The sequence below is a fragment of the Aythya ferina genome, assembly GCF_964211825.1.
Source record: "Aythya ferina genome assembly, chromosome: 12".
NCBI classification, from domain to species: domain Eukaryota; kingdom Metazoa; phylum Chordata; class Aves; order Anseriformes; family Anatidae; genus Aythya; species Aythya ferina.
In genome coordinates this window covers 16,293,308-16,411,978 of record NC_140308.1, presented here as the reverse complement: position 1 = coordinate 16,411,978, position 118,671 = coordinate 16,293,308, and the positions used below count along the sequence as shown (strand labels likewise).

Sequence of the window (118,671 nt, the reverse complement as noted above, 5' to 3'; positions counted from 1 at the left end):
TAGGTTGTCATTACTGCTGTTTGGAATTGCTTGGAAAACAAATACAACATTTTTGCAATTAGACCCCTGATCTATGAAAGCACTTGAGCAACTGTACAACTGTAAGCATACGAGTAGTCACTTTAATGAAATTACTACTTATATACATGAATTATCCACTCATTTTAAGTGATTTGCTGGATCAAAGCCTTTCTTTTTCAATTAGAGCAGCAGAGTTAAAGTAATGTAACATATCCAGTTTGGAGAAAATAACAGACCAAAGGTATCTGTATCAATATAGATATTCCAGAAGGGAAGGAGAATATATGAGACCTGTATTAAGCACCCATATAACTACTCTACATCAAATACTACTATCAGTTCAACTTTTTTTCCCTAAAAGATTAAACTGCATTTCGTTTCAAACCTTGTAACAAAACTCCGCACTACTTCAGTTTGTGTAGAAGCTGAAGAAGTTAACACTGCAGGAACTTGGATAAAACCATGATTTAAAATACCACTTCTACTTTTTAACAGTGGTAAACAGAGTACATTATAAATCTCCAGCGTAGCCTATTGAAGTGTCAGAACAGCTCATTCAAAGTCATACATTCTCTTCTGAAAGATTTTAGTATTATAATCGAAAATTCTCTCCCTCAGATGCACCTGAGAAGCATTAGTTTCTTGGTGACTTTAAGAACCAAATCCTTTAATACAAACCTAGCTTTTCCCACAGGCACTTGAAAATATTTAGCATTTTTTCAGTTGAATGCAATTTTCATAATAAAGTAGCTCACTTGGCTACCTGACACCACAGACAAAGACACCAAGCAAGCAGCTACTGCCAACTTCGGCAGAGCGCAATCTCCCCCCAGTCACATACGTAGGTCAGCTTTTAAACCTCCAATTGCTGCAACAATTCAAGCAATTTATGTGTACAAGTGCCCATGTCCTTTATCCCAAAACATCCAAACACAGCTCTTGCGCACCGGATGTCTTTCAATCAACCTTAATGGCAGGTACAACAGATCTTACATTTTTGTAGCATTTAAATTCTACTTCAATGGCCAGTTCTAGGACACCAAAAAAGCCCTTTGCTACTCTAAAGCTGATTTGGATGCCTCATTTTATTTTCTGTGTTTTAGGGGATGGTAATCAGAATTGGCTTAATATAATGTCTATTCTGCCCTGAAATAGATTCCTCCACATAAACACACAGTCCTTCCTGAGCTGCACAGGCTCATCTTTAATGATGCTATCCTTTTAGTGAACTGTTCATTTAAATTTCCCTGGCAAACCTCTTAGAAAAGTATGGGAATGAGGTATCCTTTTTTTTTCTGTGCCAGAATACCCAGTCCGCCCTATCAAATCAGAAACGTTTGTATCTCACTGCATCTCCAGCAGTTTTAAGGACATTGTTTTAGGATTCTGGTACTTTTTTTAAATCAAACAGCACAATGATCCTGTTTTACTTCCATCCACTTAGCCTATTAATGCAGGCTAATACTGCATGTTCTCGTGGCAGCAAAAACTAAAGTGTACCCAGAGACTACAGTGATAGATTACATGTACATGCTGTGTCATATCCAATTAACTCAAATTGACTGTGTACTGCATTATGCTGTTAGTGCATGGAAGATCAATAAATATGGAGAAAATCCAACAAGGCTCTCTCCATTCCCATCCAATTCTAGTAGGTCTGAGACAGATCATGCTCCTATGATGTGTATGCTGCTGCTGAAGAGGGCAGGTGGTGCATAGACACCATTCAAACTTGGCCTATTCAATCTAAACTCCTCTAACTCTCCATTCATGCATAGCAAAACACCATCTGGTCCTATTTTGCCTCCAGCAATCACAGCTGACCAAAAACGATAATAACAGCTGTTGCAAAACAAAAGCCAAACAAAGGGGGGAGGGAAAGGTTAGAATGAAGTCCAGTGCTGCAAAATACTCCATGAAGTGAGAAATGGAAAAGGAGCCATTCAAACGTCCAATCCCCATTGAAAAGAGTCAGTGCAAGACTTCTGGTTAAACTTGAGATATTTAATCCATCTGTCCTGCAAACCACAATGGTCAGGTGATAATATAAAATTGAGATTATGTTGCATAGTGGTATTTAAAGCCTTTATTCTCCAAGTTAGAAACTAATGACCCTGTGTCAGCTAAAAATTAAACCTCCTTATGTTCTTTCATCATGTGTCAACCTGGGTTAATGTGAAAGTAGAATGTGGTTAACCGGGGTGATAAAGCATCTGAAACCTTGGGAAAAGAAGGGAGCAGTTAAGTACTTGTAAATGATATGAAGGAAAACGTTCTCTAAAATGTGTATGACACTGAAATCATATGGATACTGCATTTTCCCTGTATAAATTGCATATTAAGTGATTTAAATTAACAGTTTTATTTATGACCTCTGATAGCAAAGTTATTCACTTAGACGTAGAGAATATGAACACCAACTTGCAGTTTGAAACACAAGATGTTCTGCAATATGCTATTGTGGGTAATATAAAATATAATTTTGTAGCAAGGAGGGGGATGCTGCAGTTTTTCATGATTCAGATTTCGATATATAAAATGTAGTCCTGCTCGATGATTAATTTTTTTTTAGCTGGAGTAATTAAAACTATTTTTCCTGGAATTGACCATCAGTAGTTCAGCAGCTCTTAATCAAACGTGATAAAACTCAGGATTTATTAAATCATTAAATGAGTGTAATAACACCTGCTTCTCGCTGCAAATAGTTGAAAACAGACTTCAGTTGTAATTAACTCTTATCATTAGTGACATTTTTCCAACGATACTTCATAGGTCTTCAAAATGACAATTACAGAACTAATACACAATTACTGTCACATGCAGTTTAGCAATTATTTCTGAAGACAGTTGTCTAAAGGTTTCAAAAAGACTATAAAATGGTTCCTTTTGTTATGTAACATTGCTTAAAACTGACACACAAAACCATCCCTCACAGCCAGCCTCTGCTGTGCCATTTCTAATGCACGCAGGCTTCCTCGCTCCTGGAATAAACACCCTCCACCCCAGACATGATTAGATATCATACTAAGGCTATTATGAGCATGGGTAGCTGTCAACTAACACCTATTATGAAAAGCTTCAATTTATACACGTTTTTTTCTGCTCCAAGAAATCTATACATTTCTAATTAGAATCTCTCACTGTTCAATATTTGTACATAATAAACAGGTACCTGAGGATTATGAAATATTGAAAGCTGAATTCATTATTAATAAACTCACACTGTATAGTACCTCCACCCACGAGTCTGGCTGCAACTTTTGGGGAATCTATATTCCATTATTTTTTGGTTGTGGCCCGAGCATGGTAGCCATGGACACGGCCTGAAACAGGATTAGGATTCTGCTCAGGTTTGACACTTGCTGTTTTTAATTTTCATTTTATCATAAGCAGTTTAAGATTGTTGCCAGTGGTAATTTGCAATTTTTATCAAGACCTCTTCATTATAGCTTCTGACAGGACAGATGCTGTAATTAATCATGCAAGACAACTGGGGATAGTGGTCAGACTGCACCCACAGCACAGCTATTGCAGGCAAAGAAAAAGGATTTCTCCCCTCTGTCAAGAGTAAAATTGTACAAACAGCACTAACATCTTGACAACATGCTGGATGCAAATGTTACCAAATCTTTCCCATGAAATATCTCCCTCTCCATCACTTCCTACCTCCACAATAAAATACAAATCAGATAGCCTGGACCAGCCAGAGCCAGGGGTTCAGAGGCAGGAGGCCCAGGGCAATGGCTACGTTTGCAACTGAAAAGCAATTTGAAGAAAACCACAATTTGTGTTTATTTTCATCTGTGACCACCACAGCTCAAACAGGTTCCCTATCCTGTTCCTGCTGACATATGTAGCACAGGGCAGGACGACTGCTTTATAACTCCACCACCCATTTTCTCTCTCTGAAGTCACAGAAACCTCAAAGAAGTTGTGTGGGACTCTTCAGCCTTGTGCATTTATGGACATAGGAGCTGATTGCAACCCTAATCCAGATCAGTACCCATCTACACACAGTGGCTGAGAAAATAAAAATCCAAAAAGTTAACTAAAGTTTCTAAGAATGTGTTTTTATAAGGAAATATTGATGGTTTTATTTTTTCTATCAAAGACTTGTGGCCCATCAGTTTTACTGAAATGTGTTTATTCTATAGCAAGATAAAAGCATTTATTTTAGATAAGCAAAATACAAACAACTTAATTGCTGCTATCGTAACTCATAAAAAAGTATAAAACAGCATAAAAACACAATAAGCAATGTAGCAATTAATAATTCATGTTACCAGTGTTTACATTAAAGCCTCATTTATGAAAACTTTACAACACATGATATGAAAACTTACAACTTTTAAAGAAAATATTTACATTGATTATTCAGCTGTGGAGTTTCTTTTAAATATTCTACCGGTTTTACAGCATATTAAAAACTCTTGCATTTTTCATCTTAGCTTTTTGTAATAACAGTTTTATTTAAGTGCATTTCCCTTTTAAAAATACAGTGTATTAAATCTGAACTCATCACTTCGACACAGAATATAATATTCACATTTGTTCTGTAATTGGAATTAACATAATAGGGTAACTGTCAATATATATTTTTTGTTACAAACTATGGTACGTTTATTTGGAGAAATGTAGTGAAAGGATGGATCAAACATTTAAGTTCAGTTACTTGCATTTGTTTTTCTGAAGATATTTAGGACAGAAAATTAAGAGCTTTGGCAAAAAATCTGTGATTTACTCTATTTCTTTTCATGACAAAAAATGCCATCACCTAACTCATGTCATACAAGTATGATTGTATGAAAACCAATCATCATCATTTTACAGGTAGTTACAACTGTGCTTTAAGGGCTTCATGAGTTCGTACTGCCTTGAAGTGCATTATTCACTTTTAGAGAAAGAAGGGTTGTATCATATAACTCTGAAAGGCCATTTTGCAGTCATAAGGTCCAGGTATGTATCAGGCCATTTGATTCACATATTGTAGGTAAAGCTTAAATAAATTAAAAAGGCATCACATGAAAAAGAGCACAGCTTTTTTTTTTTTTTTTTTAAACAAAATGATTTATAGTCAGCTAAAAGATGATACACAGCTACATTGTAGTTCTTTATTGCCTATCTAATAGACACTTTAGAGGATCATTTGATCTGTTATGCATCCCTGCATAACTACCATCAACAATTTACAGTTTTCAGCCAAATGTGGTTTACCCCTACCCCCTCCATCAACACAAAGCGATGCTGCAAGATCATTTATCTTCAGAAAATACTGACCTGTGATAATACTTGAGTCTGTGTCTGGGATTGTATTTGTGACTGGTGCTGCTGAGGTGCTGGCTGAGGGCTCCCAATGGCAGGGATTGGAGATGTGATCTGAGAGGCTACTGGAGAGTGCTGCTGAGGAGAAGGCTGTGACTGGTGTTGCATATGCTGCATTTGCTGCTGCTGCATTTGCTGAAGCTGTATGTGCTGAAGCTGCTGTTGCATTTGCTGTTGATTAATTTGCTGCTGAAGATGCTGCTGCTGCTGCTGCAAATGTTGTTGCATGTGGTGCTGGAAATGCTGCTGTTGCATTTGTTGTTGTATTTGCTGATGCATTTGATGCTGATGTAGCTGCTGTTGCTGCATCTGCTGCATCTGTTGCTGCTGGAGCTGCTGTATCTGGTGCTGCTGGCTTTGCATTGAGGGACTTACTTGAGATGAAGATGGTGTTGCCACCATATTTGTTCCCATAGAGCTTATCAATGGAGCTGCAATGTTTGTTGGCATGTTTGGTGCAATGGTAACAGATGCTACAATCTGATTCATTGGCAGTCTCATGGTTAGAGGTTTTGGAGCAATTGCTCTGGGAAGGGACTGTTGAAGACTTTGAGGAGATGCCGATACTGTTGCATGTTGAGAGAGGGAAGTATTCAGAATAAGGGAGGAAGACAAATTTGTGGATGCCAACGTTTGCTGGACAGAACGAATTGTCTGGGCCTCAGCAGACTCTGCAGCAGCCTGTGTTTGGAAAAGGAATTCAAAAACTTGTATTGGTAAAAACAGACATCATCCCCTATAAAACTTAAAAAAAAATTATCAAAATCCCCTCCTGCTCTCTCTTCCTTCAATGTACGTAGTTCAGTGGGAAGGGGGAAGACTTTGCCTTGAGAGTTTATCCAATTATTGTAATGGTCCATTTAGGAAACACAGTTCAGAACATCCTCTGAGTTGCCCACTTTATTCACCCATTACAAGCTTTTACCACCTTGTTTCTTGCTTGTCCTCTTTCAATACTTAAATCTATCTGCTTGCACTTAAGGTATTTAGAAAGGTACAGATCCTGGCTCAGTATGACCTGATCAGTTTAAGTTATCCTGCCTTTTTAAAGAGAAAACTTTGTTTCTGTTTACAGAAAGTAAACAGTTACAGGGAAAGAAAAGCTACAGCTACTCAGGGAGACTTTCATCTTCAGTTTTCTATCAGGAAGCATTAATCAGCAGTCTGAGAAAGGCCACTGATCCACTGATCCATTACATCACACCTTCATCTGTCTCTGTACACAGTACCTCCAGTTCTTACCTGAATGCCAATTCTTTATTGGACAAAAACAAACAAACAAACAAAAAAGAAACATGCATGTATGCCCTGGTTCAACACCAGAAATTCACAGTAGATCTTTGGGCTGAAAGAGCCCAACACTCTCTATATGCTTAAAAACAACAACAACAAAACAACGCTGTTCTTTGGGAGACAAATCCAAACAGAAGCATACCCCTATGCACCAATTATCATGGTATAAGAACAGTGTACAAACACCCAACTTCTCAAAATACTGCTTACAGACTAAAGCTCCAACAAGTAGGATTCATCTTGCACAGTTTTATACATCTGCATTGTACACAGCATGTAACCTAGTTGCCTAGAATCCCTTTAAAGACAATGGAGAGAAAAACTCTCTTCCAGTACAATTAATTGATCTATTTTAGACATTTACCTTAGAATGTGTCAAAACTTGCCTCAGAAATGCCTGTACTATCCCTACTCTCAACAAGAACCTTCAGTAGCAAAGCTATAGCAAGGATGTCATAAGTAAGGACAGATGAATTCTGGACTTTCCACCCTATCTTCCTATCTTCTTGCAAGTCACTCAGCAACCCAGGTTTTACAGATTTAAGGAGAAAATACGATTTCGGATGTTTTTTAAAAGCGACTTTAGGACTGACAAGATAAATTCCTTCAAAGGTATTTAGAATTCCAGCTGCCATTTCACTTAGCATTGCATTATTAAAAACTTTGTGGATATTATCTAAGTCCTAGAGACAACAGAAAAACACAGCTATGTATGCCTAATTTCTGTTGTTGTATTTCTAAGCATTAATTAAAATACACAGAAACTTTCTATACAACTTACTAATGCTCTGCAGTTGTGTATTCAAATAAGTATTCTTCATTCTCAGGAGGTGGATCTCATCAGTTTAGTTTATTGCTTTCTAGTGATCAAGGATATTTTTGTAGTTGATCTTTACAAAGTATTACATGAGAAATAGCCATCTTGATTTCCATACATATATCAGATGGACATAAACATACTTCTATTTACAATATTCAGAAGCAACAGATATACAATCAACCTAGTGCTGGCAGCTAAAAAGGTAAATTGTCAAATAAGACAACAGAGCTTTGTTTTCTTCACATGAGTTTTATATTAACTAGGGATCCGCTGCAATATTTAGTGTGGCTCACTGCCAGCTAGTCCATTTGTAAGTACTCTCCAAATTCAGAGCCACAAGACTTATTATTTTTCCCCCTCACCTGCAAGAAATACTTAAGCTTTGTCATACAGTAACTGCTCTCCAAGTCCATGCCAAACAAGTTTGTCTTTGGAGAAGTAGCACTTGAGGAAAGGAAAAAAAACCTCTGTGAATACCCTGTAAATCTTAATGTCAAAAGGTCGCTGTATTTTTCATGACTAAATTTTACTTCTATTGTGAAGTGCATTATTTTGCTTCCAAAGATAATGGATGATGTACATTTGCAAACTTATTGTTTGGTAATCATTATTGTGCCATTAGAGAGATTAAATTTCTGTTGCAGGGTTCAAGCAGCAGCACAATGAGTTTCAGAACTGTATTACAGAAATCCTAGGATTCTACTTTTGTTCTGCATAACAGCACACCCCTGCCTCCATATTTAAAACAAGATTGCCAAAAGCTAACTTGCATTATATTGAAGACATTATTAGGCTTACCTTGGAAACAAGGCTTGCTCTATAGGCTGCGAGTGCCTTTAGGTATTCTTTTTTGGCAGCTTCAGTTTTTCTTTTATAAACCTATTAAAAGAGACCACAATTTCACCAACTTCAGTTATTAAGAAATTTTTGCCAGAATGTTCCCAGAATCACTTGCAAAGAAACAAACAGCTCAGATTAAAAAACAGAAAATGCTCCGTGGGAAGAAAAAGCCCATGTAATATTAAATATTTTTGCAGGTGGCCACAGACTTCCAGGTCTATTTGCTGGACTTTCACCACAATTTATGTCAATTTATCATGAAGGAAAAAACCTGCTCAAGCAGCCGACTGTTTGACAAGACCAGCTATGCACACTTCACCTCCCTAGGAAATGATATTTTACTGACACTGAGTGTTTCAGATGCTGAAAAGTATCTGCAGTAGTATAAAGTAGAAAAAAAAAAGGGGGCACCTAAGCAGTAATTTTGTTTGAAAAGTATTCAAACTGCACTTTAAAAAATCATACATTTAGAAAACGTGGTTCACAGAGTTTTGACAATTCAGTTTCCCCAAAGTCAGTATTAGAGAATCCCACAGAGCTTAAGAAAAACAGTTAAGCAAAAATTGAATAAATCTATATCTCTGATCATCAGAAAATTTAAAGTTCATCCTTAAATCATGTTCATCATCTGTTAAATGATCATCATCTGTCAGACTATTAAGTATGACTAGGAGCTGCATATCAACAGGCAAAGAGCCCCAAAGGATTTTTTTTCCAATCCATGTGTAGGAGTTATATGTGTATAGTAAGAAGAATAACCCTCAAGGAAGAACAAAACTCATCATTCTGTACCAAGTTTGAGTTGGAGATAACATTTCACACACGACATTGTAATGAGGCACAGAGGATTGGCTTCAAAGGTTTGAAATCAACACGCTTTGTAACAAATTCATAAGGCAGATCAAAGGAAAAGGTAAATGTGCTGTACCTTCCCCTTTCCTATTCTAACGTCTGATTAATAGGAAACAAGAGCTTTGAAATAGGAATCATCAAAAGATTGTCTTAACAGGACTCCAGGACAGTATCACCTGAGCTTTTTACAAACTGCCTTTTAAAATTTAAAGACAAATGCATCCATTCGATATTACCTACTGGCTCTTATAACAAAATGCTTTTTAGATGCCAGATCTTCAGCAGGTTCAAAAAAATCAATGCAGCTCTATAGAGTAAGAGGTCTACATCAGCAAGCAGTCTTTCCCTCAGAGCAGAGGTAGGAGGATTCTTTACAAGGATTACTATATTACTTCTTGTAAGACATCCCTGCACCTGTTTTTTTTTTTGTTTGTTTGTTTTTACCTGTTTTTGTTCTTCTCCTAAACTGTCCCACATTGATGCCACTATTTTTGAAACCTCTCCAAACGTAGCATTCGGGTTCTGCCCTTTAATTGCAGCTTGCGTATCTCTGAAGAAAAGGGCATATGCTGACACTGGCTTTTGTGGCTCATTGGGATCTTTCTTTTTCTTCTTCTTTGGAGTCTTGGGCTTCTTGCCAGAATCCGGGGCAGCTCTTTTTTCTCCAGTAGCCTGAGAAACAGCAGTAACAATAACAGTCTATATATGCATGAAATATAAGAATACTGAAAAATTATTGATGGTCTGGCTTAATAGTATATGGATAAAACTACTATGTAGGCAACATTTTGGAGAGTCCTGTTGTGCAAGCCTTTCTCCTACCAAATAGCATTACTCTCAGTTATTCTCATCAGATGTACTGGAACTAAATGCCTAAAGAGCTACCACCTATCGTAAGCATGGCTCAGAATCAATCGTACAAGCTTGACCTGAAAAAGTACACCCTGACATCCTGAATTTCTATTAAAAAAAAAAAAAAAAAAAATCTATAGTGTGTTTTGAATAGGCGATCTATGTTTTTCCAATAAGATGCAATTCCTGCAGCACAGACTCAAAAGACAAGAGCTTGGAGGCATTTCCTGGCTTCCAGATCTATGGCTGCCAGCTTTGACACAGGTCAAGGGTTAAAAAAACCTTACCCTTGAGGCAAGAAGCAGCAGCAGCAGCTCTGCACTTTCTCTCCACCTGCAGCGAACACGCCCTGTGCCCACCACCTACCCCCAGCAGGGGGGTCCCCCACACCTAACACCTCCTCCTGCCCACACAGGACCTGGAGTAGCCCACACAGAACACAGGAACCTGGAGTAGCACCCCAAGGATGGGGGTACCTCCAGTCCTCGTTGCACCTCATGTCCCATACCCAATTCTGGTGAATGACTTATGACAGCAAATGGATAATGTGGCTCTAAATATACCTCTCACAGTCCTTTTACTTTGATATTTTCAGGATCCTGTACAATATTCTTTCCATTAACTTAATGAGAAAACCTATCACAGAACAGTCTAAGTTAACCATTTAAATATACTGCTATAATAAGATTTTTGCTCTATTTTGTTGATATTTTTTTTCCATTTCTAATAAGTTAAACTGTAAATTAACTACACTTTCAGATAGAAGAAAGCTTATTTTATTTCCTTCTGAACACACCATATTTTAAATGACTCCAGTGAACAGTGATATGACAAAACTGTCCAAAGCTGATGAGCAAAGAGATTCACCAGATCTATAAATCTAAAATGGATTATTAATGTATTCAGCTGAAAATAGATAGATAAGCATATTCCGACCTCTGCTATCTTGGAGGTGTCATGGAAACTTCCTAAGAAGCTAAACAGCAAATGGGTCACATATCCCACAATACAGTAAAGTGTGTGTTTTATATGACCACACTGCAGCAGGGATGACATCGCCACATTCATGAAAACACAGAATACAGACATGTAAAGCTTACTCACTACAAAGCAGAGAATAACTTACTCTATTTGATTCATCTGCGTCTTCTTCATTTATAGAGCTGGATGGGGAAGGAGTGGCTGATTTACTTGCAGGAGGGGAGGGAGAAGTGTGTGGCAAGTTAGTGCCTCCTAAATTTAGCCCCAGCTGTGCGCTTAGCTGAGACTGGTTAATGGTGGTAAGCTGAGAGGGAGGCATAATTCCTGAATGAGCAGCATCAGTCATGTGGACAATGGATCTCATAATCAAAGAATGGTCTTGGCGGTACTGAGAAACTTGTGTGTGACTCTGATCCTGAAAGAGATTGAAACAGTATTTAGTCATTAACAGTGACCATTATAGCATTAGCAAGTAAAGTTATTTTTACAGGCTCACACAACTGAAACTGTCTGCTTGTGGTTTGTTTGTTTGTTTGTTTGTTTTTAACAAATTAAATATATTTTTAATAAATGAAACACAGCAACAGTTACCACACTTGCTTCAGACTTTGCTTCTCCCCCAGTCATTTTTTGGGGGTAATAAAAATTGTATTTCCCCATTTTTAAACAGTTTTTCTCTTGATGCCATGTGAAATACCCACATAAACAACTGGCTGACTGATGACACAGGGAAAACATTGCAACTGAGTAGACAAACTGCTGTCAAATGCAGAAAGCAAACAAAACAGAGAGGGAGTGTGGAGAGAAAAGCATCTTCCTATACTGACATTCAATTATTCATAGCTGTTACCAGTAACAGCAGTAGGTATAAAACAACCCTGTTTAAAATAACTTTTAAATCCCCTTCAGACAAAGAACATCGCCCTGCCACATCTTGAGTGCAGACACAGCAGCACTCTAGAAGACTGTTCAAGTAATCCTAATCACTCCTAAAAATCCTTTTTTTTGCCAACAACATACAAAATGATACATTTTTATCTTTAATCCAACAATCAAACACATGTGGAAGTAGCAAGCTATGCACCAATCACCAGTTTATTTTTCTTGTACTTCATGTCTTGGAAACTCAAGTGCTTGCATGTTTTTGTCTCTACTGTTTCTTGAGGGCAAAAACTAAGTTGCCTTCTTCATCTACACAACACTTATCACTGTTGTAAATAAAAGGAAGTCAGACCCCAAAGGTAAAAGTCAACTGGAATCTGACTATGAACAACTCAGTTTTGTTATTTTTTTAACCATACACAGACCAATACACAATAAGGGAACATTTAAATAGAAGATTTTAAAACCAATTAGTAAGTGAAGAAAATAAATAGCTCACAAATTGATTTAGCAACTTGACCAATCTATAGCCATTGTTCAAACAGACACAACCATGACAAGTACACTAGATTTTGAAAACTCCCTCATTATTAATAACCCACGTTATTAATAACCTAATTAGTAGCAGGTACAGTGATCTTTAATGAAATGCCACTAAGCAAAACTGCAATGCTTGAGAGCCCAGCATAGAGCCCACCTGACTTCCACAGCAGATTTCGACTTTTCCAGTGCTCTCTTATTAAGTTTGTATAAGCTCAGATAGGTGTTCAAAAATCTGCATCAACACTGAGGTTTATCCCAAGTGACTTTGCTCTTACTCTTTCCCAGTGGAGGCAGTGGGCTCTGTTCTTCTGGAAACCTCTTATCTGGGACAAGTGCAGTAGTGCAAAGAAGCAATGCACTTCTTAAAGAAGAAGCTTCCCCTTGCCTCATCCATCTTATGTATAAGTGCTGCAGCACACCACTTCCTTATAGCAATAACTTATTAATTCTGAATTTGGCATGCCTGTGTCTTTCTGCTGAAACCCAGATATAGAAAAGAAAGACTTTGTAGCATAAAAGCACGCGTATTGTGTTGCACCTGGACCCAGTATAGATGAAGTTAACTCCACATGCTCATGATCCAGGTCCTATCTACTAGGTCTCATCTTCATTTTCTCCCTACTTGCCAAGCCATTGCCCCTCGGTTCATCATCCATACTGGACCATGCTGCTTTTCCTACCTCTTGGGGTCTTTTAATATTTTCAGTAAAGGAGCATAGTTCCTTAGAGATGAATGCATGTGCCAGAAGTGAAGCACTGATACAGAAAGATCAAAACATCAGACTTACTGACTGAAATACCCATTTGCTTCAGGGCACCTTTCTGTGAAAATTTACGACCGTTAACTAGAGGGTCATTTTGATTCAGAATTGTATTGGCAGCGGCATCTGGAAGTCATATGAAGTCTTTTTAAAAGGATATCACTTTCTGCATATTACTCCATTCTTTTCTAGTTTACAGACATTGCTTTATTGCATTACGAAGAAAAAATGTGTTGTTAAAGCAAAGGTGGAGATCTTCAGAATTACCTTCTCTCATAAAAAGTAACTTTCTTCATTATATTGCAGGCAGTACTTTCGTAGGGCTGTTCTATGGCCTAAAAGGCTAGCCTTTGCTCTCTCTCTATTGTTACACAAAACAGGCCTTTTGGGCCTTTACACCAAGGCAACGAAATATGATGACATGGGTTACAAACGATTTACTCTAAGTCTTGTCATTTCAGTTGCATGTACGATTTTATTGAGACTAAATTCTCTTGACTTGCATTGACCCAGAATCTAATTTTATACAAAAGCCCATGAATTCTTAACTGTCACTTCTTCTGAGACTACTTCTGAGGCTATTTGATGCTTCTGTGTTTTTTCAACAACTTATTTAATTCCTGTTTTTCTCTTCTATACCTCTTCCCAATTTTTAATCTTTAAAAACTTCACTAGAAGCTAAAATTAGGAACAACAATATCTTGTAATTGGCTCTCTAGCACCAAGCAGGTAAGACTTACTATATAAAAGAAGATATTTCATAACATTTCCAATCATTTCTCATTACATCCTATGTGCATATGATAACCAGGAATTCATCTGTTTTCTGCACTTAGAATTAAAGTTATGTGGCTAATTAATAAAAAATAATGGAATGGGAATCTCATTTTTATTTTGTGGTTTGGTGTTGTGGGCCTCAATAGTCTCTGGTATCTGCAGAGGAGCTTTCAGACAAGGAAGCATAAGCCATTGTTTATGGCTATACAGTGGTTTGGTATGTAGCAAGAAAGCAGGGTGGTCAATAGTAACAACGAGGTTCGCAGCATTTGTATATAAATTCTGAGTAAACAAAATCTATCTAAGGAGGAGTATATACTCAAGAAAGCAAGTTTTCCATCAGTTATCTCACCTCTTATTTTTTTCCCATATTTTATGAAGACCAGTATTGAAACAAAAGGATCAGCATTTCATTATGCATGAAATGTTAAACAAAGAAATGTTTAACAACAACAAAAAACATCTTATATCAAGAGAATGCATGGAAGTACTATTACAGTAAAACATCCACAAGACACCCTAATTATATTACTACATAAAAATTGAAAAGGCAAAGCTTGTGCATTTAAAATAATCCACTGAGAATACTGTGAAAATTTTAGAGAGTAACACATGCTCATTTCTTATATAAACTTAAATAGAAGTAGAAGCGGTGTGTAAGCATTATGCATTTCACAGAATTTCACAGAATTTCTAGGTTGGAAGAGACCTCAAGATCATCGAGTCCAACCTCTGACCTAACGCTAGCAGTCCCCACTAAACCATATCCCTAAGCTCTACATCTAAACGTCTTTTGAAGACTTCCAGGGATGGTGACTCCACCACTTCCCTGGGCAGCCTGTTCCAATGCCTCACAACCCTTTCAGTGAAGAAGTTCTTCCTAACATCTAACCTAAAACTCCCCTGGCTCAACTTAAACCCATTCCCCCTCGTCCTGTCACCAGGCACGTGGGAGAACAGGCCAACCCCCACCTCGCTACAGCCTCCCTTGAGGTACCTAATAAGAGCGATAAGGTCGCCCCTGAGCCTCCTCTTCTCCAGGCTGAACAAGCCCAGCTCCCTCAGCCGCTCCTCGTAGGACTTGTTCTCCAGGCCCCTCACCAGCTTCGTCGCCCTTCTCTGCACCCGCTCAAGCACCTCCATGTCCTTCTTGTAGCGAGGGGCCCAAAACTGAACACAGTACTCGAGGTGCGGCCTCACCAGAGCTGAGTACAGGGGGACGATCACCTCCCTAGCCCTGCTGGTCACGCTGTTCCTAATACAAGCCAGGATGCCGTTGGCCTTCTTGGCCACCTGAGCACACTGCTGGCTCATATTCAGCCGACTATCCACCATCACTCCCAGGTCCTTCTCTGCCTGGCAGCTTTCCAACCATTCCTATCCTAGCCTGTAGCTCTGCTTGGGGTTATTGCGCCCCAGGTGCAGGACCCGGCACTTGGCCTTGTTGAACTTCATGCAGTTGACCTCAGCCCATCGGTGCAGCCTATCCAGATCCTCCTGCAGAGCTTTCCTACCCTCAAGCAGATTGACACACGCACCTAACTTGGTGTCATCTGCGAACTTACTGAGGGTGCACTCAATGCCCTCGTCCAGATCATCGATGAAGATATTAAAGAGAACTGGCCCCAGCACCGAGCCCTGGGGGATGCCACTAGTGACTGGCCTCCAACTGGACTTGGCTCCATTCACCACGACTCTTTGGGCCCGGCTATCCAGCCAGTTTCTAACCCAACGAAGCGTGCGCCAGTCCAAGCCAAGAGCAGCCAGTTTCTTGAGGAGAATGCTGTGGGAGACGGTGTCAAAAGCCTTGCTGAAGTCAAGGTAGACCACATCCACAGCCTTTCCCTCATCCACCCAGCACGTCACTTTGTCATAGAAGATCAGGTTCATCAAGCAGGACCTGCCTTTCATAAACCCATGCTGACTGGGCCTGATCGCCTGCTTGCCCTGCAAGTGCTGCGTGATGACTCTCAGGAAGATCTGCTCCATGAGCTTCCCTGGCACTGAGGTCAAACTGACAGGCCTGTAGTTTCCCGGGTCTGCCCTCCGGCCCTTCTTGTAGATGGGCATCACATTTGCTAGCCGCCAGTCAACTGGGACCTCCCCCGATCACCAGTACTGCTTATGAGCATCATAAGCATTCAGGATTTTCATCACATAATGCAGAAATGACAGATTAGTTCTGAAAAAAAAAAAATAATAATAATCATGGACTCCTCAAGTGAACAGAAGGAAGTGTTGAGTGAACCTGATATGCTGTACTGTTTTGGACTGAAGTTATGCAAAACTTTACTCAGTTTAACAATCAAAAAAGGACTTAATGGATGAAATGGAAAACCAAAGAGAAATGACTTGTGTGATTCCCCTACAGACTGAAGTGACTATCTCAGATCTCTATCATAATCCTACATAGCACTGCAAAAAAATATGGTTTAGATAAATTTATTAAATAAAAGCAAAATATGGTCCAAAACTGAAAATTAATGGTCCCTCTGAAAATTAATTGGCTTTCTGTCATCACTCCTGAATAGCTCCAATAGCACCCATTATGAAGAGTTTTATCATTTGATGTGTTGAAGACATCAAAGGCATCGTGAGGTTACCTATCCAACAAATTATCCTACTTTCAACTATTCTAATCTATTTAGAGTCACGTCAAAGAAGTCCTATTTAGTCATATTTAGAAGTCATGCCAAAGGACATCTCACAGCATATGCAAAATATGTAGATTATTTTAGTTTGATCTGCAGAAGTATTAGGTTCTCAAAATTTGATAAAAATCAATTCCTCTACAGCCAAGAAAGCAAACAGAGTAATGAGACTTTAAATTAAGGTGTGAACTCTAGTACTTTAATTTATACAGTGTATACAGTTAAAGGTGTTTTTCAATAAATTCTGTACCTCATCCAGCCAAAGTGAAGCATACCCCTGAGAATAAAGGGAAAAACTATGGTAATAAAGGATAGTTACTTGTTCTGATACCAAGTCATTAGGCATCCAGTAGATAATAGAGCCACTAACAGAGCTAGTATTTATTTTGATAGATAAATGGTACAGAGGTCCAGCCATGACTTCTAGAGATGACATAATTTCCACTTTTCCTGCATTTTGAGAATTGTTTGCAGATAATTTCTACACCAACAAAATTTTGAACTCCACAAACATTCAACAGGATATACGAAATATAACTAGGAAAATGTTTTTTAGACCATTTTGTGTAATAATGGTGTCTCAATTAAAATCAATGTCTACAATATTCAATCATGCAAATAGGCAACACCTCCACGAAGATGTAGGGCTGCGATCTGACCCTATAGTAGATGAGCCAGGTTTTTAAGAAAAGTGGTCAAGTCTGTGGTAAATCTGCCAGTAAAAATAACTACACAAAAGCTAACATTTATGTTCATGCTCACTGTGCCCTGGTTTTGGAAGTTGACTTAAAACATTATATATTCTTTTGCCTTAGGAATTTGTCACTGTCAATGTAACATAAGCTGATGTAATACTTTGAAGTATTCGAGTTGAAGCAAATGCACTTCAATGTAAAGAGTGGAATCCTCAGTTGTGCTTGTCTGTAAATTACTCCCTTTAGTTTTGGGCAAGTCAGCATATCTCCAGAAGAAATCCTCAATACTCTTTTTCTCCATGAGCAAAATAGAGATAAAAGAATCCATTAATCTAAATTTTTACAAGATTGGAATTCACTGCCAGTCAAAACAAATCAAACTAACAGGATGCTTTTCTCTGTCAGAGATTAAATCCTTACTTAATAGAGTATAAAACAGTTGCACTTGGTAATGCCACCACTGCAGAAGTGTCCTTCCTCTCCCCCCTTCAGATACTGTGATCAGTGATGATTTGTCAAACTACAGTTATCAGGAGATCCACTACAAGCAGCAGCTTCTTTTTTTCTAGCAATGAGAACACTACTAGGTTTTCCTTTGTGTCTCTGTAGTAAAGTAAACCTTACCTAATTTAATTCCCAAATAAAGGCTACAACAACACACGGTACATGTCAGAGAAAAAAAATTATATCTGCAGATGGATTTGAAAGATTGGTTGGTGACAGGAGGCTTACGCACATTGTGCTGCTTGAAAGACATGAGGAGCATGCAATCTCCTGGTCTGTGCGCTCCCCCAGTCCCAATACATCAGAAATTACTGTGTTCTGTACACACAGAAAGAGCACATAACCCAGAGAAGGGGCACGAAAGAGAAAAAAAAATAATAACATTAGGGCCCACTGAATCATTCCTCAAAACTGAGCATCTCCTTTTTTTCTGCGAGTCTCAGATGTCTGTAGAAATTCCTCTGTCTAGAAATAAATTTTTCCTATGTGATTTTCTTCTATAGCTACCACCTCCAAGCTAATTTACCATGTTTTCTTTGAATCTTTCTCATCTGCTGTCCCTTGATTTTCTTCCCCCCCCCCCCCCCACCTTTTTTTCTTTCAGGTCAGTGACCTCTGCTGTGGCTGGTGTTTGTTCTACCCCTGGGCACTGCAGAACTTCTTTCTCAGCAGACAGCCTGACCCATGGTGTCGGGTGGTTACAATGCTGAGAGACCACCAAAAGACAAGTTAAAATGATTCCTTCTATGGAATGATGTTCAGGGAGCAGGCAGGAGGAGCACACCTATGCCAGGTGGTGCAGCACCACCTCAGAGATGCAGCTGGAGCCAAGAGATGGAGCCAAGCAGCCTGGGCGCCTGCCACACCGACATGGCCCTGAGCCCCAGCTCTGGCTCCCCCTGCCCTGCTGCTCTGTGCCCCCACCAGTACCAGCTTGTTCACAACAGCCTCAAGTATCTCTAACGTTACCTGCATTACCTGGTGAGGAATCACTAAACGCTCACAGCTGGGCAAAATCACACAACCAAAGCAAGCGATAAAAAACTTTCCTCATAATGCTCATAATGCTTAAGCAGGTCACCCAGCCAGCCTGGCACAGAGCTCTTGCGGTTTGGGAGACTTGTTCTCACCCATCTACTTTCCTGTCGAACCACATCTGTCTGAAAATGACCTGAAATGTTCCTCTTACAGTCCCCAAAGTGGGCTGAAGGGGACCAATTCTTCTTGGTTGTGTCAGCTGCATGTTGAGCCTTTCTGTTCTGAAAGGGCCTCTGCTCTTGCAGATGGCTGACACTTGGGCTTGCTATAGCCCTGAATCCACCCACAGCGGCCACCACTGACTGATGCTTTAGCATCACCTCATTCACAACTTACTCATAGTTCAAGTTTTACACCACTTTGCAGACACTTTTAAAAGCAGGTACCCTGCTGCTTCCCCCATATCCCCTCCCCCCCAGCTGCCTACCATTCTTTAAGCCATTCTGAATCACACTCCTTTTGGACAGGGGATCCAACAGCATGATCACAAGGCGCATGTGACTCAGATCACAGATTTGGGCTCTGATCTGATCAGTCTGTTGGCACGAGGAGCTTCTATCCAAATTAGCAGTACAAGCTTAGGTCTGCTGTATGCAAACAGTGAAGGCACATTGCAAACAAACACTGGAGAGTTGAAATGAAGTCCTGCAATGTCAGATAAGTGCTGTAGCAGTTTTGTTACAACCCCTGCAACTCCAGGTGCTTCAGCTACCAAATCAAAGGCAGACTTCAAAGGTCCTTATTATGCAGAAAGCATCATCGGGAGAGACTGCAAGGAAGCATGACAACCAACAAACATTACCAAAGCATTACCAAAGGTAACATAAATTGTGCGAGAAATGTGGGGTGGGGAGGGGGGCAGGGAGGGACAAATGACACACTTAGGTGTTGGGTGACATTTGTTTAACACTGCTGCAAGTGCTGGTACTGATGTGTTGTGCTTTTGTCTTTGGGATTTTTTTTGTCTTCTGTTTGTTGTTTTTTTTTTTTAAGCAAATCATAAAAGTAGGTCTAATTATTTTCCATATGATCAGAACCAAGCTTTTTTTTTTCTTTTCTTTTTTTTTTCCTTTTTTTTTTTCCAGCTACCTGTCAACACAGAATACAACCTAAAACTCTACAAAGACTCCATATTTCTTTATGGCTTGAGAACTGGAGGTGAAAGCTGAGGATTGGGTAAGCTGTCCATGAGAAAATGTGGCTGGTAACAATAGAGAACAGGAGGAATTGCAAAGGCAGTTTTCAACTGACCCAAGAATGAGGGCAGCTGGACCCAATGCAGCCTTTGTCCAGGTACAACACATGCAGCAGAGCAGCTCCAGCACCTGCCTCATCTGGTTGACTTCAGGAAGCAGCAGGTCAGGGTTTGCTCACACCTGACTTGAAACACGGGAGGCAGAAGAGTTCAAAGCCATGGCCCAGGCTTAAAACACAGCTGGTGCCCACAGTCAGGTATGTCCACACTCCTTCTGAGCTCACTTCTTAGGCATATCGCCAGTTCCTGACAGCTTCCTGGTGGATGCAGCACTTTCCATGCCTTCATTTGGCACCTCCCAGTATCTTGTTGAGTTAATGGATCCTGATGTAGGTATTATGAATATCACGCAGGCATAGTCTTTTTTCCCCAGACTCTTCTGCCAATATTTGTGTATTTTTCTATTTCCACGTGGAAGTCCCTCTTAGCTGGGTAGGTTAATAACCTGCTTCCATTACTTTTCCCCCCAGCATCTGTAGCACCTGCTATTCAGACAGGTGTCTTTGGGAATGGCTGCCGCTGTTTCCTACGGACAGGTCCTTTCTCGTGGTTACTCGGACAGGAAATAGTTTACACAGACCAACAGACGACGAATAAAGATTCGGTTAAGGATTTTGTTCTGCTTTGAATTACCAACTTTTGAAAAGAACGCGAGAATCCGTTTCCTTCTCCAACCATAGCAGCTCATTAACAGATGGCCTATTGTCTCCGTATCGATGAGATAGGAGGAAAGAGCACGTCTCACAGAAAAGTGACTATATTATCTACTCTAAGCATTACAATGTCACCGAGGACACAAGAATCTACACACTATTAAAAACTCTATTATTCAATATATCATTAGGCTGTGCTGTCTTCATATCCCATGGAAGCTGTAGCAGTTTCTGTACAGAAACAACTGCTGCCTACGGCCTCCGGGGCTGCAGCCCATTGTCCACCTCCCCCGGGGCCCTGTGAAGTGGGCATACATGCTCTCTGAACAGTGACTAAAAATGCACAGCTATGTCATTAGACGCAAAATATTTAACCACATACAAATTTTAATAAATAAATAAATAAATAAAAATCTCTGTAAAGACTTGAAAGCTCATCAGTGATGCCCATAGCCCAGATCTGCAGGCAGAAGACAGAGGGACACACTTCCTGCCTGGTAACAGGCACCGGAGTTACAAAATCCCAAATGAGCCCTAACAACCTAATTTCATGAAGCATGAGCCACCATTTGAAAGATTCTGTATATGAACAAATGTCACCTATCTGAGCCAAGAGAACATCATTTAATTTATGACTACCTAGTCTTGAGATTATTTTTTCCTGGTACTACAAATTATTAAACAGCCACAAAGTCCAATGCAAACCAGATTTATGATGTTAATCTGGAATTTAAGTTCAGTAGCCCACTTTTCTCAAAGGACAAACACAGATGAGAAAACTGAAGATAATTCCTAGTAAGAATAGCTGCTATTCCTATAAATGAATAATTTTAACCTCCCAGAATCAGTTGTATGTTTTGGATTAGGGATGACAATAAACACGTTCATAACAATAACAAGCGCTTGTTTTAAAAGACTGTTCCAGGCCTTAAACACATTAATGACCCATGAAACAACTGCTTCATCTGCAACACATTAAACAATGTTGTTATAATGTTGTATTAATTGAAAACCAACTGCATTCTCTCTAAATATAAGATTACAGACTGGATATTAGAAGAGAGATTTACAAACTAGTTTATTTGTAATAGGAAAATTAAACATATAAATTAAAGCCATGAAGGTGAGTAGTGAAATAATTATCTGGAAAGCAATTTTTAATCTTCTGTTAATCTGTTCCTTGAAAAGTTAAATTAATAATCTGGGAATAAACTCTGTAAGATGTTGACCTTTACATAAAAGGTACCACTATTTTGAAACATTAATAATATTTCTGTTTTATGCAGCCTTTAATAAGCTGAAATTTGCAACTTGGATCTTTAAAGCCACATCATTGTGCTGTTTACTTAAAAAGTCTTCTTGAAATAAAAGCAATAGCCACCATCATGCCTTTAGTTTGAGCACAGCGCCACTCTTAAGTAGTAATGTAATTAAAGATGAGCTTATTCCACTATGAATTAGCCTTATCTGTGCAGAATCCTGAATGCCCTGAAAGCATTGCAACAATTATAAAATATAAACAGGCTCAAATCTTCATCAAATAGGAAACACATTTTCTCCAGCAGCATAAGGAATATAGGGAGCAATACGTGTAAAATTATCAGTCTGTTTTTGTAACATCTGTACTTTTTTGAATAAAAGAGAAAAATCAGACTGAAAAGAGACAATTATTTTACTGTCTTTTTTTTTTTTACTGTTTCTTAGATACCAGAAAGAGAATTTTGAAATTCATCAAAGCTAACCTTCTGTTATGTACAACAGGCTAAGCTGAAAAGAATGTTAACAAGTTCAATTTTCATTCAATCAGCACTACTGCTCTCTGAAATGTTTCATTGCAGGAAAGAAATAAAAATAATCTATATGGTAATTATGAGGATGAATCCCCCAGTAACTTTCAGCTACATGAAAGGTCAGTTCTATTCAAGATATTTTATCAGTCCCCTGCACATACTCCTGTCCTGTCATTTTAAATCTGAACAGCATTTTATTTTCCCATTTACAGCTACCTGCAGAATTAAGTACTTAAGCCAAATAAGAAAAAAAAAAAAAAAAAAAAAAAAAAAAAAAAAAAAGAAATGTTGAATGCTGGCAAAGGCTATAATAGCATGGAGATAAATCGTTCAGCTGCTCTCTCTCAAGCCTCTGGGGCTGCAGATTTTTCTTCTCCTGGTGCACTGTGGGTATTCAAAACTTGTTCAACATGATTTCATTTCATTTCAGGCACTGCCTGAGAAAACTAAATTACAGAATCAATCATACAGAAGGTCAGAGTGAGACTTCATTACAAGTATTGCATGCTTGCATGAATATCTTTCATTTATGACTGACCCAATATGTCACAATAGCTGTCTAGTAAAAATAATCCACTTTCTGAAATTGATGTACTACTGATGTCAATGCTACTCAGCAGGCTGGGCAGATTATAGAGAGGTGTTAAAAAAAAAAGGAACCCTCAGGAGCACAAGTTGTAGTTATATAGAACTGCCACAGTTTGCAGATTAAAATAATTTTTCTGTGGTCAGCTCAACAGAAAACAGAGCATTAATATAAAATACTGGGGGTTGATTTTTAATGAGGATATTCCTGTTGATTTCTATTTACTTATATTCAAGCATTTACAAGAATAATATTTGCATCATTTAAATCCGTATGTTCTTTGGAGTCAAACATACATCAGCACTTCACTTTTCAGCGATTTTTTTTGAATATAAGGATTTTTTTGTATGCTATTAAAATATGAAAACGAATCTACCTTCCTCCATTTTCCACCTTTCTTTTTCTTGCCGTTGTCTGTTTTTTAAACGTAAAAAAAATGATGTTAAGTAAGATAAATGTGTTGTGTTTGTTGCCAATAATAATGAAGTTAATCAGCATTGTGACAAATTGACACTCCTTCCACAGTATAATTCAGCATGCCTGGATCCAGCTTCTCTGTGTCCAGAACTGCCTTGTTCTTAACAGTATGAGCAATTGTTAATTCATCAATACAAGCTTTTAATAATTGCTAGGACACATTTTTATACAGTGAATAAATATCTTCCTTGCACTGTGAATGAATTTTTCAATATAACAATGCACAAAGAATATGTTAAAAAAGAATTATATTTTTTTTTTGTCTGTCTTCCTGTGGGAAATATGTGAGATACTTGCAGAAGTATTATGAAGTAGCTAGCCAACTCCATACCCTAAGGGAGACATAGGAAAACCTTGACATAACCTATTTTTAACCATGCCTCTGGTGATTCTGCATTCAAGTTTATAGGTGAACATGTCAGGTAGTACATAGCAAAAAGCCAAAGACACACAGTATTAATCATAATTCTGTCCGAGCCCATTTTATTTTTTCAACATTTGTGATTTAAAATCTCATGACATTTCTTCAAGGTGAAATTCTTCTACTGGACTTTTCAACAGGGTAGGACTACATTTATCTAAATTAAATATGGCTTACAGTAAAGCTCTCTAATGCTTCACAAGATAACCAATAAACTCAATGCAGTTCATATTAAAAAAAAAAAATTAAGTTTGTATTCAGCTAAAGAAGCTTTAGTGATTAGCAATACATTATTAATACAGTCTTTAAATAAGACTATCCTAGTATCGCTGGATAAGAACATTGTTCTATAAGTGTATACGAACATCATAATTATTTTACAGCCTCATCTTTAGTTCTTTCTGATATAGTAAATTCAATTGACCATGAAATGAAATTTCATAGTCAAAATGCCTCCTTTACATTTTTTTTATTGCTGCAATAAAGTTTTTATAGCTCCAAGGCAAGGTAATTCATGAAATGTCTAATTTAAAGATGAATTCTAATATTATTAATAAATATTTACCAGTCTAATAAAGTGCACATTTTTCACCTAAAATATGATGTACTGTTTTCATTTTCTATTTTTAAAATACAGATTAATGGCTGGAAAATTTGAGAACTAAGGAGCATTATATGAGTTCAGGGGAAACCTATGCATGGACCCTCTGTTAGTATTTTTAAAGTTCCTGATGTCACCCAGCATTTATGAGCAGAGGAGAAAAAGATCACTGACTAAAATGCAGTGGTAGGGGTCACTCCATCTAACAGTACAAAACAAATCTAGCAGTTGTCAGGAAGTGTCTGACACATGAACCTCCCCGCGTGGCTCCTCTGTATCAAATCCCCCCATTCCTCATCAATTCTCTTTGACAAAACTGCTCACAAGTCCCAAACTCACAGCTTTGAATTGGCAGTCACCCTCGAAAATACCACTGGATTATTGGGATATGAAGGCTGGAGCTTCTCTACATCTTCCCTTTGACTGCTATGGGAAGAAATTCTTACCATTGCAGTTAATGTAAACCTTGATTTAATGGAAGAATGGCATTCAGTGAAAATATGCAAAATGACAAGGCAACTCAAGGTCAGGTTACAAACCACTTGGTAACACTGGGGGGACTCTCTCATGTAACACAAGACTGATCCAGCTTATGGTATTTATTACATATTTCTGAACAAGTTCCTTTGCATTCAGCACACATGCACTCCACTGCTTTAGTTTTCAGGCAATACATTCCCGACTCTAAAGTTTTATTATTTTTTTTCTGTGTTTGGCACTCAGTACGTCACCCAACATGGCCAGGGCATACAAAAGACCATGCATAATGAGATCTGAAAAGAAGTATCATATCCTTCAAGGCTTGTTTCAGGCAGTCCCTGCTTTGTGCCTGTGGAATTACTGAACTCTGTACCTCCTAAAGAGTGAGCAGTTTGTGTTTATTTCTGTATTAGGGCTAGCTACTCTGCATTACCTCAAAGGAAATATTAAACATTGCGATGGAGCCAGAAGCCTGGAAAAATCCTGAGAAATTTGCCGTGTGTTGATTTGTAATTCTTTAATTAATTGTCACTCACCAGAATAATAAAAAGGAAGAAAAAAAAAAAGTACATGAAATTATAATAACATAGTGGGCTTTATTATAGTCCAGCAGTAAATTTGTATTTTCATTTCAACAAGTTTAGCAAAAGGTCTATGAAACAGAATAACTTAACTGTTGAAGCTAAACATCCACCCTGGCTTTAATATGCAATACAGAAACTAATTCTAATGGCAACCATTGAGTTTAAAATGCTAAGTATGATAAACTGACTCACAGCTATGTCTCATGCCTGGGAGTAGGAATGTTACTGCACGAACCTTAGAGAAACTCACAAAAGAAGACTCTCCAAAGGTGGGGAGACCCTCCAAAGCTGAAAGGGTAATGCACCAAGAAAGTGGAAACTGCCCCCATATACTCTCCCACCACAATTGCAGCCACACAGTGTGAACAGATTCTGGAGATGACTTAATACAGCCTTGGTTTTTAGTGCTCTAATTGCCAGGAACTATCACTGAAATTGGCCTAGTAGCCCCATCCCTCATCTCTTCCCCACAGTCAGATCATTCCTCCCCTTTCTGGGGGGCTCCAAAATGTCGCAGGAACACAGAAGTGAGGCTCAACCTGCCACAGTCTCGGGTCAACAGGAGCACTGGACAAGTCTTTTTATGGCCCTGTATTTCTGAGTATATGTCCAGTTAATTAATCCCCACCACTCTGTTAGTAGTTAAAAAATAATAATAATTATAAAGATCTAGCCCATGAAGTATAAAGAAAACAGAAATATATATGTATACTACTGCTGGTATAAGGTGTCTGGATCCCTTTCTGAACTACTTTCAATAATGTGCTTTCAGAATATCCTGCAGGCCGTCAAGTGTGGGTCCTATACATGAAATGTGGTCAAACAATTCCTTCTAAATGCCATAGTTCACCCTGGCCAACACCATGGTGCTTCAACTCATGCTGCCCATTATCAACTGTACAACAATTTCTTGAAATCTAACACCAGTCAGGATTCACGTGATGCCAATGACATGGGCTTCCAACTCTGTTCCCAAAATTAAAATTCTATGTTTATAAAGCCTGACTGCTTTTTTACAAGAGATCTGTTTACACACAGTATAGCATTGCACTGTACATTAACAACCATGTTTATCTTCCTGAATCCACCAATATTAAACCCTTAAACATTTGCCAACTGCCTTAGGGAACTAAATAATAACATATCATTGTTCGCTGTGCAACACTGACAACATGTGTCATCATTCAAACAGAATATGGTTGCACATAATGCAGAACATTGGCAAATGCTTGGTCGGACCATAATACCAAGAAATGGCACACATTTTTGGAGAAGTCAATTAAAACTGATACACGACACAAATCTACGTTACTATGCTTTGACAAACGATATTTTGCAACCAAAACACAAAAAGAACTGCACCTACCATATGCAATCCATTGTTGTGGATGATGCCATCTTGCTCCACAAGATTTCGGGATATCGTAATAGAGGGAAGATCCAAACTCTGTGGGGGAAACTGAGGCGTAAATTCATTTCCTTGTGCAGGCAGCTGGTCGCCAAGGCCCTGAAAGGGCAGCAGTATATCTGCCATCCCTAGTGCAGGGTCTGATTCCGGTGGGGGCGTAATGGGTGGGATTTCAAACTCCTCATCCCCAAGGCTCGGTGTGTGGAACGTCTGCTAAAAAAGGACAGGACAACATGCACCATGTTAGGGCACACTGTTCTCCAAAGTCATCTTTGGACCTGCCATCCTAATCTTGCTTTGTTCTCAAATGCAAACTCTATATATTAATAAATAAAAAAAAAAGTTTCATATACTAAAGGAGTTTGTATACTGATACATACTGATTAAAGATTTAAGTCTCATTATCATATGGCTTTAATGGAGTATCAGTATTAACAGTTTTTTAATGCGTACTTAATTAGCAACATCTGTCTTTGTTGTTAGTCTGAATATCAGCTACATTGGATTTGGCTGTATAACAAATTACCACTTTATTGATATGTTAGTAAAATAGCACAAACAGCTTATATTACTCTCATGCTTCATAAAATACTAACAATTTTGTATCACACACACAACATTAATTCAGCACTGACCATTTCACATCTTTTGTTTCCATTTTATCCACTAATAAACATGAAATACTATAATTCTGGTCTTTATTTCTTTTCTTTTCCATCCCCAAAGTACAATGCATCCTTCTATATAGGCGTTATAATTTGGAGAAGAGAAATGTACAAAGGAGTGTGGGTGATTACAGCAGCTTCCAGTGCTTTTTAAAGCCAGCCAGCTTTGTTTGAACAGTAGGTTTGTTATGAACTAAACACCTGTTAAGATGCCTTGAGCAAAACGTTTACTGCCAGTTATCTTCAGGGTCTGTGCGTGTTTGTACGTGTGCATGTGTCTGTCAGAGATCTTTATTCAAGTAGAGTCTGTATCTGGCTTCAACACTGCCGATATTTATTTGGGAAACAAATGAGCTGTGCTGATTCAAATTTCTTGTGAGTCAAATTAACTTTCATATATTATTTCGGCTCCACTGCTACTTAATAATAGAAATCCAGTGCTTGAAATTAGGCCATTTTAAATGTACCCAAATCAGGACAGTCTTGATCAAGTCAGGCAGTTGGCAATCCCAAAATAGGCACTCTGTCTTGTTCTGGACATGCAACACTGCTCTGGGATTTGTTTGTTTGCATTAGTTCAGGATCCTAGTTGAGAGCAGGGGAAATTGTTTTATGTATTATTTACATTGTTTGAAAGAGTGACTTAATGCCAGTTAATTTAAAAATGATATGTTCAGTGAAAGATCTCATTAACTGCTGCAAATTGTCATCCTTCAAACTGTTAATGATGATACAAATTAATAACCGCTTGAGAAAAGATGGAAACTGAAACACAAGTAAAACCTTTGCTTGCATATAGAACCTGTCAGCTGTCATTATTGGTCTCACACCAGAAATGATGAGGTCCCAGACTGCTGCAGTCTGCACTACTGTCAGTCTGCCGAGACACGAGGTGCAATACTGTAACTTAATTCTGGACCTGAAAGCTGGGCCAGTGACAGGGAGCCATTTGACTTCCCCTCTGCTATATCACAAAAGGTGTAAATTTTGATTCCTGTGTATCCCTTAGTTCACAAACACAAAGGATGGATTGGCCACGAGAAGTGGTTGGCTAATGAACATAACCCTATGGCTGCATTTGCAGTTATTTTGGCACTAATGTGGTCTAGTAACAGATGCAACTGTAATTTGTGACTCATTTGCTACCCCATTACTGCTTAATGAAATCTAACATATCACATTAACAATACGGATAAACACTCATTCTTGATATGTGGCATTTGGCTGTTTTCATTACCACTGTAATTAACACTTGAAATATTATTTCAATAAATATTTAAGGTGCTTTAAAATGGGTCGTGGTAATCATGACATAGAGACAGAAAACATAAAGCAAATGTGTGGCTTCTTAGCCTGAATGTGCTCTAGGATTACTCTCTTAAGGCATTATTTACAGGAATAAAATGGGCTTCTAGCTCAGCAGTGATCATGCCCAAAATCCTAGCAGGAAAGCTACATTCGTGTTAATGTAAAAACACTATAATTAAATACATTGTAATGCAGTAATTGCAAAGTTAGGTTCATGCTTTAATGCAAGCAGTAACACTTAATGATATTTCTATTCCTTGTTCAAGCAAAGGGGGGTCAGTGAAATCAGTATTATTACAGTGCGCTTCAACCTCTCTTTACTTCTGTTTATAAGATAGTAGTAATTAAAAGAATTGGATCTTCTTTCCTCATCTAACAATAAATCTAGGGCATCTGTATAAATATATAACACAGTTGCACGATAATACAATATTTTATTTAGAGAAGCCCCACTCATCTTAATAGTCATGGCTTACTACAAATGGAAGAGCAAATTGATGTATAACATAACATTTTTTAAATGTAGATTTAATTCTTACAATATAACTTTTCCAAGTGTGTATATATCTTTTTTAAAAACATATCAAGGGCCTAAGAACGAAGATGAAATAGATGTAATCTAAGAAAAAAGAAAGCCCCTTAGTGAAGTAGTCTTAAATCCAAATCACTGAGCTATTCAGCCTGCAGAAATGGTCTGAATAGTATGCAATTTGGGATTGCAGAAAGGTGCTGTTATGACCAAGAGATGGTCTAACATTTGTGGGATTTATCTTACCAATCATATATATTTTTTTAAGTTATTAACTTTTCAAATATTTATATCTTACATGTTTAAAAAAAAAAAACAAAAAACTGTGTGCACAGTTAAATGCCATCTGTACTGAAATGTTCAAAACATTTGTTCCTTTTGATAAAAATGCAAATCTGGAGAACTGTTGTATCAACATATAACAGCCAATGTCTGACACGGTGAATTATCACAGCTGGAATTAAATTGTCTCTGAACAGCTGCTGGCAGCAGAGCTTTCATCAATGTTTGATTCAAATGTAGGAAAGAAATTCTACAGAAAGAAACATCATGTTGTCATTACAGATGGGGTTTGTGTTCATTATCACAAATAACACTGGAGCTAGTGCCAAACAATATTCCCTTATCTAAGCAGTCTTGCTGGGTAAAAAGAGATGGTGACCATTGTATAAATGATTCATAAAATATGACTCCTAATTCTAACCTTCGTATTTATTGTTACACCTTTCTACTTATTTTCTCCAAGATCATTTTTTTAAAAGTGCATAAGAATACCTCTGGCTGAATCACCGCTTACAATATGTAAAGTCAAAGCTGCCCAGGTTTTAACCTTTTCTTATGTCTGGAAGATCATTTATGGCATACACCTGATATAAATATTGAGTTCTTTTTCTTTATATTGCCACACACACTGCTAGGCAGTGCATCATGCATTTTCCATCCTTCCCACTCCCTTTGGAATAAAAGCTGTTGATTTTTAGTGACAAGTAAAAGGTGTTTCTAACTGGAGCTGGGGTCAATATTAGCATGTTGATAGTCTATTAACTGGCTGGAAGGAGGCACCACTGTAACAACAAATACACAGACTGCAGCTGCCGTACCTTTATCCTGTTTCCCTTTGAAAAGCCAGTGCTCAAATCCATCACCTCTACAGCCCAGCCAGCCTCCACCAGCCCAACGCCCAGGTTTGCTCTTAATCCTGATCAGACATTTCCCTCACCCAGCGCACTTTAGGCAACAAAGTTGGCTTTGCTTTTCTAACTTAAATGAGCATTAAGAACCCAAATCAAAATATTTGTATCTATAATAGAAATTAGCACATTAGCTGCTATTGACTAGTACTAAGCTTGTTTTGAAAATGTACACCTACTGTGCCTTTTATTTGTTTCCTTCTGTTTATGACTTTTTTTTCATACGTAAAGCAGATTTGTTTCTATTGACATGCTATGTAAGTAACAGCCTTATGGACAGCTAAATTGACTAGTAATGGAGAGCTGTCAGGTTATTTTCTTTCTCATTAAAGTCTTTATTTTGTGCTCCATAAAACACACAGAAATTCAGCACTTCACTCTTCATCCATTCCAAGTCTGTTAAATTATCAAAGCAAACAGCAGAATATGAGCATAGATAAAAAAAAAAAAAAAAAAGAAAAACATCTACCTCATTTGCAGCAAGAAATGCATTATTTGCCTCTGCCATGTTCATGTAGTTGTTATTGTTTCCAAACTGAAAGAAAAATAAATATTCAGATTTTAATGCATGCCACAATAAACTTTTCTTTACCCCATCATCAGCATAGAAAAGTTTAAGAAAAGCAAAACAGATAAGATGTGATTTTGCAGGTGTTCTTTGAAGTCAGAACATTATTATTTAACATTATTATTATTATATCTTCTGCATCCCCAGGTCTGTACGTGGACGATCTCCAAGCATACCTTTTCAACTTTCTGTGTCACAAAGCCATCCCACAGGCCTAGGGATGTCTGGAAATTAAGTGCCCATTACAAATAGACTATTTCCCAGAAAAGGCATTTCAAATCTGCTACACTTCTCCTGACACACATAATTATATTTCTGCAGATGATCTTGATCTTGGGGACAGCTGTAGCTAGAAGTAGCTTTTGTATTACTGTTCCAAGCAGAGCTGGCTTAAAAGAGATGAAGGTAAGAAGGAGAAGAAAGAGCATCTGCAGCATTGCTTTTAAAATCCCATTCTTTCCATAAAATTAAAAAGCCAAACAATCCCCCTTTGTCTATCCTTCATTCCAGTTGAGCTCCCACCCCCACTGATCTTTAAGGCCAGAAGACTTTGCTGAGGATTTTTCACATCAGAGGAATGGCATCACATGGAGACTCCAAGATCTACCCGGGCTGGGTGACCGCTTGCTCCTGCTGGGGTACAACTCCTCTCCCAAATGAGTGATCAGAAAGGATCCTCACAGATGCCATTAAGTCATTTCCTCCAAACGCCCAAGTATGAACATTTGTGGATGTGGATAAGTACTTTTTCTTCTACAGACTGAGCACAGAAAGGAAGAGATTATCAGCATTTGGTTAATTGGTAGTTAGCGTGCCTTATTCCCTTAAATGGCACTTCCAAAGGCAAGCAGGTGCCTCAAGTCCTTGCTTCAAGGAACAGACACCATGCATGTCATGCAGCTACCATATAAGACACTAAATTAAATTTTTTGCATTTTCAAATTTCTAGTGTCAGGCACATTGCAAGAGCATCAAATGAGAGCAAAGTGCTGCTGCTACAGTGCCCTACCGTGTTTTACTGCTGCTGAACCACACTAAGCATTCTTCCCTAAGCTCTCATTTTTTACTTCTGTAAAGCAAACTTTTTCGGAGGTTTTTATCTTGCCAGCCCTTGCCAGAGAAAACAATACCAATCACAAAAAATCACAACTCCCCCCACCCAAACCAAACAAAGGACAACAACTAAGTACAACAGCAAAGAGTACCAGCAGCAGCAGAAGCTCTGCAACAAGTACTTGATGATTGGTAACCATACACTTGCAGAGATTGTTTTTCTTTCCAAGCAAGAAACCCTGTTGTGCTCCCAGAGCAGGTGAACCTGTCCTGAAAGGAAAACCACTTTGCTCCAGCTCAATTTGCTCTTGTAGTGCTTGATGCCTGACTGTTTTTAGCAGGGAAATGTTTCAGACCGCGACTCTCTCCAGTTCCTGCAGCATCCTGGAGCAGTGGGGGGCCAGAGAGTGATCCTTTCAAGAGAGGTTCTTTCCCTGAAAACTCCAAAATCCATTTCACAAAATAAGACTAAAAGCCAAATGAATGAAAAAAGAGAAGTTGAGGAAACTGTAATGACAGAGGATGAAAAAAGGAACGTGGACACAAAGAACTGGAGCCTCACGTCCCTTGCGAATATACTGTCTTTGAGTCCTGATCAACAAAACTGAAGAGATCAAGTTCTATCAAATTCCATACTTAATATATGCTTAAAATGCTGATTCTTTCAACCTGTATCACGCATTAAAGCAACAGAGGCCTTAAAATGATAAGTAGGCTGCCTCATAATTATTTAAACTGTTATCCTCAGCTACTGAAATAATGTCATCCACCTTTAAAAGCCCAGATGTCACCCATTTTGGGGAGAATTAAAAAAAAAAAAAAAAAGAAATTGCATATTGAAGTTACTGTCTTGGCATGGAAGGATGCGTGTGTGTGTATTTGGGGCACAAAGATATACTACGTCAGCTCAACACAGAGGTTGACAGGATAGATTTTTTCATGTCAGACAGTGGCAAACTAAGAAGGCACACCAATGGTTCCAGTAGAGCTGTTCTTTCTACAGTAACAAGAAATATATATTATTTTTTTCAAATAATACCCAAATGCAAAGGCATAACCTGCACTAGCTCTAATACTGGATAAATAAATTGGAACAAACCCAATCCTATTTTCATGAGCTTAGAGTCTTAAGGACTCCAGAACCTCAAAATGGGAATGCAGCTGATTTTTATTTATTTTTTATTTTTTACCTCAGAGGGTAAACTTCTATAATGTTTTGATCTACATGTGTTCCTCACATCACAACTGCTGCTGGTTTGAATGCCAACCATTTTTAACTTATGACAGCATACTTTTCCATTTTATTAAGGCTGTGGAGGCAAATTATATAATGAGGAATGTCATAGCTAGAAGTTGCAACTATATGCCCTTAAATTCACTCTGTTATTGGAGTACAATATTTAGGACTCTATTGTATATGACTCAGGCACTGATGTCAGAGCCTGGCACATTTAAGCTTTTGTTAGTGTGGGTCCCAACTAATATCGCTGAAATTTATTTTTTCTCTCTGAACTAGAAATCCATTTAAGGCACACAACAATTATCAGTGAGTATTGCTAAGATTAAACTTCCTTATTATCTAATGGTACCTATAACAACAAAAGAAAATAAAATGGTTATTATCTTAAGGACCTAAACAATTCAAAAAACAAATTAAGCTTAGAGTGAAATAAGAACTGGGTTAGAAATCCTCTTCTGAACAGTTAGTCTGCGAATGTAATTACTGAAGAAACTACAGCTAATCAGCTGTGAATTGTATCCATTAATTAGTATTTGCCCTGGAGAAATGAGAAAAATCAGTAACAATGTTAACACTGCAATGCACTGATGAGTACCGAAACACAGGGCCCTCAGCATTTAGTCAAGCAGGTGGCTCCAATGGTCCAAGTAATTTAAAAAGCTCTCACCTGAAGTGCGGAGCTGGAATTACAAAGCACCCCTTGCATATCTTTGTATCTATATAAGGCTATAATTAATGGCTTTTAATTTAGAAACACTTTGTGATCAGCTGGGAACAGTTATAAATCATTCTAAATAGAACAAAGGGTTCTTGTCTATTTTAGTAAAATAATTTGGGAAAGATGTTTTCTGTGAAATGACTCTTGTTACAATCAACACTTTTCTCCATTTATTTTCTGAAGGATCACTTGCCCAGACCACTCATAAACATGACGGAGCATTCCGACACTTGACAGCGGACATCCAAATTAAAGGCTAGATCCCCCAATTAGGTCTGCCCAGGTACAGTCCTGTGGGGTTCCATCTCTTGTGTTTCCTTGGGACAGAACAAGATTAAGATGCAGTACGTAGTCCAGCTATCTTTTAATTTCATGCTGGCTTTGTGATGTTTTGCAAATGAGTTAGTTAAATGAGTTATGAGCAAGGTTTTGCATAAACTTTTGTATCTAAAGATCCTAGAGCACCCCAGGTCTGTAACTACAAAAGCAGACTTTTTTTTTTTCCTGTCTTCCTCTGGCAACATATACCATCAACCCATTTATACAAAAGTAGCTTTGGCCTTTCAAGTAATATCTGCAACATCAACAAAAATGAGGCGCTAAGAAACTACTCGTTTCCTTTGTTTCTAGGAATTCAACAGACTCCATCTTAAGTTTCAATAAACATACTAAACCTGAGTACCATAACTTTCTGCTGCAGCAAATCAATGCGAACCATACACACATGCTGATTGCACAAAATAGACTGCAAACAAATGAATACTCTTCTGAACTTGTTCTGATATACAGCTTTTGCTGTTCATGGAAATTGTTGCACTAAAAGTATGACAGTTCAGTCCTATACTCTTTGAAAGGCCCTTGAACTGTCTCTGCTGAAATCTGTAAGCACTAACAAGAAGGCTGTTATGAGAGACCAAGTGTTTGCTTACTAACACCTTGTATAAAGAGTGTCAAGAAAGCTGATTGATTCTAAAATCACTTGTTGAAGCTCTTCTGTTAGCTTTGACTACCCAAACCAAAGTCCAGCATCTAGACCTCTTTTGTAGGAAGGGTCTGTATTTGTAATGCCAAAAGAGAATTCATGCCCTCTATTCTATCACATGCCCAAATGAAGACCAAAACAACTTCTGGCCAAGCTTTAAAAAGCACATCACTGCCCCACTTCAGCAAACTGCACATTTTCTTTGACCAAACATAGGCCAGACATTATGACTCCTGTTTGTGAATCAAGGAATTAAGCATGTTTAATCAAAGTAGAATGCTACTTGGGTTTCCAAGCTACCCTCTGTAGCTACTAGAGCATAAAAATTGTTTGGTTATGAAAGCTCTGAGACTAATGAATTCACATGAATCAAGGAACCAATGTTTTAAGAAAGAAACCTGATGGTGGGCTTCATTAAAAAAAAGCCTTGGCAGCTGGAGATACAGATCAGGAACTCAGACTCTGTGGACATTTAATGACTGCCAAAAAATATCTTCAGACAAATCCCAAAAGGTTAAATAGGAGCTACTATCTGAGTTCTTGTCCTTTTGCAACTTTGATGAGTCAAAAGCCACAGCAAGAAATAGGCAACAGAAGTTTACATCACAAAGCCACAATAAACAGAAGTATAAAGACTAAAGCTAATAACTAATTCTGAAGATGTTATGGACACACAGAATAACATTATGAACCTATAAAAGTTAATGGGAATTTTGCCACTAATTTTAATGGAGGGATTATTTTACTTGCAATATTTAATCAGTATTGTTTATTTAAGCTTTGTACATTTCTGCCTTTAAGTCAACCCAATTGTGATGCTACTCTAATTTGAAAAATATTAGAGCCCCGCTACTCATTACCAAAACAAGGCAAATAGAGAAATACCTATGGAACTTAAAACATACAGGAGCCCAGAGCATCTCAATGGAACAAACAAGAATTTTTATAGAACTGCTATTTTATGCTTCACAGTAAAATTAGATTCATTGGGCAACTACAAAACATTTTCTAAATAACTTCTTTCATAATAATGCTAGTTATTTTAATAATGCAATCAAAAAGAAACCATTGGATGGGTTATTGTTCCAGCACAGAATAAGAGCAAAACCATAGAACGTGAATAAATGTTCCAAATGAACAAAAGAAAAAAAATCAACCAAAATATTTACAGAACACACAAATGAAACACATTTTGTCTTCTCAGAACATATCAGGAGATTTATAAAATATTGAGATTAAATTCCTTACTCAATATTGAGATTGTAATTCCTTACTCAAAGATTACAAATCATAAATCTGAGAATAAGTAAAAGATTCATTATAAATGATTACAGATTTCCCCTCCTCCCCCTGTAGTTTTTGGGTTTGTTATTTTGTTTTGTTTTTTAAATAAAGCCTTATCCCAACCCTTACTTCAAAACAGAACTCGGACCTGGCTACCATGACTCTAAGAATCCTTACATAATTATTAGTTAATGTTTAGTCAAAACAAATATTTTAAAGTTTCTCAGGATAGTATCTTCAGACAAAAATTCTCAGTGGCTTGATGTTCAACTCCTGCTTGAAGAACTAGTGCTAAATTAGTTATGTCACAGCACTACATATTCACTTGGATATGTATTTTAGATAGTTGCACACCTGAATTCTATCATTTTTAATGTCAATTTATTGCTTAAGGAAAACAGGAGCCTCAACTGATCACATTTCCAGCAGTTCTGCAATAATATTAAGAGACATATTTTTTGTTTTTTAAATACAGCCATTAATACAAATCATTCTTTTATGGTGTGAACATATATATTTTATATAGAATAATATCTACTTGCACAAATATATATTATGGCAAGAATCTCAGTTCTATCTTCAGATTTGGCAAATTAATTCCTCAGAGGTTACACTATCCTTATGAGTGAAAAGAAAGATAACGATCCCAAAAGATGTAATTACAGACCAAAACTAAATTACTTTGCAGGTCTAAGTACTGTATCTTAATAATTTCACCAGAGAACATCCTCACTGCATTTGGGCAGATTTGATTTTGCTGCCTGACCAATAATTACAGCTCTGGCAAATACAATGCCTGATAAGGACATCAATTAAGAATGAGCATTGTGTTATTTAAAAAAAAAAAAAATCATCATGTTCACAGCCCGTCTGATTGAATGAAATGCCAAATTAAATTAATGGAGATTGCTAAGTCTAGCTGACTGGTGGGGAACCATGCAGAAAGTGGGACAGCATAGACAATAAACTGTCTGTAATTAAAAGATGAGAAGCTGGACTAATGCTACTTCAGCCTGATTACTCCAAACAAAACAATATACACTAAAATTATTCTGGCAACAGAAGTAGATGGAGTGGGAGGAAGCTTTGTTTTTTTTTTTTTTTTTTTTTGGGGGGGGGAAGGGGTTAAATCATCAGCTATCAGCATCTACAAACAAGTGTTTCATCAGATGCATTACATTAAATACTGGTTTTTGTCCTCAGGAAACACAATTTATTTTCTTAGTGAAAGTAAAAATAACATTTCTATTCTGGATAGATTTCCAGCTAATCTCTGTAGAGGCTTTACTTTTAACTGTGATGTGTTCATAGCAGGAGCAGAGTGTTCTTTTCTGGAAGAGCAAGTCCTTCACGACAGTTTCAATACTTCAGAAACAGTAGGTGGCATTCATATTACTTTATAAAATACAAGTACTCTATTTTATTTTTGCTACTAGTAACTATAAGGCTGGTTCACAGATGTAACATCACTAAATCTACTAGGGATTTATACTCATAAATGAATGAAGCATCTCTTAAAACATGAAATTTAAAACCTTGTAAATAGATGAGAACTAATTTTACCTCAGAAGGGATACAAAATGGTATACTCAATTTTGATGCTACATAGCTATGCTTAGAAACATCTGAACTTCTCTGGCACAACTCTAATGTTTTTGAACACCACTTTCTGCCAATTACAAAATGTATTATTTACCACAGACAACAAGTAGCTACTGGAGTTGTAGGCATTGGAGGTTGTGCTGATTCACTGAGTTGAAAAGAGATGGCCAGTTTGACCAGATGCAGGCAAAAGGCCTTGCATGTGGGTCAGCGTTTGACCAAATGCCTAAGTAGATGAGGTACCACAACTACATTAAAGAACAAGTCACTAGGTGTGTGTGCATAGGGTATTTATATATGCACAGACACAATACATAAAAGCTACACTTTCAGATGAATATCATGATGTAGTGGGCCACTTGTTAATATGCCACATTCATACTTGAGCCTTTGCATTCATATTCTTACAGCAAAATTATGATCAGTGATTACTGTAAAATAGCACAATAAAAATCAGCTTACTACATTCTGCTTATTTCCAGACTTTTTCAGAAGATTTCCAGAAGTACCTTCTGGAAGTAGGCTCAATTCCTGCTACGTTCTGCTATAAATTTTCTAGGAAAGATCCTAGTGCATGTGTGAAAAACTACCTGGGAAGTGCTAGGTTTAGTGACTTCACCCACCAGAACTTACTACACTACAGATATTTCTATTATTTTCCAACTCCTAAAGATTCCCTAAAACACCACATCAGATTCCTAACCTTTAATCAACTGCTTAATACTTACGAGGAAACGCAGGTCCCACTGAAAACAAAAGGAGTTCCTACAGTGTTTCTAGAAGCTTCGTTTGCTTACGAACACATTGCTGATGAGCAACCAACAACAAACAGGAACACAAAATATTAGAATGAATATTTTTAGTACCCAGTTTTGAAATCACATCTCCAATGTTGAATTTTGGGCAAATGAATAATCTCATTAGTGGTTCGTTAATTATTGAATCTCTATATAAGTGTTTGTACCATCATATATTTGACAGTCTTTTGATATTTAATTCTTAAAAACCTTTAATTCAGGCAACCATTCAAATTTGATTTGAGTCTTAAACACCTGCCACACTAATTTTCATATATGTGTGTTTTTACACATAAACATATGAATGTATGTATACACACACTTGTACTGTTTGCTTACCACCAGAAAAAAAAAAATATATATATAAAAAAAAAAATCAGTGGGATGAAATACTTGAGCAAGATCCTAAAGAAAACAGACATTTATATTTTATTCATATATCCTCAAATCTCCATCACACACACTGTTTGCAAATATTACAGATTTAAAAGTTTTAGGAAAGCAATTAGAATGAAAATATTTGAAATTACTTTAAAAGCTTTCAGCCAACAAATAAAAACTTCAACAATAACAATAAAAAGCACTGACTTAATCTCTCTAATTCCAGCCAAACTCTTTAATATGAATTCCTTCAGTGAATTCCATGGCCAAAAGCAGTAACTGAATGATACTTTGCCAAGTGTGATACTGTGCAATCTTAGGAACAGTAATGAAAGGAATATTTAATGGTCTCATGTTAGACATTTTCAGATCTCTTAAGAAGGATACAGTCTATAAAAGTTTTTATATGCAAGAAATAACTTTGTATGAATATACACGATATTATTATTCTGTTGACTGACAGTCAGGGTAATTCAATTTATTCCAGACTCTTAATGCTACTTATTCCATATTTAAATGCATAAATATTAAAAGGTGGTCTAAAGTGCAGTAGTGGCCCTAATATTCATACAAGATTAAGGTGTTATAAAATTAGTTTGAATCTTGACATTTCTCTCCAAGACAAACATACCAAATGCTTTGCTGTCACATGTTCAGAGCTCCAATTTACCATGTTAGCAAGTTGTAGACAAGGATGTATTTTCCATTCCACCCACCTTGGTTCAAAGAAAGTAAAACTGAGAATTATGCGTGGATTCTGGGTATCTCTCTGTATCCACCTACATGTATTCAGACTATTTTTCCTCTGTAGAAGGCTAATAAAAATATCAAGTTTAGACCAACCCACTAATTTCCATGAAAAAAAAAAGAGCTCCACAAGATCTACAGATGTTACTTCAAAGAGTTCTGATGTGCAATCACTATCACCGTACCCTGTTGTTGCCTGAAGGTTAAAAATACAAGAGACCGAATGTTAAGATAACTACAACCATTAACAAAGGCAAGGAGAGGCAAATGTAATTTTAAGTATTTGCTAAAAACTATATTATTTTTTTTCTTTGCTTTTTAACCTAGAGTTGTTTGTGGTGGTAAGCTATGAAATTATTTTCATGATCGCATACATGTTGCTGAATTAAACCAGATCAGATGCAAATACCATGGAAGGAATATATTGCTAAAATGCAAAAAGAACTTACTTATAGAGATATGTCTCTTGCTTCTACATATATATGTGTATTTTTTGTTTAATTTTTACTACTTTGTAGCAATTTCGATTTCAAATGAAAAAGGTCTCATCAAACATGCAGTTTCAGAGCATCTATTCAATGTATGTATTTTATGAGTTACAATTATCTAAACAGCTCACATTATACATAAGATCTCATTTCTGATAACATCAGAGGCTAGAAGGAAGATGAATTACATTTTTTTCCACAACTGCTCTAAAGAACCACAGCAAGATTAAAGCATAATTGCTCCCTTTCCACAGCCCTGTGAGACAGTTGAAATGTCTCTATATTCCATGACATTTACCAAACGGGAGGAGATCAACAGCCTCTCAGAATGGCCTCAAACGTGGACAAAATAGCTTGCCAGGAAGACCCAAATGAAATCTGTGAACCAAATTTTGGGACTTTCCCGCCAGACTACCTTCCCACATGCCCCAAGACTGCAATAGCAGCACTGGTGCTGGCTCCTGGTTCAAGGATAGAGGCCCATACCTTGTGTCCTTCTAAGGGACAGGAGCCCGCTGGCACACTGGGGACTGAAGGGAGAGCAGCCACATCCTCCTCCTGTCCCAAAACACAACATTAAGGGTCCTTCTTTAACTCCCCCCAGCAGGGATATGAAACCATGCCACACCAATGAGTCCCTTTCTCTACCCAACAGCTTGAGTTTAACTGCTGTAAGGAATACTTTTATAGGGGGAGAGGGGATGGAGAATTCACAAATACAAAACTGGTTTTGCCATATGAACATTTCTGTTTCACCTTCTTCTTTCAGGCATTGAGTTCATACAGCCAATGTGTTAATCATGTCTACCCCCATATTTATTTCATATAAGCTGTCTAAGCATTGAATCTAAGCATTTCTTAACATAATGACAACATTTTATTCTTAGAATCCTAAGAAATAGTTTTATATCACTATATTCAAGATTACTGTAACATTTTCTCACACGAAATTTAAAGTGATGTGATTATACTGCAATTGGGCTATAAGTAGCTTTTCTTTGAATCTTATATCAAATTTCACTCACTCCAGCAAAAATCATAAATTCCATTCTAGACTGTGATTCAGCTCTACTACACTAGCAAATTATATCAGGTTTTAAATATAAAATTGATAGAGAAAGGGTGAAGCAGATGCAGACATTTTATAATAATCATAATGGAGGATTAGTCAAGACACTTTCAGGATAAAGTCAGTACATGCATGAATTCATAAGTATCTCAACTTGCAGCCATGTTGATACCCCTGGTTCAAGCATTTTTTTCTGAGACTAAACACTTTCCACTTTAGAAAATATAACTAAAATCAAACAGCACACACACACACAAAAAGCATTTTAAAAAGTATTAATTCTACTCATTATATGCAAGGCTGTACAAAGCAATACCATCTATTGCAAAGACAGCCTGAAAAATGCAACATTGCTCTCACTCTCTGAATGAGAACTGGAGAAAAGCCACCCAGAAATACACCAGTGGTTCCAACCAATTGTTCCAGTGGTTGTTACCCTCAGCCAAGATGGGGTTGGTGGCAGCAAGGGAATTTTACACTTGGTTTCTTTGTCCCTTCATAAGCTTCCTAAGGGAGATTTCTCACTTGATTATTTATTACTGATTTCCAAAGCATTCTTTACATGACAAATGTTTTCTAAGCTCTGAAAAAGTGATGATCCCTGTTTTGTAGACCTCATAAATTAAGAATCATCTCACAAGCAGATACAGGAAAAAGAAGAAGAAACAACAGCAAAAAAAAGTATATATAATAAAATAATAATAAGTACATAAAGCCTGTTCCATTTACCAGGCAGACCTGGGAAACACCAGGTTGTCATCTCTCGTAAAGCTCTGCTCAGTGATAACTCGGCTGCTTGCAATACCCAGGCCAAGCTGTGTTAAAACTAGGGGGAGTGTCACCCCTCTAAGCTGCAGTATGTAATAACAGTGCCGCTCTATGTGGAACAAACAGGAAAGCACAGATGAGGCCCAGGGATTTCCTATGATAATCTCATAAGAGAAAGCATGAAGTGGCTGTACAAGAAACTGAAAGCCAGTCAAAAGATTCAGGAATTTTGCTGAGGTAAAGAGGTTTTCCAGTTTTGCAAAAATTATGTGTCGATATAGTATCGATATAGGTGCATGTTTGAAACAGGAATATAACATCACTTGCTCCTGTTTCTTCATCTTACATCAACCTTAAACCTGGTAGATCTCTCCACTGCTTTTAGTTGGGGCTGGATTACAAATCCCACAGCAGGGAGGCCTCTGGAGAGTCTTCAGCAACAACTAACTTTATTTAAACATGCAAGATTGAATTGGATGCAATGCTCTGCAATAACAGTAGAGGAGAATTAAATTTAAGAGTGGAATAATCCCTCATGCTAGCTTGTATTCTTAATTTATGCCACTGAGACTAATCAGGCTTAATTTATCTATCTTTAGCTTACCACTGTTCCATTCCATCCTAAAGGCAATGTTTTGGGCAGCACAAACTTATTTTGTAGGTGAGTAACCTACTTTAATTGCATTTTCATCCACTACTAAAAGTCTAGCATTTTCTTCACTTAATTGGGTCACTATTTCTTCTTATAAGTGGGCACAGAAATTACTTCTGATATTGACTGCAGCCCCTGAGGTTCTGCTGAGAGATGAGGACACACGAAGGGTACACTACGAACTCCATTTATGACTTGTGAAAAGATTCCAGTTTCCCTCAAAGCCTCCACTTCCGGTAATAATAAACAAACAACCAAACCAACGAAACGAACATGAAAATTCCTAACATTGAAATATTAACAGTATATATTATACAGGTCAATGCCAGTTAGGAAAATTCAGGTGATTCTGTTTATAATCTTATCTAAAATGCATCCTGACTGATGGCCTCACCCGCACAGGCTGGGAGCGTGCTTCACCACACAAAAGCTAGGCCTTGCGAGTTTTCAGGTGATACTCAGCTCCAGTGTTTCAGAATGCTAACCACTAATTAGCATTAAAGAGCATATTAAGTAGCACACCAGGCATCTGAGTAATGTAATTTGGCCTCATAATTCTCAGATGCCAGAGAAAAAACATTGGTTGCTATATAAGACCAAAAATGGTAATAAAAGCTCTCTTGAACAGTCAAGTGCTTCTCTTAATGTCTTGATATAAGTAAATCTGAACTTCGATATATGTACATTTTTGAGTTTCTTTTCTTGAAGTATAAGAGACACCAGATCACAGTGGCATTTCCTCTGCAGAGTTGTTCCACAGCTCACAACTCATGCTCTGAAAATATTCTCCTAGTTTAGCGGACTGAGACATTTCAGTGTCTTATGCTATTCACACTAAAGATGTGAAAAAAGTTGAATATTTCTTAGTTGAATTTAAAATCATCAGATTTAATTTTAGTATGAATTCAAACTGTATCTACAAAATTAGCTGAAATCTTGCCATGAGATTTATATGAACCTGCCTTGTCTGAATGTTGAAGTTATGACAAATATTCCTAGGAATACCTGTTAAATACATGTCAGGTCAAATAACTGGAGGTCAAATGGGAGAACTCCCAAGCTTATACTCACGTAGCACTCCTCGCTGTTCCTCATTACCTGATGGTGATCTGAACTCTACAGAAACATTTGTTATGGTGTCTCCAAGACAGTATCTTCTTCACATTCTGATGAGAACAGAAAAATACCTTGGGCCATAACAGCATGCTTCTGGCAGACAGTAGTCTGCTACAACTAGCTAAAAAAGACCAGGAGTTCTCTCACATTTCTCTTCCATTTTGATCCCACTTTCAATTGCCCAGACATCAGAAAATTTTGTAAAGGAAAAGGAGACTTGCTCTGAGTGCACTCCTGGAAAAGTCCTACATATAACTTTTTTCTTTTTTTTTTTCCCCATGGCAAAAACTGTCTCATTACCTGATTATATTTTGCCTCATATAATAACTTTAACCCCCACCCCCTTTTTTTTTTTTTGACAGTCAGATTATGTTTCCCTGATATCAAACTCTTACCTTGCATAAGAGTTGAGAACTACTATTCCAATGTCCAGTTCTGGTGAGCAAGTGAAATAATGCTAAACAATGCAAGGGAGCATGAAACATAAACACTGCTTAATGAGTTCACAGTAAGAACAAATCACAGTAAATCCACAAAGGTTGGTTGCTTCCCTGTCTGCAAAATGGGAGATTTTGCACTACCCAGTTTTTGTTGTTATTTGTTTGTTTGGTTTTGACCTGACTTGAAAGACACTGTACAGCATCGGTATGAATGCAAAGGAAAAGGCAGAAGCAGAGGAATAGAATATGATGCTCTGGTAGTTCTCTCACCACTACAAGAAGAAAACACCAACCAAGCAACACCTATCTGGTCACAGTAAAAAACGAGTATTATTATAAATAATTATTTTCTCTTATTTTGTACAAGCATCTACAATCATTTCTGGTAATATCATTGTCCAGTGATCTTAAAACTTAAAACACCACCACCACACACACACACACACAAAATGTCTTATAAAATAATTAAAAAAAAAAACCAACATCCTCAAGCTAATTGCTTTGCCTGATCTGTCCTGGAATCATCAGTACAGTTCCCCAGTAAGACATTTCCTTTGCTGATCAAAACAAGATTTCTCAGTGGTTCTTCCAGAATTTGTTAAGAATAACATAAAATATATACATATTTTTAATGGGAGAACTGAGTTGTGAAATATTATATATATATATATATATATATATACATATATACACATATAGCCTGCTTTTGAGAGGAATGTTACAGCACTGCTATAAGATGCTGTACAAGTGCTGAAAGCAGACAAAGGTTGGAAGAGAGGCACACAAAGGTACAGTGAGACAATGGTTATCAAAACAGGTTAATAAAAATTAGCTTAGCAGGAAGATAAGAAAAGAAACTTGAAAATAGTAAGAACAAAGGAATGAAAAACTTTGAGGAAATTAATTCACAGCAAAGGACAGTTCAGCATTCAAAATTAAAAGAAAAACAGCAGTTCGTGATATGTTGTAAAAGAAATGATTTTGAAAGCATTTAGAAGCAATTCAAAGCATTCATACACTTTCATATGAATGTTGTGGGTTTTTTTTATAATTTGAAAGAATGTACAGCTTGTAACAGTGAATAGAAACCTAAACTAATCTGCTAATTCCAGACAACTAGAACTTGTAAAGAAAAATGTGTTTTTCTTTCATCTCCAGTACATATATCTTATTTATACATATACCTGTACATACATTATATATTTTCACCTCCTCGCAACCTTGGAACCTTGTGCTCAAGCACAGAGAAAATTCTGGGTAGCATATCCATGATAGTCCTTCACACATCTCTCTCTGCTGACCTGTCCTTACTAATACTGAACCCAGGCCAGGTAGGTTACAAGGGAGACCGGAACGTCTTTCAGTGCTATAATCTCACTTTCATCCAATCACATATACAAACTATTGGTTATAAGAAACACCTCCACTTCTATGCTGTGTACCCCTGGGATATTTGACAAGAGCAGGCTCTCTCCATTCGATATAAATTAACCCTCATTGTTTGTGTTGTGCAACATTATGGTGAAGTTTTTGTTTGTTTGTTTTTAAGCAAACAAAAATTTGTGTAAGGGTTATCTAGGAAACCAAGGAACAGTAGGAAAACAAGAGCTCTGTAGTGGTACTTTACCAGGGAGAAAAATGGTGAAAGGTTATTTGCCAGCATGAATCGGGCTTTTCGATTTGATTCAGATAGTGGTGGTTGTGCACTATATTCCAGTAAGTGGAATATCATCTGTATCTAACTAGCTACTATAAGAAAAATAAAAGGGCTATCAATTTTCATGTTGACATATAAATATTTTACCTTCTGGGAAAAGTATAAGTTTCTGCCATGTTGTAATATTTAACTATGCATGTGTGAAAGGGGGATGAGGAGTGAGTGTGCATGTATTGATTACATTCCTTACAGACGTATACACTAAATGCTTCATAAAAAGAATGCTAAATTGAAAGCCTGTCTCTGTTATACGGCAAGTCTTACGCTCCCTATATAAACCCTGCAGCATTCTCAAATGCTAATTCTCTTTCTGCTGTGTTCACTCTTCTTATGTTTTGCTCCATAAATACAGATTTGGGGAAGTCAGGCCCCTTTCTGCTCCCTTCCTCCTCTCTGAAGCAAGACTCATGTTGCTGGCTCCATAACCTGTCTTCTTCAGAGATATAGAACGGTATTCAGTTTGTGAATCTCACAATACTTCAGCCTCATTAATGGATACTTTTATTATCAGGATCTTAAAAACCGGCATTTTCACACACCCCTCTCACACCAGAAGTTCCCAAGTCATCTAAACAACCTTCAACATTTAAACTCAGCATCAACAACAGTGAATGAGATTTACAACCTATCTCCAGCTTCCAAAAACTGGTTATATGTGAGGTTTGATTTCAGCTATCAGCAGCAATGACGACCAAACTAAAGGACATTCCAGTGACTACAATGTCAGCGCTGGAACCTGCTACCATGTTGTTAAGTGACCCCAGGTTCCAAGAGGTTCGTATCTTGCATCATGCTTCAAACCTCCTGTGCATTTTCTGTTCTCTCTGTAATTCATAAACCCTTGCTTATGCCATTACAACTTTTGCTGAGGTCACACTGCAAAATGAAACACTAAACTCATTGGGATTTGGGGGTAAATGCGATTTAACATACAGCATGAATAAAGAGCTGAGGAACGAACTCCTTAGCTTAGGCGAGCTATAAAGACAAACCTTTTGTATCATGAAACCACATATTTACTTACCGATGCAAATGGTCAAATTTTCAGTAACCAACTTGCTGACTACATGGAGGTTTTTTGAAAAAGTCAGATTCTATACAGAAGCTGAATTATGAGAAAACTTGCCTTGAAGGGAGATGCTGGACACTTACAAAACTTACTCACTCATTAAAATATATCAGATATTCTATACACAATTCACTCCTACTAAGGAATAAAATGCATATGGCCTAATGGAAGCAGCAATGATTAAAATTTATGTAACAAGTAGATAAATTATCCTTTGCTATCATGCACTACCAAGAAGCTTATGGAACAGAAGCAGGATTAGTTCAGGACAAGGAAAATTATACACGTAAGAGTTAAAGCTTAAGAAAAGAGATCTGGCTTATATCAAGTTGACGCTTCAGATAAGAGACTGCATTATAACAGGTTATAGTTGCAAAAATAATTTTGATTGGCATATCATTTATACTAACTACTGCTTGGAACCCATCCAGAATATGCAGCGTACTAGAAACTGTTAGGAAATATATCTGTGTATTGTTCAATATTTACAGTGTGCTTTATTTTGTAAATATAAGACCTGGCCAAAGAAAAAAAAAAAAAAAAAAAAAAGTAAAAAAGTTGAGTATTAAAATAGTTCTGTTTAAAAAGAATCCCCTTTTCCCTATAAAAAGAAGTATTTCACTAACAGCAGTTGATAATTCTGTTCAAAAATGTTCACGGTGAAGCTAAATAAACTTTCAACGGAAAAAATTTGATTGCTTTGTTCAGCTGCTCAAACAGATTTCTATCTCTGCTTATTTGCATATTTCTGAATATTCTCTTTCAGGCCCACACCATTTTTGCTAGCAAAATCAATTTTCTGTTGGACAAAAAGTGAGATTTGGTCTAATGATTTTAAGCTTTTAAATAAACATGAACCAAATGGTGTAAAGAGCTCCCTTTTAAGAAAAGATCTTTGCAGTTTGGAAAGAAAAGCATTCTTCACATTCACAGATATCAATTGACAGCAACACATTTTAACATGAAGAGAGAAAAAAAATATACAAGGGCAAAACAAAAAGAGCCACAACCTAATTGTGTAGCTACAACACAGATTGATGCTAAGGTTAATTTTTAAGAAACATTGTGTACCTACATGTACGTCCATGTGCAAAGCATAATAAATATAAAGCTATGATATGAAAGTGCTATTATTGATTTTCTAAGACTCTAAGAGTAGTCATGTTTACAAAATTTTCTTCTGCACCTGAAGAGAAGTATTGTTCTAAAACTCTGCAGAATCCTTAACAAACACCAACCAAATGCAGGTTGCTTTTTTTTTTTTTTAGGTCTGCTCAGCTCTGCTAATAGTTATTGTTTGCACAACTGTAACTAAGTACATTACCAACTAGTTGTTCAATCTATATAAATTTAAGAAACACACATTGCCAAGGAGTGACTCATATATCAGTCTATTATATGCTACAGAGCTGACTGTATTAAACAAATCACTTTCCCTACAGCTGAAGAATAGAAGCTATATACAGAGCAGAGGTTATTGTCTAATTTAAATCTTGGCTCACTTCCCAGAGCTGTACAAGATTCCAATTTGTGGAAATGTTACTCTCTGCTACTGCCAGAAAGGCTACAGAAAATGGTATTGGGTGCCTTCCAGAAATATGTCTGCAAAATGCCAATCAACAAGTCACTAAAGATTAACAGTATGACTGTACCAAATTAATTTAAATTATAGAAACATATGGCTAGGATGTTTGCACTGCACTTAACACAACACCTGCTTCACAAACAGCTAAATTTCCTTCCACAGTATAAAATAATACATGTCAAACACCTTAAATCTGATTCCTATAAATGGGAAAAATCAGTTAATAAACATTAACCAGAGGTTACCACTATTAGCTCAAAGCCACCATTCTGTAATGGCTAGGTCCCTTATTTATTTTAAGTTTTAACATCAAACCACATCAACTTGTCTTTTCCCATCATAGTAAAAGTAATTGGCAACAACAGAACTGAAGGAAAAAAAAGATGACAGAAACAACCATCATTATATTCCACTTAAGCAATCCAGAACAGTATGTTGATTTTGCTAAAATGTGCTTCTCTTCCTTTAACAGTCGTTCAAATACAGTGCTACTGTGTCATAGTGTATCACAGTAAAAGTTGACATTCTTATGCAAAAGCCACTCCTGAAAGGCACAACAAGCTTATGAAGAGGTTAAAAATTACACACCAGAAGCCAAATATTTTATATTTCCTTGATGATGTTTCCCATTATTTCTACAAAACTCTTTTAATATATGTGATCGTGTCATCAAATTAAAAAAGGAAAAAAGTCAGTGACAGTCTTAGAAATATTTACACGTTACTGTACGCCATATTTCAGCTGAAGAGGAAGGGAGCTGCTTTATGTTTCTCTCCACTGCTTTTCTATTATTGCCTAGCTAATGGAAATACATCAAACAAATGTTCTACAAGAGCAATAAATATTAAAGTTGACCTATCCATCTGGAAGAAATGAGAACAATACTGCTCACTTTTAGCCCAAATATGACACTGATAAATGAAGCTGTGAGATTCCATCACACTTTCAGCAACCTGGGCTAAGCGCCCACCACGTGATTCTTGTACCAGCAATTTTCTCCATTCATCTTCATTAGGCAGTCACTTGACCTGCCTCCTAACATCCCTGTCAAATTTGAACCTTCAGGGGGCTGGTTGTACTTTCTAACAATGTACTCTAAAAGCTCCGTTCCCTTTTGGAAAAAAGGCTCAGATGAACATGAAAGAGTATGAGAGCCATTTTTTTTCTGGAGAGAGAACCATCAGATGTTAGTCATGATTTAAAAAAAGAAATCACAGGACTGTACATGCGACAGTATGCACAGTAGTGTTCTTAGAAGTCCAAAACCAATGCACAGCCTAGAAGAAACCACAAATAGGCAAAAGCAAATCACCCTTTTGGCCATCGAAAGACAATTACACATTCAAATGAGACTGTACATAACCTCTTGCCACAAATGAAACACCCTCCATTTCCTCACTCAATCACTGTTTGAAGCAAGCTGGAACAAGCAGCCATAGCATTCTTAACCTACCATAATAAGAGCATTTCATCACATTAGCAGTTTTACATTACATTCCCATTATTTTCTTTTTCAACAGTACAATAATAGCAGCACTGATTTGATTATTCTGTAATAGTGAAAATGAATACCAATTCAATATGAATTTGCCAGTATAATAAAAAGCTCCTAACAGGATTCTTAGAGACCTCCTAGAAAGACTGTTTATAACTTTATGATCACTTAGGGAAATCAGAAAGGCTGAAGGCACCAAAAAGCATTAAGCTTTTGACATTAAAACCATCTCAAGCATTCATGCAGTTGCAATACCTTAGTTAGGGTAGATCTACAATGCTTATCTGACAAACATCTGATGTATTAACTATGTTTTTCTATAGCACACAAGCCTCTTATCTTTCTTTTTTAAAGAAGTCTTTAGAATTATAAATAGTGCAGACTGTCATGGTAATGTAGCAATTAAAATACACCCACATAGATTCCTTTTAGGCATTAAGTTCTTCAACCCTTTTTCATGTTGATCAGGTCTTACATGAGTGGTTCCATACAGCTGCTAAGCACACCAGGGACTTACTCATCCAGGAAAACATCACTGAATACAAGTAAAGACTGCAGAGTCAAACAGAAAACATGAAAGTATGATAGATAGAGGTAAGATGGATTTCACTGTGATCACCAGAAAATGAACAGAGATGACTTCTATGCAAACCAAACAGTCCTTTCATGAATGGATATTTCCGTTATGCTAGACTGGATTTATTGCACTAAAATTTTTACTTTTCTGTTTAAATGCATTCAGATTGCAACTGACTTCAAGGGAAAACAAAGAACACATCTTATCTTCACAGAATCACAGAATCACAGAATTTTCTAGGTTGGAAGAGACCTCAAGGTCATCGAGTCCAACCTCCAACCTAACGCTAACAGCCCTCCACTAAACCATATCCCTAAGCTCTACATCTAAACGTCTTTTGAAGACTTCCAAGGATGGTGACTCCACCACTTCCCTGGGCAGCCTGTTCCAGTGCCTCACAACCCTTTCAGTGAAGAAGTTCTTCCTAACATCTAACCTAAAACTCCCCTGGCTCAACTTAAACCCATTCCCCCTCGTCCTGTCACCAGGCACGTGGGAGAACAGGCCAACCCCCACCTCGCTACAGCCTCCCTTGAGGTACCTAAAAAGAGCGATAAGGTCGCCCCTGAGCCTCCTCTTCTCCAGGCTGAACAAGCCCAGCTCCCTCAGCCGCTCCTCGTAGGACTTGTTCTCCAGGCCCCTCACCAGCTTCATCGCCCTTCTCTGCACCCGCTCAAGCACCTCGATGTCCTTCTTGTAGCGAGGGGCCCAAAACTGAACACAGTACTCGAGGTGCGGCCTCACCAGAGCTGAGTACAGGGGGACGATCACCTCCCTAGCCCTGCTGGTCACGCTGTTCCTAATACAAGCCAGGATGCCGTTGGCCTTCTTGGCCACCTGAGCACACTGCTGGCTCATATTCAGCCGACTATCCACCATCACTCCCAGGTCCTTCTCTGCCTGGCAGCTTTCCAACCATTCCTCTCCCAGCCTGTAGCTCTGCTTGGGGTTATTGCGCCCCAGGTGCAGGACCCGGCACTTGGCCTTGTTAAACTTCATGCAGTTGACCTCAGCCCATCGGTGCAGCCTATCCAGATCCTCCTGCAGAGCTTTCCTACCCTCAAGCAGATCGACACACGCACCTAACTTGGTGTCATCTTCTGTCATTACTTTACAGATCTCTGCAATATCAAAGACTGTGCTGAAATACTGAGTACGTTTCTGAAAGCATGGCCAAGAAAATTTATTAACATGACGTAAAATTTAAGATCAAGATCTGGTATAGATGAATAATTTCTTGACTACAGCAACTGTTACAGGTAGTAAGGAAGTATTAACTAATAACATGGTGCGCTTTCCTGCACAACACAATAAATGCTGGTCTATGAGCTTAAATGTTGATCCAATTCTCTTTGTAATCATATAATTATATGTTCTCACATCTGCATTAAAGCAGTCACATAACAATCACTGGCAACATTTTCATCAGGCTTTTACAAGACAATGAACGATTCACAAGAACGCCATCCGTGGCAGTAGGTTTCACCTGAGCCAATCCAGCATCTTGCTGTAGTAGTATTATCTGCATTGGTATCTGAGCCTTTCTGGAAGTGAACAAAATGGGTTCTCTCTTACTTGCTTGTCTGAGATGCTGAAGATTTCAGGCCCTCTACACTGATTCCAAGTTCAAAGTGTGTCATGTTTTCTTCACTGCTGACAACACAGGCCTTGGCCATTTTCTTCATACAAAGGGATTCTTCTCAAGAATGAATGAATGTCTCTGCGATGACAGAGAGAATAAAAAACCTCACAAGTGGTTTTCAGGTGTGGGTCAGTCTACAGCTGCAGCAGTTTATTCTCAACATAAAGCATCCTCTAAAGATCAGCTTTTGGATCCAGTGGTTCTCAAAATAGGCCACATGTCCATCATCTACCACTTCAGTTTGTCTGAGCTGACTTCTGCCATAAGATTAATACCTAAGTTAATAATGAAACAAACTGCCCTAAACTGAATTTCCAGATACAATATGACAAAGACTTTTTAGTGTTATACAAAATTCAGTTTGTGAATGAAACCTGATTCCAACAAGATTAAAACAAGAGTTTTGCCAAGGTCTAAAGTGAGAAAACACTACACAATGAAAAAGAGAGGCCTGAGGCAGTTTTCAAGGAGCCTGGGGGGGGGTGGGTGGTGTTAAGGTGTTAAGGTATTAAAGATCTCAGCACAGCTCCGGAGATGATCCCATGCATAGCAAGAGATGTAACTTTACAGGTCTAAGAAGGTATGTCAGGGAAACCACCCTCAGGTTTCAGGAGACCTGACTAAGGGGGAAGAAAAAAGAAAAAAAAATGTAATTTCCCCTGCTTCCAAGAAGCCATATTAGAGAAAGAATATCTCTATAGCCCTATATGCTACAGCTAAGAGGAAAAAGACAAGCAAACAGTAGATATTCCAAGAAGTGGCGTCACACAAGAAGAGATGCAGATTTTCACCTCAGCTAGCTGATGTTTGCTGTGAAATGTTTCATCAAAAGTGATGATGATGTGTTACGATAATGTCAGCTTTACCACCACCATTATCTGTCATGCCAGGACTATTCTATAGCTCTTGATGATAGAAGTTCTTCACTTCTTCAAGACTGAGCAACTCCAAAGCAACCAGAAAAAGTATTTGCTAAGCACCTTTAAAAAACAAACAACCAACACAACAACAAAAAACTCTACATGGATTGAATTAGGCTATGCATACATCAGTGCAATATCCTATTTGGAATTAGCGTTCCTCTGAGCAGAAACCTCAGTGAGCAGTTGTACACAGACAGAAGATGACATCTTAAATTTCATTAACTTTTCTTCTACATTACTTTCTTAACTTTATTCAGAATGCTCTTTCAAATGCAGTTCAGTCATGAACTCTATCATTTATAGTGCAGCATTGTTTGTGTCAAATCTCTGCAGCAGGGTTATCACCATAGGTTAATGGATTTGTGTTCTGAGAAGCCATGATTAGAATAGGTTTACCAACAGTGACCTGTGTTCTGCATTATACAGTGAAAAACATCTAGCAGCATGATTATTATCAACCATCAAAAGAGATAGTGAGAGCTGTGTGTACAGACAGCACTAAACTCAAATGTTTTTATTACTCTATATAGGTATTGTGCAGTGGTTAAATTTGACATGTACAAATTGCTGAAGTGAAGACTTGCAAAATAACAGTATCTATCTCGATGCTAATGGCTTAGCTTAGAAAATGATGTGCAAGATTCCAAGCACAGCATGAATATGTATTTAAAATATTCGTGGCACTTTAATGGACATTTTCATTAGCAGAGCTTATAACAATGGGAAAAATCTGAAATTTAATGCAGCGTCTGAAGATATTACAATAACTTCAGAAAATCTGAAGAGAAGTATTTTTACCATAGGAAAATATATTAAAAATTAAGACCCTTGTTCTTCCCTCTTGATGCACTTATTTCAATAGAAATTCAAACATATAAATATAGAGGAACATGTTTTCATTGCAACGCCTTTTTTTGTCCTTTTTGGAATACTTTTTAAGCACTGTACAATACAAAGTAGTAGAAAATATAAGCTATCACAGCTTTTCTCTTCTCTCCCCCCCCACTTTGTGACACACCAGGTGATATTACAGGAGAAAAACAAAAAGAAATACATTTATAATTTAAATTGAATATACTAGTGCTATATTAGCAGGGCATCAAAAAATACTGATCAGGAGTACATTTAATAGTGACTATAACATTAAAAAGAATAAGTAGTACATGCAAGGTATAAGGCTGACTAATTACCCAGTGAACAATAACACTTGCTGTCAGAGTAGACTGCACATACAATGCAGGCTTGGACTTTCAAACCATTATGCATGCACAGCTACAGCCTTCCCTTGTTCAAAATTGGACTTTTACACACCAACTCTTTCACCAAATCCAATGACACTGAATTGTGACACTGAACCCATTCAGTTATGAAATCTGCATCAATAGAAGAGCCTGCAAGGAAAGACTCAATGCCTAGGTTCAAAATTTACACACGTCACAACATCATGCTTAACAACTCACTGACTTCTTTGAGAGCTTTACTAGCAGAAGTGTACACCTCCAGTTCCTGCAGAAGGAGGAATTCTTTCCAAGTTACATTCAGTATGCTTGGAACAACTTTAGCTATGGAGGAAAAGGACTTCTCCTGACCTTCAAGCAGTCTGCATCAGCCTCGTTTACAGGTATCATTTAGATAAGCCCAGATTTTGTTAGACAAGCGCAGATTTTGACAAGTGTTTGTCCACTATTTCAGCCACTTCCACGGGAGCAGTGCTGTAACCTCAAGAGGAGCAATGACTGCAGACACAGATGATGCAGCTTCTGTCTTCTGTGCAGCCGTGTTACAAGTAGGATACTACAGTTCAAGTTCTTTTCCTCACCCCAATAATCAGCCTTGAATTGCCAATCCAGTTAGTTATGTCAAATTTATATAACAGTTATGCAAATTTTAAAACTGAAATAAAATAAATCTGCTTTCCTTTAGAGGCAGTAATATATTTGCATCTGACCCCAATGTCCTCAGGATTTCATTCAGCACCTCTTTCCCATTTGGTGTAGTAGCTTTATCTGCTGTTGTTGTTACAGCTTGTTTAAACTGTTCTCAGACAGTTTTTGTAGCTAATACCTACTACACTGTCTGTATTACTTCTGACATAATTTGCTGTGCTAGGAGTTGCTGATGACCACTTCTAGGACACATTGTTTTCAGTAGTACTTGTAACAACATTTCTTTTCAGAGGCAGCTGATCAAAAGGTGCTGCAAAAGGTCCTTTTCCTGTTGCCCCCTCAATATTCTCTCACGTGAAATTTGACTGGTGTCTCACCAGCTTTGAAATGAAACATCCATTTATGACTTGCCAGGATCAGAACTGCTGGAAGTATCTTCTTTCAGATTTGCTGATGTGAACCTCTGTTATAACAAAATGATGATCTCTGGAATAATAGCAATGATGGCAAAATAATAACCTCTGTGAAATATTTAAAGACAGAGCTTTTAGATAACTGCCTTAACTGCTGCTGTTACCGCAGTTAGACAAACTGCCCTAAAGGCTGTCTTTTCTAAGCCTTCAAGTTGTCACACCATTGGGAAACATGCTGAACATCACTTGCTAGATATGATAGGACAAGTCGGCCTCTTACACTCAAATAAACTCTTTCTGAAGTCTCTTTCAAAGAATGTTAAACTCAGTTCTGTAGGGAAGATGGTAAGCACTCTCTACAGAAGAGCACCTTCATACAATGAATGACAATAATTAAAAATAAATAAATAAATCATGAGCAGTGAAGAATTCTGGCAGCTGCTGAAATGAAGCACAAGCCTCACCATGTTTTTGCTACCCACTTATCCACAGGCTGGTGAGGCCTGTGATGTTATTGCCTATGAAACATGGATTCTTTATGTTCAAAAACCCCAGCACTACAAATGAACTGTCTTGGAAAAGAAAACCAAAACCAGTAATTGGAATGATAAGAAAATGATTGAATTTTGTGTGATGCAGAACACGTATTTCAGTACTTTTCAGGAAAATATTTTATTTATTTATTTATTTTTAAAGAGAGAGCTTTGTGTATTTTAAAATATACATAAGAAAACACATGAGCAAAAACATAGATTTCCAAAGGGTCTTTCATTACTTAGGTAAATAACTGGTAGCTCAGATATCTTTTTATTTTGAAATAAATTAATTTGCATCTTAGTGGATGGTAAGGTCTGTTCTTGAAAGTAGAAGAAAAAAGAAAATGAAAAGCACTGAGACAATGCCCAGTTCAAGTAAAAGCACATTACTAAAAGTACAAATACCCTATGGACAACAAACAAACAAAAACCTGCTAACTTGTATCTGTGTATGCTCTGTGCAGGAGCTTTGGTTGAACTCATAGCTGAAAGCCAAATCTTCATTTTGAGCTTTTTTTTGAACAATGGTATGTGTCATTTAAGTTGAGATCAAATCTGAAATTGTCTATCCCTGAGCAATAACCAACAGGAACATATTCCTGTTGGAACATATTCCTGAATTCTTTATTTTTCTGGCACAAGAAGTTATCTTCACATCTGCTAGTTGATTTGGAAACACTACTCTGGGAAGACAGACTCTGTCACTTATTTCGTTAGCTTAATTCCCCAAAGAGTTAGGGAGGCCTCAGTCACACAAATGGGATATCCCAGGAAAACCCGACCTGTGCCAAAGGGGTGGAGGGGAATTGTTTTTGATGCCACAGTGCAATCCCATGTGCCAAGAGAACTGAAACCAGCCTGGGAGGCTTACTGATTCCAGTCCAATGCAGCTTTTCAACTTCTTTCCTGGGAGCCACTGATGCGCATGGAACAGTCCCATGGGAGTTACCTACGGGCTTCTGCATCTTGCTAGGAAACACTTACTAGGAAAGGAAGGATGGCAGAGGAGTTGGAAGTAGATAATCTTTAAGGTTCCTTCCAACCCAACCCATTCTATGGCATTACAGCCAAGATAAAACACATGCAAGACAATTCCGCAAGTTCAGTCTGTGTGACCTTGGTTAAGTTACTTAACGTTAGAGCTCTTAGTTCTGAGCATCTAATGAGAGTAAAAAGCATGTTGCCCCACAGGGAATAGATTTTTAGGTAACACAGGAGTATAAACAAGAAAATTTAAAGGATTGTTGCTCCGAAAGCAGGAAAACCTAAGGATAAAGGCTACATCAGGCTTCAAAATTTAATCAGGCCATATGCTAATATCCAGTTGAGTATTAAATTAGGGAGGAAAAAAAAAAAAAAAAAAAGGCAATAATATTCATCCTGCCTCAATTTAGAGAAAATTGTTGGTTAGAAACAAATTCTCTGTATTTGCTTCTACCTCCTCCTAGAGTTTGTTAAGCAACCAAAAATAACAGCAGAAGTCCAGACACAGCCTGAGATAATACATAGTGGTCTTCCTTTGGAGATATCCTGGCATTTGTTAACTCTGTAAGTGTAACAGTGCCAAATTAAAAACATTTTGTCCCCATTTATTGGCTGAGGGCTAGATCACCAAAGGACTGTGCTTTGAATCTTGCCTGCACATAGCTTTTAGGTATTCGAGTCAAGAGCAGAGGCTGCAGCCCTGAACGAAGCCAGGATTCAGAATCTTAAAGTTTATCTTTGATCTAGGTCTTATCAACCTATGGTCTTCTCTTTTCCAGGCTCTCTGCAAAATTTTGGTATTGTTGGCTACCTGCAGAAACAAGGGAAATTTTTTCTGTGTATTTAACACTTCTGAGAAAAGCTCAGGTTCATACGGGCTTTAGGGAAACGAACACCGAAGCAGGCATTTTTAAACCTCATACTTCAGGATTTAGACATTTTCTGTCTAGACCTTAGACCTATGCACCAGGCTATAGGCTTCTAAACTATTTAGGTTTTGAAATGACAGAAATATTACTTGTTGAATTAGTTCTTGGTCCTGCAGAACCACATAATGAAACAACCACTCCTAAGAAGCGACTGATGGATTTTATTCTGGTAACTCAGCTAGCTGAGTCAAATAATTTAAAGACTTATTTTTTCCTAGCACAAGAATGACTGTACAATGCAGAATATTAGTGTTACGAAGCTATTTCAGCTGTACACATACTATTCTCGTGCAACTCAATACCTCCCCCTACATATGAACATAACTACACTGAGCAGCAACTGCTGCTCTCTATGGCAGCACTGAAACAAGACTTAAGACCAATGTTCTTTAAATATTTGCTTAATTATACTGCACAGAGAGGCAGTGTTCCCCCCCCGCCCCCCTTTGGTGATTTAAAATATAAGTGGTAGTTCCTCTGCATTTTGAGTTAATGAATGTTATGAACGGTTTATAAAGCTGAAGAACGGCTGCTCCCTCAGAGCCAACAAACAATCAATGCTAATACTGGCGTGAGATCACAGTCAATGTCTGGAGCCATTCCTTCACACAGGTAAAGATTCAGAAGCCACTTCACTACCATTTAATCGGGTTTCATTATGGTGTGAAGTTGTTTTTATTTTAATCTAGGGAGTACATAAAGGTGCATTTCCTCTGCATTGCCCTGAGTGGAGAACACATAAGAAAAGTCATGACTTTTCAATGTGAGATAATCTTTGTATCTTAAACTATGACATTTGCATTACATACTCTATTTATTTATATTACACACAACAGAAGTAGCAGACATCTCATTGAACCTGAAGCCAGCACTGACATGCAGCCTTCTCGTAGATGAAGGCCAATGCTTTCCAGAGCTAGAAGCTTTTGCTTCACTCCTGTGAGCTAGATAAGGTGACACTGAAACTTCCAAAAGGTTGCTGAGGACAGAGGAAGGAAATGTAGAAACTGCTGTGCTGGAAAATTGCACTGCAACAGAATAAATCATAGGAGAGCCACAGGAGTTGCATTTTTCTCCTTTCCATTTTTGCTAAGAGAATGTGACAGAGGTTGGCCCAGGAGACTGACTCCAGATTGCCACATAAACTGTAGGCACTAATATCTAAGACTTTTATCAACAAGCTTCCTGGCACCACGTACTATTCGCCCACCTAAAAAAAGAATACTTAATAGGTAAAAACAGCTTCCTCGCTTTATAGAGGTGAGAAGTTTGCATTTTGTTTCTCCTCTAAAGCTCAAATGCATTTGTTTTGACACAATCTTTGCAACAGCATTTGGAACTACCGCTCAATGCAGAATTATTTACATTGCTCTAAATCACTGGCTTACAATGCTTGTTTTCTTACTGATCTAGCTTCACTACAAAAGGAACATCACACAAAGAATTCTTCCCTGGAAAAAGAGAATTGAGAAATACAAAAGATGTTACCTTTGCAAAAATACAGCAGATACTAGATTATAATTAGGTTTCTGTTCCAAGTATTTCAATACATGCTGTTAACCTCAGACAACTGTGCATGAACCTTTTAATTAGCATGTTATCTTTGGTGCAATTAATATCTTGTACCTCATATGTTATCTTCAAATTAAAACTTTTACTGTGTGAGCCATATTAATTAATCAATGCAGCTCTAAGAGGGAACAGACATCATTCAAGAGAAAGTCAGTGTTTTTAGAATGTCACAGCCACTGACATTTTAGAGCAGTTATTTAGCTTCCTTCAAATAATAAATGTTACCTTCAGCTTACACTGTCCTTGCACAAAATAAATAAATAAATAAATAAATATTACAAACATGCTTTTTGCATCTAAAACAATTCTTCCTTGCCCTACACAAAAATATCAAAGTACATCAGTAAAGAAAAAAATAGTGAAAGAGCAAATGTATAGGTATTTTTTAAAATCCTTAATAATTCCCTCGATACACTCAAGAATATTCTTCTATGAGGGCCTGTAGCAAAGTTCACAAGCAGTAGCACCAGCTAAAGGTAAGAAGTGATCTGACTGCTTTACCCTGAAGATATCAGTACAGATGATGATCGTTTATAAGCCACTGTGCCAACTTGATTTGCTGTGATGGATGAATAAATTTGTTACCTAATAGCTTGTCACAACACTTGATATGAGAAGTTAAAAGAGAAAATAATTTCAAAAGATGTGTCCTTATTAAATACTTTAAAAAACACAAATATATACAATTGTACTATTACTCAGAATAATTAACAATAATAAAATATTAAGAGTAATAAATGTAATAAAAAAGAATAATTAAAATTAAAGAAGAATTAAATAATAAAAGAAGAATAAAAGAATTAATAAAAGTAAATACAAAACAGCATAATGCAGACACATTATGTAGTCTGCATCAACAAATAAAACTATCTACTTAATGATAAATTTTCCATGCTTAAACTAGGAACTGCTTTATGTCTGTTTATAAGCAAAGGACTCCTTAATCTATATTACACCAAAGAAAATTAGTCTATTTCCAAGAAAACACAGAAACAGAAATCAGTTGCAAAACACTGGATTTTCTTGAATTGCTTCAGAGAAAATGAGAAGTATGACCTAGAAATATTTAACAGATGAGATGAAGATTTTCTTTGAACTGCAGTACGTCATAATCTGAGTTTCATTCCAATTACTTGATTCTAAACAGCCCTAAATCCAAAAATGTAGGGTACTTGGGCGGATACCTACCTAGATAGCTTTGTTATCTACATGTAAATAATATCACACTGTAAGTAGACTTATTCTAGTGATTTTACTTTGCAATTCTTCTTTTCAGCAAAATTAGTCAGTTTTTATTAACCCAGTATACATTAAGATCTATGTATATATTTTTACATGTACCAAAAGAGATCCTGAAACCCCACAGAAACAGACATTCTGAGTTAAAACACCTGTGATCCTAAAGAAAAGAATTAGCTCCTGCTTTGAACATCTCTTTCTACTACAGTCATGAATGGGAACAAAATCATCAGTAGTGTCACAGCATGACTCATTAATATAAACTGTAATTATACAGGAGAGTAGTCAAACATGCTGATACACATTATATATTCATATCTACTTCATATCTAAAAATACATATTATGAGCTGTCATAATATGCACATATGGATAGAAACGTCTGCAGTAGTGCCTTAGACAGGTCTCCCAGAGCCCTCCACAGACAGCAATGAATTAAGGTTGAGCATTACCAAGAGGTCCCTATATATTATCATCTCTATTTTCATAGAAAAAAAATCAGCAAGAGACAGGCACAATAAACGACTTGCCCAAGGTCATACAGAAGTGTAATAACCAAAATGGGATTGGAACCCAAACACCCTGACTTTTATTTTAACAAATACAAAGTGTTTCTTCTGTTAGAATAAAGGACAGAAACAGAACATCTATTATTTTAAGAATATCTATTATTTTAAGAGAATACTCTTGCTAACTTGAAATAATCAGGTTATATTAGTTTATTTCAAAAAAAAATCTAGAACTATTTTAGAACTGTAGGATGAAAGAAGGTTGAGGCTACTAATAAAGTCAATCCACCACCAAAGTGATAAAGAGTGATATGGATTTGAATCACATTCAGAGCAATGTGAATCAGTGCATTTTTTTTTAATTAAGGATATAATTGCCTAAGCATTAGCACCAAAATAAATATCTTCTACACTGCTTAGCAAGAAGTAGACAGCTTTCATGAGATATTCATGATAAAATGCAGACATATTCTGATACTAATTTTAAGTTAACTACAATCATAATCTAAACACATTTTCTTTTTAAAAATAAACAAAGATCATTTTCTTAATATAAGAAGCCCTGAGAAATACATTTCCTGCTGAAATTACTTGTTCCTTTCATAAGACAAGGAGAAGTGCATATCATATAGTCCTCCTTGTTCTGCTTACAGTCTCCAGCAAAGCCAGAGCCCGAAGGTCACATCAGTGCTGAATCATACACAGGCTCAAACATACCACGTAGTCTACATGGATACTACTAATTTTGAAAGATTCTTAACCCTTAAAAATGGTAATAATGGCTTATTACATATTACTGCAGAAGCAAAATTACAGACTTTCAACTACTACTTCTCAAAGAAATCTGTTCTACATTGACATTGTCAGTAGGGAAGACTCAGATGGAAAAACAAGGCAGTGAAATCCACACAACTGAAAAAAAAAAAAAAAATACTATGGTGTCTTTTGGCTTTCCAAAGAAAATGTGAAATATCCAAACCATTAAAGACCCCAAACCACCTCAATGTTTCTGATAAGTTCCATGAGGGCATAGGACAACCTCAAGACTTACAAACTTGAACACTTGCCTTTAAGTCCTCCTGTCTTAACAAATAACTCTGAATCTTTTTATCAGGAGCAGTGAAGAAAGGGATAAGATACATACTGTTTGTCCTTATTCTGTGTTCAGTGACAAAATTACCATTTTTACATGTCTCAAGCTTTGAAAGCCCAAAGAATTTTATCACAAAATACAGAAGCTTCATCCAAACCACAACTATTCCAGAAGGTATGGCTTTTACTGACTCAACCATCATTTTTTCAATTCTTATCCTAGTGAAATTACTACATACAATCAACTAAAAGGTTAAAGGCCACTGCTGAACCACCACAGACCACTGCTGAAACTTGGATGAATAATGGATGTTATACAGTCTATTTGTAATTTTAGAAAAATTCTCTGGTTAATCTGCATGCATTACTTGGGTTGTCCTTTCCAAGGATAGGATGATTCTGATTAATTTACAAAACTTTAAAGCAAACATTTTTCATTTAATAAATTCATCTATTTTTATTAAACCTTTGGTATAAATGTAAATAAGTCCTTATGTAGATGAAAAGCACTAAACAATTAATTTAATGTTACTGAGCAAATGCCTTTTTTTTTTATTGAAGACTGAATGAATATTGGCTTTGTTAGTAAAGGACATTGAATATTTAGGGTTTTAAAAGGATGTGGTTCATTTCTTTATACGGCAACAAATCTTCAGACAGTACTTCTGTCTAGCTGTAGAAAACTACAATTGATATCTTTTCCATATATACTTAACCTCCTACAGATTTATTTGATTCTCAATAATTACTATTCTCTGGTAAGAGGCATATGTTATTACAGCACACTGCACTCCCACAAGCTGTCCACTCAGTGTATTTTAATAAATCTCTGCCAAAGCTGTATAAATTTGATCCTGTTTAAATTTAATAAGGATCAGAATATATCAAAGCACAAATTCCCATGGGAGAAATAGATATTTTGCATAGTTATTGAGTGCCCTATTCATAAATACAATGTCTAAGACCTAGACCATCAACCTTGAATTAAAAAGAAAAAGAGATTAATGTGTGCAAAGCCAGCTACTTCTTAAATAACAAGTGAAATTAGTGTTTAATAAAACATTTTTCCCTATACTACTGTTGGAGATAGCAGCACTGCTATGGTTTCAATTCTGATTGGGAACATTGGTCTGGCATTCTGATATCTAACTACTGAATGTTACAAGTATACAAATACCTTTTCAGGTACCTTTTGTAATTGTTTAAAAATGAACCCACTCGAGGGCACATATCGCTAAACATGCCACCAACAGTTTCTCTAGGGTTACCCCTGATCCTTTGTAGTCAATGGGGCCACTGCCATTGTGCAACCAGAACTCACTTCAGACCACAGTTAGCATGAACATAGACTTGGCATCCATCTTCTTACTTCTGATGGCAGGGAAAGGAAGAAATTCTTCAATGCTCTATTAATTCTAGATAAATTCTGGTGAGCCTCCATAACACCCTACGAAATTGTATGTTCTACTAAGTAGATCATTTTCATGCTTACTGTGGCAAAATACCAGGAGACATGACTACACAAAAAGATGGTGATCTTGCCACGTTATACAGAATTTGGAGGACCACTAGGAATATGACATGTCTTCTAAATGCATATATACATTATACAATTATTTCTTCAGATTCCAATGTGTTTTTGTTGTTGTTGTTGTTTGCTTTAAAGAGACACTCTGCATGAGAAAAAAAACAAACACACATTTCGAATGATGCACACAGAGACCATACTTGACAGCTGATACTTACAGAAGTGATTCATTAGTCTTCATTAAGAAGTCTGCATTCCTTATCTTTGGTTTCTGCTAGTAATTGTGTATAGAACTGTGCATACAACCTACCACTTTCAAAGTAGCTCCATTTTCTCCCATTTTTTTGATACTTAAATAATGATAGGTGTGGGGAAAAAAATCAGACTATATTTATCTTGAATTAAAATTCACATTTTCACAGTAAGAGCATATAAGTCAAAAGACAAGTCATTTTACATGAAGCAGAGATCTTTCCCAAGGGAAAAAAAATATGTGCTAAATCAATTTACCATTGTTTTACAAGTCAGCCACTGAGGATGAAATCACAGACTGCTGAAATTAATGTGAGTTTTGCCATTGACTTCAATGGGCCAAAGATGTCATTCTCAGTATTTTACTATACACGGAGGCCTGATGTCAGAATTACTACAGCTTTACGAAGTACAATACAATGTAATTCAATTCATCACAGGGAAGCCGATCATGCCATCACTCAGTTGTGGCTCCCACCCACATCTATAAGACACTTGCTTTATTTTCCCATCATCATCACATAGGTGTTTGACCTGAGAAAAACCTCAGGCATGTTCATCACCAATGTTCCTTTATCCATTATCAATATTATATTGTTACAGTTACAGTGCAGGAATAGAAAGGAAGTTAAAAATCCAAATTATATCAATGGAAGCATATGCAAACCACAGTCAACATGCCAGAATACTGCCAGCAAAATCACAGTATTTAAAACACAATTACTTGAATTAAGGTCACACTATACCATGGCATAAGTACTCACCCTAGGTGGACACATGGCTAGCTCTTTTATGTGCCACCTGTACTACAGGGTTACAATCTGTCTTCATTTTTGTGAATTTTAGGAAATATTGAACATTGAGTGTTGGTTCCATTCATTTAAGAGATTCAGTGCTTAAGCACAAAGACCACTGAGGTAAGAGTGACTTAATTTCCTTGCTTTTATGGGTTTGTGTCTCTCAACTTTAATGTTATTTCAACAGTGCTTTGTGTTTATTATGGAAATATTCTGCTATATTTCCCTTTTCTCAGTTCATGAAATTTTCAATATAACAAGAAAAAAAAAACAGTTCACATTCCTATTTTGAAAACCATATTGCCATTTTTATTCAGCCTGTATTTTAATATAGCATCAATATTTAACTACTTCATTAAATGAAGTGTGACTTTTATAGTGAAAATGTCAGTCTTTGCAGTTCATTAAATTCATTTAAAGCATAGCTGCTTGATTTTTTTTTCCTGAAGGAATAAAGGATTATTAACTGAAGGCATAAACTTAGCATTAGCATGTACTTTTTTTCTTCAAATTAACATTCAAGATTTGTAACAGTCTTTACAAATTTAAGGGATTGTTTGTATCCTTTTGCATTATCTTTATTTTTATAATAGATGTCATTTTTACAGCATATACAACTGTTTATCACAGTTGGATATGACCAGTAGGATGTCACAGAGGATATTAACATGTCATGTGCTATTATGAATCTGTAGAATTCTGCAAGTAGTATTAAAAATACATTATTTTGAACTGTGGCATCTGGAAAAATAAACCGTATATGATGTAAAATGTAATAACTCTTGGAATCCAATGGGGTTTATGAGCACTGTTTTCTGTTTCATAAAACATTCTTTGATGAGTATCCTTTTTCAAGGAGGGTTTCTATTAACTAATACAAAAGAACACAAGGAAAGCTCCGTTTCCAGAAAGGTAGTGCCATGTTTCTGCCAGATGTAAGAAAACCTGATACATATAGGACTTCTGTAACTGAAGTCTATTATATCTGGAAATGCTCATTATTTCTGATTAAATGGATGTGACTATAAAATACTTTAGTACGAATTAAGAAGCTGATTTGAAACATACTAAGAAATAAAAGTGGTAGTAGTTTCTTTCCAACCTACTGCTCCTTTAAATGTTTGAAGTAGATTTCCACGACTTTGGTTTTGGAAGACAAATGACAATTTCTTTTCAGTTTTACTGTTTGGGTTCCCCCTCGCCCAAATAAAGCAACGTGGTTACACTCTTGCAATAAGGGACCTGAATCACTACCACCTCCTATTTACAGGCTGCACTAAATGGTCAACGCTTAGTTTATTACCACAGAGAGGGTGACGAGAGGCTGGGGAGGAGCGGGCCACAGACATTTTTCATTTTCAAGTGTTTCACTTTCATAACTGTAACATCTAGTTCTCTGAAAAATCGGATAAATTCCTAGTGTTGTAAACACAGAATCCAAAATACCCTAACATATGCAGTCATTTGTGGTACCACACCTCAGTAGCATTAGGTACCACAAAGATTTAATTTGGAATTAGGATGTGAAAAGGTATCAATTTATTCAGTCACTAATTTGAAAGGTCACCATACTCCCCATTCCTCTCACCCAAGGGCACTTAAGCCTCTATGCGACCAGAAACTGGCACCAAATTAGAGAAGAAGAATGCAGTAATTAGTGCTCATGTAAGTTCAAAGCTCCATTCAGAACACTTTCTTCCACAAATGTTGTGCACAACAAACAGTTTTATTTTCTAGAACTACTTTGCATCTCCAAATTTTTGCTAAACCACTGTGATTTATTCTTCTGTGTGTAAAAAGTAACAGAGTTTCCAGAAAATTTTGTTGCTTGAACTGCCTTGCTCTGGATGAAATTTTCTAAAGAGTACTATGAGAATAGAAATTGCATTACCACATGACTACAATTCTGAAAAAGAAGGAAGAAACTCTAAAACTTAATTACAGAAGCAACAGTCACATACAAACAGTTAACAGGTACCAGGGACATGCATTCCATATTGGAGTTTGACAGATACAGGCTTTACACATTGTCATTTTCTACACTGTTACATCTGCCAGCTCAAACTGATGGGCTCCAACTAGCAATCCCTTAAACCAAGATGATGTGGAGCTAAACAAAAATCATTGCTTTTAGGATGTCACAAGTTAAGACACAACTACAAAGGCAGTGCTATCCAGCTGGCTGTATTAAATCCATATGCTTTAGACAGGTCATAATTATGGACTCACTCGCACCAATACATGCACAACCTGCAGAATGGGATTCCCATCCTCATTCTTTAACTTGGAAACCAACTCTTTTACCAACAGCGTTTGGATAGCTATCCAGAATGAGAAAACCAAGCACTGGTTTCACACTGCATGGACCTTCCAATTGAAGGCTGAAACACTGCCACTCTTCCAGATCTGTGTTTTCCTGCTACAGATCTGTTTTTTCCTAGTACAGGGAGGAGCAAGTTAATCTCAGCTACCTATTCACTTTGTGCAATCTTTGAGTCGTTCAGGTTGGAAAGGAAATAGGGAGATCTCCAATCCAACCTCTGCTCAGAGCACAGGCAGCATTGAATTCAGTCCCACTCCCTGAGCTTCTCCTCGCAGAACAAGTGCTCCAGACACTGCCCATGTTGCTGGCCCTCCACGAACTTGCTCTGGACAGTTTATTCAGCCAACTAGCCACTAGCACCTGCCTGCGCTCCTCAACAGGTCTGCTCCCCAGCCAGTCAGACCCCAGCCCGTATCAAACCAATATACCATGGAAGGGTTTTGATACATAAGGCTAAGGATAAATGTGCAAGCCTATGAGGGGTAATACCACCATTGAAAGACATTTCCTTGGGCATTTAATGTACTTGCGAAGCAGAGGACATAATTTTGGAGTACAAGCACCCTACATAATCAACAAAGAGAAGGGAAGCACTGACACAGGACCTTAGTGTTCTACGACCCTCAAGAGCTCTCACAGATCTCACAGGCCTTTTTTGTTTTGGTTTTGGTTTTTGTTTGTTTTTTTAAGGTCTGCCTTACAAGAAAAAGAAAGAAATTATTTTTTCCTCCATAGAAAATACTTAATTCCCAATTTGACATGCGAGAGTAAGCAAATAAAATCATACTGTTATTATTAAGCAACAAAAGTAGGAAGAACCATTACTTTGGGTAATTGAGGCTTTGAAGAAAACTTTTACACCAGCTATAGCCACCTGCTTCTAAGCTTAACTCCAACAACGAACGAACAACACAATTCACACAAGTGACAAACCTGGAACCCTATTTTTACAAAGTATACTTACTGACACTTTAATTGCACAAAATTATGTACCTGTCCCAAGACATATTAAGGAATAACAGCAATAAAACTTGAAAATAAGACTTTTACACCCAAACTGACTTATAACAGCAGATCATCAAAGTACATTTCAGAGTTCAGTAACTCCCAGGAAATCATGCTGCAGCTGCAAATAATCAGCACCCTGAAAAACTAGGCTACTGGAAGACCAGCCAATCCTTAAAAACTCTGAACTAGTGGATATGTGCTGCTGCTTAAATTGTTCTGGACTTCTTAAATTTCTCTCCAGAATTCTGGAGTCTGAGACCCAAAACCAGCTAAAAACAAATGTTTGTGTACAAAAAAAAAAAAAAATAGCTACCGAATGCAGTGCTACAGATAAGGTGTCAAGAGAACTATGATTTACCAGGCCTTTTACCTGTGTTGTAGACTATTGTACCAGACATTCAATCCACCTTTTTTCTAAACAATAACTAAACTAATCCCACCCCTGGTGAATTGTCAAGATACTTTTTGTAAACACTGAAGTTCAGCTCAACTTTACCTTTATTTAGTGCATCTTTTCAAAGAAAGTTACTGGAAGAAGTTCATTTTATATACTCCAACCAGGTGACCCTCTCAGGAAGTCATCAGATAATCTCAGTTTAAAATGAACAAATATGCCACCTACATTCTTCTATCATATAATGGGCCAGGAATGGAAATATGCCAAAAAAAAAAAAAAATCCTAAGAGTGATTAGAAGGACATATTAATAATCACAGAGGACAGAAGAAATTTTCCTATATGGGTAAGAAATTATGTTGTTATTTTTGTACACTGTACTAAAAACAGATGCAAATGAACATTATAGGATAAAGCATATTTCATGGGAATGCTGCACTATGAAAAACTTCAGATTTGCTTGCAGAAAAATGATACAAAGGCTCTTCTTGAACTGAATTCCTTTTCAATTAACATACTTATTTAGTGAAATCAAACTAAGATAGAAGGACCCTTGCAATTTGCAACTCCAGCCAAAAACATGCATTTCATCACTACGGTTGCAAGCACAAATACTGTATAAAATGATATAAAGAGTCATATAAAATGCATCAATTTCCTACCTAAATAGGATTATAAACTGGACTTTTCTAGGAAAGATCAAAAGAATGGAATTATGCTGCTCCTATGTACCTTTGATATTAACCACTGATCTATAATTTACCTCTAATCCTTTATTTACTCTATAGATATGATGAAAGTGGAATTACAGTAAAAACATCTGGTACTGTCAACAGTTTTGCTTCATTTTAAAAATGTAGAGGCTATGTTCTGCAATGGCAGAAACTACTGACTACATTAGGGAATCTGAGCCTTTGCCACACAAACCAGCCAGGTCAGGTTATGAGGAATTCAGTGTCCCAACTTGTGGGGTGGAAAGGAAGGAGCAGAGCTTCGAAGAACCCCTTGGTTGTACTAGCTGCTCTTGCAAGGCTGGAATATTTACAATGGTGATAGCAGATGGCACTTTTTATGCAGACAAGAAGCCATACCTTGGCTTCATTCACAGTCTAGAGGAAAACCACAGATACCAACTATGATCAGTCTCAGTTTTTATGCCCTCTAGAGAAGAGAAACAGACTTGTTCGTGAACACAATTGGATGCTAAGACAGGCTGCAAAATTTTGCCGGCATTCTGCATACCTATCTGAAGGGCTGCTTAGCCCCATTGTCCAAACGACAATGAAGTTCTCACTCAGACCCCTAAGACCAGATTATTTTTCAGAACCTTGGAAGTGCAGCAGTTACCAGAGCATGGAGGTAAGGAAGGAGATGATTATCTGACACATGCTTTGCAAACACTCACACTGAGACAAATCATCCAATAACTTGATATCACGTTTGTACAGTCTGTCAAACTTTTAGATGCGAGTTTTCCATCACCTCTTCCAGATGCATAAAGGCCTTTTCCTCCCCTACACAGCATCCCTACCACCACCAAGGAAAAGCAGGCATTCCTCATGCAAGCAAGGAAAAAGCATTCCTCATGGAATAAACAAGTGGTTCCCCCATGCTCACAGATACTGGATAATTCCCCAGCCTAAATCTCAGAAATAACACTTTTCCACTGCCAAATTAGACTTCAGACAAGTATTATTTAGCTGTCATGCATTACTCCAAAATCTTTGCTGACTTTAACTATCACATCTATGGCTGCTTTGTCCAACTCAGAGGCACACTTCAGATCAGAGTGCATAACAAAACTTCTATATCATATGGTCAAGAACATAAGCAGGGAATCTAAAAGAACCATGTTGAACAAGGTTGAAAGTACAGACAACCTCAGGGTCCCTCTTTCTTTCAGCCAACCACACCACATAACATTTAGCATTAACTCAGAGCCTTAGAAGTACCTGCCATTCCTTTATCTATCCCCACTCGGATGGGAAGGCTGCTTCACCATCATACTCCAGAAGTGAAAGGTCTTTTTCCCCCTCATTCCCAGCCTAAGCTCACAGCTGGCATTTTTACAGGCATGCCTGTAATAACACTGTCTTCCCTCTCACTTTGCAATGTTACCAGTATTACTGTTAAAGCATTGATACTTTGGGTCTCTTATGTCTTCTTTTCTTAAGGAAAATCGATTCTCCAACTGTAAGGTATTTATTTAAAAAATAAATAAATAAATCTTTGCTGCCAGACCTGCAATTTTATGTGTCAGTTCTTTCACACTTCAGAGATGAAGATTATCTACACCTTCCCAACTTGAGGCAGCTGAATGTAGCTTCATTTTCAGTCGGTATCTAAGCTGGAGGAAAACATCATGATGATTCATTTGTTTAGTAAAAATGCAGACAAAACCAACTGGAGACCATTTTTATGCTTTCTAGTGAGGCAGATGCTTCTTCTGGTAAAGACGAGAGGCTGGATAAAGCTGGTGCTTTTTAGCAGCCAGAGGAACACTTACCAATGCTACAGCCCATCCACACATAACATATTATTAGAATTGCTTCTTTTGTTTTGTCAGCAGGTACAAAGAATTGACTTTATCCTTTTAGGAAATGAATGGTTCAGTGCCCAAGAAACTACCACTTCAAAACACATCCGCTAAGCTGAATTTTCTCCAGCAAGTTTATGAAGCTCAACTGAGAAGCAGAAACATCTCTCTTCTTCAAAGAGGGTATGTGCAAGAGCAGGACTGCACCCGCTTCTTTGAATCTATAGAAGGTTTTGGAAAGTAGGATGAGAAAGAAAATGTTGAGTATGTTTCAAATCAGTTCTTATATGAAGTTCAGTTTGCTTGTTTTTCTCATTGATTTTTATTTATTTATTTATTTAAGATAAACATAAATCATCTTCACAGGGAAAATTTCAGCAGCTGGGATCAATAAAGCAACTGCCCTCTTTCTAGCATTCATACTGAGATTCATCATCTAAAATCTTGTTATTTCTTCTTTCTACATTCAAAGATCCCAGGCAACTGGAGCATCAGAAAAAGGCTGCAGATAGGAGATAGATCCTTCACTTGGATACCATAAGGCAGTGGAAGGGGAAAGTAAGAGCAGAATCTCACTTTTTTAACCAAATGAGGACCAAAGATCAGTTCTCCAAAGCTTTTAGGAAATCTTTAAATGAAAGAGCATGCATTTCTTCCCTCTTCCCTGCCTAAATTAACAAACAGTTACTTCCTCTGGCACCAGAGAATGCAATGACTGCTTCCTACCATAGCAGTGTGGAATGAAGATTCATCTAAATAAGAATAAATTGAAAAGATGTAGTTAAAATGAAGTAGGATGGACAATTTTTCACTGTTAAAATTCTGTGCCAGGGCTATGCTGTGCATTGCTCGTACTCACTGCAGCTGCAAAGAATCAACCTGAGTTCATGATTCTGAAGGACCAGGACTGATTTTCCTCCATTGAAATTCTTCTGTCTTTTTTACTTTCACATTTATTTTAAAAGAAAAAGGTTGCACCTGGGGGGCAGAGAGCAAGGTGTATGTTTGGTATCAGTTCCTTCCCATGCAGAGTATAAATGAAACTCAAAAGCCCTATAAATACTTGATATAGTCTAAAATTTTATAGAAAGCCATTATGTTCTTATGATTTCTAGACTTTATCCTTTCCTATGCATTTTAATTACTCTATTGATGTCATGAGATGTTAATGGAGTTTAATATCATTTTTGAGTCACAGAAACAGAGTGAGGCATAACAACATAATGTTCACCTGCAGTTAGTCATAATATGAATCAAGCTCTTTATCACCACTGTCTCTCACTTACTTCTTGTGATAGGATAACCTTAAAAAATTTTGTTTATAAGTAATTTTGCATAAGCATGCAGTCAAACAACATGGTACACGATGCAGAGACGGCGATAGCAGAATTCAGTTAATTAGTGAAAGCAGAAGCAATGACAAGGAGACCCATGACCTCAACAGTAGACGCATGGCACGTATCCTGATGTATACATCCTGGACAGTAACAAAAAGCCTCTTCCCACCTTTTTTCTAGCAGTGGAAGATTGTTACAACTGATTCAGACCAATACTTGTTGTCTATGTTTTAAAAATGTGTGGCTGTACAAGAGTCACATTTTCGATTCAATGTTTATTAGTTACATGTATGACAAGTAACAGCTGCCAAATTTTCTTTACAAAAACCAATACAAAGCTCACAAAACCTCTTTACTACATTATCAAGTAAAGAATCAGGATTATTTTCTGGTATGTAAACTCTCCACCAGACTATTAACAAAAGGGCAAATTCTCAGACCTTCCCTGAAAAAGCTGCTATTTACTAGAGATGAGAATACAGGAAGATAGGCAGCACACTTGCGTGATATGTTATCGCCAGTAATATATTTGTGCTGATAGAATTCAAAGCCAAGCCTCGCCACCCTTTCTCAAACATTTTCTAACAGAGAAGACAAAAAAAAGGCTGCTATCCTACCACAAGTTGTTTGCTGACTAAATTTAGAAAAAATAATTTGCTACTTAAAGTGGGTAAACTATGGCTGCAGATTGAGACAAAATATGCACAGGATCTTACAATACAAGTTAATAGCTTTTTTTTTTTTGGTGTTTTTTTTTTTTGTTGTTGTTGTTTTGTTTTTGCCTTTTTTTTAAGCAGAATTACAGGTAAAAAGAGCAGTATTCATCACTAAACTGTACACTGGGCATAACACAAATCTGTATATGCAAAATTCTGAAGCACTATTGTTTTGTCTACTCAAGCATGCATTTAATGAACAGAACTGATGTTTTCCTTTCATTGAGCTGTGTTTAGCCCTAGATTACACTGCCTACCTTTCACTGCATGTCAGCTGTTGTGGGTGGCTCCAATGACTTGAGCCAGCCAGTCCAAGCCAAAGCAGGCAGCAGAGCCAAGGGGGCACAAGAAAGCAGCCCCAGGAATGTGCTGACTGAGCAAGCTCCAGGGATGCTCTCACAGAAAAGGCACCCACAAAGCTGATCCCACAAAGGCCAAATCTCTGAAGCAAGTCGTCATCTCATGACATGACTAGTGGGAGAGAATGGGGTACTATCACACTTCATGGAAGCCACTGATGCACACATTTGACTCAAACATTTTTAAAAGACCAAAGTATGAAAACCATCCAAAACTGAGCACAGAGAAAGTATGTCCATATGGCTTGTCAAATCCTTGAAACAACAATTACCTATTTTCAACAAGCCATACTATACCTGTGCACATTACAGCAGCAGCATCCAAGACCTCAGCACAAAGCATCTGATCAATACGTTTATTTAAAATATATATATATACATCTTGCACTTGTAAATTATTTGGCAGAACAGAATAAAATGAAGCAACTTGTATCGATTTATCATGTGAAATACAGTTACTGGACACTTCGAAAATTGCAAACGCGAAGTCGTGCACACAAACACATCGTTTGGTTCAATGATTACTTTTAGTACAAATGTTTTCACTTGTGCATCTAAATAAACTTCTCATGTTTGCACCTCATAATATGCTTAGCTTTATGGTACATTCAGTGTACAGCCTTGAAACCAACCTTATTTTTACCTATAGCTCCCCTGTGGAAAAAGTGCAGAAAAATCATTGTAAAATTCTATTTATTTTGCCTCATGTTTAGAGCTGCCCTCCTCCACCACCACCACCACCACCACCCTTTTTTTTTTTTTTTTTTTTTTTTTTTAACTGTAAGGTTAGTGTATTTCTAACCATATCAAGAAAAACAATAGAAGAAAAAGAGCCCCATTGGGTTGTGGTAAGAAACCACAGCTATCAAAGTTTTTCACTTGAACAAATCAACAGTATGATATCCCCGTATTTACATGGCCACCTAATATAATCATTTCATCCACACATTTACTAAGAACCCACAAAAGTAACTGTAGTAACCTACTAAAGCAAACAGAATGACTATTTTCTTATGCCTAATCAAATTTTTATTTATTTAATAAAACAAATTGCTAAAAAAAAATACAGAGGATTGCTAACCCTTGATCAGTTTGATAAAAGTACAGCTTAAAAAAAATGCACTTCTGTGAATAACAATAATACCGAAATACAGTCCCCAAAACCATTCAAAATTCATCTATTTGTATAAGCCTAAAGACTATGAAGAGTAGTATAAAAAGCAGAACTGGAGATAAATATGATCTGCTCTGAAAATAAGCTACTCCACTATGCAGCAATTGATTTTTGCATGGTTTTAACACAATTTTTCATATCAAAATTAGACAGCTAATCAATACGGAGGTGTTTAAATATGTCCTGAACCTACAAACCCTTACATAATTCACTGACTAAATATAAGAGTTGCCCCATTGAGACAGAAAGGATGCTTCACACAGCTCAGGTTGTTTCCATGCATGGGTTCCTTGCAATAACAAAACAAAACAAACCTCAAGAAGCCAATAATAATTTACATATCTAACAAATTATTTCATTCTTTAATCCCTATCTGATTTCTCCAGTATTTCCTGCTTACAGAATTGTAGTGTAAATTATGTTGTTTTCAATGCTAAATGCAAAAAAGTTTCTCTTTCTGTTCAGAAAATGAAATGGGGAGATGTCACCTTGGCATCAGTTCTCAGAAGGCAATATCACAATGAAGATGTGGAAAAGATTTTTTCAGATTGAAAACTGCACCTTACTTTTATTGCTATAAATTTTGTGGAACTCAAGTCTACCGAATCACAGTAATAACTCCAACAAAGTTCAGTGCTGAAGGACTCTTGAAAAATTAGAAGGTAATCATTCCAAAATCTGGGGGTTGATCTTTTACATACAGATGAAGGCAACTTACTTCACGTGACCCAAATCATCTAAATGTAGTCTTCATCTTCCAGAAATCCTACCCTATTGGTAATTTTACATACTTGCAAGCTCTTATTAGGTTGTCCAGTTGATCTGAACTCATTACAATGCTAAATCTACAGAAAATTCAAATGCAAGTGTCTCTCTGAAAGCAATATTCCGCTTTAACTAATGATTTATTTCATCATCACCAATTGCATACTTCATAAAACCAAACAGGAAAGTGAGGAGATAGCTGTGCTTCTGCAGCTTTCACTCATCTCCAGTTTCTTTGCCTGTAATAAACAATGTCATGCCAAAAAAAAAATAAAAAAAAAAAAATCTGAAGACAATCAGATCCCTTGCTTCAGAGGTTGCCAGTCCTAATCCTGGCCTTTCATCCAAACACCCTCTTCATTTTTGCCTTCGCTATGTCACAACTCACTCCTCTGCTTAAGATTTAGTCTTAGCTCTCACAAGCCTGTGGCCAGGAGCGATAATATATGGTCACAGTGACCCAGACAGTAAGAATTATTACAACTTTACAATAGCAAAAATAAAGTGTTGAATTGCTAACAGTTTCCCCCATTAAATGCCAAGGGTTGGCCTGATCTAATGTCCATATAAGTAAATGAAAGATGTCCACATTGATTCGATCTCCAATGAGCATAAACAAAACCGAGAAACAAGTGACAGAAAGAAAGAAAGAATAATTTCTATCCAAGATTTTTATTTTTTAAATCAAGCTTAGAAGACATTAAGACATACTCTCAAGTGTCTGTTTTTCAGAATGACTTGCTTTAAAAATCTTGTTTTGTTTTGATAGCATATCCTCAAGTATAGATGACAATTTGGAGGTTTCTTCATCTTTCTAAAGATTTTTTTTTTCTTTTCCCTCTTGATATTTATACAGGGATTTTCAACAGAACACAGGCTGCTGGGCAAACTGGCCATGGAGGAGGAAATGGAGAACATCGATGTCAATAGCTGGCACATGAACTACACAAACAAACAACAAACTGAAAGAACTGTTTGTTTAAAACATTTCTCATTTTCAATAACAAACCAATATTTGCTACTTTCAGTAGAGCACCTTTTCAAACAGAACCGAGGCTGCAGCCATGGTCAGTCGTATCTACAGTACTCTGCTCAGAAAACTCAGCTATTTTTAATGTGATGAAAACAGTCCATATTTTCAGCCTGCTTGCCCATTAGCATGACACATCTGAAAAAGTTCATGAAAACAGCTATTCAGATACCCAAGGTGCATATTTCAGAAGCCACTCAGAAATGACAGCTTCCCCTTTTGTTTCTGCCAGTTCAGCAGTCCTGTAAACACTTATGGTTTTCAATATATTGTTTCAGGTACAAACAGAGAATGCACTCGAAACAGAATTTAGATCGGTTTGACAGGTGCTAACACGCAGTGGAGAAGATATGAAATAGTAATCTTGTTACTAAAATAAATAATGAAAAACGTGGCTGCAAGCATGATCTCATCAAAGTCTTCATCTTAACACAGCACAGTGGCAAAGACCAGAAGGCTCTTGTGTGACATTGTTATCTAAAGTCCTGATTAGATTTTCACCTCAGAGTTCTCAATTTTGGTAGCAATCATCGCAAAGATACTATGGTGACTGGCACTCTATAAATACATCATACAGACAGGTAACAGTATAGAAGACGGCTATCAGATAAGAGTTTGAAGCATTTGAGAATTCAACCCTGCCATTAGGTCTGTATAACAGTACTCAATTTTATGGCAGGAGAAATGTGATTACAGATAAAAAGGTAGGATTAGTGCTGTACAAATTCTTTTCCTCTTAAATTAGATTATCATCACTCAATAGCATTAGTTAGGTATTTTGGGAGTGTCGGAATTCGACAAATACATAGGCATGTATTAACCGTAAATTTAATAAAAGCCTGCAGCACAACCCAAAGGTCACAATTTGATGGGCCTCGCTTTGCTAGACACTGTACGAAACTGTGACAAATGAGTCACAGAGAACTTGGATTCTATGTGAGCTACTCTCACTTCAAGTATCTGCCAAAGAATGTAAGCTGTTATTTCCCCTGTTTCTATTTTAGATTTTATTACAAATTCATGATAATTCATTATAGGCTCAGGCTAGATGTGGTACCTCATACAATGCACGGTGCTGGGTGCAGGCAGAGCTGTGGGAATGAGGCTGTGCTCATCTCAGAGGATTTGCTGAGTATTTTATTGCTCTAGAGCCAGAGGTGTGAGCAGCTGCCCCTGTCCCTGACATGCATGCTTCAGAATTGCTGTTGCTAAAAGTTATCATTATTTTAAGAATACCCACACTTATTTCCACACCTACCAAAAGTACAAATGCTTAGATTACCTCTAAGCATTAAGCTCAAACTCTTCCAACAGATTGCTATTGCTGTATATTAGTACAAGTATCTCCCTAATACAATTATAATCCATCGTAAAGAAAGCAGCTAATTTATTTTTTTTAATCACCAGGATGAAATGGCTTCCCCTAAGTAAACTTCATACACATCCAATTTCTCCTCATGTCTTGATAACAAAAAGGTGCAATCAGGACCATATCTGCAGTATTAGAACAACGGACAAGTTGCACTGCACAATCCAATTTGTTTTTCCATTATACGATCTCATTCTAGACAATGTGGGTTCTTGCACGATCGCTGCCCTTGGCATACATGGGTTTCCTTTCAAAGCAAGCTCTTCAGGAGAGCTACGTCACAAAACCTGTGGGATGACTGCCTCTGTAAAACAGCATAACGCAAGCAGTGATGATGATACAAAGGGTAATTTGTGTTCTTGCAGATATAGTCATCGCATCATTACACTTCCTCTTGCAAGCACAGGGAATCACATATCCAACATTTTTAGTGCTGGAATGGACAGCCAAATATTTGGAGAGCTTTTTCCTCTGCCAGCAGTAGTTGCTTGTATAGTCCTGAGGTTCTGAGATACGAGAGGCAGGGGAGGGCAGTTCTGAGAAAGAAACAGGTCAGCACACTTGTCACGTGTGCCAGAAGATCAATGGGAAATAGCGAAGGTAAAATGGCATTTACTAAGCTGATACTCAAAACAACAGCAAGTTCCCAATCCCTTGGTTACACTGCCTCCAGCAAGAACCCTAACTGCGAGGGCCAGCCTTGCCAGGGTCAGACTGGAGGTACATGCATCAGCTTCCAGCTCACAGCCTGGTTTCATCAGAAGAAAAACCACCCCGTCTGCACCACAGCAGAGCCCAGATGTGAAGCAGCATATATGCAGAGCAGATGATGAGTGAGTGCGCAGTTTTCTGTCTTAACAGCATACATGCACCCATTGTCTCTCACCATCTGCTATATGAAAGAAAAACCTATGCATATATAGCCACTCTAAATTTGCGAGAAGAGTAATTCTCAATCCTTTGCATAACTCTAATCCATTTTTCCTACTAACACACACTAATAGGAATGGCTTATAGCCCAGTTTAGCATACTACTAAACTACTGCTATCTATGCTTTACCTCTGGAAGAACAAGATAACCTTCCGGAGCTTCCTTTGTAAAATGCAAAATATTTCAGCCAAAAACTTCAAGCTCTGACATTCACATATGTATGCTGGTGCCTAAATTAAGGTATGGATGTTTGAAATTTGTATCCTTCAAGGACAATCTGTGCAGAAGAGATAAACATTATAAAATGTAGACAGCTAAATAATGAAGTAAAGATTCTGGAATTTAATATAATGATAACTCAAGCACTGAGCTGTATGTGTTTAGGGTTTGGAGATTTCTTTTTCCTTTTGCAAATTGCATTATGAAAATGATGGTTACTCTAACAAAAAAGAAATGTATTTGCTATGATGAATAGAAGTTCCCAAATATTTTTAGTACAAGACAAGTAATTTACTCAATAAGTGAAAAAGTTTGTTTAGGAAAAAAAAAAAACAACAACAACACACCACTACTAAACTATAGCAAATGTCCAAAATTACTTTCCATCAGCAGAACCATAGAAGGGCTCAAAACAGAAGCAGGATGTTTTACAACAGCTGTTCTCTTTCAACTTTTGTAATTTTTATAGCTACTTCTTGATGGTGGCTTTTTTTGTTGTTTGTTTTGTATACAGAGCAGCAGGCAATTCTAGAAACAGGCAGACCGTGATCTCGCTCATGCAACTCTGAAACAGAGGTGGATCGCTGCTATCCCAAACCACCACCAGCCAGACACACGCGGGGTCAAGTTCTGTACTCTCACACCAGCTCTGAAAACTTATCAAGTATGGCCCTGATCCAGCAAAGCACTTAAGCACATGCTTTACTTTAAACATGTAAGTAATCCTATTAGAGCAAATGAGATTCAGCATAAACCACTGGGCTGAGTCTCAGAATACCTTGGTTGCAGCCCTGATTATGTCAGTGACCGACTGCGTAACCTTGGACAAATCGCTGTCTTTCTATTTCCTCTTTCGCACTTTCTGCATGTTTACGGCATTGCACACTATCTAGACAAAAATAATCCCAATCTGGAATCTTCTAGAAAATACTGTGCTGCAAATAATGTCAGGGATACTTCCTTCTGGCCCCTTTTCAACTGCTTACCACATGCTTGGAAGTAACGTTCCCCCCCAAAATCACAATGACATCCCCTACCCTTAGGTGTACTTATCCAGTACTGACAAGAGACCTCAAAATCATAACTTTGAGTTTAAGAACATGCGTTGGGGAGGGACCCCGGCTGCAGGATACCTGCACAAGGGCTCGGACAGGTCCCCACGTCCTGTGGTCACTGGGCCTGTTCCCATCCCAGCACTGTCGGAGGCCAGGCCTGGCCGGGGTGCCCAGGTGGGACTGCACCCTGCTGGGGGGCTGCAGCCCCTAAGGCACAAATGGGGCAGTCCTAGGAAAACCAGAAGGCAGCTGGAAGGCAGAATTGATCCATAGGGTGCAGGGCGGTGATATCAAAAGGCCTCACATTCAGTATTTTTAGACAATTGAATATAGCATGCAGTTTTCCAGAGGTAGACCACGTGCCATCAACTCTACGCCTTGATGATCCCAAGAACGTTTTCAGATAAACAATTGTGGTTTTGCATATGTACACAAACAGGCAACACATTTACTCGTGCCATCATGCTTCCTGCTGCCCAGCACTCGTCACAGGTGATGTCACTGTCACAAGAAGAATATGGATTCGGAGTGTAACGATGAGGCGGGCATGGATGAGCGGGCAGGATACTCAAATGAGTTTCAGAAAGACTTGAGGTGAAATACTGTCCCCAGTGAAATCAATAACAGTTCTCCCATTTACTTCAGTGGAGTAAATATTTCAGCTCTTTTTTCTGTGCCTTCTGGTCGTCTCAGTGCCGACCAGAGTAATCATTTATTTTTTCTTAGGAACATAGGAAAAGGAGAGAATGGATGGAAAGTGAGGGAGGGAAGAAAGCAGGGAGAGGGGGAAGATTATTTCAAAATAAATGTATTCTTCTTTTTGTGGATAAAAAAAAAAAACAAAAAAAAAAACAAGCCTAACAATAATTGCTACAGTTACAGATTATAAGCAATACAGAAGAAGAGGTTAGATCAATGTAGCTGAGAATCTTTCTAGGAACTCACTTGCAGATTCCCCTTCTGTCCTTGAAACACCTGTACACCACACTCTGGTTTCCTGACTGAGCACAGCAACAGCAAGACAGCTTCGCCTGTGGCAGCCTGCTCAGGATCAGGCCTTCCACATGCAAAGACATCTATTATAAGCCACATGCATTATGAGCTGTACTCTGTTAATTAAAATATTTTCTGCCACACACTGGAAGCCTGGCCTACAAGATACTTGCCAAAATTATGTTCAGGAGCACAGAAACTGAATTGCATTTTTGAATAGGTCAAAAGTTAGTTACTTCTGACTTCTGAATGTGCGCTCTGTTCTCATTGTATGAGGAAGGGAAATACAGTCAAAAGGTTATATCTAACTCTATGCATTTGCTGCAAGTTAGTGGTCAAAATAAACTTCTGGTTTTGCAACCATTCACATTTTGGATGTAAAAAAAGAAAATCAGAAAGAACCTGTACAGCAAACTGTAACGGCTCCTGAAATAAATACATACCATGCATAACAATAAAGTTACCGAATAAGTGAAATTTACAGTAAGCATGCTGTTTGTCAGTAAGTGTTGTAAGTTTCCTAAATTAGTTGGCATATCAGACAACAGTGAATATTTACTGCGTGTTTTAGAGCTCTTGAATGCTTAGCAGCATTCAAAGTTAAGGTTGACATTTCATCTTTAATTCATGCTCCCGTGTCTTTCTATATTAACTACTAACAAAGCAGCATGCTAATAGCCTCCGCACAGAGCATGCGCAGGGCTCGGCTGTGCACACTCCACGGGAGCACGGCTCTGCATCTCTGCTGAGAGTAGATCTGTGCATTTTGGAAAGGGAGGCAGGCTCTAAGTCACTACTGACAAACTTGAACGTTGCAGCAGCTGAGACCAAGATGATCATAAAGATGATTGCAAATAACAACAGAGAAGGACACTCGTGACTTCTACTTGAAAACAATTTATCTGGGAGAAAGTTTTGTTCAGCTACTAAACCTCTTTACTTGAACCCACGTTATTTCTCTCTCTGAACATGATCTTTGCGTTTCAGCAAACTTTATCTAGGTATTTGGAAAGGATTCTTAAAAACAAACAAAACAAAACAAAACTGATTTTAACATAAGCTTAGACTTTGTGCAGCACCCTTCTGTTCCCCAGCATCTCATACAGTGCCTCACAAAAGGCCCCAGAGGTTGGACAAACATAGCACCAGGAAAAACACAGTGTGAAAGGGATCTTTATGTGCATGTGTGAGGGCCCAGTGCTAATAGCTCAATGTGCTATTGACACATCACAGTGCAAACAGCTAAGGCTTTTTCAAAATAGCATGAGTCACAGTGTCATTCTTAACTTCGCCTTTCCCAGATTTGGGTAATTTGTGGAACAAATCATCTCCATATTATTAAAACATATTTTCTGTAAATGAAGGTAGCCACCGGGGAATGCCTAGCGCCTGACTGTAACGTTTGCTCCATAAACTACACGCGCCGCAGAGAAGGTGTGAATAAACACAAGTGGGACTGCAACTTCTTCGACAGCCCTGGCGGAATTAAAGCGCTCGTTACCCTTGGGTGCTAGCAGCCGGTGCCCCTCCAGACATCCCACCCTCCGCTCCGCTGGGGTTAGGGGCTGGCCGGGGCAGAGATGGAGCTACCGGAGGTGCGGAGCGGGGGCAGCCGCCCCCTTCGATCCCTGCCGGGGTCGCCCAAGCTCCGCCGGGGCTCTGCCGGACCCGGACGGCAGCCCGGGACAAGCCATGCAATGCCCGGCCCGGGAAGCCCCTGCCCGTGTGCCCCGGGCTGCGGCACCCCAAAGTTGCCGGCGGGCCGGGGCCGGGCTCCGCAGCCCAGCGGGGCGCCCGGGAGGGTCCCTGCCGCCCCCCGAGCCCTCCCCACCGCCGGGAGCCCCCAGAGCATCCCCGGCCCGGCGGGACACAGGCAATTAACGACCGCGGGCATAATCACCTTGTTGTAGCTGTAGTAACCCAAGCACTGGGCAAAGTCCAGGTTGGAGGGGTCTCCGGGAAGCGAGCTGCCCGCCGCAGCCGGGTAAAATCTTACATCCATGCCGGTGCTTTGGTCCCAGAAGTGCACTTGGAGAGAGCGCCGGGGGCTTTGATAGATCCACCTTCAGGTGCCTTCGCCGGCAGCGGGCACGGACGGGGGGCGGCAGGGGGCTGCGAGGGGGAGAGGCGGCGGCAAAGTGCAGGTAAACGGGGAGGAGGAGGAGGAGGAGGAAGAAGAGGAGAGGAGCGGGGAGCAGGGGTGGCGGGCGCGGAGCCCAGGTGGGTGCCCGTCCGCCGGGGCGGCCGGGAGGAGGGCTGCTGCTTTGGGAGAGCCCGGTGCCAAGCCACAGGCTTTGCCTCCGCATTCAGGAGCAGCTGCCGTACACAAAGGAGCCACGCGCCCAGCACCGACCGACGGCCGGCCGGACAGACACACAGCCAGCCAGCCACACGGACCTCCCCAGCGGCTCCAACCGGAGGGGAACGGGGAGGGGCGGGGGGAGAACAGAGGGAACGCGATGCGGGCTGGGGAAAGGAGGGGGAGAAAGAGGGGCAGCGCCCCCGGAGTTGGATGCAGCGGGGGCTGCGCGGGTGCGAAGTGCCGGAGGAGCCGGCTGGGCGCTGGCAGCGCTCCCCGGGAGGAGCGGCCGGGCCCCGCGCCCCTCCCCGCCCCGCCGCCGCCGCCCCTCCCGCCGCCCGCCCGCTGCCGCCCCCCGCGGCCGGTGCCGGAGCCCCGAGCCCCGGAGCCGCTGCCCATGGCCGTCCTGGCTGGGCGGTGAGGCGGAGATGTGCCCCGCTGCCGGCTCCCTGCCCTCCTTCGGGCTCTCCGTAAGGCGCCTTATCGATCGGTCCCGCTGCCCGGCGGGGCGGGGGGCGCGGAGGAGAGCTTTGTAGCGGGCTGCGGGCACCGTCCCGAAGGCCCCAAGTCGGTGGGTGCCCGTGCAAAACATGCACCGAGGAGCCACGTTTGTTTAGCCGCCGGGCTGCCCAGTCCCGGCATCTTGCGGCAGAACTTTAGAGAGAACCGCTAAGGCAGGAGGAAAGGCTGGTTGGCCTCGCACCCGTGCCCCGCAAACAAGGGGCGAGGGAGAAAAAGGATGGAAGCGCCCTTGAGTCAAGGCTTCAAAAGTTCTGTGCTGGGGAGAGACCTGTCCTTTGGGCCCAGGGCTGTGTCCCAACCTCCTTGACTGTCTCTGGTTTACTCCAAAACACCAACGACAACAGAACTATACCAGGTTTAGCTGAATAACACCAGCAAGACCTCCGAAGGCTGTTTGCCCACATTTCTGCTGTGGCAACAGGGGCCAGGGGTCAGGGACCAACGCTGCAGTCCCACCTCTGCCCAAAACCTGCCCCAGGGGCTTAACACCCTGCACTGCCCTGCCCCGCGAGAGTTTGCACTGGGTAGATAGGTGGGGGAGCACACTCCAAGTCAACAATCACAACGTGTGGAGAAAGGGAACATCTTCCCAACTCCGTTCCTAGAAGTCTTGCAGATTTTTGTGGCACAAATATTGTGGCAGGTTCCTGCTGGCACAGGAGGCGCCAGATCGCAGAATCAGTAATGCCTTTGTTCAGGGTGTTGGTACCCAAGTGTCGTAGTTTGAAGCCAGGAAAGATCTCTGAAGTGACATTTTGCTCTAAGAGCAGAATTAAACATAGCGTGGATGTACATCTGTATTTACATGGAGTATTTATAATCTAGCTTTCTAGAAAAATGTGTATGAACTGGTAAATGCCTAAGTAGAAAAGAAAGCAGGCATATTCAGCCAGATACTTAATCCAATTTCATATTCATTCACTGTCAACCATTTCTAACCAAAGGGGAAAACTGCAGAAATCGACTCTGTTGCTAGAAGGGGAACAGTTGAGGAGCACACACTTCAGAGCGTTCTTGCAGGCACATCCCATACCTATGGCAAAAATTATTTATACTTCTTAGAGAAAGAAATTGTTCAGAAATAAAGACAGACCAGCACTGAATCCATATCAGAACACAACTTTGCTTTCCTCCAACAGCAGTGGCAGAAAAGTGGTAATGTACAGGCACAGCAAACTCATTTTGACATTCCAGCTGAGGTTAATAAAGTAATACTTGCTTTGTTTTATTCATTGGGTGGCAAACATTTCTGAAATCAAGTGTACAAGTTAGAATAAGCAGATTCTCAGGTACAGGAAGAAATTATTGGCACTGAGTCCTGATGTGCTCCGCTACATAAATACAGGCATTTCCAGACTGCCTTGCTCTGGTTCTCTACTCTTTTAATGCAATCTGAAAGCACGCTCCCTTAGAATTCAGAGGGAAATTGAGCAAGGAACAAACAGCAAATGGTTGCAAGTTTAGGACTTGATCCCGTTGTCTTACTGAAAGGAGGTCCTGAAGGGCTGCAGCCCTACACAGCCTATGGCTCCTGGGCTACTCATAACCTCCAAAGCACTCAGGCTGCTGCAGGACTCCAGGTGTGGCTGGTGAGGGGTGCTTTGGGTGCCCCCCAAGGTGCTACCCAGTCTGAACAGCTTAGCTCCTCTCTCCCATCCCATGCCCCTGACACGAAGGCAGAAAAAGGAGCACACAGGGCAGCAGGCGGCCTTCAGGTTATAAGGCTTCATTCAGGAGCTAAGCAGATGATGGTAAAGGATGAATTGAAGTATTGCAGTGCAATATGCTGTTCCCAGCACAGTTTCTTCAGAAACTAAAAGAACAAGCACAGGAGGAAAAGCCCAAAATATTCCATCTTGTCCTCGCTGGAGCAGGGAGTTCATATAAAATTTAAATGAAGAAAAGATGTATTTATTTGCTTTTTTTTTTTTTTTTTTTAATTCTAGCATGGTATCTCCAAAATATTACTCGGTGAAGGGCTTTGAAATACTGGCTATTTTTACAATTATGAAACTAAAATGTAAAAATTCAGTAATTTTTCCAACTAAAAAAAAATTCCTTCTCCTGACCATAATTGAGATCTCTGCCAAGTGCCAAAATTCAGTCTTTCACAAAAGTAATAAGACTGCAGTGAAATTAAAGAGTGATTTGAGAAGGAACAGAAGTGAAACTGGGATATATGTGCTAATTTGTTTTTTTCTTTTTAAACAAAATATTGTGTTCGATGTGATAATGCACCAGAGGGAATTTTACAATCTAAAAAATCAGGCAAGCGTGTTTGCTTTTCTTGAAACCTCTTCAACGTAGTTTATTAAATCAGTAAACTTGAGTAATCTCTGCTACACTTTAAATCCATATACATGACGTCAAATCTGGTTGTTAATAACAATGTATTTATCTCAGGAGTACATTAAAGATGGAATAGGAGCCAAAGAATGTATATCTTTCTGTACATATCACTTGAAAGGAATCCAACAATTTCTTCTCTCAAGCTATTCACTTGCAGATCTTTCAATAAAACTATGGCTTTGGAATTCTACTTTTGTTTTTTCTTTCAGGGCAGTTGGAAGAATGAAGTATTTTCAACTTTAAGTATTCCCTTCTTTTCTGTTGATTTAATAAAAGTAAGCACCTACCTACTATACATGCAGTATTCCAATAGTTTCCTTGGTAGCCTTGATTTTGAAGAAACTTTTTGAAAAGCTCTGTTCCATAAAGATTTGAATGTATGCCTACTAATGCCAACAATTATGATTCAGGCAGTAACACACAAACTGTGACTTTGTTCCATCTTCAGCTATACTCTCTTCTGAGTCATCATCACAATTCAATTTTAAAAGCCATTAAGAACACTCAAGCTGCTTTTCTGATGTAAGAGCAGAAATTGTATTGGAGTGAATCAGTCATATACAAACTTGAAAATGTGCATGCACAAATTCTCACTGCTGCCCAGAAACCTTTCAACTTGCATAGGTAAATACCAACATTTCAGGTCTTGCTGATTTCCATACAGGCCTGGCATGTCCTTTTCTAAGGACCAGGACATAGGAAGGGAATGTGTTCAATGGTTATGGTTGAATTGCTTTATCCAGTGATCTTCAGCTATTACCCTTAAAACCTCTGCAAACTACTTTGCAAACCCTGTGTCAGGCTCCCAGGATGTAATACAGATACAGCACCACAGACTCAGTAATATTTTCTTTCTTTTTACTACAGAGAAGCCAAAAGCACTGGGATGAGATTTACTCCTCCAAACAGCAGAGCTGGGAAGTAACCCTAGAGAGAAGAGCAGACACACCAGCACCCTTACATCCAAACATTCAGATAGCCCCTGAAGTGTGCCACGAGTACTAGTATAGCAGCAACCAGTAGTAGTAACGCTGGCAGACACAGACAACAAACATGAGAGGGGACAGAAAAATGAGGAATAAGGGGAGAGGTGGTGGGATGAACAAAGGTTAGACTGAGATCCTTCAGTCAGAGGAATCAACACAAATAAAGCACCACCACTCATTTTCAGGGTGCAGGCTCCACATCTGATGGCTCCTCGGAGAACTGGGAGGAACAAGATGAGGTGGGAGAGCACAGCATCCTTAATGTTACCACCTCCTAAGGAACACTGCCTTGGTTCCTTCCCACCAGAGACAGCTGTGGAGAATGAAAGAGCACGAAACAAAAAGAATGGAACACAGAAGGAGAAAGAGATAGAGCAGCAAGCAGGTCTGGTTTAGAAAAGAATCTAAAGCCTCCTACAATCAATAGGAAGTCCCTTTAATTGATTGCAATGGGCTTTGAATTAGACCTATATTCTACTTATCAAGTACAGCTGCTGAGAATCAATAATATTTTTGACTTGCCCCTCAAACAACAACTACAATGGTAACTTTTGGCTAAGAAATAGTGCAATGCATTTTAATTCATTAGAGTTTATCCCACTGATATACCCTTCTCCTCAGATTGTAGGGTCAGCTACTGTTTACAAGTGATCATGCAGGCATGAATGTTCTACATAAATGAGGCAATAAAGGAAAAACTGTTGTTGTTAGCATTAATTCAGATCAAATATTCATTGATATCTACATTTCTCAGCAAGTATCTCCAGCAGAGATCAATAAATACTTATTAGTCACTGACCATGTTTCCTGCAGTAAAGGAAAGAATGTCAGCCAGCAGATGGGAGCAGCCAAGTAATCTGGGAAGCTGGAGTTTCATACTTGTCTGCCAGCTGATCGTTTACCTTCTCTTTGTCTCAGTTGCCACAGCTAGAAAACTATAGATCAAAGAATAATAACAAAGAAAAATCTATTTTTATAGTCATTCCTTAAAAATACAAATTATTTTTTAACAATACAAACATGGAGTGCTGCAGGAAAAAAAAAGAAATCAAAAATGAAAGTTCTTGGTTTGTGAAAATTTGATTTCTTTTGGGCCCAAGTCAGGAAACACAGGACTTTATGAAAAAGGGAAAAACAAAATGATTAAGCTTTTCAGACATCTACATGTACCTGATTTGATATTTCTGTGCATTACTGAAGTCTCATTTTACCTTAAGTATTTTACCACCTCAACTCATATCTAACAAATTTAACCTTATTCTAACAGAAAAATAAGTATTTAAATTTATTAGCCATTTACAGAGCAAGGACAAACACTAATGCTGCTGAAGTGCAAAAGCAAAAAGGCTTCTGTCGCTTTAAAGAAAGTATTCCTCAACCCTCCAAAATAACCTGTGTGTAATGGATAATATAGGATTACTTTTTGGCAGCATGAATATCCTGTTGCTATTGACTGCAGAGCTACAGTATCCTGACATACTAGTATACAGCTATTGTGAGATAAAGACCACGTTGAAAAACAAACTGATTGCAGTACTGAAAACAGAAAAGGAACTGTCCAGTAATATAAAAATTAAGACTACAATGGCAGAAACAGTGTAATTTCTAGAATAAGCATTAAAAAATAAAAGCTTTAACTGAAACTAAGAGAATGCTGCAAAATATTTCTTTCTTTTTGGGATACCACTTTTAAGCAAAATGGAAAAAAATGGTTAGAGATGGTTCTGTATGTATGTTTTTCATTTGTATCACCTGTTGATATCAAGCTGTTGGTATGTGTCTCTCTTTTTTTTTTTTTTTTTTTTTGTGTGTGTGTGTGTGTTGTTTTTTTATTAGTATTATTATTTTGTTGTGGTTTTTTTTTTTTTTTTTTTGGAGGGGAGGGAGGGTGGTTTGGTTTCTTTTTTCCCCTCTGGCCAACTTCACGTTCATATACTTTTTGAATTTAAACTAAAAGATTTATTAAAAGAGGGGAAAAAAAGCTTCTGGCATCCACTTTATAACGGGAATATACGAGTACAACATCAACAGAAAAATATAGATGCTCATCAAAAGCAACTCAAATTCTTCTTTGAATTTCTGCATTAATCTAAAGGAATTTGTCAGACAGAAACTTTCATTTGACAGTAGAACCAAATCTAATTACTGAAAGAATTATTTTAATGAAACTTATCTGAAAAGTCTTGGTGAGATACTGGGAACAGTATTTCCCAATGACAAAGGTTACATTTAATCCTTGTCTCTGCACCAGATTTGCTCATACATATTTTTCAGTTTTAATTTCATCCAATGTTCTATTAGGTAATTAGTTGAAAAATACAGCATATGACCCAAAATATATTTTCAGGTGTACACATTTCATTATAAAGCAACTAAACAAGGATGCTGGAGTGCCTGGAACAACTGAGAAAACAGCTTTTGGTGTTTTTGTGGGTTCGATGCAAAAATACTATAACTCCCATACAATAGCCCCCAAAAGAGGGCAAACTTACCCTTAAGATCCTGCATGGACCCTGGGGAGATGTGAGAAGCTTGTGCCCTGGTTGTCTCCTGGAAGCAGGTGCATATACTCTCAGTGACCACATTTCGCATCTTTTGCTGATAGGTGGGGAAGAGTTGGGCTTTTGGTCATCACTTAGAAGCCACTGAAGGACTCGATGAGACACTGCTCAGATTCAGCATAAAAGGTGAGGTCATTCCTTAAAAATAAAAGTCATTATGTTAAAAGGCAAGTAGGGAGTTCTGCAGATAAAAACAAGGTGCTGTGAGATGCTGAGCCCCTGAGCCCCAACATTGTTAGGAAAGAGAGGGATGACATGTCTCATGGACTTTTTTTAGGCAGGAATGGCCATTTGCTATCATCTCGTTCTCCCCATAATTATTTCCTGCCCCAATAATATATAATTATTTCCTTCCTGTGTTGTAGGAAGAAGTAACAAATGTAAGGCTGCTGATCTCATGTCCCTTTCTAATGTGACACTGCCTTATCATGATATTCACGTCACCTTTCACCAGCACACGTAATTAGTAATTACGTGTAATTAGTGACCAGTGCTAGAGAACATGTGAAGATATACAAACATTTACCTACATTTGATAGGACTGCAGACATACAGCTTTCCTGGCATGGATCAGATCCATACAATAACTGGAACTAGTCTTTCAAAGGACTTGTAAGTTGTCCTCCAGGTCTCCTAATTAATGTAGTGTTCTGAGAGTGCATTAGTAACTCCAGTATTTACAGCAGCATGATTCTAGCTGAGAATTAGAAAATAAAACATTTTTGTAAGTACTTGTACAATAGAGTTTGGGACTTAATGATAGACACATACATAAATTCATCAGATTAAAAATTAACAAACAGATTCCTACAAGTATGATCTAGGGACCGCACCATCATCTCCAAAAAGAACTGCTATGCTTTTATTCAGGAGACTTAAGCTCAGTTTACAGAGCTGAACTCCCTTTTTTGATGCTTCCATGGATGAGGTTTTCAGCAGTCAAAGGCTGAAAAACAGATTTCATCCAGTTCTTTAGACTATTTCCCCAAGCTCATAAATGCTGTGTACCAACCTGATTCTTAAAGAATCAGCCCTCATTGCCATGAATGAATAATATTTAATAAAAGATCTGATCACAAAACCAAATCTACAAAGGAGTACTAAAATAACACTCCAACTTGGTGCTGAATACAATGTTCTTTAATATAAGTCCATTTCAACTCCATTTATTCCAGGGTTCTACAGCAGTCGAAATAATCAATGCGGAATTTTCCATGTGATTTACACATTGCTTTTTAAAATGAATTGACTGAAACAAAAAATTTTTATTTCTGCTGCCTTGCTTGTTTTCTAAAACATATTCTCTTTCTTCTAAAGTGAGAGAACGACCTCTGCTTCAGGAACAATTTTCTGAGACAGAGTGTTTATCAAATGGCTTCTCTGCTTTCATGAAAACAATTTATTTTCACTGAACTCTTCAAGATAAGCATCTAAGTCAGGAAGAATGTACAATGACATTTATAATTACATTCAAAAAAACAAATATTTTGCTCAAAGAAAGGTTTGGGATTTTTATCTGTTTTTAGAGATACAAAATATTTTTCTTCCTTCAACGTACCTTTTAAAGACATTTTCTCCCTGAAATTACAAAGTGTATTTTCATATGCATGGAAAGAGAAGCCTGGGACAGTAATCTTCTCATAGAAAGGCTACAGTATGCATCCTAAACAATGAAAGCTCTAGCATAATCCTTACAACCAAATTGCCTTCCCTGCCCCACTCTTAGGAAATAATCTGCAGACAAATGACAGGGAGAGCAGGGGGATTCGTGACCTTGCAGAGCCTCCTCCAAACTCCCCCCCCCCCACCCCCCCCAATGCCCAATCTTGCAAAATGGACAAAACAATTGTCCTGTGGAGTGGCACGTCCACCTCTCCAGCTTTCCTCCCACATTTTTCCCTTCCTCAGGGGGAGTTTCTTAAGCCCCAGAGCTCTGTGCAGAGCCTATGGACATTGGGCACAGTGTCCCCCCTTCTCTGGGGAAACAGATCTTGCTAAAAAAGCTCCCTCTGTTTCCCTTGTGGATTCAGCCCTGGTCCCATTTTCAACTACCACCAACAAAAGCTCAGTCATGCCAGACAATTACTGCTTCCTGCTATATTCTCAACTGCCACTGAAATCAAGGTAGTCCATAATCTATCTCATCTTTCAGGACAAAGCAGCACAAGTTTATCTCTACAGGGCCTGTATTTTCTAATGCCAAATCAGTAACTACCTATGCAAAAGCTGCCCGTGAATATATTTAGGGTTTCTGTTTGGGAAACGTAGCTCTTACTGGATTAAAAAGACATATTACTTTCACACCAGTAGAATGCCCTTTAATTTGTGGGAATTCATTTTAGAATTAAAAATTTAAGGTCTGGTTTATTCCTTGTCAGTCAAACATCGCAGCTTTTCATTATTCCGTTTTTCAGTGCACAGAGTTAGTTCTCATCATAAAGATTCTCTGATAAAGTTCTCCTCTGGAGACGTACTCTTTTTGTAGGCTCAGCTAGTGAAGAAATATCATTCATTTGTAATACTCATCAAAGAGAAGTGGAAAAAAATCAAAAGCGGCTGAAAAGAGATTGTGTTTCACTAATATACACCAAGGCTTTATTTAAAATATACAATGTTAAATTTGATCAAATATCAACCCACTATTCAGAGTGAAATAATCTCTTTTAATTTGCATGTATCTGTGTGTGCCAAAGAGAAGCGTGTTTGCTTTCAAGCAGGTGCACATCCTGCTATGACTAAATCTCTAACTCATCAAATTGCTTTACCAGTGTGGGACATGCCCTTTTTTCTGGAACAGCTTCAAGCATTTTCCCCAGCATTTCAGCCACCTGTTTACTGAGTTCATACTCCAAAGGAGATGCATGCAATTAGAAACAAGGAAATGAAAATAAATGACCTTGTTTGTTATAAATAACAAAGAGACTCAGCAAAATTAATGCAGTGAAGCCTGACCTTCTGACCTGAAAGAAAGAATCACCTCATTCCTTTGTAGCAGGCTCACAATGCGCCAGCACCAGGCATTGTTATGCAGCTTTGCCTCTTTTGATGGATTTTAAAGGAGTATATTCTAAATATTAAATGTTTTACAAGTTAGATTAGGAAATTTGCATTAAAAAGCATGTTGAAACAAAGTCAAGAGTGCGATGATAAAGATTATCACTGCTTTATTTAAAGAGCACAGGTAAGTCGTGTGTGTGTTAGTTCACTATATTACGGCTTTTCCACTGGAAAAAAAAATGGAATTCCAGGTACTAAAGAGACATGGAAAATGTCTTCTTCGGTGTTCAGTGAAGTGGTCAGGAAAAAAGCATTTAATTACCCAATTCCAAGACAAGGAAGCATTTTTCCGTTGTAAAACCTTTGTGCTATGATGATCTGACTTGAGAAAAAAGTAATGTACTTCCACAACTACTACAGGAAAAAAAAAAAAAAACATTATCCTTTGATTAGGCAAGCAGAAATACCTTCTTTTGTACAAAGTCTACTGAATAACATTTCTATGGGCTACATTTTCACTTTTGAATGATTCATGTCATTGTGGAACAGTGTCCAGCTGTAATGGAGGGCAAGGTGTTAGAAATTTGTTTCACTGCTTGTCTTTGGAGGTAATGAGAACATACAGTTGTTTTTGTGGCAGTCCTCGCAAAAAGAACAGTGTGTAATTATAGTGCTGGTTCCCATCTTGTCACTCTCTAAAACAAGTCTGTTATTAATGATGCAACTCAGAACCATTGCAGAAATGAAAGGATAACGCATTTGCATCTCACTGAAAGCAGTGCCCACAACAGGTATTGTTTGACAAGGATTTTTCCAAAACTTGTTTGCCTTTTTTTTTTCCCCCCTTTTCTCACTTTCCATGACATCCATCCAGCTGCTGACGCACGCTGCAAGACCCTTCATGCCAATTAGGACCTCAGCTCTACAAATGTCCCTTCTGCTCCCAGCGAAGTGCGTGGGGCAGGGGGCTGAGGAGGGCAGCTCCACCTGCAGTACCCACAGGGCAGCACCGAGGGCTGCTGGTGTCATGGGACAGCACAGGGAAGGCAGGCAAAAATGTCAGAGAGGTACAGTGAGGCCAGTCTCTTCCACCAGGCCAGCAATGGGAGCATGTTAATGTGGACTCCGTGCTGCAAGGATGGAGCAGCTCATTTCCTCCCAGCCATTCCCCTGGACTACACAGGAGGGGCTCCGTATGCCATGGAGCAACTCCACACCTGTACTGATTCAGCAGCTCGCCTGTTCCCATACTTTTACAGTAAAAGGTTGACCTAAATGAATAGTTTCCAGCAGAAAAATAGTTGATGAACACTGCCTCACTTTGTGCTCACGAAGCGTCATGAACAGCTTGTGTTTTTTTTAAATGTATGGATTATTAAAACTAAATGGCCCACATGGCTGAAGGTAGGGATATGCACAAACGTTTGATTGCATCAGAGCACTTACAAGTATGGTCTCCTCAATAAACCTGGATCTGCCCCCATGGATCGAAACCAGACCACTCACATTTCTAAACCCTGACCTGTGAGGCCCTGCGTGGCAAACCAGGAGGAGGAAGAGAACCTGCACACCAACCCTGAGAGCTGGTGAAAGCCAGGAGAAATTCTGGTTTGTGGAGCCTGGAGCCCCCACCTCATGGGCTAGCACATGTGGGCCTGCAAGTGGAGCAGGGCTGTGGCTCTGTCCCAGCCACCAGCACACGTGCACAAGGATGGTGAGAGCAAAGCTGGGGATCCATTAACGTGACTCGTGCTGAAGGTATGAGACCTTGTTGACCTATAAATTGTGAATATTCATATGACTGTCTATCGTGAAAAGCCTAGATTGGGTTCCTTTTGTTGGCTTTTAATGACTTCAGTAGTCACCTCCTCTTTGTGAGGGATAAGTGGAAACGACTGACTTCTGCGAAGTCTCACATTTAGCCATTCAGAATAAACTCTAGATGAATATTCTCCAACAAGCAGCTTTAAATTTACATGTTTAGTATCTGTCCTCAAACTTACTCATTGAAGCATTTGTGGAAGTTGAGCTTAAAAAGCATTTCATTCCTGGCAGAACAAATTCAGGGCTCTTAACAGAAGTCTATTAGCTCCCCCACATTTGTTTTATTACAACCTCAATATATGATGATTTAAACGAGTAAAAGAATATTGTAAATACTATATTGTTATGTATTTGTTCAAGACAAAGCTCCACGATACCTGCAAACTGCCTGAAAGATCAGTGAGTAGAAGCGTTAGAAAAAGCAGAATGGAGCATTTTCTTTTTTTTTTTTTTAGTTTGTATTTAAACAATTACCAGAAAACTGATACTGCACTAATTAATAATTCACTAAGACCATAGCAACTACAAGAAGCTGCAGAGCATTCTGGACTGAAACTCTGCCTCCAGCCACCTCCATTTGAAACCCAACATTCACCTCCCTACAACATGCTGCCAACAGAAAGCCAAGCTGCCCTTACAGGGACATCCCGTGGCTAAATGCACACAGATACTCTGCCACACTGCCTGCCACATGCAAGGCTGTGCATCTGCTCAGCCAGGCTTAGGTAGGCTTTGCTGAACCCACACCGCAGTGGTTCAGTCTCCCAGAGTCTTAAAAAAACTATCCAGTCTATCACAGGCTAAGGAGAGTGATTTGAGTGTCCCTGATACCAGCAGCACAGGAAAAAAAGCGATTTCCATTATTTTCAAGCCACATAGATCCCAAAGGCTAAACCCAATAACTTCAGTGCCACCTTGATATTATTTACAGACAGAAGAATAACAATGTTAGTCCAACTAAATAAAGTTTCCACACTAGTGGAAAACTTGCATGGGCTATTTAGAGATGGCAGGCAGTAGAAGAGAGCAAAGTCATTTTCCATGTTACACATAAGCAGTGTGATCTGGCTCAGCAGCTCTACCCCTTTTTGCACTGGGCTATGCTCTTGCCTGTGCTTTAGAACCAGGCTTCACCCAATACAACAGTACATGCATTTTTTCTCTTCTGCAAGCTTCCCAGATTTGTGCTGCCTTCTTCAGCTGATCACCCTTATTTTAGACAAATTACTCCCATCCTACACCCGCAGACAAGCACACTGCAGATTGTGCAAGCACCAAAACCATGTTAAATGTGCAGTTCAGACATGCAAGCTGGTTGTGCAAGCACAGCTCTTGCTCTGCACCACTTACTTGAATGTCCTTGCATTACATCGGTGAGACACACCTCATTGCTCGGAAGAGTGGTCTGGCTTTTCTGTAACAGTAAACTGAATATTAAGGCAGGCAAAGAACACAGCAGTATTACATCCAAGAATCAATGCTAGTCATGATCAGCATGCATACATGGAGATATGCAAATAAAAACAGCATTCCAAATGGTTGGAAATGATTAGCGTCCAAAATGAGTGATATTATAAACTTGGTTTAAAAAGCAGCAATTTTCAGGAGCATTAGTTTGCATGAATTAGATGCATAAATGCCTTTCAAATTTGTCTGAAGTCAGGTCCCCCAAGAAAAACATTGCGTACTATTACCACTTCTTTGCTTCAAATACACACAGGAAAGGTAGCATCCTGCACTGGAGCAGGAGAGCACATACGTGTTTCACAAACATACAGGAGGCACATGTTGACCAAGAAAATAGTTCTGGAGAACAGAGTTCCTACATAGAAACCGGGGCTCAGCCGATTTCTGCCCTTGCAATTAAGCATTAAAGGTGCTATACTAACAAAGTTACCACCACTAGTATTAGGGAAATGCTAAGAATTAACAAATTTCCTTCTTTTCTCTGGTTCCCATCAAAGCAGAGGGTAAGCAATACCACGAACAGTCCAAGAGGACAAAGACAGTGTCAGGGCCAGTGTCCCCTGGCTCAGCACGATGGCCCTTATCAGCCACAGCCACTGCTGAGCACACAATGATTTTTGCATTGAAACGCTAAACCAGCCATGCTGTGGCCTGAACAACCACAACTTTAACTCACTCCTTCATTAAATGCTTTGCCATTCCTTGAGAAGGAGAGGTTTTACAGAAAATCACATTGTAGTGTATTCTATCGGTAAACAATATCTTATATATATTAAACTGGTTTATAGTAGTCATCTGTTCTTTTCAAGATGTGACAGGACTTTGAATTATGTGCTCTATCAGCTACTGCTATAGTAAATTCCCCAGTTATGCTGTGCATGGCAAACTTGCGGAAACACCCTTGACAATGAAGCGAGCAGAGAACTCATACATGACGGAATCCACTAAGCAGACTATTTTTTGGGGACAGTTGGGCCTCAACAAACAATCCTTTCTTCTCGTTCTATAGAGGAGCTGCACTGGGGCCTACTTTGGCCATTAGTCTCAGGAAAGCCTTTGTTGAACATATAGCTGCTTCTCACATTGAAAGAATAAATCACATTCTTATTCTGGGTATGTCTTCGCTGCATTCACTGATGTGAATGTTGTTCCATGGCTGAAAAACTGGGTAAACAGCTTGCCCTGTACTGGCTCTGTGCTGCTGTGGCTACATTACTGGCTGAGCAACCTAATTTAAAGCCAGCTTGGATGTGCCTGTACAAGCGGCAGCCCCTGGGATAGCACTGTACTGTAGGCAGCATACCCCTTTTTTTCAGGAATATTTAGTTCTTCAGGCTGGATTCCCAGGATTTGAACCAATTTGGGGCCCACTTTGCCTGAGAAGCAAGAGGAGGGAGAACCCTATCTTTTCTTTGAGTTTAGTGGAGCAGAACCCAGACCACGCATGCTTCAGGAATGGCTTTGAGTCTATGTTTTTCATTTTGTTTTGTTTTCTAGGGTTATGCACATTTATTTCATTTTTCAGGCAAACATACTAGAAGCACAGGTCCTGAGTACTGGATGCCCCTCCCTCTAACATTTAAAACCAACAGTAATCATCGCTCCAAACTACATCAATGTAAAACAATTCAATATTAATTCATCTTTACAACAACATGCCACTCTCCACTCTTCAGTTTGTTTTGTAATTTGCTATTAACTTACATTTTTGCCCATCTTCATATCCTCAAGGACAAGAAAAATGGAAGATGCAGGTTTCAGCAGACCGTAGGGACCTCTGCTGACAGCTTCTATGCCAACGTTCGTCTTTGGATGAACAGAAGCGGTCTTCCACGATACCTGAGCTTCAGTTATTCAAAAGCAAGATTTCTAATAAACTGAATCTGATGATCCATTGTCAGTGTGGTGGAAAGGCTCCCATTGCCAGGCAAGATGCTATTGCTTCATCTGGGCTTCTGAGCGTCTCCTGAGTGTAACAACAAATACCACACATATCAGTCTGTGGCAAATACAGACAGAATTCTCCATTTTGTCATTTAAACAGGAGTTTGTCTGTTGCTTTTATATGATTAACATATGTCTCCCTTTTTATTTCAAATGTCAGTCAGTACTTTTCCAGTAAGGACTGTGCTACCAAAGAGAACAACAGCTGAAGCAAAGTGTTAAACAGGGCGGCTCTCAGGAAGCACCCCTCTCTGAAGTGCTTGCACATTTTTCCTCAGAGGTACAACAGGCAAATTCCTGGGTTGTGTTTTAGTGGGTGTGTGCATTTGTGTACTTGTATGCACAGACGTGTGACTTCAAATTTAAAAAGAACAAATAAATAATCTGATGACCCAGACATCACGTAATCCCTTTTGCTATAAATGTTTTCAAGCAGGGTAGATAGTAGATGCAAAAAGCCATTTTTACTCCCTCTTTCCATGCAACACGTTTGTGTGGCTAGTGAATTTGTGGCAGGAAAATGTCCAAAATCCAGAATTATGACCACCTTTAAATTAAAATCCCTATCCCAAAGTTGTTCTCCCTTCTTTTACTAATTCTTAAAATAGAGCTGTACTGCAAATACATATATACATGCATAATTTTTTACAAAGATAACAGCTCACTGGAACTGCAAATGTTAAAAGTCATTATATTTAAAATGTAGGTACCTTAAACCTTTAAAGTATTGCTTCAATTATTTCTTCCTCTTGCTGTCATTAGTGAATTATTTTATATCTGTACTTGTTCCCTGTTTGTGTAAGAAATTCCAAATAAATATTTTTGACAGACATTTCTTAGTTCACACTCCCTTGTTCTTGCATCTCAGAAGAGTTCAAGTAGCCTAGTAGCATTTATTCTGCCAGTTCCTTTCAGAATTATCTTTGGCTCAATGAGACGACCTCTTAATTTACAGACCTGCTTTCTCTAACTTCAACAAACAACAAAGGTCTCTCTGCCCTTGCATCATACTAGTACCAGTTTTGAACCTTGGCTGTTTGTACGATTTATTATTTTTATATTTTAACAACTAGAATAGGAGACTGGTCTCTTCAGTATTATCACAATACTGTCATTTCTCACTGATAACAAACTACAAAAGAGGTGAAGCCTCTTTATTTGCATTTCATGATTTGCCCTGATTCTACATTATTTGTTTTTATTGTTGTTGAGAATTATTCAGCCTTACATCTGCCAGTTGGTTTGCCTGGTCTCCGAAAACATATTTTATACTTTCTTTACTTAATTGTGAGGTCATGGTCTTTTCTGTCCTCTAAAGTACTGTTCAGTGTGTCTTCTTTCAGCTTCTGAAAATTACTCAAAAAAAAAAAAAAAGTAATTGTACATATCTTTGTGTTCTTTCTTAGGGAAGATTAACATATATCGACTATATGGAAAACTGTACGGGGTCATAGGATATAAATCAGTAAACAGTTTATACAATCCAAAATTGCCTGTACAGAAATTCCATATGTCTGATTTTTTTTTATTTTTTTTTACAATGGAAGAATATGGGCTAGATTATGTATGGCACAATGAATGCAATGAACACAACACTATGAGCACTAACAAAGCACTGGGTGATCTTGTTTGGCAGAATCTTTCTCCTTTTGGACTGCTTGACTTGTTAAATTTGTCATTAAGTATTCCACTTAGAAGCAATGAGGATGTGTCCTCTCCCTCAATACACCTCTGCACCAGCCGTAACTCAGTCCCATTTTTGTGCCCTTCTCTCTACAACAAACTAGGAAAAAGAACATAGTGCACAAGGATAATGGAAACTGCTTCGTCCAAAACTGAGGAGGCATAACTATGCTCTTGTAACCACAGACTATATGAAACACGTCATGACTTAAAATCTGCCAAGAATTAGAAGACTTCAACTATATTTCAAGTCATCAGGCATTTCCAGCAAGCCACTGTTTCCCATGACATGCTCAGCATCTTCACGTCTCCCCCTGCATGTTTTAACTTCTCCCAGAAATCTGAGTTGATCTTTTAATGTCCTGGATTTTGTCAGTATTCAGAAACTACAATAACTCCTTTTTTTTTTCTGTTTCTGTGTCTCCTTTATTTGTATTATCCTTATCTTCATTGAGAAAACTGAGTCAAAATGTTTAACATCTGAAATACATTTCTGTAAGTTACCTTTGTTATGTTTGAAACTCTGCTGCTTTCTCTGTTGACCTTGTTTCTTTTTGTATTCAGAAAATCTTTTATCCTACCCCTTTGCACAGACTTATTTTGTACCTTTTTGCTTACACCCTTCACTTTGTTCTCTAATCTTTCAATCTTCCCAACCAGCTTTATTTTACAGATGATTGATACATGCACTTCAACAGTCTCAACTGCTCTTTTATTTATCCCAAATAAATATCTTTGGTATACCAGGTATAATTCTCCAGCTACAAAACTTTGTATTTGAATACTCCAATTTTATTTTCCCATATATACCTTGCCATACTCTTGCTTTATATAGTTTCTTTCTTCACGCAATTTTTAATTATAAATCTAACTTGCTTGTAACACCTTATATCAATATATTTTCACATTCTTACATCTCTTGTCATGCTATATTTATTATGCACATCTATGATGAGGATTGTTTCCTTTTTAGTGTATCCTTTTAAATTGCGTAAAGAAGCAATATTACAGTGTTCAATTTGTGATTTGGGCTACACACCCAGACTGAATTAAAGCCAGATGGAATGGCAATTCAGGTATGTTGTGTGTTTAAAGTTCTCTGTGTGAAAGAAAAAGAAATCTATAATGTTACCCTCAGGATTTCAGGCAGTGATATTCCAAGTCTGAAAGAGAGGGAATAAGGAAACTGAAAAAGGATACACACCACTGACCAATCAATTGAAAAGTACGATAAATGGAAAACAGAAACCTCCCTAGATTTGCCTTGTGGGCTGATAGCAGTGGCTCTGTATAAAAAGAGAGAGCACTTAAGATCCACTTTCTACTTGAGGCATATAAATTAGTTTTTCTGAAGACATAACCCACTGTAGCTAATTCCAAGGTAGTACAAAAACAAACAAACAAAAAAAACACTGCTCCCCAAGAGGAAGGCTGAATGATGCCCCATCTTCATGTCTTCTCACTCGGGCAAAGTCTGTTATTGGGAAACTCATAAGTGACTGAGATGCACCAGCCTTTATTGCAATACTGAACCTCACTGAGGACAATTGCAACCTTTATAAATAACTTTTTGGTTAGTCCTCTGCTTTCTGCTCCTATCTGTGTGAAAGAAACCCACCCATAGGCTTTTGGTCTTCTAACTTGGATTTCTCTTCTGCTGCTCTGCTTCAGGTGTAAACCAGCCGTTCTCCTAAGCAAATGGCTCAAGCAGCCTGTGTGGATCCTAGAAATCTCCTCAAGTCAAGCCTATCATCATGTCTCCTGCCTCTGCAGGCAGCCTGGACCACCCCATGCTCACTGGCAGCATCCTCCATCCAGACCAACGTGCGCATTTAACCTCAGCACATCTTCTCTCAAATACTAATCATGTGATTATTTTCAGCAGGATCCCTTGCACAATGAAGATCACAGGAGGCTTTGCAGACTCAGTCCTAAAGGACTCTCCTCTACAACGCTTTTCTCAAACAAGTTGAATTTATTTTGCAAACCCACAACTCGCTTTTTTAGTACAGGGACACTTCAGTCCATAAAAGTAAATAGGCAAATATTAAGTGAGGTGACTCAAACATTTACGCAAGCAAAACCACTCTTATTTTGTCAGAAAACAAAGTTCACTGTTGGCAGAGTTTTATAATCCATCACACTTCACTTTGTTTTTCCACTTCTTTTTCACAACCCAAACTTGAAAGGCAAGGTAACCTTGGTGACTGCTGAGGTCCCACGCAGCTGCTCAAAACTGTCCCACAGCCCTCAGGACTTCATTTGGTCAGGACATATGGAAGCCAACTCCTCAGCACCTCAGCAGGTACTGGTGGCAACAGAAAGCAAGGCACGTTGCATGTTGGGCACATGCTTGGAATAAAGAGAAGGTCAAACAAAGCCCAGCCTTTTTTTTTTTTTCCTCTAGGTAGATCACACACAAATGATACTACTCTTTTTCTTATATGACCCCTATATATTTAAAAATATAAAAAAGAAAGCCCGCAGTAATTTTGCTTACATTACAGACATTGAAAAGTCCTACCTCCATAGCTGAGTCACACCATTATTTTTTCACTATTTAGGTCAATTGCTACCAGGTTTCTCAGCAGCTGGAAAGAGACAATGGAAAATTAAATTCTAATGAACTGGACTAGCATCTTCCCTTAAAATAATACAAGAATTATAAAGGAACTATACAAAAACTACTTAATTTTAATGAAAGATATAAGTCAATAAATCTAGTTTTACTGAAAAGCTTAGCTGTTTTAGGTTGTGACTCTTGCTCTTTTTGTGCACAATTTAAGCGATAGAACCTGATAGAGAAGGCACTGAATGGAGACTAGAAGCAGATAGCTCTATTCCAAAATGAGGCACGTAAAGGTTGTACAAACGTTTAGTGGATAGTGCCCTAATTTATTACAGAATGGGATTCATATACTTACACAGTAAAAAGCTCGGATTAGGCACACAACATAATTTCCATTATGTTAATGTTGCTTTAAAATATATTGCACGGAGTGCTGCAACAATCAAATTATCAATTATAATGTCTACTCAGAGTAGAAAAGTGTTGCAAACAGAGGGCTGATTACTGCTTCAGTACTTCCAATCTGCATACTCATTGTTTAGTACAGGGAAAACAAATTATCTTGTGTTGGCCCTAGTTCAAATTTAATTAAATGAGTGCAAAGCAATTATAATAAAGTACAATAGTATAGTAATGAAAGGAAAATAACTCATTAACCTATTAATCTTTATTTATGTTCCTCTCAAATAAGTATGTAATTTCTTTATCACTGCATCCCATAAGAAATAGCAGGCTCTCACTGCTCATGGCCCGCTTTAGTGGGGCTTATTTTGCTAAAGATCATTGTATGACTTCACTGTTACTATTTATATAGATTTTATTTAATGTGTCTGATTTTTCTCCTCTCTCTTACACAGTATATTTTAAAACCCTTTCCCACATATCTGTGATGTAGATTGTAAACCTGTTCACACCCCTCTTTTCTTTTAACACTTGTCAGTTCTGAAAGGTAAACCTCTCTAGGAGCATTGGTATGCTTCTGTCATTGCGTAAGGGAGGGAGTGCTCCCAGAACATCTGCTATAAAAGACAGTCTTACATTAAGACATAAGATGAAAGCATATTATTTTTAAGAGGACCTGACACAGCTATTGCTTTATGATCTTTATGGGTTTAACAACATACCCCATATTTTCAAATGTGCTTTTCTAGTTCCTCATTCTAAGTTTTATCTAGGTTGCTGGCTTGTTGTCTTATTCTGGAAAATCTTAAATTTGAGGAAAAACAATACTTTTAAACTATTAGTCAAATATTGCAATATGGTGTATTTTAACCAGGACTGCAGTAAGCTAGCTATTGTTATTACCTTATCTCTCCAAACCTGGTTTTGTTTTCATTGACATCTTACATTCTCGTGTGTACATTTAATGTCACACACCAGTGCTTAGCTTATTGCAGCCAGCCAGGGTTGACTCTGTCCTTTCACTAAGCTGAGCCATGCAAAAGAAAAACAACAACAAAAACACCAACCAAAGCTAAGCACTAAGGAAGCAGCAAGATTATGAGCAAAAGCATGCTTCAAAAATCGTCAACAAATGTGCCTTTTTTTTTTTTTTTTTTTATAAGGGTGAGGAAACTATTAACATAACCACTACAATTTTCTCTACTAAATAAGATGAAGTCAAGGTGATACTGTACCACAAGCAGTAATCTAATGCTTTCCTGGTGAGCAGGCAAAATTGTTAACTGCTATGTAAACCATAAGAAAATTAAATTAGAAGAACTACAGTTTTAAAATATAACCTCCACTTCCGCACATACAAATGTAATTACTGGCACTTACAGAAGACCAGAGGTACCTGTGTAAAACACGATGAACAAATCTACTGTACTGAATACACACAAAGGGTGAATGAGGGCTCCTTTTGAAAACAGGAGAATAAAACCTTCACAAAAGAGTTTGCAAAGTCAGATGTCCTGAGGCTTTTTCCTTTCCACACACAGACCCTGTGCAGGCAGGGTCCAATCTTCCTGCCTTATAAGATTCTAGCAGAATGGCTTCCAAAAAGTTATTAACAGATTCTCTGAGAGGATTGTAGAGGTGCAAATTTACAGCTCAGATGGCTGAGAAACATACAAGTTCACCATATCTTTCTTCTTCACACATAGCAAAAAACTTCTGCCTTGTAGAGTATATTTCTGGTTTCACAATCTGCTGCTGAGAACTCTGTTAGCAAGAAATGGAACTCTTTAATCTTAATGACACTTAATGAATCACTCTATTCTTTGCACATTTTTAACACTCAGTTCTTTATTTCACACTTATTGCTCAATTCTTGCTTTTATATTATGGCAGTACTGGTACTGTTTTAATACAGCTCTGTGCAGAGCTGTGCGTGGATCTATTGTATCGTGCGGCACAAATGACATTGTTCGTCGTGACATTGCTGCTGACCTGTTGGAAGGAGCGATCAAGAAGTGCAAAGCCATCACCAATAGGTGGCACATTTGCATTTTGCAGAGAATAGTGTCACAGTTCTTTTTGTTTGTTTGTTTTTGTTTGTTTGTTTGCTTTTACAATGATTCATGTTTTAATTACAGTATTTCAACATGTGAAGTAACTAAATAATTAAAAAGAGGGAGAAAGCAAAAAATAAATAACTAAATAAATGTGCCATGCGCAATCATCGGAATCTCATGCGAACTGTCATCTTATTCAGTCCAGAGTTAAATACTTGTCATCGAGCTAAATTAATGTTTATCCTCTGTGTAGAGCAACCACTAGAGGGGAGTTTGACACTCGTGTTGCAAGTTCATAACTAGATGCTATACTGCAGGGAAATGTATAAGAACAGAAATCCACAGAAATTTAAAAAGACTATCATGCCAAACCCACAAATTCTCACCATCTTTCCAGATTACTGAGTGAGATGATTTCTGACTTAATAATAAATCCTGCTGCCAGTTGAGCTGACTTCATCCAGTTTCCTGATACATAAAGTGGAAAAATGAAGCTGCAGTGAGCTGAAGAAGAGAACGTGAAGCATGCTCAATAATGAAGACAAATACAAACTAAAATTGCCTGAGATTGGACTAGACTTCACAGTCACTGGACTTCTGCAAGCTATGGGACACTTAACAGAGAAAGAATCTTTCTCCTGCCTGCAAATCACTGGCCTAACATGGTATTCTGTGCAAATATGCAACTTGAAAATATATAACGTCTGCTATCTGCACCTAAAATGTAAACCTAACCGTCCTTGATATTTCCTCCTGTGTGTGTCTCAGTTTTATTTAAAGTGAATTCCCATTGTACCATGCACTGCAGAGAGTGACAAGGTCAGATTTTCAAAAAGCACCAGTCTCCCTGCACAGTGGGTACAACACACACCACGGGTGAAGCTTTCCTTTAATGCAGACAGACACAGCTTCACTCAAGTCAGCTTACACCTGCAAAAGATTTGGCCACATCTGTGTAAATCAAACAAACCCTGCCTGAACATCAGACTTGTTGTAGAATTCTTGGCTGCAGTGGGAATTAGGACACAACTCCCCAAGTACTTGGGCACAGGGAGGTACAACCAACGCATGATGACCTCTCAGGTTTTGTTCTCCTACACCTACTGTTTAAGCCAGAAGGAGAACTTCAAGACTAACTGATTCATCCGATTAATCATATACAATCTCATAGCTCAAGGTTTTGCATCACAGCATATGTTCATTTCATAAATTAAAAAAAATAATAATAAAAAGAATAAGAAAATAAAGTCTGCAACTTTATTGAAATTGTACTTTGTATGACTGGATATTTTTAGGTCCAGGCATACATCTGTCACAAGCAGGATATATATTTGTGTGTGTGTGTATACACAGACATTATTTTTTTCATAACTGGGTCTCAGATGTACTTCTACTGATCTTCAGAATAATGGAACCGTACAGATTCAAAATAATAAAAAGAATAATGTATCTTCTAGAAGAAAGAAGTGAGTACAGTGCACATTGCTTGTCACAAAGAATGTATTTAATCTATTCTCTTATTTATAGCATCAAAATGTTTTTGACAGAAATAAGGATAGTAAAAAGTCAATAAACATGAGACAGACAAGAAACAAAACTACTCAATTTAAATCAAACAGTATTTAAAGGGACACTGATCACGTAAGAATATATAAAATATATATTTACAAGTTAAAACTGTCACAACATTCCTGTTGTGTGCCATAACATACTGTTCACCTAATTTACTCTAACACGTACCAGGGAAAATCAGGAGTTATTCCACTGACAACAATGGAATTTTTCTGGCATACTATTGATGAAAGTAGAGAATTTGACCCTGTATCCGAAAACCTTCCATTAAAGAAATAATTAGTGTACACAGGTGTTGTTTTTCCGTAGTAATTGATGTGGAAGCCTAACCAGTTCTAAAGGCTGGCCATTTGCTTGACAGACAGGAATTTATTTTCCTCAGTAATGAGCACAATTTCATATGGATGGGCTTTTTTTTTTTTTTTCCTCCACAAAATAAAAAGGCTATCTACTTTGCAGCATTCAATCTTTCTCATGCCAAAACCTCAAATGGCCCCAAAAGATCTTCTGCAACCCCACTGAGTTTATGCAGGTACTACAACCAGCCCTACTGCAAGGTGCTGCCTTGAGCACAAATTCTGGGGATTTGGCAGTATGCTACAGATGCCAACCTCTTGGAGTCTACTGCCCTTGGTGTTCATACCTGAAAGCAATCCACAAATATCCCAGGTCAGGCGCAAGAAACCAGAAGGCGAAACAACCATAGGGCATTTTTTCATGGTTATAACTGAATAATGAAAACATTTTGCACACCAGCTCTCCCTCACAGGTATGATGCACTTCAGGATGATGAGAGATGGAACATGATGCCTGGTGATGGATGGAGCAACCTTACAGAAGTGATCATGCTTTGGCCTGCAGCTCTTGCAGCAGAGGGATGAGTACTTCATAAGAATTATCATGTGTAGATTAACTCACAGTGTCAATATTGTCTACTATCAAATAAGATTTAAAGATCACAGTGTATTAATTGATCATGCAATGACTATGAGTCTGCAGTTCAACAATTACTCACAGAAGGCTTAAAACATTTCATGAAAATAGTTAAAGAGCCATGTCAATGCTTCCATAAATGTGCTGGCAACCCTTCAACTGGAATATTCTACAGGTTGTTTTCTGTTCAATGCCCTGCATATTGAACAGGTTCAGATGTGTGATAATAGGATGGACATAGAGACCTAATCTTACAAAGACTGCTTAAGAATTTTCCAGTCTTGCAAAACAAGTAACTCTAGAGAAAAAAAAAAAAAAAAAACTTAAAATCACTATTTACAAAGTGTGATTCATCTGTTTAATGGTGACAGATAATTCAGTATGTAGTCCAGATGGTAGCACAGCTAACAAATCTAGCTTGGCTTTTTGATGCTATGGACAGGCTGTCTGACTGGCTCACACCAAGATAGATAGATTGACAGACAGACAGACAATGACCTTCTCTTCTTGATATAGTTTTGCTGGTAATACACACTTCAGAATAAAACACCAAGGTATGCACAGACCTTAATAATCTATAGAACTAGCACAGGAGTGACCTGAAAACATACACAAGCTTTTATTTTAAGTTCACAAATTCATGTTTCCATTGTCCCTTCAGGAAAGAAAAGGGCAAGGCCAGAGCTTGAAAACCTATTCAATAATAGATCTTATGCTCTAAGCTAGAGAAGGACGATTCTGGGCCAGCACAGTGATTTGCCAACAGCTGGTACATATACTTTGTAGTACTACAAGCTTTTGGCAAAGAAACTCAACTGACTCTGGATTCTATTCCCAGTGCTGCCTTTCCCCAACTTTTAACCCAGGGCAATTTACCTAACTTCTGTCTGTTCCTGGTTAGCCATCTGGTAAATAGATAACATAATTGCATCCTTCATAGACTCATTGTGAGGTGTAATTATTGAATGTCTTTAAGATAAGTCAAGGTTCTTGGTGAAGTCTTGTACAATCCATCAATAAATAATAATGGGGGGATGGAGAGGAGGGGAGCATAAAGCTGAATTGTTGCATAGGAGAAACGTTAGCCCAACTGAGACAGGAGAAATACAGGAAAGCAATTAGTTGACATGATCTGGAAAGCAAGGGGGTGAAATCACTCAATTAACTGCACTAGAAAACATATAGAAGGAGAACAGGCTAAGTTGAAATGACAAAAAAGTAAACTTGGACAAATGGGAAAAGACAGACCTGGCAAAACAGAGTAAGTTATGTCTCACTGGAGAGGTGTTGAGGCTGGAGTGAGCCAGGAAGCTTAAAGTGACTGGAAGGAGAGCTCTGAGGTTTACAATTCACATTGCTTTCTGTTCCAGTTTGCTCATTTCTTTGCAGCATAGCTTACAGAGATCGTTCTAATGGATTGCACTGCCACAGGGCATGTGCCCTCTTCTATCTCGTCTCAAGTGGGTAGCACCTCAGGGAGTTGACAGCTTCTCCTGAATGTGTGGCATTTCTGGGACAGACATCTGCACAGACATCTCCCTTACAGCCTTAGGGAAGCAGCACTGACTCCCTTCACCAGCCTGATCATTTGCAAATTGCATCACAGGAACTACTTTCACTTCCTAAGCATAATTGCCCTAAGTGATCCATTGATTGCTATCTGACACTTAGCTTCTCTGCTCTCATTTCCCAGATGTTTCTGGTTTTGTCATCACTCTTATCCCCATTTTATCAGAGATGTGACAACACATATTGAAAGGATGTGGCCATACTGAAAGAACTATATCAGATAAGTACAAATTAGAATCATGGTGTTTAAATAGGGTTGTCATTAATTTAATAATTTGCAAATGAAACACAATTAGCTTATTGTTTATTCAAGCTCTCATCAGAAAAGTTGCTTTGTATACTGAATAACTTCATTGCCAAGGCCATGCACTTTCGTTAGCGTGGCAGCAAACAAAGTCTTTTCCCCTCATATATTAACTTCCTTTTTTTATATTATTATTTTTTTATTTTTAAATGGTTATTTGTTTAAAGAATGTTTTGTTCTGTAAGTTGTTGTTTGAATTGGAAATCTTTGGATAGAACTAGATCTATAAAACCACCAACCCTATTTCCTTCTTGTTTCAAATAGATTTAAATTATTTCCTCTTTCTTCTACAAATATGGTGAACATCCATTCGAGCACTCACTGGATTCAGTTCTCCAACCCTTGTTTACATTTAATATTGTAAAACAAAGGCACCAATGTGAACTGGATGAGTTAGTCTGCACAACAGGAACTCAAAGATTTAAAACAAACAAACAAACAAAACTTTTTCTGTAATTAAGCCATAACAGAGATGTAGCTCTCTGATTTTTATTTTTATAAATCATCTTGTTTTTGATCTTCTCTGAAGCAGTACATTATGTAGGCTGAGTATCTTTATGTCAAGAAAATTGAGAGATGGGAAGAGAAAGTCCACAATATCCAGTGTTACACTAATATTTTACTATAGTATTCCTACTGTACTAAAAAGGTACAGTTTAATCTGAGAAAGAAAAAACAAACAAACAAAAATATTTTGTACTGATATGGGCAGGTTCTTTGTCTCCAACATACAAAGATAAGCTGTGGTTTTCAAGAACATTTTAACCAAATGGAAGAATATCCACCAAAAGAATACAGGTATACTAATAAAGACAAATGCCTGATATTAATCCAACACAAAAAAAGAAAAGATGGTAGGGAAGAAGGACTTCACAGTGATTTTCCAGTCATATTGCTGAGTCCATGATACACACCCCAAGATACAGCGAGCAGTTCAGAGATTTTGTTCCATGAAGTAAATTTTGAAAAATCATATGGCCTCATCACTTGGTAGAGAACAGTGAGACTTGCTCAATCTTGCTCTTAAGAATATGAGTGACTCATAAGAATTCCGTGCCTTTTATCTCCAAAATATTAAATACAAACACTTTAGTTTACCTTCTGCCACTCCACTACTCATTTGCCTGCTATTGACAATGCAGGTGTGTCACTTCCAATAAAACTTTATTCCAGCATTCATGCTTTTCTTGGAAATGAAAGCAGGTGAATCCTTGATCTACAGAAGATAAATGTGATTTTGTTCTAGTCTGTCTGACCAGTCTGTCAATGACAGCCATTCATCTGCTGTGGAACAGTGAACAGTGCACCATGAATTTGCTAACATTGCATCTGCCAGTACATTTTTCTTTGATGGTAAGTGAGGCATAATAAACCTTGATCTTTTTTATATGCTGTTTTTTGTTTGGGAAGTATGATTCATTGGCTATTTACTACTACACATTGTTCCTCTACAGAATCACATTCTACACACTCCACAAATTTCTTTCTTGGATTCAATAGAAAAACACTATTTATTATTCTAAAAAATAATAATAATATAACAGCAAAATCTCCATGCCAAAATTTTAGGCCCTCGTTTTCAGTGCTGACATCTGCTGAGTGATGCATCAAAGAGAGAGGGCCTATTATCACCATAAGAACTCCAGAAAATTCTTTCTGAATTCCAGTAAATATCACCCTTTTCAACAGCTTATTCAAGATATATGAATGTGATGAAATTCTGTGTTCTGTGCAAGTAAAAATGTTTTCATTTTCATTCAGCAAATAGCAATCTGTATCCCACAAAGACATTAAGAAGAATATTTGTCTTTGCAGTGCTCCATGGAAGTTGTTAGAACACCTTTGTCAAAACTTTTCAGGCTAAAAGCTCTACATTGGCAATCATTTACACACACACACACAGTTGATCATTTAGGGGCTGGAAAAGTATTCTTAGACCTTTCACTGCCTATGTGATAGTATTTTCCTAACAGTAAGTCTTGTTTTTCAGTAAGTCTACATCAAAAAGAGAGCATACTACTGAGCTGCTTTTTCATATAACATACTAATGACTCACATTCTCCTATCATGATCTTTCCAGAAGTACAAGTAAGGGAAGGAGAACACCAGTCAGTTCATGTCTTTCACCCAAAGTGGATGAAAAACTACTCACCACATCACAGATTTCTTTGTTTCCAGGTAACAGCCCCTTTACACAATATTTATTAGCTTTCCCCTATAGTTTGGGTAAGCATCCTCGTATTTTAAGAAATAGAAGACAGGAGAAAGAGGAGAGAGTCCAAACTAACATAAATACAAATAAGCTTATGTGTGGGTGTAATTTGATTAAAGAACAGGTTTCAGCTTGTGCATACTGCTGTATCAGTATCACCTGAAGGTAATGGATTCACAATAACTGACGCTTATTATGAGCCCAACCAGTATGTCATCTGTACACAGGTGAAATAACATTAATTAAATGAAATCACAACAGAAAATGGCAGTAATGCTCCTTGCTAAATATATTCTTTCTGTACATAAGAAGACAGTATGAAGATTACTCTGACTCTACTGCTTTTTCTGATGTCAAGATGCAAGTGAAAGGTTTTTAAATAACATGAGATAGGCTTCTTTCACTCCAACACTGAGATTCCTTTGAAAAATAAGTGGTTAGAAATTTCTGTACAAGGAAAAATTGCTTTTGTTTAAGATTATTATATTCCCCCTGTTTTTTCATCTTGACTGGTGGAAAATTCTTATCTATTATATAGAAGCACAGACTATTAGAAAGAAATAAAACAAGTAGGTACATGTCATTCTCAGTAATGTAATAAATAATTACTGGATATGGTACAAATTAATAATTTTTGTGTTTACTGTAGGAAACAATTTTTCAACACTGTTAGTAATTTCTTGCCCTCCAGTTCTATTTTTTTCTATTCTTATGAGAAAATTTCTCTTCTAATGTAAACTCTCTAGAGGGAGACTGCAACTGTATTTACAAGTACATAAACAATCATATTCTCCAACACCATATTCTTAATTGATTTGAGTCAGAAAAAAGATTTGGAACAGTTTTATTCACAGGGTAGGTGCATTGTGGCACAACTTTCACTTATTTAAAGATAGAAATATAATTATCATTTAAACAATAACAAAAGTATTCCCCCATGAGCTCTGTTTGCTCATTTAATATTAAAATTCTTTCATGTATTCCCCATATTTCAGATTTCCTTTTTGTATATCAAAAAACGATGAACTTTTTCCCCTCCTATAACTGTCCATCTTCAGAACAGCAATGAGAACAAGACAGAAAATCATCTCTAGAAACTTAAAAAGAAACCAAAACACTAACTGACTTATATTTCCAAATTATTGTAAATATTGTTATTTAGCTTTCAGTTTATGGCAGCCCCAAGGAAATCAAAGTCTGAATCAGTATTTGCTTGCAGAGAGACTTGTACAAACAACAGCTAAGTAATCCTTGCTCCAAAGACATCACACATAATCAAGTTATTAAAAATAGTAATACTGATCGTTACGGTCTGTCTGTAAGACTGCATTTAATCAGCAGATACCATATCGAGCAATCATAAATTGTTATATAATCTGCGCAAGGACACGAGATCAACACTTCTGATCTATAATTATGGGCTGACTTCACTGAAATACAGTACTTGAGAAAAGTGAATTCATAAAATGCTTTGGTATGAGCCTAACTCCTCCTCTGGGGGAATAAAGGCATGAATAGTATCTAGTGAAAGTAGTTAGCTAAAACAGCCTTTAAGTTTAACATGCACAAACCTGAACTATCTTACATTGTTACCAAGTTTTTGGAAAGGGCTAGACCTGTTTAGGATATTAACCGGAGCTCATGCACCTCCTAAATTCCAGCAAGTCTGCAGAGTTTTGCAATAATACAGTTATTAAGCCCCCCTGCAAAAATTAAACAAAGGGATATTTATTCTTAAAATAAGTATTTCTAAGTAACAAGAATTATGTGCAGGCAATTCACACACAGATAAATTTATACAGCTTTTTATTCATCTTAGCTGCCCAGCCAGCCGCAGTGTGTGAGCCGTAATAATGATACAGAAGTGCAAATTCCTTACTTGCTTGTGTAGCTCTAAGGTTTTGACTCATAGTTTCAACATGCAAAGATTTATAGTATTTTTTCTCCAACAAGTAATATTTCCTTAAACAGTATGTTCCCTTAATTTACTAGGCTTTTCACATGTACAGGTTCAACCATTAGCCATTCTCACTTCAATGATTAGCAGGATGTATGTCATGGGTTGATGAAGCCTATTACCTGTATTAGCAAAAGCATCCTGTAACACATTCAGCATCCAGTAGCTTTGAAAATCCTAACATCCACATCTACAGTTTGCTGTAGGTTTAGGAGTTGAATGAGACTGAGAACCTTTTCTAACCTTACGGAGGTTAAGCTGAGGAGGCTTTATGGCAGAAAGCTGTTTGATATCTGTACTTACGTCCTTATCAAGAACAGGTCAAATAGTCCTTTCATGGAATTACACAGTGATGAGTTCAGATAAATAAACCAGACCGTGAAATTCATAATCCTAAATGGTAACAATTAATTTTTGGAATCCATCTCCTGTGAAAGAAAGAACTGGTGTTCCAAAGCCACGATTGTTTTATCTCTGATGTTCTTGTACAACAATGTGTATTGGCCTACTTCTGAACAAGTCTGGAAAACTGAGTAACTAGGCCCATAAAGCTGTACTGGGTGGGTTTTATACAAGTCCAACTGTAAACACCAGAATGTACAGCTAATGGTGTTTCAGATAAAGCTGATTTAAGCAATTGAGATAAAAGAACCCTACAATATTCTGGATGAAACATACTAAAATAAGTGCATTAATAAGTTAGCTGATACCAAGCTCCAGATGTTTCTTACTCTGGCAAGGCTCCTTAAGTGATGATAAGCAGATTTACATACTTAACTAATATGTTTATTTAAAGAAAATTTCCAAATCCAGACTAACATCCAGATTTCTTATTTGGCTTCAGATCAAAAGACATACTATCAATAAGGATGGCATCCAGGAAAAACCTTCTCAACATCTGCTTAGAACTAAACAACAGATATTTGATTTTCCGCAAATTTAATTTCAGACAAAGTTTTACTTCATCCAATATTTTTTTATATCCTCAAGACAGTCTGACCTAGTCTTTTGCATATTCAAATCTCAGAATACAGCTCATGCACTGGCAGAAACAGCAGTTGCTAAGGAGAAACTGTTAGTTTGTAGTTCACATTTAAAATGCTATCAACAATTTCACTCAAAGTGAGAACAAAAGCTTTTTGGAAGCAAAGTCCGCCTCTCACCAACAATATCAGTGGTTTAAAGAAGCAGGTTCTTCTTTGTAATGTTCTTTGTAATAAATAAAATAAAATAAAATAAAATAAAATAAAATAAAATAAAATAAAATAAAATGGTACTTAATGAAGTTTAATGAAGTTTCATAAAGGTGAAGGATGGGAAATAAAATTAATATTACTGTGTTGTAGTTGGTATTCATTGACACACTTTCTCATGAGAAGTGCTTATTGTTACATTTCAGAAAAACTAATAAAAGACCAACTCCAAGAAAGAAAAATGAAAATACTTGAATGAATGGATACTGTTTCTAATTCCAAGTTGTAGAAAGGAAAATATATAAATATACCGCTCAATGGGATGGAAAGTGTGGATTGCAGAGCTGAGAAAAAGAAACTGACCAGGAAATATAAGATACGGAGTTCATTTTCAAAATTAATTATTTTGGAAGAGAGATTAAATGAAGATGACTGTTTCCAAACAAGCTGAGTGTTCACACACACTTCTGAAAGTCAAGATCATGATTATATAAACGTAAGTGAGGTAAATGTTAAGTAATGCATTATACCAATAGATACACAGGCTGTCTGAGGAATGATGCCAAGGATTAGGAGAGATGAGGGTGAGAAGTACCCAGTGGTTTTCATTGTTCCTTGGTGTATGTGAGAGAACAGTAAATTCGCCTACCAGGAAGTTGGGACAGAAGAAAATCTTCTGGATCTGGATAACCCTAAAACATGATTGGCCTCTAGTACTTCACACCCAAAGCTTTCAACCTCCTTTGCAAAGCATGTAAGTACAGGAACCCTGCTAATCCAAATCACCCTGCAGGGCTGCAGCAGAACCAAAAATAGAACCATAAGAAACAAGAATGCTCTACCTACTGAACACACTAATTTTCTTACATGGAAAACAGAAAATACATTTCTACAGTTCATTTGTTGTGGGAAAAGTCTGAAAAATGTGACAGGAACTTTTCCTAAACTGTGCTCAGAAATCCAAAGGAAATAATGGGAAGCCAACATGTATTATATCTTTAAGAATGGATGATTTATTTTTTTTTTTCATTGGCATCAAGACTTTGGACTTTCTGAGGTTAACAATACTGCTATGAAATGGAGTTAGAATTTCCTTTGTGGCTGAGTGCTAACAATCAGAAAGCTATACTGTACTACCTTGTTAGTGAAAACAGTAGCAATCTAAGTTTTTTTTGAGTTGAAATTCTCTTCTCTACCATACAAACTAGCTTACCTAATCAAGCATGCATGAATGAAGGTGAAAAATTTCACAGTGTTTATAAATAAACCATAAGTAAGCTTAAAATGGCGAGATTTTTAATACCTAATGAATATTAAGGTGGGTTTTTTGTTGTTGATGTTGTTAGCATGGGCTCTGCAAGTTCACAATTCCAAATTTTCCTGGTATCCCCAAGGTCCTTCTAAGACAGGCTCCTTTTCAATATATGATCCATGTATGGCTAAACTCTGTTCACTGCTGTACAATCCAAAAGTCTGGAATGAGCCCACGGACAGGGGATAAAAAAGGAGCCGCAGCAGGAAGGTGTCTTCGGGTGAGTGCTGGGGAGCGAGCGCACCAGCTGCCCAGGTCATTTGTTACAGCTCAGACTACATTAATCACTGACACAACAGCAGGCTGCATTACCCCCTCCAACTTCAGCTGGTCCCTCATCTTACCACCATGTCTCACAACATCTCTTCCTCTATATACATAACTCCTCTTCCATTTGCCGTCCATCTTTCGGCATTGTCAGATTCTTCTATACTATTTTTACTTTTTTCATTTTAATCCACACATAAATAAATTTGTTCCTACTTCTTTTGCACTGACCTTTTTCCAGCAGTGGTTCACATCACAAACTGTATTTGGCACAAGTACAAAGTGTATTGTAACATCAATGCTTTTTGCTCCTTCCAGATTTTTAATATACCAGTAGAGTCACCTTTTATTTTCTTTTTACTTGGATTTGGCTTTCCTGAGCTTTCTGTAATTAAGTTCCTCAAATCCCTGGCCCATTCCAGTCTGCTCTTTTTAAGTCCTTCAGCACTATAACATCTTCTAAGTATGGTGAAAACTATGGAGTATAAAACCATTTTTGTCATTTAAAAACCTGTTTTGCCACTGAGTCCTCTCATTCCATCAATTTCTGCCTTGAAGAACACAGATTTTTCATTCTTAAATTTTTCATTTTCTAAAAAATATTATGATTAAATGCTTTTGGCATCATGATTTCTTCTTCTATGCTGCAGGACAACCAAATATAAACAACTTCTACTTTTGATTTACTGTAACTGCTAGTCTTTTTGCCTTATTACTTCAATTCCTCTTTGCTTGACTGTAGAATTAATGAGATATTAAACTCTATACTACATCCACCCCAGTGTATCTGACTGCAACACCGAACGTAAACCAGTAAGAAGTTTCCAAACCGTTCAGTTATTACATGAACTTTAAAAAGCTGTTTCTGTTAAGATTAGTTTCCCAAAAGTGCTTCATGCAGCGTCACTGAGTAGACATTGGCATATAGCCTAACCCTGACAATGGAGCAATTTGGGCTAAAGCCTGTGCAGTGCTAATGCAGACAGAAATGGAGCAAGAACTTGTGCCTCCTCTCTTCTAAAGACCTGCTCTGTTCTAGGACCTTCTCCAAGTTTTTCTCCCGTGTCCAAGATCCCTGTGCAGGACACAAGGCAGGTGACCTGGCTCATGAGAACACTGCCCTCCAGACCCTGCCCCATCCCACAGGTGCACCCTCTGGTCCACCCCGGCACCAGTCTTCAAACCTTTGGGCAACCTTAAGATAGATGCTGCCTCAGCTTTGCTATTTCCTAGGAGGCCGTGCCTGCTTTAGTGTGTCCTTTCCAATGACTCCTTGGAAATACCATATACTTGGAAGGTAAGCCAGCAACAGTGCAATTTTGTATCGCAAAAGCTTCACCACTCAATAAACAACACCTAAGGCAGTAACACCAATGGAAGAATGCCCCTACAATGAAAACCAGCCAGTCCTTTTGCTGCTTAAAGCCCCTTCTGCAGGTAAAAATGTGTATTTCAAAAGGTCTGCTTATTTGATTGCACCCACACGTATGATGTTGCCCTTCCAAGTACACTGTGAAAATTCATTCAGAGTTCACAGATGTGTAAAGCCACGTATTTTGAATCTAGTACTGTGTTACAGTACCAGAGTCATTTATCCTCTCATACTCAGGCCGAACTCTGGAAAGAAAACAGATCTCTGTTCATTGGAAACCATAAACTATTTCTCTCTAATTATCCTGACAGTGCTAGACACATTCGGTCTCTCATAAATTAAAAAATGTAAATCATGTGAGTATCATTCATCATAGAACACACATCTGCAAAGCACAGGAGAACCTCCTTTTCTCCCTTCTCTGGCAATGGCATTGCTTACAGTTGGTCCAGTATTTAATGATCCAGCCCCCTAATACTGGGCTAGCTTTTGCTGTTACAAATAACTACAAATAAAACATTCAGCATGAATACATACAATAGACTCAAAGGAAAAATGAGAACTGTGTATAACCAGCGTATACCTACCTAAGTGACAGAAGCTGCATTCCCACTTTCAAAAGTGACTTAGATACATATGAGATTTTGAAAAATTTTAATACTCTGACAGTAATTATACATTT

At 38.1% G+C, this 118,671-nt stretch overlaps 1 protein-coding gene and 2 long non-coding RNA genes across 7 annotated transcripts; 1 reads left to right on the top strand and 2 right to left on the bottom strand.

Moving 5' to 3' along the window:
* Positions 1 to 4,144: 4,144 nt before the first annotated feature.
* Positions 4,145 to 84,177, bottom strand: TOX3 (TOX high mobility group box family member 3). 4 transcript variants are annotated; one of them, XM_084533418.1, is made up of 7 exons: positions 83,539 to 84,177; positions 31,249 to 31,314; positions 27,046 to 27,300; positions 11,127 to 11,396; positions 9,593 to 9,820; positions 8,255 to 8,335; positions 4,145 to 6,024 (listed from the first exon to the last, which is right to left on the bottom strand). In XM_084533418.1, the coding sequence occupies exons 1-7, from the start codon at positions 83,638 to 83,640 to the stop codon at positions 5,284 to 5,286; spliced, it is 1,743 nt and encodes a 580-aa protein (XP_084389544.1). In that variant the 5' UTR covers positions 83,641 to 84,177; the 3' UTR covers positions 4,145 to 5,283. The 4 variants fall into 4 exon arrangements, with proteins under 4 accessions (XP_084389544.1, XP_084389545.1, XP_084389547.1 ...); XM_084533419.1 differs by having other exon boundaries at positions 27,046 to 27,297; XM_084533421.1 differs by lacking the exon at positions 83,539 to 84,177 and adding an exon at positions 71,107 to 71,186.
* LOC311443577 lies at positions 19,391 to 21,348 on the top strand. The gene is made up of 3 exons (XR_014697340.1): positions 19,391 to 19,650; positions 19,918 to 20,284; positions 20,558 to 21,348. It is a non-coding gene; the product is annotated as an uncharacterized lncRNA (long non-coding RNA).
* Positions 84,178 to 86,738: 2,561 nt separating the features above from the next.
* Positions 86,739 to 111,927, bottom strand: LOC311443323. Of its 2 annotated transcripts, none has more exons than XR_014697216.1 (7): positions 111,829 to 111,927; positions 102,795 to 102,861; positions 98,348 to 98,609; positions 96,527 to 96,590; positions 90,886 to 91,052; positions 90,287 to 90,493; positions 86,739 to 88,729 (listed from the first exon to the last, which is right to left on the bottom strand). It is a non-coding gene; the product is annotated as an uncharacterized lncRNA (long non-coding RNA). The 2 variants fall into 2 exon arrangements; XR_014697217.1 differs by lacking the exon at positions 111,829 to 111,927 and adding an exon at positions 105,685 to 105,720.
* Between the last annotated feature and the right edge of the window lie 6,744 nt (positions 111,928 to 118,671).

What these genes read in the sequence shown, in the direction of transcription:
- TOX3 (XM_084533418.1), bottom strand. Translation starts at nt 83,640, where the DNA reads ATGGATGTAAGATTTTACCCGGCTGCGGCGGGCAGCTCGCTTCCCGGA. An exon ending in ACGCAGATGAATCAAATAGA is followed by an intron (nt 9,821 to 11,126) that starts GTAAGTTATTCT and finishes GCTGTTTCTCAG; the next exon opens with GCTACTGGAGAAAAAAGAGC. An exon ending in GAGCAAGCCTTGTTTCCAAG is followed by an intron (nt 6,025 to 8,254) that starts GTAAGCCTAATA and finishes TTCCAAACACAG; the next exon opens with GCTGCTGCAGAGTCTGCTGA.